Source organism: Pongo abelii, chromosome 9 (assembly GCF_028885655.2).
Source record: "Pongo abelii isolate AG06213 chromosome 9, NHGRI_mPonAbe1-v2.0_pri, whole genome shotgun sequence".
Lineage (NCBI taxonomy): Eukaryota > Metazoa > Chordata > Mammalia > Primates > Hominidae > Pongo > Pongo abelii.
In genome coordinates this window covers 43,767,155-43,911,333 of record NC_071994.2, presented here as the reverse complement: position 1 = coordinate 43,911,333, position 144,179 = coordinate 43,767,155, and the positions used below count along the sequence as shown (strand labels likewise).

The window sequence follows — 144,179 nt, the reverse complement described above, 5'->3', positions numbered from 1 at the left end:
GAATGCAAAACTGTATAGCCACTTTGGAAGACAGTTTGACAGCCTCTGACAAAACTGAAAATACTTTTACCATATGATCCAGCAATCATACTCCATGGCATTTACCCAAATGACCTGAAAACTTATGTTCATCCAAAAACCTCCACATAAATGTTTATACCAGCTTTATTCAGAATGGTCAAAACTTGGAAGCAACCAAGATATCCGTCAGTGGGTGAATGGATAAACAAACTGTGGTACAGGTATACAATGGAATATTCACCAATAAAAGGACATAAGCTATCTAGCCATGAAAAGACATGCAGGAACCTTATGTACAGATTTCTAGGTGAAAAGAAGCCAATCTGAAAAGGCTTCATGGAGTATAATTCCAAGTATCTGACATTGTGGAAAAGGCAAAACTATGGGGACAGTGGAAAAAAAAAAAACAGTATTTGCCATTGGTTGGTGGCATGAGGAGGGATGACTAGTTGCAGTGCAGGGGATATTTTAGAGCAGCAGAACTATTCTGTATGATACTGTAATGGTGGATATGTATCGCTATAAAATCGTTAAAACCCATAGAATGTACAATACCAACAGTGAGGCATACTATAAACTATGGATTTTAGTTAATAATGTATCATTACTGACTCATCAATTGTAACAAATGACCACACTAATGCAAGATATTTATAAAGAGGAGATTGGGGGTTGGGTGGGGCTTTCGTACACCTAAAACTGCTCAAAAACTGATGTCTATTTTAAATAATGTAATTATCACAGATTAATATTTAAATATAGAACACCTCTCTGGTAAGCTCTCTGTTTTAACAACTTGTTAAGAGCACTTGAATGGATGACTTGCTTTGTTATTCCTATTGACAAAGACCCTCCTTTGAGTAAAACTTTAGTTAGGCTCTTCTGAGTCCTTTCTGACTAGGCCTGATCCTGGGCTTCCCTCTCTGTCCTTCTAGAATCCATTTTGAGCAAGAATCTTGCTAAGTTAGTTTAATGAAAATCTCCCATCCTTGGACCTGGCCACCTTCTATATCTCATCACCCTGGCCTGACTTCAGCAAGAATTATCTTGAATTGTTCTAACAAGAATTCCCCTCATCTGAGGTGTTTTTGCCCAGTAATTTTCCATCTACCTCTCGCCCCTTGGCTATAAATTTCCACATGAACATACCGTGTCTGGAGTCAAGCCCAGTCACTGTTTTCCACTGCAATACCTCATTGTAGAGGTCTCTATACCAAATGATAATTTCCCCTCAAATCGGGGCTTCCCTAACATTTTTACATGATTAGATTTGTTTTCTTTAACACTATCAAATACATTGATTTATTCTCTTCCATCCCTTAGGTTAGCTAAATAACCAAAAGTCAAGACTTCCCGAAATTCTATTTAATTCGGGACTATAAGAGTCTGTATTTTTCAAAGTTCTCTCTAGAATGGTTTTATGATTGTTTACAAAACAAAATATTAACCTTCTCAGAAACCAGTATGCTTTGGGAAACTTTAATGACAAAAAGTAATTTTAACACTAATTGACCATATATAAACTAAAAAGTATTTCATTTTTTCTTCATAAAAGTAAAATTTTGGCTTTGAGACAAATAAAACTCTCACTTATTGGAATAGCATGTAGAAATTGAAATATGTCATTTTTTTTATTCATGAAATAGAGAATAATGTATCCCTGTTTGAGTAGGAAAACAAATTCCAGCCTGGAGGGTCCCCAGTTCTTCCCTCCTTTCTTTCTGTGTCCTGACCTAGAATTGTGGAATGCCATGACCACTCTGACCCAGCTAGCTGCAGGTTTTTCCCAGCAGGGCTGAACTCAAACTGAAGCCTTGACCATTCCTGGGGACTGATAAAGCTAGCTAGGTTGTTGCCTAAAACGTTGAAAGAAACTGGCCCTGACTCTGAGCCAAATTCCTCAAACCTCCATATAAGCTCCCCAGTGGTCATACCCTGACTCCCTTGCTACAGACGTAAGTCGGTAGAACATCCCTTTCTTTCTGTGCATCAAGAGGTTATGGTGTGGCACTCTGCACATAAGTTCACCTGATAAATACTCTGGACTGATCAACCTGGCATTGGTGTTTCCTTCTTTGGAATTTCAATTGGCCCCATGTATGAATGGTTTGGGGCACTCTCTTGTGGGAACTACCCTGTTACCACTTTTGGGGCAATTCCAGCTGTTCCTTCAGCAGGACAAGACACAACCCTAGCAGAGTACTAAAATTAAGATAGTTTAATATCTGTTAAGGCTTCTGTATTATATGGTGCAATACAGCTCATTTTTTTCCATATGACATAGTTAATAGTTCCTGTGGATATTTTTTCTTTTGGTCACAATCTAGGATGAATCAAGGCTGAATATTAAACTATGTTAAAGAAAATACAAATTAATTAATGTGATGTTTATCAAAGTTAACAAAAAATTGTCATCTTTTCTCTATGGACTTTAATAATCATCGTGATGTTATCTAATCTCCATTACTGTTAGACTCTAGAGTAGTTTCATCATGGTCTTTGTTTTTCTTAACAAACATCTATAGTGCAGTAAAGGTTAGGGATCACAAAAGTGGCCGTGTCATTTACAAAGCCTGTGTGATTCATTGATTGCTGGTTTCCAGACTCACTCTTACAACTAGCCAAAAGGTTATCTTCTCATTGATGAAAGTCTTTTAGGAGACAAGGCAATAGAATATATTGATGAAATGTCTAAAGGTGAAAAATGCAATTGGAATTTACTGTGAGATTCTAATTGGGTATTTGTTTTATACTTCACAGTTGAGAGTTAGTTCCATTTGTTTTCGCTTGCTTTTAAGCCAGTGTCTTAAAGCCAGCTGATAGCTGGAGGAAGCTGAAATGACAGGTCCTGAATTTCTTTCCAGGTGATCTGATGGCACAATTGAGAAAATATAGGTCATTTCCAGATACTCATTATCTTAATTGAAACCTGACTCTCCCCAGGACCATATGCATTTCCAGCTTTTCCCTGTGTCTGATAATGAAATTTGCTGCATATACATAGTCTTCTACTCAGCTTTTAATAGGTATTACCTCACTTAACAAGACAATAATCCTCTGAGGTCAGCATTACTATCCCTATTTTATAGTTGAAGAATCTGAGACTCAAGAATTTGTTTGTTTGTTTGTTTCCCGAGATGGAGTTTCACTCCTTTTGCCTAGGCTAGAGTGCAATGGCGCGATCTTGGCTCACTGCAACCTCCACCTCCCAGGTTCAAGTGATTCTCCTGCCTCGGCCTCCCAAAGTGCTGGGATTACAGGCCTGAGCCACCTCGCCCAGCCAAGACTCAATAATTTAAATAACCTGCACAATAATTTAAATAACCTGCACAAGATTTCAAAATTAAAATGTGGCAACCCACTTTTTACAACTAATGTTTCCACTCCCAACATACCCACAGACCAGCAGAGGGAGATCACTGAAATTCATTGTTGCTGCACCTTGCACATCACTTCTATCTTTGTGTGCAAATAAATTCTTTGAATCTCAAGCAATTTTGTTAATCTTTACAGTTCTTCATTGCTACCATTTGCTAATCTACTAGTTATGCCTCTATACACACTGTGGCATCAGTCATGTACTTGAAAGATTTCAATGTTCCTGTTGGCAACCTATTTTATAAACTCATCTCGACATTTCTTATGTTTTCTCCAAGGTTCTTCTCATTCTCTTCAGCAAAACAGGCTTAGAGAGGTGTATGGACTTTGCTATTGCTCCAAGTGCTTCACTCATGAAATGGTAAACTCTGACATCTCACTTTCACCATGATGAGACTCTATTACATCTCTCTTTAACTACTTTTGTTCATTATCTCTCTGATACATTGCTCAGTCTATTAGCTCTTTTAGATTCTCACTTGTTTTCCAATGTTGGTCTAGTAATAACAGTAGGAGTAATAACAGCAATGTTAATATTATTGATCATTGTTTAGAAATTATTTGCCATGCATTGCAGATAGAACTTTATATGTTTTGTAAACTAAGTCTCAGAGAAGTAAAGCAAACCATCCAATGCCATATAGTTAATAATTAAATCCTACAATGAGAAAACAGGTCTGCTGGTGTCACTCCAAAGCCTCTGTTCTTTTTATTACACCATGCTGCCTCATTAGCCCAGACCTTTCTGACATGCACCAGTGGTTATCACTGTCAGCTCTTGTCACCTGTTCTGCAAAGCTCTACCTCTGAGTCATCATCATGTAGTCATGGTGGGTCTCTAATTTTGTGTGACTGTCTTTCTCTATGACTCCAGTCAGCTTCCATTCCAAGTCATCTCATCTGTGACTGCAAATGTTCATTTATTTTAAATCCTCCACCAAACAAGTACCTGTAAGTCATACAAAAGGCACATGACTGCTTGCACAAATACACAGCAGATAACTCTGCATCCTGCTTTATGAAGAAAATTTAGGTTTTTGGACAAAGGATTTCTCAGCATGCTGTCTCTCCTTTACCTCCTATTCACTTATTTGAACTATGTGCATCCTCACAGCAGTCCTTTCTGTCTCCGTAGAAATTATGTCCTCCATCCCCCTGTCCAAAGCTATTCTCTCTACCTGAGCTTTAAGATTTCAAGCCCTAAGGACACTGGGCCATCAATATCTTCATACGTATAAATACATACACATATATGCATATATTTACATTTTTATAATCTCTACTAAATCTATGTACATATAATTTTAAAAAATGATTTTGCCTGCAAGTGACAGAAAGCACTTTTATTACTGGCTTAAACAAACGGGTTAATTTTTTCACATGGTGGTAAATCTGGGACTAAAAATTTGCTGTCATTGGTTTTAGAGTTCAGCAATGTCAGGGACATTGTGTTCTTAATTCTCTGTTTTATCCTTTCATGTAAATATGTTGCTGCAGTTCTGTGCATCACATTGTTTTAGAAGGCTCCCAGCAAACTTCTACTTTGTTCTTATTGGTGAATATTTATTAGACAGATTGATATTGCAAAGCTAACCAAAATGCTTAGATGGTAAGGTAACTATCTAGGTTTTCAAGGTTAAATAGTGAAGGTAGGGAAGGAAGAAGGAAGTTGGGAAATGGTACTGTTCAATGAATATCCAGTGCCTATCAAAACACACACAAATATGTAGTCTAGTGTCTACTATCTATATTTTTTAACATTTTTTATTTTCATTTTTCTTGAGGCAGAGTCTCACTCTGTCATCCAGACTGGAGTACAGTGGCATGACCTGGGCTCACTGCAACCTCTGCATCCCGGGTTCAAGCGATTCTCTTGTCTCAGCCTCCCAAGTAATTGGGATTACAGGTGCATGCCATCACATCTGGCTAATTTTTGTATTTTTAGTAGAGACAGGGTTTCACCATGTTGGCCAGGCTGGTCTCAAACTCCTGACCTCAAGTGATCCACCTGTCTTGGCCTCCCAAAGTGCTGGGATTACAGGCATGAGCCAACATGCCCGGCAAATGTCTACTATCTTTAAAAGAGGAAGATTATGCAAAAGAATACTGTGCCTGATATAGGCTTTCAATTATACCTCCTGTGTTCAACCTGTGTCTTGTTCTTCCCTCTGTGATACTGCCTGCCTCAGGTTTGACCACTTTGGGGGTTTGCTGGTCAACCCAGTTTCCTAATTTCTGGTTCCATCTTTGTGAGCACTTGGAGTTGTGACTGACTCTGCTGAGACACAGAAGTCACAATGGCCCATCTACTTTCTATCTGAAAACATGAATTGGAAAAATCTTGTATGTCAATAAATCTTCTCACATTTGCTTTGCAATTACTATTTTATATATATTTTATTTCCATACTATCGCATTAATACAGTATTTGGAGAGATATTTAAAAGTGTATTGAACCTACCTTCATTAACTAAGAGTTTTATCACACTGAGTTATTTTTTGTACTCCATTTGACACTAGATTCTGATTATGATAAGCAGAATCCATTAATCTATTTTATTTTAGTTCCCTAGTACTGTGTACAGTTCTTGAATACTCAACTTTCATTGAATGTAAATGGATGAATTAAAGACTAAAATCTCACAAGGATTTGAAATTCAAATACCAGAATTGCATCCTACTAGAAATGCAGGATTGCCCCTTTACCACCTGTGTGATGCAGTGACATTTATTTCCCATCACTGATCTTCAGTTTCCCTACCTGTAAACTAAAATTACTACTATCCATCCTGTGTACTTCACAGTTTATACTAAGATAAAGTCAAATAATGGATATAGAATGCTTTATGAATTACAAAATGTTGCAGTTATTATTTGAACATTTTTCTTTTGATAATCATTATGTAGGGTCACTGAAAAATTAACTAAATTGACCAAATACTTATTGAGTATTTATACATTATTATGTACCAAACATTACTCTTGGTAATGAAGATACAGCAGTCACCACGAGATCAATCCTTGCTCACGTAAAGCATACCTTTTGGTCTACCTACAGTCCCTGGGAGCAAGTTGCAGTCTTTTTTGGTTTTTATTTTTTTGCTCTTGTGCTCAGTTGCTCTATTCTTGGGGGTCTCTTTTTTTCTGCACCATAGTTCTCAGCTTATTTGGGGGGAAAATACTTTGAGCAGAACACAATAGTATAAGAGTCTCACCCCTTTCTGTGCCAAATTCATTTTTATCCCTTCCTGTCTCAACAAAAATTATACGGAATCAACACCACTGAGCTCTGTGGAAAAAATAGGAAAACCTGCTTTTTTTGTTTTGCTGGAAACTGGAGGTTGCTGGGCCCCTGTGTGGTAATGCGTAACATTTTAGGTTTTCTCCTCCTTTCTTTGTGTATTGGGTTCAGAGTACACTATATCTCTATGCAAATATAGACAGTTGCATTTGGCAACATGTATCTGTCTACTTTCTCTTGTTTAAAAAAAGAAAAAAGAACTTTAAAAATGGGATTATCGAAGGTCAGCAAAGGGTGGGTTTGAGACGTTTGGGTCAGTTAAGTAGTCATTTTGGTAACTTGGGTTCTCCTTTGGCAGGTTTAATTGTGATGTTGAATGAGCATCCTTGTAGTTTAAGATGATGACACTGTTAAATGAAATAAATTCTCTCCTAATGATGACTTGAGCCCTGCCACTCCATGGGAGAATCAGCAGAACCTGCAGGTTCTTATTTAGAATTAATATTTGCTATTATAATTTTGTTCCTGTTTATCTCAAAATTTTCCTTTTGTTTCACTAGAAAGGAAAGATGATACTCAGTTTAAACATTAAAAGTGAACAAGTTGCTTTGTTACAATAAAACTAAATGTGTACACACAGGTGAATGCACACACACACAGAGCGAGAAAGGGAGGAGAGAGAGAGAGAGAGAACAAGTTAGTTGTATTAGTCATTTGTGTTGTGGCAAATTACCACACTTAATGTAACCAAAGTTGATTATCTTACACATTCCGTAGATCAAAAGTTCAGTGTACCTCACTGGTTAAAATTAGGGTGTTGACAGCCTCCTTTTTGGAGACTCTAGAGGGGAATCTGTGTCCTTGCCTTTCCAGTTCCCATAAGCCACTTGCATTCCTTGGCTTGTGGCCTCTTCCTTCATCTTCCAAACAGTAAAGTTTGGTTGAATCCTTCTCACACTGATGTTCTCTGGTTTTGACACTGACTCTCTTGTCTCCCTCTTTCACTTTTAAAAACACTTGTGATTATATTGGACTCACCTAGCTAATCCAAGATGATTTACCTATTTTGGAGTCAGCTGATTGGTATCCAACCTTAATTCCATATACAAACTTAATTCCCCCTTTCTATGGAAGGCAACATGTTCACAGATTTCAGGGATCAGAGTATTGAAATCTTTGGAACATCATTATTCTGACCACAACAGAATTACCCTATTGTGCTCCTTTTCATTAAAAACTATCAAATATCTTCCTGTGTTTCTTTATGAATCTGTGCTATGCCATTCTACACCATGTGATAAAAACATAGACAATGAAATTGAACTAAATTTTATTTATTAAGAATAACAGTATTACCTTGTTCCTAAAGCCCTGATTTTATTGGCTACCTTGACTCAGTTACTCTAAGTAATCCTCTTGAATTACTGCAAACATTTTCTTCATTGAGTTTCTATAATTTTATTTTGTAGTGGGACCTAGGGGGAGCTTTGCTGCTTTCCTCTTTTTTTTAACATGTTAATAGTGAGGAGCCTGGGAATTCTTTACCACAATACACTGTGATAAAATGTAAAATAATAAAAATATGATTTACTAACAGTAGATATTTTTGTAACATATCTATTTTTTATTTCTAAGTTAAAATCTATTTATTCTAGAACACTTACATATGTTTGAGAAATATGAAAACAAGTTAAAATTCCTTTATTACTAGGTCAGGTAAGGTACATCTATGTCTATCACAAACCCAAAAAAGTGGTTATTATTATTTCTATTTCTTCTTAACATGTGAGTAAACTGATGCTCAAAAAATTTAAGTAACTTACCCAAGATATGCTACTAGTAATCAGTAGGCTGGGATCTGAAGAAAGCAGCCATTGGTTCTAGTTCCTGCTGCTCACACACAGGTCAGCTACACCCTCCACCTAAAGTGTGTGTGGCTTGTGTGGCTTTCCCTAGGCATTGACAAAAAAGCTTAGCTACTTAGAAAGAGCAGAAGAAACACCAATTTAAGGAAAAAAAAATTACAAGACACAACAAGCTCAAGTTACTTTAAAAAAAACTTCCTAGATGACAATTTGAGGAAGATTAAGACCAGGTAAGCAGAAGTGTTGTGAAAACAGATACCACACCACTCTATTATGTAATATACATGAGCAAGTAATAGGATTTGCAAAATGTTCTCAAAGAGTAAAACATTTAAAAAAATCATAGACCTAGAAAAGAGCTAAAGAAAGAGAATACTGGTACATAAGTATTCAAGAATAAGAATATTTTAAATGGGTCTTGAAATTCTAAACTTCAGTGGATTTTGAATGAAATGGCTGTGTACAGAACCAAATCTGTGTTACAAGGACTAATATGGGATAAACTTCTTTAGAAATGGTTAAAAAAATTCTCAAATCTCAGTAGAAAAATCAAGTCAGAGGGCTCTGTTCTGTTCCATTGGTCTATATCTCTGTTTTGGTACCAGTACCATGTACCATCTACAACCATCTGATCTTTGACAAACCTGACAAAAACAAGAAATGGGGAAAGGATTCCCTATTTAATAAATGGTGCTGGGAAAACTGGCTAGCCATATGCAGAAAGCTGAAGCTGGATCCCTTCCTTACATCTTATACAAAAATTAATTCAAGATGGATTAAAGGCTTAAATGTTAGACCTAAAACCACAAAACCCTAGAAGAAAACCTAGGCAATACCATTCAGGACATGAGCATGCACAAGGACTTCATGACTAAAATACCAAAAGCAATGGCAACAAAAGCCAAAATTGACAAATGGGATCTAATTAAACTAAAGAGCTTCTGCACAGCAAAAGAAACTACCATCAGAGTGAACAGGCAACCTACACAATGGGAGAAAATTTTTACAATCTACCCACCTGACAAAGGGCTAATATCCGGAATCTACAAAGAACTTAAACAAATTTACAAGAAAAAATCAAACAACCCTATCAAAAAGTGGGCAAAGAATATGAACAGACACTTCTCAAAAGAAGACATTTATATATCCAACAGACACATGAAAAAATGCTCATCATCACTGGCCATCAGAGAAATGCAAATCAAAACCACAATGAGATACCATCTCACACCAGTTAGAATGGCGATCATTAAAAAGTCAGGAAACAACAGGTGCTGGAGAGGATCTGGAGAAATAGGAACACTTTTACACTGTTGGTGGGACTGTAGACTAGTTCAGTCATTGTGGAAGACAGTGTGGCGATTCCTCAAGGATCTAGAACCAGAAATACCATTTGACGCAGCAATCCCATTACTGGGTATATACCCAAAGGATTATAAATCATGCTGCTGTAAGGACACATGCACACATATGTTTATCGTGGCACTATTCACAATAGCAAAGAGTTGGAACCAACCCAAATGTCCATCAGTGAAAGACTGGATTAAGAAAATGTGGCACATATACACCATGGAATACTATGCAGCCATAAAAAGGATGAGTTCATGTCCTTTGTAGGGACATGGATGAAGCTGGAAACCATCATTCTGAGCAAACTATTGCAAGGACAGAAAACCAAACACCACATGTTCCACTCATAGGTGGGAATTGAACAATAAGAACACCTGGACACAGGGTGGGGAACATCATACACTGGGGCCTGTCATGGGGTGGAGGGAGAGGGGAGGGAAAGCATTAGAAGAAATACCTAATGTAAATGAGGAATTAGTGGGTGCAGCACACCAACATGGCACATATATACATGTATAACAAACATGTATGTTGTGCACATGTACCCTAGAACTTAAAGTATATTTAAAAAAATACAAAATTAACAGGGCATAGTGGTGCATGCGTGTAATCCCAGCTACTTGGGAGGCTGAGGCAGAAGAATCGCTTGAACCTGGGAGGGGGAGGTTGTGGTGAGCCGAGATCACACCATTGCACTCCAGCCTGGGCAACAAGAGCGAAACTCTGTCTCAAAAAAAAAAAAAAAAAAAAAGAAAAAGAAAAATCAAGTCAGAGAATAATGGGTCTGCTCAGTGAACTGCAAATGCTCTTGAGCTACAGAGGCTCAATAGAAAGGGGCAGACTTATTCTTTACAACAAATGCAGTCTGAAGTCACTGCATGAATAAAGATTTTGGAGGTGGACAAACTCCAGTCAAATACAGAGAGCTGTTCTGTATGATCTTAAGCAGATCAGTGCCTCTCCCTGAATCTCAATGTTCTTATATTTAATGATGAAATTTAAAAAGGGTTCAGCACATGATCTATTATATACTAAGTCTCAACATATTATGCCAATTTATTCATTCATTTGTGATCCATATCCTGAGTACTGGGGAATACAGTCCCTGTCCTAAGGAATAATCAGTCTTGAATAACAAACAAGTAACGTGGCAGTGCATTACTTTGCACAGTGATAAATGCTTCAATGGAATAAAAATATGGTACTATGAGAACACATAGGAGAGTCACCCAGCACTGCCTGGGGTGCAAATAAAGGGATCTAGGAAAGGCAGTGTCTCATCATAGAGGCCAAAGATGAATAATAGTAATTTGTGTGAGAAGTCAGAAAAGTATTGCAGCCTAGTTCCCTAGAGTTAAGGCATGCTGCAACAGTCCAGTAGAACCTATCTCTAGAGACGAGAACTGGAGAATGAGAAATGTGGAGTCTAGGGAGAAAAGAAAAAAAGTTTGTATTGTTTCCATTTCTCCTTTGTAAAGATCAAGAAAAAAAGGGAGGGAGAGCAGTCCCCATCTCATTTACTGTTTCATCCTTTTTCTACATACAGAGTTAGGAAAAGTAATGACTGAAAAGTTTTGTGAAGACACCAAACAATCAGAGCAGTAGCTGAGTTGGTAATGGAGTGGAGTCCTAGGGTTAGTGAGTAGAGAGTAAGTTGGACTAGTGGCTATTTTCAATTCAAATGAAAACATAATATTTAATAACTGACATCCTCATGCCATGTGCGCCATCTGAACCTTGGCCCTGGATTAGGTTAAACAACTGGTAAATAAAATTGTCACCATTTAAGTTGATTTTTACCTTGAACTTATTTTGTAGTAGGTTAACATCTCCCTCCATCATGTGTGTATGTGTTTGTGTGTACGATGTGCAAAAGCCCATGTGCTCCAGAACACCTATGGCCCCACTAACCCACTGTCAGTGATTGGGTCAACTGTTGAAACAAACCACATTATCTAATTTCATGGAATTAACTGATTAAGAGTTTGATAATTCTGTCATCAATTTAATGGGATTCACAATTCAGAGATAATATCATTAGTAAAAAATGTTTCCAGTTTCAAAGCATTTTCCTATTATCAGTACTCAGAACAACACAGTGAGGTACAAGGAACAGAGAATCAGTCATTTACAAATGTTCTGAAAGTCAACTTCCACTACCTGCAATATCTCTAGGAGCCAAACAGCCAGGTAAAACCATGATCTATATTTAGAAAACAAGGAAACTGAAACTTAGTGACAAAATGTATTAATACCTTGATAACATGAATATAATATGTGTTATTTCTGAAATTAAAAAAATGCAAGAGAAAGAATTTTATTATTAGGCATTTCACAAATTGAATAAAATGGATTAAGAATACTAGACATTACTGCCTTCCAAATCTTTTAAACACTGAAATGACAGAGCTCGCTTCTTATCCTAAATACTTTATTTCAGTAGGCTATTTGAGATTATGAAAGGTTAAAATTTGGTTTTGGACTCACTAATTGAAATGTGTCTATTTAGTTAAACTAAAATTTACAAAGTATTTTGGCTAGAGAGGAGGCAATGACATGTTTGCCAAACAAAAAAATAATAATAATGAAATACTAAAGTTTACTTTTTAGCCTAAATTGCTTTATAATCTACTCACAGTTTTTGTTAGTTACAACTTATATAATAGACTCATTTGTTTTATGCCCAATTATAATATTTTTGTTATAGTATAGGGATTCCACATTTCACAAAATATGATGAATTGTGAGCAAGCACAAGTATCTCATTTATTTAGAAAAAAAATTATGTGCAAGGTGCTCAGCAAGGTGCCCTGAGAATATGCAAGTCGTGCTTTATGTTCTCAGGAGCTGGCAGTCTCAGAAAGGAAATGTGGCCATTACATATAAAAGAATTTTGTTTCAGATTACTAAGTGATTAAAATCAGGAAAAAGCCTAACTAAAGAAATCAAAAATAAGAAATTTCAGGGAAGTAAAGACATTTTTTTTTTCTGAGAGATCAGGATGTGTTTCATTAGAGGAGTTGGCACCTTGAAGAATGGAAAGGTGCATCCTTATTCAAAGTAATCTCAATAAATCATTGCTTACATTAATTGTGACTCAAAGATTATTTTAAATGATCTTTTCTTAATGAGGTGTTGTAATTTTGACTCTTAAAGCTGGAAGAGGGCAGGTGCTTTGATTATTTCATTCATTCATTTAATCATTGAGGATTATTATTCCCTGTGCATTGTTCTGTTTGCTCACGATGGAAGTGTACCCAGTTCAGAAAAGGTCTTGCTCTCTCAGAGCTTATATACTATTTGAGGAATAAAATACTGAAGAAAAAATATGACAAATGCAAATTCATTTTCTATCTGAAAAGAGAAAAATAATTAAACAGAGTGATGATATGACTATCAGTAATGAGAGAAGCATTATGAGAAGGAAGACTAGATTGGTGGTCAGGAAAAGCCTCTTTGAAATAAATGGAACTTGTGACATGAAACTCTAAGGAAAGAGTGTTTTTAGTTAAGAGATATGACAGTGCAGAGACTTAGGCTAGAAAAAAAAGCATAGTGTTTGCAACTCAGAAGGGCCATGTGGTTGGAGTGAAACAAGATGGGTAGAAAGTGATGGGCGATGAAGTCTGATTGATAGACAATAGTCATGTCAAGTAGTGTCTTGTTGGACTGAAAAGGTATTTAAATTTTATATTACAAGTCATGAAAAGCCCTTGGAGAATTTCAGAAAAGAAAGGAATGATATGATGCACATTATAAAATTATTGTTCTGATTAAATACTGACATATTTGGCTAAGACACAGAGCAGTTAATTTATAGACTTCTGTTACTATATGTTTACTTTTGGTAGTTACTAGAAGTGTATACAGCTCTATCTTAACTCAGTGCTAAGCTTTAAAATACTATAGTTTTAAAAAGTGGTATTTTAGATTTTTATTGAGTGGTGAAATTTGGCATAAATTTTTATTGAGTGGTGAAATTTGGCATAAATCAATAAAGACATATAAGATAATGAATCTATCCTCATATTCAATACTTATTTTCTAAGAAATATGTCTGCTTAGAACATGCCAAACATGGTACAAGACAAGGATGCCTGCTCTCACCACTCTTATTCAACATGGTATTGGAAGTCCTGGTCAGGGCAATCAGTCAAGAGAAATAAAGGGAAAATGACATGATTCTATATCTAGAAAGCCCCATAATCTCGACCCAAAACCTCATCCAGCTGATAAACAATTTGAGCAAAGTTTCATGACACAAAATCAATGTATAAAAATCACTATCATTTCCATACAGCAACAACAGCCAATCCAAGAGCCCAATCAGGAACACAATCCCAATCCACAATTGCCAAAAATAAAAATAAAATAAAATAAAATAAAATACCTAGGAATACAGCTAAACAGGGAGGTGAAAGATCTCTACAATAAGAATTACAAAACACTGCTCAAATAAATCAGAGATGACACAAACCAATGAAAAAACATTTCATGCTCAGGGATAGCAAGAATAGATATTGTTAAAATGGCCATACTGCCCAAAGCAATATACAGATTCAGTGCTATTCCTATCAAAAAATTAATGACATTCTTCATAGAACTAGAAAAAACGATTTTAAAATTCATATGGAACCAAAAAGGAGCCTGAATAGCCAAGGCAACCTTAAATAAAAAGAACAAAGCTGGAGGCATCATGTTACTGGACTTCAAACTATACTACAGGGATACATTAACCAAAACAGCATGGTACTGACACAAAAACCGACATATAGACTAATGGAACAGAATAGAGCCCAGAAATAAGGCCACATACCTACAGCCATCTGACTTCGACAACACTGACAATAACAAACAATGGGGAAAGGACTCCCTATTCAATAAATGGTGTTGGGATAACTAGCTATCCATATGCAGAAGATTGAAACTGGACCCCTTTCTTACACCATATACAAACATCAACTCCACATGGATTAAAGACTTAAATGTAAGGCTGGGTGTGGTGGCTTACACCTATAATCCTAGCTCTTTGGGTGGCTGAGACAGATGTATCGCTTGAGCTCAGGAGTTGAAGACCAATCTGGGCAACATGGTGAAACATCGTCTCTACAAAAAATACAAAAACTAGCCTAGCATGGTGGTATGTGCCTGTATTCCCAGCTACATGGGGAGCTGAGGTGGGAGGATCGTTTGAACCTGGGAGGTTGAGGCTATAGTGAGCTGAGACTGTACCACTGCTCTCCAGCCTGGGTGAAAAAGCAAAACCCTGTGTCAAAAAAAAAAAAAGAAAAAAAAAATTTAAATATAAAATGCCAAACTATAAACACCCCAAAAGATGGCTGCAGTGAGCCAAGATTGTACCACTGCACTCCAGCCTGGGTGAAAAAGCGAGACCCTGTGTCAAAAAAAAAAAAAATTTAAATGTGAAATGCCAAACTATAAAAACCCAGAAAGACAACCTAGGCAACACCATTCTGGACACAGGAACAAGCAAAGATTTCATGACAAAGATACCAAAGGCAATTGCAAAAAAAGCAAACATGGAAAAATGGGATATGATTAAACTTAAGAGCTTCTGTACAACAAAAGAAACTATCAACAGAATAAGCAGACAACCTACAGAATGGGAGAAAATATTTGCAAACTATGCATCTGAAAAAGGTCTAGTATCCAGCATGTATAAGAAACTTAAATAAATTTACAAGAAGAAACAACCCCATTATAAAGTAGGCAAAGGACATAAACAGATACTTTACAAAATATGACATACATGCAGTCAACAAGTATATGAAGAAAAGATCAACATCGCTATCATTAGAGAAAAGCAAACCAAAACCACAATGAGATACCGTCTTACACCAGACAGAATGGCTATTATTCAAAAGTCAAAAAAATACTAGATGCTGGTGAGGTTGCAGAGAAAAGGGAATACTTATACACTGTTGGTGGGAGTGTAAATTAATTTAACCATTGTAGAAAGCATTGTGTGACAATTCCTCAAAAAACTAAAATCAGAACTACAATTTAACCCAGCATTCCCATTACTGGGTATATTCTCAAAGGAATATAAATCATTCTACCGTAGAGACACATGCATGTGTATGTTCATTGCAACACTATTCACAATAGCAAAGACATGGAATTAACCTAAATGTCCATCAATGACAGATTAGATAAAGAAAATGTGGTACGTATGCACCACGAAATACTATGCAGCCATAAAAAAGAATGAGATCATGGCTTTTGCAGGAACATGGATAAAGCTGGAGGACATTATCTTAGCAAACTAATTCAGGAAAAGAAAACCAAATACCTCATTTTCTCACTTGTAAGTGGGAACTAAATGATGATAACTCATGGACACAAAGAGGGGAACAACAAATACTGGGGCATACTTGAGGGTAGAGGGAGAGGAGCAGAAAAAAATAACGATTGGATATTAGGATTAGTAAATGGGTGACAAAATAATCTGTACAACAAACCCCCATGACATGAGTTTACCTGTATAACAAACCTGCACATGTACCCCTGAACTTAAAGGTTAAAAACAAAACAAAACAAAAAACAGTTGGGCGCAGTGGCTCACGTCTGTAATCCCAGGATTTTGGGAGACCGAGGTGGGCAGATCACTAGATCAAGAGATTGAGACCATCCTGGCCAACATGGTGAAACCTCGTCTCTATCAAAAAATACAAAAATTAGCTGGGCACGGTGGCACGCGCCTGTAGTCCCAGCTACTTGGGAGACTGAGGCAGGAGAATCGCTTTAACCCAGGAGGCAGAGGTTGCAGTGAGCCAAGATCATGCCTCTGCACTCCAGCCTGACGACACAGCAAGACTTTGTCTCCAAAAAAAAAAAAAAAAAAAGCCAAACATGGATTTAATCTGGAAGGGATGCTAATAGTGTAGGAAGTAATCCATAAAAACAAATCATAGATTTCCTTTTATTGTTGTTTAAAATGGCTCTCTAATGTTGAATAATACATAATAGAGTTCATATTTCAGGGCCTTATTTCTCAAGTATAAAAAACTACTTTGTTGTTGAATTTGCCCTGTGAGAGTCTATTAATGTATATCTGTTTCTTTACTAACATTCTTAGAGAACTTCCTGTGGGTGAGGGAACTATTCTGTGTATTTAACATACATGATCTCATTTAATTCTTACAACTCCAAGAAGTGGGATACTATCTTCACTTAACAGAAGCCTGAAAATTTAGAAAAGGGTATACCAGCTGAAGATTGGACAGTTACAACCTTCAGAATTAATATACAAACGTAGGGCTTTCTGAGGACTGGGTGTTAGTGTTCTACTTTATTAATTTCCAAACTTTTGGAAAATGCTTTCCAGTTTGTGAACCCTAAAAGTGTCAAGAAAAAAGAAAGATTATATTAATATTTATTTTCTGTTTCAGCAAATGGAGGCCAATATTTTCAGAGTGGGAGAGAATTTGGAGTAATGGGAGATTCAACTACATGAGACCAATCCAAATAAAAGAAATTTTCATGTGCTTATTATAATAATGTCAAATAAAAGACCAAGGAAACTCTCCAGAACATCTTAAGCTATAATAAGACTTTCACATATTCTGTATTTTAGAAGCACATAGAAGAAGCACATTCAAACTGAAGAGGGAAAGCCCGTAAATAAAACGACATATGATCAACAGAAGAACTGGTTGCTACTTAGTCTGCACTGGAGATGACTAATGAGGTGTGCCAGCTGTTTTTGCAAATTGTCTGGGTAGGAGGGCAAAATAAGGACTAGGAAATGGGTGGGACTATCAAAGACAGGTTCAACAGATGACAGTTGCACAAATAATAACGAAGGGTTTCCTAACAATTAAGTTGGCCTAAAGATTAGATGAGGTTCCTTATATGAGGTGGATGAACTGTCAAGAGAGGTAAGATTACCACCTGGCAGCAGTAGTTTGGTGGGTATTCACTTATTAACTGAGAGTTGGAGTGATGATCCTTCATAGCTGAGAATTTATAACTGTGGTAAATCATCTTTCTGCTTAAACTTTAGAAAGATCGTTTTCCTTTGGAATCTATATTTAATGACTTTTTGTTCTTTGTCTGCCTCAAAACCTCGGGATTGACTGAGCAAACTCAGTGCTTTGGTGATGCAGAAAAATGTTCTGACTTGAAAAGAGTTCTACCAATTGACAGCTGAGAAAATCTAACTTAAAAAAAACCTAACTTAATGATGTTTATTGCCAACTCAAACAGCAACCATCCCCCTAACCAAAATTAACAGAGGCTGAGTTAGTGAGAGAAACTGTACTTCCGAACTTCAATAGTCCCCCTTCAGTTTCAGCAATCATCTCACCACAAAAAACCTCAACTTTCTGTATGACATTTTCTCCGTGGACTTCTCTTTCTAGGCCACAATACAACTTTTCCATTTGCTGCCAAACAAATTAAGAAATTTATGAACAAAATGAAATGTAAAATTTTTACCAATGAAAGATGAATTAATGAAATCAGAATAAAGACATTTCTTTTTCATTTATTCAGAAGTTATCTGGTACCCACTAAATGCAATGTACTCTGGAAAGTGTATATACATAGTGGATACAGACACGAATTAAATTCTAACTTTGGGGAAACATAATCTGTGGTACAAATTATCACACCTACTGGAGGATATGAATTATTTACATAGATTATTAGTATGTGAAGTAAAGCATGTAATTGAATGACATATAAAGAATCTAAAGACATCGCTATCAGAATTCTCAACAGAATATAATTAATTATAACTTAATGGGCAGATGTGGGAGAAGTAGGACAAAAGATAAAGTTTAGACACTTGGAGAAACACCTGGAGGTGGGGAAAAGAAGGCAAAAAGTACAGATACAATGTAAGGTAAAATAAATAGGATAGACTTTAGCAACTGCATGGAATAATTAGTCATTTAGGCTGGAAATTAGGCAAGCTACAGTGAGTGGTGAGATGAGGCTGTAAAATATTTTGGGGTTGGATCAGGGAAGGCCTTATATATACTTATTTGGAAAATAATTGGAAGTCAAACATGTTTCAGGAAGATAATCCTCACAGTTCTCAGAAGGATAAGTGGGAGGCATGAGAGAAGCCAAGAGTCTCACTGGGAAAGTATCCCCACTGTCCCCCAAACCTTATTGGGAATGAAATATCTGTTTTAACTCAGAACATGCCAAGCCTCATAAAAAGGATCCTAGCTTTTTTACTGTTACCCTATTGTCTCATTTGACTTTTCATTAACTTTTGCTTAAACAAAGAAGGCAGACTCTAAAGATGGATCATCATATTTGAAATCAACGTCAAGTCTTACAGGAGAAAAATAATAAAAGTCCATTGATGCTGTAAGACATTGAAAAATGGGCATTGTTTGACTTCAGTGGATGACTGATGTGTGTTTGTAAAAGCTCCTATTCTAAGAGGAACAAAGCATTCTCCTGAAAGACTAGCCTCTTCTTTTCTCTCTAATTTTAGTTTCTTTTTCCTACCTCTGTTATTATGTGGCTCCAACAACAACAACAAAAAACTGTTTTACTACCTCTCCTCACACTAGGTAATCCTTTCACAAGCAGTATAGTTAGAAGGTCATTTCTATTATGCCTTCTTTCAATCCAGGAAGTGACAGTCACGCAAAGATCTTCTCCCAGCATACTCCCATTGCTCCCGTTGGATTACACAGGCAATGCTACAAATGTGTTTCCTATAACAGATCTGCATTCAGAGAACCTGTCAGGGACAGTAAGGCAAGGAGAAAAGCTTCTTGATATATTTATACTCATTTATAATGTAGATAGCCACACTGAGCAAAGAGAGTGTGGATGCATTTTGGGAACTAAAGAAAAATCTTAAAACCTATGTCCTTGATCTCTATACTGTTTTGCATGCACTATTTTAAATAAACAATTTCATTTAAAAGCATTGCACTCCTGACAATATTGCTTTGGGAGTCTGGTGAAAAATCTAAATTTCAAATAAAGTATAAAATGATGCATAATTTCTAATTACCAAGTTTTATGTAGAGTAGATATGTTTATATGTAACAGAAAGGAACTTATGGGTTGGTACATTAGAAACATATGTTGTCAGAGAGAGTGACATCTAAAGATCCTGACATAGTCACCCAATTTTAAAGGTATTAATGTGTACTTTTGGTTAAGTCAATAAAACTCACAATAAAAAGTTGCTTTCAGCTGAGAGGTAACAGCATAGAATGGGCCTTGGTATTTTTGTTGTTGTTGTTGTTTTTGTTATTGTTTGTTTTGCTTCTTTCACTTCCTGGCCACCCTGTTACTGCACAATTAACTCTTCCAATGGCTCATTATTAATCTACAAACAATGCAACAGGTTTATTAAAATACAGTCAGGCCAGGCGCGGTGGCTCACGCCTGTAATCCCAGCACTTTGGGAGGCCGAGGCAGGTGGATCAGAAGGTCGGGAGATCGAGACCATCCTGGCTAACAAGGTGAAACCCTGTCTCTACTAAAAATACAAAAAAAAAAAAGCTGGGCATGGTGGCAGGTGCTTGTAGTCCCAGCTACTCGGGAGGCTGAGGCAGGAGAATGGCTTGAACCCGGGAGGCAGAGCTTGCAGTGAGCCGAAATCATGCCAGTGCACTCCAGCCTGGGTGATAGAGCGAGACTCCGTCTCAAAAACAAACAAACAAAAACAAAATAAACAAAAGTCATAATTTGCATACTTATACTTTAATGAATATTGGCAGGTGTTTTTCATTGAAGGATAATGTGTCCTGGACAACAGATATCCAAATCTCTTTAGTGAGCATATTGGAAGTAAATTTTGTAAGTGCTATTTTTTTTTTAACTGCATGTGGCTTCCATCTTCTCTTGAGTAGAGCCTGCTTTGTGGATGTTACTGCATTTGTCTTTACTGCATGGTAAACAGTTGTCAACTATTATTATCCTGGTTTTACAGATGACAAAACAGAAATGCTGGTAGTTTGTGACTTCCTCAGTATTACAAAACAGAACTGAAGCTGCAGTTCTGTTTTGGACCTATTAGGTTATTAATATATTTAAATAAGAAGAGGATTGTATGAGGCAGTTACAGAAGGAGAGGGGTATAGTTTTTAATTATATACCATAATCTCAATTTTTGTAGGCTAATTTGCCAGGTCTGTGTAATGGAAAAAACTAGGATGTTGAGCTTCCAAATCTTGCACATGATCTTGAAGCAAATTAAAAGGCACAGCCAGTATTTTAACCAAGCTTACTCCTAAAACTATTCCCACTGCATTTTAAAGGTAGGTTTTTACCCAGTAATGGGATTGCTGTCTCATTACTGAGTATATACTCAAAGGATTATAAATCATTCTATTATAAAGACACATGCACACATGTTTATTACAACACTATTCACAATAGCAAAAACTTGGAACCAACCCAAATGCCCATCAATGATAGTCTAGATAAAGAAAATGTGGCACATATACACCATGGAATCCTATGCAGCCATAAAAAAGGATGCGTCCGTGTCCTTTGCAGGGACGTGGATGAAGTTGGAAACTATCATTCTCAGCAAACTGACACAGGATCAGAAAACTAAACACCACATGTTCTCACTCACACATGGACACAGGAACAGGAACATCACACACCTTGGCCTCTTGGGAGTTGGCTAGGGGAGGGATAGCATTAGGAGATATACCTAATGTAGATGACAGGATGATGGGTGCAGCAAACCACCATGGCACGTGCATACCTGTGTAACAAAGCTGCGTGTTCTGCACATGTATTCCAGAACTTAAGGTATAATAAAATAAAAAATTAAATTAAAATTAAAAAGTTACAGGAAAAAAATAAATGGAATGAAATAATATGAAAAAAATAAAGATATTTTATTTTTTATTACACTCAAAATTTGTTTGTCTTTATCTGTCAGAGGGACTGCATAACAACAGTAACTGTTGCTTAGACATCTGGACTTTGTATCTTTAGAAAAATAGAGACACAGGTTGAATATCTCTTATCCAAAATTCTTGGGACTAGAAGTGTTTCAATTTTTGGAGTTTTTGTAATATTTGCATTTTACTTATTGGTTCAGCATGCCTAATTAGAAAAGCCCACATCTGAAATACTTTAATGAGCATTTTCTCTGAGTGCCATGTAAGTACTGAAAATGTTTTAAATTTTAGACCATTTTGAATTTCAAATTTTCAGATAAGGAATACTCAACCTCTATTTGAATCTAGTGTCCAAAATTATCAATTGATAATCCTTAACCAGCAGTGGCCAGAAATGAAATGAGCATGAGTTTTGAATTTGGACTGATCTGGCTGGACCTGAAGTGTGCCTCTACTCCAAAGTGTAAAATATTGATCAAACAATTTTATCCAACTTACTTTCTCCATCTGAGAATAGATAAAAGTCCACCTGTTTTGAATAATTGATGCAATAATTAAAGATAATGTTAGTTTTTAGTATACATGTATTCAATAAACATTAACTATTATTATTTATATATTTCAGACCTATTCACAGGTCAAAGAAGGACTGTCACAATTCTTAAATCTCCAGTTTATGTTGAAACAAAATAATGGAGAATCTAACATATTCTTGGGAAAATATATATCGTGTGATTGATTTCAGAACATATCTATATTGTTAATGTGTGTTCTATAACTAATTCCCTGTGTCTTTGCAATCTTATATTAATGAAATATAGGTTCTGAAGTAAATTATACCTATAAGATTTAAATATTCAATTGAATATCTTTTCAATGGCAGTTTATTATGAGAACCAAAACCAATGAGAATCTTTCTAAATTGAAAACAATCAGCAGTCACTAAATTGTATCTATCACAAGGTAAAAGAAATAAGAGAGTCAGCCATTAGAAATCAAAGTTCCATTAAAAATGTTAATAATAATTACCTTTTACTTAGTTGAAAAGAAGTAACTCAAAACTGACATTTGGTGAAGAGATGTATGTTTATATATACATACATTTGTAATAACTACATTTGTAAGGTCATTACTTTTCCCTTAGTTAAGAATGTGAGGCAGTGTATAAAGACCTTTGAAATCCAAGGATCATATATTCTATTAGCTTTACACACCTTAACTGATTTATTTGAAAGTGATAAGATGATTCAACTGAAAAAATTATTTATAAAAATTTGTATATTTCATAAGAGACATATATATTGAATTGGAAGGTAAGTTTTTATACTTGGAGAAGGGAGGCCACAGAACAATTTCATTTGCAAAAAAATAAAAATTTAATATCCTACAGTGTATTAGTCCATTTTCACGCTGCTGATAAAGACATACCTGTGACTGGGCAATTTACAAAAGAAAGAGGTTTATTTGGACTTACAGTTCCACGTGGCTGGGAAGCCTCACAATCATGGCAGAAGGCAATGAGGAGCAAGTATCATCTGATGTGGGAGGCGGCAGGCAAAGAGAGGAGAGAGTTTGTGCAGAGAAACTCTGTTTTTAAAACCATCAGCTCTCGTGAGACCCATTCACTATCACGAGAACAGCACAGGAAGCACCCACCCCCATGATTCAATCATGTCCTACCAGGTCGCTCCCACAACATGTGGGAATTATGGGAGCTACAAGATGAGATTTGGGTAGGAACATGGAGCCAAATCTTATCATACAGATTAAAAGCATGGCCTAGATACCAAAACGTTAGGAGACAATATTTAGCTTATTTAACACTAACTAGTTGAGCCATGAATATTATGAATATCATTTAATTCCCAAAATTTAGTCTTTGAGTTAAAATTTTCAGTTTGGAATCAGACGAACTGAAAAGACCTTTTGACAATATCCAATTTTAATCCAAACTGAATTTTTTAAAGCAATAGGTCCACCTCAGACTGAGCAAAAAAGAGAAAAAGTTTATATTATTTAATATTTTTCAGTGGTTCAATGTATTTTAAAGTAAGCTACATTTATCTACTTAGACCAATTTGAAGAAAATCAGAAGACCTTTAAACTAAACTAAGCAACAACTTGGGAAATTAAAGAGTTTTCTTAATTCCTTTGCGTTTATTCTAAGCACTTATTTGTTTATGTAATGCTTACCGAAGTCTGCCTCAGCATAAAGTAAGACATTTGGAGTCCAAACCAGAAATTTGAATAGCAAGCTCATAAATTATAGATAATAGAATTACTTAGCAATGAGAACCTTAGAGATTATCAAGTCCTCTTTACTTGAGAGATGAGGAAATTAAAGGTGTTAAAATTTCAAAGCATTTTCACCTATATCATCTCAATCATTTTCATAGCAGCTTTGTGAGGGAGGGGTGTAGATAGTAGCAATGCAATTTTACAAATGAAGGAGAAAATACTATCTCTCGCTGGTCACTAGTGGCAACAAGAGAGCTGGGGGACTGTTAAGGATACTGGGTCCTTGAAGGCAGGCACAGAAAAATTCAGGGACATCTGTAGTGATGAATAGGGAAGAGGAATAAGCAAAAACCTATAAGACAATCCCAGAAGGAGACTAAAGATAGGATGTGCAATTGCTGTGTCACTGTGGGCCCCTAAATTTCAGGAGCTGGTATTTAGCTACTCAGGAATGGAGAGTAGAATAGAATGGGTCGGCTACTGGTTAAGCTAATACTCTGTCCAAGTCAGTCTCAGGTATTGAGGAAGCAGAACAGAGCATATTTCCCACCAGTAAGAAGAAAACCCTAAAAGATGGAACTGTTTGTTACTTTAGCTCTAGGAGAAGCCTACTAAGCGGAAAGCAAGACAAACGTGTGTAGGAGGGCAGGCTCTACCTCTTTCTTTTGGCTTTGGACTTGGAGAAAGTTATATCTCTGTTATTCAGTATTCTCAGAGTTCTGCCTTGAGGGAGATTAAAACAATGCAATAATTCATGTTCTAATGCTTATTGCAGAGTATTTGAACAAAATAATAGCTCTGAGATAAATAATAAGTTCTTATTATCATCACTCTGATTATCATTTAAAATATACCCTTCTTGTCTGGAAGATTTCTGCAAGTGAGTCAGGCCTATAAACAACATGCCAGTATCTGAACATGGAGTTAATTGGTGGGAAATGAGCTGAAATATATTCTTCATAGCTTCAGTGTCTGATCTAAAGTTACTGTAGACAAAATGGAAAGACAGATTCCTTCCTTCAAAGTCATTTGTTTCCCTTTCATAAGCCATTATGGCTTTGCAAACTCTTTTCAAATTAAAAAAGAAAAAAACAGTTATTTTGTTAGTCTCAAAGGGGTATTTAAATGAGACCACAAGTATCCATCATAACGTTTATAACTTCAATTTTATAAAAAGTCTACCACTACTTGGGGTAAAGTTGCTAATTTAATTAACATATGGGGTGTTCTAGTGTAACTACTTTAATGCTCCACATTCTGGGATACCTAAACATCCATGGCAGGGGAGTCACTCAATGTACAACAAAGATACCACCCAGTAACACAATATCTGTGGTGTATATATCTATACACACACACATAGATACACATATGTATATATGTATATCTGTATATATGTATATTACATATACATATATACACATATGTATATTACATATACATATATACACATATGTATATTACATATACATATATACACATGTATATTACATATACATATATACACATATGTATATGTGTATTGTATATATGAATATTATATGTGCATATTTACATATATGTATATATTGTATAGATGCATATATACACATATGTATACATGTATATTATATGCATATATGTATATGTATGTACATATACATATATGTATAAATATATACATATATGTATTACATGTACACATGCATGTACATATATGTGTGTAATGCATACATATAGGTATGTACATATATACATATATTCATATACATGTGTATACATCTATACATATTTACTTGTACATATATATGTAGTGTGAATATATATGTATACATACCCACACACATACACACACACACATATAGAGAGAGAGCACTCCTGGTCTTGCCACATGTAGTATGTTTTTGGAGGCTCTTTATCTCCTCTTACCAGAAAACTCATGGTAAGCCTCCAATAAATTAGTGTTGGCTGTCTATAATTCCACATAAGTGAAATAATACAATATGTACTTGTTTGTTTTAGTTTCTTTCACTTACTATATATCGTGATCTATCCATGTGATTACGTGAATCAGTAGATTTTTCCCTTGTTATTCCTGAGTAATATCCCATTATATAAGTATGATCAATTTGTTTATCCATCAGCGTTTTGGTAGACATTTAGTATGTTTGAAGTTTTTGTTTGTTAGAAATACAGCTGCTGTGAACATACAGGTACATGATTTTTTTGATACGTATTTAAATTGTTATTGAGTAGAATATCTAGAAATGAAAATATTTGCTCATACAGCTGTTTGTTTTACAGGAAGCATTCAAACAAGGAATATATTAATGAATACCCCTTATTCCATATTTTCACCAGCATTTGATGTTTTCAGTCTTCTGTTTTGCTTCATTTTGTTTTAAGTTTAGTCATTCTTGTGTATATGATAGTATCTCATAGTTGCTTAAATTTGCACTTTCTTAAAAGTAATCATGCTCAGCACTTTCTCTTTTTACTCATAGGCCATTTGTATGTCTTTTGTTGTTGCTAAGTTTCTGTTACAATCCTCTCTCCATTTTTTATTGATAAATAATAATTGTTATATTTATGTGGGGTACGTGTGACATTTTTATACATGCATACAATGTGTAATGGTCCAGTCAGGTTAATTGAGATATCTATTACCACAAATATGTATCATTTCATCATACTGGGAACCCACCAAATCTTCTCTTCTACCTGATTTGAAATATGCAAAAGTTATTAACTAGAGTCACCTAACTTTGGTATTGAACAATGGAACTTATTCTATCTAACTGTATGTTTGTACCCATTTACCAACCTGTCTTCATCCTCCCTTTCTGCTACCCTTCCCAGCCTCTTGTAACCACTATTCCACTCTCCACTTCTATTAAATTCACATTTTTAGTTTCCATATGTGAGTAAGACATATTATTTGTCTTTCTGTGCCTGATGTTTTTCACTTAACACAATGTACTCCAGGCTTATTCACGTTGTTGCAAATGGCAGGTTTTCATTCTTTTCTATGGCTGAATAATATTCTATTTTATGTGCATGTGTTTGTGTGTGTATTATATGTATACACACATTTATAAATGTTTTTATAAATATAAATATATTTATATTCATATTTACATATGAATTCGTTTTTATATATGTAAATATACATACATATCTATACACAAACATATATTTTTCAAGTGTTAACAGAGAGGAAATCTGAATCATAAATTCTATATCCTGAGAAAATATCCTTTAAGAATGAAGAGGGGGAAAGAATTTTCACAAAAAGAAAGACAAAAGGAAATTTTTACTGGCAGGCTAAAGAAATTTCTTCAAATATAAAATAAACAATAAAAGAAGAAATCTTGAAACATTAGGAAGGAAGAACAACAAGAGAAGAAATATGGATAAATGCCATAGAATATTCTTCTCTTCCTGAGTTGCCTGAATAATATGGAGAAGTTGTGTTATTGGTATTTTAAGGACCTCCATTTTTGACACTAAAATAATTTCTGAATGATGGCTTTCCTTTGTACCTTACTCATAGGTAATTGAGTCAGAATGCCTCTGTTAGGCTCTTTCTAAACAAGGCTGAAGTTGTAAAATTATAACACCATCTGACACTTAAAACACTGATGACTAAAACCAGGGACCATAAAATGTCCTAACGAAAGTAGGTTTCAACACTCACTCAAAGTAATAAAATGTTGCTGATAGCAGATTCTGAAAAGTCAAATATGTATATGATAGTGCCCAGAACAGTCACTAAGGAAAATAAACGAAGTAGTACACCCTCAAACCCTGTAAATAAACCAAGAAGGAATCCTAAAATTGTTCACATAACCCACAAGAAGGCGAGAAAACAGAAGACAAATATAGAAGAAACAGACGAAAAGACAGAAAACAGACAAGAAAATGGCAGACATAGTCTCTAACATATCAATATTTACCTTAATTACAAATGCTGTAAGTAGATCAACTGAAAAGCGGAGATTGGCAGAGTGAATGAAGACCAAAAACCAGATACCCCTTCTAGAGAATAATATAGAAGAACATCTAGTTGACTGTGAGTTAGGCAATGGCTTTTTAGACATAACACCAAAGATATGATCCATGAAAAAAAGAATTGATAAACAGGACTACATTAAAACTAAAAATTAAAAATTTTTGCTCTGTGAAAAACAATGTCAAGAGAAAGAAGATGAGCCACAGCCTGGTAGAAAAAATAAAAATTACAGCTAGATAGGAAGAATAAGTTCTAGTGTTCTATTACTAGTTCTAGTGTTCAATTATTTACACACAATCCAATTATTTAAAATACAGTTTCCAATAATTACAAGGAGACTATTTAATGTTCCTAACACAAAGAAATTATAAATATTTGAGATTACAGATATGCAAATTACCCTGATCTGATTGCTATAATTATATGTATCAAAACAACACTATATACCCCATAACTTTATGTGGCATAAATCGACACATAATACAAAATTTAAAACTTTTAAATTTTTCATAAAATATTTAAATGGACACATAATAATTGTGCACATTTATGCTGTATATAGTGATGTTTTGATGCATATATGGGGCACAGTAGCTCATTCCTGTAGTCTAGCAGTTTGGGAGACAGAGGCAGGATTGGTTGAATCCAGGAGTTCGAGACCAGCCTAAGCAAAATAGCAAAACCCTTTCTCTACAAAAGAATTTTAAAAACATTAGCCAGGCATGATGGTGCTTGCCTTTAGTCCCAGGTACTCTGGAGGCTGAGATGGGAAGATCACTTGAGCCTGGGAGGTCGAGGCTGCAGTGGGCCATGATGGTGCTATTGCACTCCAGCCTGGGTGACAGAGTGAGAACTCACATTAAAATAAAAACTAGAAAAAAAAATTAAAAATCTGATAAATTAGTGTTATCCAATGTGTATGAAGAACTTGTAAAACTCAACAATAAGAAAAAAATAAAGTATTACTAAAGGTTGTAACAGGCACTTCACCAAAAAAGACATACACATGTCAAGCATATGAAAAAATGCTCAATATCATATATTATCCAGGTAGCAGAAATTAAAGCAACAATGGGTACAATTACATACCTATTAGAATGGCTAAAATTCAGGACACTGACAACACTAAATGTTAGCAAGGATGTGGAGCAACAAAAACTCTCATTTGCTGATGATTTAAATGCACATTGTACAGCTGCTTTGGAAAATAGTTTGGCAGTTTCTTACATAGCTGAACATGGTCTTACCAAAAGATCCAGCAATCATATTCCTAGCTATTTATACAAATGAGTTAAAAATTAAAACCTGCACACATATGTTTATGTAAGCTTCATTTATAATTGTCAAAGGTTGGAAACAACCAAAACAATCAAGATGCTCTTCAGTAGGTGAGTGGATAAATAAGTAGTGGTACATCCAGACAACGGAATATTTATTCATTGCTAAAAGGAAATTAGCTATCAAGCCATGAAAAGACATAGAAGGGTCTTACATGCATATTGTTAAGTGAAATGAGCCAATTTTAAAAGGCCATCTACTATTGTAACTGTGACATTCTGAAAGTGACAAAACTATGGAGACAATAAGATGGTCAGTGGTTTCAGGGGGTTAGGAGGAATGATGAATGGGCAGAGCATAGAAAATTTTAAGAATTTTACAAGAGTGAAACTACTCCACATGAGATTATAATGGATATATGTCATTGCAAATTTGTCCAAATGACAACAAGACTGAACTCTGATACAATTTATGGATTTTTTGGTGAAAATCATGTGTCAGCGTAGTTTCATAAATTTTAATAAATGTTTCACTCTGGTAATGGATAGGTAATGGGAAGGCTATAGTAAGGCTAGGGCATAATGGAAACCTTCCAATGAATTTTGCTGTGAATCTAAATTTGCTCTAAAAAATAAAGCCTATTAAATTAAAAAAAAACTTTGCCTCAAATTCACTTCAAGTTCAATAATATGGGTAGGTTAAATGCAAAAAGAGGGTAAAAGCAGCAGTAACTATATGAATAGCAAATACAGTAGGCAAGGCATGATGGCTTACATCTGTAATCCCAGCACTTTGGGGGGTCGAGGTGGGCAGATCACTTGAGGCCAGGAGATTGAGACCAGCCTGGCCAGCATGGCGAAACCCCAACTCTAGTAAAAAATACAAAAATTAGCCAGGTGTGGTGATTCAAGACTGTAATCTCAGCTACTTAGGGGGCTGAAGCACAAGAATCTTGGTTTGAACCTGGAGGCAGAGTTTGCAGTGAACCAAGATAGTGCCACTGTACTCCAGCCTGGGCAAGACTCACTCTCAAAAATAATAAGTAAATAAATAAATAATCCAATCAATCAATAAATAATAAAGTAGATTTCAGAGCAAAGAAAATTACTTACAAAACAGGATGCATGTAATGATAAAAAGATCAATCTACCAGGAAGATACAATTCCAAATGGGTAGCAACAAACAACTTTAAAATACAGAAAAGAAAAATTGATAAGCCTGAAAGGATTAATAAAAAAATAAATAATTATACATATTGAATTCAGCACTGCCCTATCAGCAACTGGTAAAACTACTAGACAGAAATTCAGCAATAACATGGAAAATCTGAGCAACGCAATCAACCAGCAGGATTTTTTTTTTTTACGTACATGCCATACCACCCAACATCTGCAAAATGCACATATTTTTCCGATGTCCACAAAGTATATGAATATGGGCCATATACAGGATTATAAAACAAATCTCAGCAAAGTTCCTGTGGCTATGGATTCTTGCCAACTGTTGGTATTGTTGGTTTTTCAGCTTAGCTATTCCAATTGGTATACATTGGTTTTTCAGTTTTAATTTGCAAGTCATTAAGACATGATCTTGAGTATCTTTTCATGTACTTATTTTTCATGTATACATCTTTGTGAAGAGTCTATAAAGTGTCTATACAGATCTTTTGCAGTTTAATTGAAATATCTGGTTTCTTACTGTTGAGTTTTAATAGTTATTTTTAATTTTGGATACAAGTCATTTATTAGATATGTGTTTTGCAATCATTTTCTCCTTGTTTCTGACTTGCCTTCTGCTTCTCTTAAAAATGTATCATACAAAACAAACTTTTATTTTAATAAAATTAAACACTGATTTTTTTGTGGATTTTGTTATTGGTATCTTAAGGGCCTCATTTTTAAGACTAAAATAATTTATGAATGACGGCTTTCCTTTGTACCTTATTCATAGGTAATTGAGTCAGAATGCCTCTGTTAGGCTCTTTCTAAATAAGGCTGAAGTTGAAAAATACAGAAGAATTCTTTTTTCTAAAATTTAGGATTCAGAAAAGCTTAATATGTGGTGCCGAATAGCTACTTTCTTGATTACTTGGAATATTAAAGGGTAAAATGAGATTTTAAGACAAAAATGTGATTGTCTCTTGCAATGCTGCTTTCTCATATAACCTCTCCACACCCTGCTGCTGTCCATTCAAATGGTTGATATTAATGGTGCTTAGAAACTGAAGAGGTTATTTTATATATATATATTTTTATATATATATTATATATTATATATATTTTATATATATGTTTATATATATTTTATATATATATATACACACACACATCTTTACATATATGTATATGTATTTAAATTTATCTTCATGCATCTCTCTGAATCAATTGTTAGCTGACTGTTATGGAGTAGAGCAAAACATATTGCCTAACATCCTGCCACCCAAAAACTCACTTTCTATTCTTATGATTGTTCAGATCCTTCTAGACTTGTCTAATTGAGATAAAAATGGATCCTAGTTTACTTAACAGGTTAAACAACATGATATGATACATCAGCAATAGGAATGTTTAAGGATGATCAGTAATCATCCTTTAACAAAGACCTTTAAACAAGAATATCAAAGAACTGACGTGAAATTCTATGCATAAAGTACTATTTTAAATGCAGTATGTTTTACATCATTTCCAATAAGAGGTACCTATTATCACCGTTCCTATTTGAGAGATGAGAAAACAATGCCATTAATAGGTTAAATAACTTTGCTAATGTAACATGGTAGAAATCAAAGCAAAGATTTGTGCCAAGAAATCTTGTTTAAGTGTCCTCTCTTGTAAATACCTTGATATTCTGCCTCTCTTAAAATAGGCACTCTGAACATTGTAGGAACGAAGTCTGTGAGCAGAGTGAAGAATGAAGAAACGGATTAAGATTGTTCTTGACAATTGGCTAATGGATCACTTTTTATTTGATTATTTGTTTCAATTTTAAAATATGTTAGTAATGGGACTGTCCTGGTATGGATAGTCTAGGCATAGTTTCCTCTTAATGAGTTCAGTTCATAGTTTGACCTTATTATGCCAGAAACAAAGGAAGCCCAGTTATCAAGGAAGGAGAATGGCTGGGAGTTAGCCGCAGAAGGTTTCACGAAAATAGTTAGTCTTCATGCCAATTATTATTTTCCCTTTCTCCACTAGGTCAAATCTGAAGAATGCACACATATAGTTAGCCTTCACAGATGTTCTTACCTCCCAACCCCATCCCAGTATAATTCTACCCAGCCTACTCTTATACGTTCTTTTCTCCACCCTTGGCATTGAGAAGTTACCCAATTGGACTACTTTATCAGAGGACTCATTCCTAAGTGATAAGGAAAATATTAGAACTGTTCTACATCTTCATTATATAAGTAGTTTTATAGTTGTATACATTTTTCAAAATGCAGCATTTTGCTAACAATCACTCTTCAATAATAGCATAAGATAAAATACAATTTGATATGAAAATCAAATTAGATGAACTTATTAAAAGCTATAGCTCTGCCAGCAATGCCAGGAGTTGAATAATTCGTCAGCTATTTATCACACTTACCCTACCACATTACTGTTGTTTTTTGTTTCTGTTTGACTTTTGCAAAAGGATTACACTTTCCCAACTGTGAGATTTCAGAAGCTTAATTGCAATTTTATTAATATGGAGCTTTTGTTACATAAATTAGCAGAAAGTGCTTTAGCTAAGATTATAGCCAGTGCTCAAATGAAGGGACTTCATTACCACATTTGAAAAAAGAACATTTGTCATAAACACTCGGATTATTTATTTGATAGAGCAGGGAATGAAGAATAAAATGAATCATTCCAGGATTGTAGACAACAGAGAGATAGCTGTTTTGATTTTAATTGCCTGATCTATAAATTTTGAAGCAAATGGGAGGGGTTTAAACAACGTTAATCAGAAGATAATAAAACCTAAAGTAAATTCATTCTCAGTAAGTGGATGGGCCTCACATAAATGAAAGAAAAGGGGAGAGGGGAAGGAATGAGCAAAATAAGTACATAAATATATATATATGTTTAAACATAATTAAATAGTAGCGAACTCAGTAAAGATTAAATTGTACTAAATAGAAATAATATTATATCAACTAGGCTATCCTTTGCTTCTGTTAAATATAATACAATCTGGCTATTTAAATAATTTGTTACCAATTTATTTTCAAATGTATACATTACTAAAGCATTCATTTATAAATTATTAATGTATTTATTCATCTATTTCTTCAGTTCATATTATATGCCAACAACTATATTAAATGCTGCAAATAGCTAGGAGGAATGAGGTATGTCTCTTATATTAAGTCACTTGCAATCTACTTTATAGGCAATATCTGATTATTTTATATGTGATTAGAGCAAGTAAGAACATGTAACAGATCTTAGAATCTGTATCTATTAGGACGTAACACTCTTCCATGGACAAGAATATAAGCTTTCTAAATACTTGCACACTAAATAGAAAACAGAATAAACTTAATTTTGAATTTACAAATCTATTAAAACATTTATTAATTTAACAAATTAATAAGATACTAATTTGACATTTTTAAAAAATATATAGGTTGTGAACTCATCATATTCATTAATATTCATTCATCTGATGATACTTTTTTTATCTGATAATAATGCCACCGTGGATTTTCTAAATTGCCATTTTCCTAAAAAAAAAACAAAAAAAAAACAATGATTTGACCGGGCATGGTGGCTCATGCCTGTAATCTCAGCACTTTGGGAGGCTGAGGCAGGTGGGTCACAAGGTCAAGAGGTCAAGACCAGCCTGGCCAAGATGGTGAAACCCCATCTCTACTAAAAATACAAAAATTAGCCAGATGCAGTGGCGGGCGCCTGTAATCCCAGCTACTCGGGAGGCTGAGGCAGGAGAATTGCTTGAACCCAGGGGGCAGATGTTGCAGTGAGCCAAGATTGCACCATTGCACTCCAGCCTGGGTGACAGAGTGAGACTCTGTCAAACAAACAAACAAAAAACGCAACGTTTTTTCTTCTTTCTGTATTTATCTGTTGTGTTTTGAGAAATAGCAAACTCACTTCCACATGATTTCTAACAGTTATCATGTAATGCTTTATAGTTTTCATTACAATTTTAACAAAAAATATACAAGGAACTCCATGTATCCTTTATAATCCACTATGTTTCTTTTGGTAAGACTTACACAATTGTACATTCAGTGTTTACTGTTATTTATATTATATTTAAGCTCTAATGTGTCTAAATCTCAGGAAATCCATGTGACATTCTTTAATTTACTAACAAATAGTCTTAGGTTTAGAATTAGAAAACCTTGGCTTCCAGATCTAGCTCAGTCCCTTCAGAATTTAGAGCTAACATTTCTGGTTTAAACACACACACACACACACACACACACACAAACACACACAAAATTAACAACAACAAAAACCTTTTCTCCTTCCTTTCTTCCTGACTCCCCTTTTTTCCTTACTCTCTGATGTTCCTTTAATATCTTCCTTACAGCATTCTTACTTTGTTGTTAGTAAAGTTCTCAATTTTACTGTATAAATTGCATTTCTCATCCCAGCCTCCTTTCCATATAAGGGTGAGCATATGACATATGCTCATAATAATGAGAGGTGAGAATTTTTGGATGTGGCTCCTGGGAATCTCTTCTTAAAATGGGAGAAAAGACTAGTTAGAATATTTTTACATTTGTTGTTTTCCTTCTTCACTGCAAAGAACACTGGATGCTAGAATTGGAACATGTGTCTTTCCATTATGAACCAGAGCACATGCTAAAGGTTACTGAACATATAAAATATAAAATTTCAGAATTCTGATGGCATCAAGGAATTAGTACCCTAGTTTACCTACTTCCCAAATTCTGTGTGAGAAAAATAAAATACTCATTTCACCTTAGCCACTGTTTCTAGATTTGTTATTTGCAGTTAAATTTAATTACTGATAAGCTAATTATGTCACCATTAGTAGATACTACCCCCATTGTGAACATTTATTTTTATTCATTCATAAAACAAGTGTAATAAAATTAATTGTCTTAATGAGAATAATGGAAGGATTAAATAAGAAAATATTTATAAAGTGTTCAACATGATGCTTGACAAAAATCTGTAATTATTGAAGTTATGTACCATTTGAGAGAAAAGACTTCCCGCTCTCTAATTTTTATGTTATATTTGAGGAAAATTTTTAATAATTAAGTATGTTACTTTAAGATAGAGATAAATAAGTGTCTCTTTGTAAGTGCAACTAATCTGCAATATAGAAATTATAAGACATGGCCAGGCACGGTGACTCATGCCTGTAATCCTGGCACTTTAGGAGGCCAAGGTGGGTGGATCACCTGAGGTCAGGAGTTTGAGACCAGCCTAACTAACATGGTGAAACCCCATCTTTACTAAAAATACAAAAATTATCTGGGTGTGGTGGTGGGCGCCTGTAATCCTAGCTATTCAGGAGGCTGAGGCAGGAGGATCGCTTGAACCCGGGAAGTGGAGGTTGCAGTGAGCCGAGATCATGCCATTGCACTCCAGCTTGGACAACAGAGTGAGACTCCATCTCAAAAAAAAAAAGAAACTATAAGACATAGTTTTGTTAAATTACTCTGAATATATGCCCTTGAAAAGTCTCTCATGGAACAATCCTATTTACCTCAAAATGCAGAAAGAAACATTTCTTATTTCTTTTAAATTTGGATATATGAAAGCTTTAATGAAGGCAAAATTTTAAGAAAGGGTACAATCAGATATTGCATACCTTATAAATGAATATAGTTAGATTGGTTAATTTTTACAAAGCTCTAAAAAGGCAGAAGTGATGCTAATTTACACAGCTGAATTGTTTCAGATAAACAATGACTTAAAAGCAATTACTCTGGCCAATCTGCTATAATTATAAAAGGCTCTTTTAAGCAAAATTCATCTGACTAAGGAAATATAGACACAAGGGATGAAATTTTAGTTCTTTTTTAAGATTATGTATTATTTATTCATTTATTGTTTTAGGAGATTTTTCCTCAACAGAGATATTAACTTCTTCTGATTTAAAATATAATTAAACTTATTTTACATAATTATATTCATTTCATTTACATTTCAAGGATATCATGGAACTTCAAAATGAAAAGTTCATTAGAATGCTAATACTGAAGACTTCAAAAAAAAATCCCTCTGTGCAAATAACTAAATTAACTGCTTGATTAGCTCAATTTATCACATTCTTTTTGTCTTTCACCAATGCCATTTTTTTTTAGATTCACTCAAGAAGTTTATTCTCTATGATTCGTTGGAAAAGGAAATACTTTTCTTGGTTTATTTAGTTGACTCGTTATCAGGTGTAAACTTTGCAGTTTTAATTTTTCTGCTGTCAATTATTTCCAAAAAGTAATTTTTAAAATTGTCCACCAGGCATAAATTGTTTAAATGCGTATTCTCCTCATCAAAGCCCTCTAAAAATTCTGCAATCTGCAATTCATTGCTTAAAATATAAAATATGTCATAATATTTATAATATATAATAAATATATTAAGAAACAATAAAGCAGTCCTAAATGAGAGATGTTGTTAGAGCTCTAAAATGCAAGTATTATATAAAAAAGATTCAAAGGTATGTTTATTGTAACTCGAAAAATGGGATGGGGAAATATATCCTCTCCTTAGGTTAAATATAGGTTTTCATCATTTATGTGTTGTTTTGGTTAAAATATTTAATGAATGTTAAACACATACATAGCACCATAATTAAATAAAGGATAAGCATGTGAATAACTTGAAATGAGGATCTCTACACAATTCATTGTTGTCTCCCTAGTCTCCAACATCATGTAAGAAAAAGAAAAAGGAAACAGACTGAGAAATGAGAAGAAAGAGAAGGAATCAAGAAGAGGAGTAAAGAAAGGGAGTGTTCAATCCCAGGTTGATTAGAAGCATGGCCTGTGGCAGAAAATAAGCCTACTGGCTGTCATACTTAAGCATGTTTCTGGGCCTCATTTTTCTCTTCTGAATAATGGGGATAATACTATTCACTTCTTAACATCCTCGTGAAAATTAAATGAGATAATCTCTATAAAGTATCTGGCATAAAAGAAACAAAAATGATAATTAGTATATCTGGCAAAATATATCATAGGAATAGTCAATCTTGAAGCAGATTTTTTCGTAAATCCTTGTTGATAACTTGAATGAAGGAATCAAGATCAAGCCAAACTTATCTGACAAAGGAGTGCATTGAGATCACAATTTAAAATCCCCATATTACAGAGGCAAATAACAGAGTTAGAAACAGTACAGATACAGAATAAGAAAGAACTGGCTAAAGAAATTTTTAAAAAGAAAAATAAATAATAAATGAATAAAGTAGGCCATAGTAGGCAAGCTAAGTATAATTACAATAAAATGTTAAATTTGAATACTTAGCAATTTGTAAGTCAGCCTTTCTTTTCATTGTGCATTGAACAATTCCTCTTAAGAACCCTGGGTCCTGCCTCAGTTACCTGAATTTTAAAGCATAAGCTAACACTGAGAAATGTTTGAGAATATGTGATATAGAATCAAACCCATATGAGGAAAAAACAAATATTTTAAGCTCTTTGACTTGGCAAATACACTGTGAAGTGATATGATTAGTAATGCTATGTTTTTTCCTCAACAGTCAAGTGAGTTGCCAAAGCAAATATTTCACCAAAGTTTGACAGGAAAGAAAGACTGCAAGACCACTGTAACAGAGATGAGAGGCCAGAACTCTGTGCTGAAACAAAGGGTGAGTTGGGGGTTGGGGGTGTGATGTGATATAATGAGAAATATGTATTTGGTCTCTGTTCCCAGTTTCTGAGAGTGTTCCTAAAACCCTTGGAGGTAAGGGTGTTGGGGGAATGTTTTGTTTTAACATTTGATCTTTTGGCCATAGTTACCAACACAGAGCTCCTGAGACATTTGTAATATCCTGAATGATAGGAGGGATTGACATAGAACTCCTAAATCTCTTGAAATTTCCTGGGTTATTTGAGTATCTTTTGTTCTAAAGACATGCTTCATAGTGGGCTCCTGGATGGAAACAGGTTGGGAGTAAAATCAACCATGTGATTAGAGGGTTGGCACTTTCACTCCCACAGCCTGACCTTTAGCAGAGGACAGGGGCTGAACATTGAGTTGGTCACCAACGTTCAACTGATGTTGTCATCATGCCTATGTAATGAAGCCTCTATAAAAACCCAAAGGACAGCCTTCAGAGAGCTTCCAGATTGCTGAACATGTGGTGATCCCTGGAGGGTGGCACACTCGGAGAGGGCATGGGAGCTTCATCCCACTTCCCACATACTTTGCCCCATGCATCCCTTCTACATGACTGTTCATCTGTATTCTTTGTAATATCCTTTATTGATATAATGAAACAATAAATTTAATCAAGTTGTTTCCGTGGGTTCTGTGAACCACCCTAGCAAATTAATAGAACCTGAAGAGTGGGTCATGAGAACCCCAATTTATAGTTGGTTGGGCAGAAGTACAGTTCACAGCCTGGGTCTTGTAATTGGCATCTGAAGTAGGGTGCACTCTTTTGGGACTGAGCCCTTAACCTGTGGAACCTGAGTCTAATTCCAGGTAGATGGCATCAGAAGTAATTCAAAGATAGGATAGCCAGTTGGTATCCACTGGAGAATTGCCTGTTGTGTGAGGAAGAACTCACACACATTTCGGTGACCAGAAGTGAAGTGTTTTGTGTTGTGGTGGTGTATTGAGTGTGAGTAGAGAAAATGCTTTGGTTTTTCTCTTCTCCTACAAGGGGATGGAGAGTTAAGCACTATGGTAAGCTAGTGGAAAAGTACTGGAAGACATTAGTGATCAATGGGATTTGTGAAGCATATTGAGTCAATTCCTGAGTGCAAATATTTCTCTCTGTGATTAAGCCATCTGTGTTTCATAACTGATGCCCATGGAAGATAACCTCCTAACCTCCTAGGAAGATAGGGTCATTATCTTTTGTAGTGATTACACATCAAAGAAATGGCCCTCAGGTCCTTAAGAGATTCCTGGGTTGCAAAACTGGCAAGAGGCTTTTAAAATGATTTGCCACTGTGCACCTGTAGTCCCAGCTACTTGGGAGGCTGAAGCAGGAGAATCACTTGAGCCTGGGAGGTGGAGGTTGCAGTGGGCCGAGATCACGCCACTGCACTCCAGCCTGGTGACAGATTGAGACTCTGTCTCAAAACAAACAACAAACAACAAACAAACAAACAAAAATTTGCATCTCAAGTGAGCAGAGAAAGAATTTACAATTGCAAGTTATATAAAGAAAATGCTCTAAGAAAAGGGAAGTCAGGACCTAGAATCAAGAATGAGCTCATCTATAATTTAGTCAGGTGAGAGAACTGTTAAAGTTATCTTGGTCAGAGAGTTTGTTTTCCAAGTCAAAAATAAGGCAGTAAAAGAAAGATGAAAAAAAGAAGAAAAAGAAAAGAAGTACAGCAGAAAAGAAAAATAAGATCTTAAGAATAGAGATTTTAGTTAGAATATCAAGATTCTTAAAATGAGTTGTGATTTTGAGTCTGTTACATGTGTAATAAAATATTGGAAGACATGACTTGGAGGAATTTTATAGTATCTATCCGTGATAAGTGAAACAGCTATTTTTCCTAGATGTATTACATTTATTACTCCTGAAAGGTGGCAAAGTAGACCAAGGAATCTTTCCTTTTGTGCTGTATAATTTAATGAAAATATTAATCACCTTTAATTTACTAACCCTAAGCGAACAAACTAGTTGCATGATCACTACATAGAGTCACGGAGTATAGTAACTCAGGGTAGAAATTGAATTCTTATTTAGTATGATGAAATGTACCTTCCAGTTAATAAGAATAGTTGACATTCATCGAGCATTCACACTTGCCAAACAATGCTGTAGACCCTTTATGTACATTTTATTAAAATTTACTCCTTGGAGAAACTTACATATTTTCATTATTTTTATTGCCATTTGGCATCTTTTATGATCAGAATTGGGAAAGAACATACACTAGTAAATTTGAAATCTGGGCTCTAAACCCAAGCAGATATGACTTCAAACCCCTAACTCTTATTCATCCTTTTTAGCATGAGTTAGGATTTGCAGTACTGTAAGAATCAAAAAATATGGGACTGTCATGGGCTTGAGGAATGTGGAAGAATGGTCATTTCCAATAAGTAACAGGGATTCCAAGGTTAACTGGTGTAATCTTTTTTATTCATTTAAAGTAGTCATGCTTATTTCTTAGACATTTCCTGCTGAAATGACACATTTGAAAATATTATGGATTTACTGTATATATTTATTATTCCATTTTTGCCCACCCTTTGTGACATGGTAATGTGTTCTAGTTACAAGCCAGTTGAAAGTCAACCAGATAATAAAGCAGTGTTTCTCTTTGGCTTAATAACTCATCAATATAGGAAATTGCATCTGCTCTCTGCGGTTGAACCTTGACAGGTTCAGTAGTCTCTGCATTGTTGAGATATTACTTTTCTACCAATAAAACAATATTTAAGTAACTACATGATATATTTTTGGAGTAGAAAAAAATTGCTAGAAGCAGAGAGAGAGAGATCATTATGAAATGATACTTCCGAATTATCATGTCTCATTTTACTTATAGGTGCCATCAGTCTTAATGATGGTTATCCTCTTTCATCTCATGGCAATTTTATGTTGCTGATGAACATAATGTCCACTATACAACAGTGTACATTCATATGTGTTGTTCCATTTACTACTTAACCTACTAATAAAAGGTCATGTTACAATAATTCACAAAAGAAAGTTTAGAAAGAGTATCACAACTCAATGTTTAGTTCTTTTCCCCAAAATAGGTGATTTGGCTTATGTATCAGGCATACTCAGTGGAAATAGTCCTTCTGAAAATGGCTTCTTAGAAATACTTCAGGCCAGGTGTGGTGGCTCATGCCTGTAATCCCAGCACTTTGGGAGGCCAAGGCAGGCGGATCACAAGGTCAAGAGATTGAGACCATCCGGGCCAACATGGTGAAACCCTGTCTCTACTAAAAATACAAAATTTAGCTGGGCATGGTGGCACGTGCCTGTAATTTCAGCTACTCAGGAGGCTGAGGCAGGAGAATCGCTTGAACCCAGGAGGTAGAGGTTGCAGTGAGCCAAGATTGTGCCACCGCACGCCGGCCTGGTGACAGAGCAAGACTCGATCTCAAAAAAAAAAAAAAAAAAGAAATACTTCAGAAGCAGAGGCACAAAAGCCATTATTCGGAGAAGAAAACTGGGGGTTAAGCAGTATCCTAACAATAACAACGTGGGGATTTCTGTGGCTCATGGATGGAAACGGTTCTCATAATTTGGTGAAATCATTCAAGTGGAATTTACATAGACATTCTGTAGTTGCTCTTAAGAAATTTGAAATAGTACTTTTGGACTTCAAAACCTTTAGCCAAAAAGTTAAAGGTGGGATAAAAACAATTTTACATTTTTTCTATGTCATCTGTATATGGTGCTTTATTTATAACACTGATATCAAATTGCCCATTCATTGCTTATTGTTTTATACCAGGAATAGCATACACCTAGATTAAATGCTACCACTTCCTCTCCAACCTAAACTCTACTTCAGCATCCTTTTCAAAATCAGCCAGCCCACTGACCCTGCGAAGCCATCCTGGCTGTCCTCCCAGGTCCTGATGGGCAGGGAAACTGCCCTGAGGAAGCTGGGAGGGGAGGACATGATGCTGAACTTCTGTGCAGCTCCCAACTGCAAGCAGAGGAGCATGTGGTTGGACCTGGCCTTCTTCAAGTTCCTGCAGTATCAGGCCAGAGCCCAGAAGTGAGTGAAGAATTGTTGGAGAGCAGACTTAGAAGATAAAATGCCTGACCAACTAAATAAATATTATTGATCATGTGCCAAATACTTTGAGACCTCTGTGATCTGTAGAAATGTAAATTTTGCAGAAACATCAGAAAAATTCAGAATGATTGGGTTATTTTATTTCTCAAAATTAATTGAAGCAGATATTTGTGAAGTAATTGGGAGAGTCCTTATAGGACTGTTCTTCAATACAATGCAATACCAACAATATTTGTTCTTACCAATCATTTAAACAATTCAAATAATAGACACACAAAATGAATAGAAGAATGAATGAAGATGAAATCAAGACAGTGAAACAGAGAAAAATTTATGAAACTTCTGAACAGGAACAAAAACATAAACTAACAACAGCAATGCTCAGAACCCCACTGCAGAAGAAGGGGATGAAGAGCAAGATGAGGACATCTTGACCTGTGACCCTTGAAGACAAGGAAAACAAAGAATGCCTAAAACCTCTATTTGAAGTCTTGATTGTTATGGGCTAGCAAAATGTATTGCTGAATGGACATGAGGCTAATGAAATCACAGGAGGTCTCTTTACTCAAGGTAACTTTCAAGCACTGCTAGAGTGCCTGATAAATTCTGGTGCAGAGGTCCTGAGAAAGCACTTTGAGACAACAGCAGTTAACACATTGTTATGTTTGAAAACACAGCAGAAACAGATGCTAGAGATCTGTGAGGGCTGTATTCAGGGAGAAACTCTCAGAGAAGTGAGAGATGCACACTTCTTTTCTATCATCACTGACAATGTAGTGGACATAGCAGGAGAGAGCATCTAATCTGTGTTGGTGAGGTTGATGAATCTCATAATCTGAGAGGAACTTGTAGACTTCCTGGCTTATGAAGCTGATGCAGAAATTTTGGCTGTGAGATTTTACACTGTGACAACTGAGAAGCAGGGACTAAATATGGAGTATTGTCGTAGCCAGGCTTACGTTGTTTCTAGTGGATTTTCTTCCAAAATGAAAGTTGTCACTTGTAGAGTTTTAGAGAATTCTAGAAGTGACACTCCGCAAGCTATCTACACACACTGACCTTATTGTGCCTTAAATATGTGTTGGGCTAAATCAGTGCCTGTTATTTGAGTGTCTGTTGCATTAGGAACAATTGAGGAAGTTTATTCTTTTTACCATAGATCACCACAACTGCTTGTAGAACTTTACAATGTAATTTCTATTCTTTTTCAGAACAATGAAGAAAGGGGTAAACAAACTGAGGGAATTTGCCATTCTCAGTGAACAGTCAGGGATGATGATTCTGAAATTTTAGTGGACCTCCTGTAAGCACTTGTTTTATGTTTAGATGGTATAAGTAGTGACACAAATATTAGATGGTATAACAGTATAGCTGGCCAAGCATTTGTACTCTGCAGTGTAGTAACAGATTTTGATTTCATGGTTACTATTGCTATTCTTTAACATGTCTTAACCTTTACAAGAGCCTTGGGAAAAAAATCTCCAGTGGCAAACCTCTGATGTCTTCTTTGCAGCCAGTAGTTTGACTGCTGTATTGCATTCACTCAATGAAGTGATGGAAAACATTAAAGTTTATGAGGAGTTTTGGTTTGAGGAAGCCATGAATTTGGCAGCCAAATTTGATATTCAGATGAATCTCCCTGGGAAATTCCACAGAGCTCAGCAAGGTAACTGGGAATCTCAACTAACCTCTGAGTTACTGTAAAGAAACCCTAAGTGTTCTAACAGTGGAGCACATTATTCAGGTACTTAACGATATATTCCCAGAACAGCATCTCAGAGCCCTTAAATGCTTAGCTCTGGGATCCTCAGTCACGAGATAATTCAAATTTCATACATCAGAGGAACACCATGCTGACATGTACAGAAGTAACTTACTTAGTCCTGGCAAGCTCTCAGCCGAGCTTCATTGTTGGAGAATCAAATGGAAACACATAAGGGAAGATATAAAGCTTCCATTCACCATTTATGAAGTCCTCTATCTGCCTGACATCAAGCTTTTTCCTAGTGTGGATGCATTGCTATATGACCTGTGTATTCTTCCTGTGATGAAGGTTGAGAATGAGTAGTATGAAAGCATACTTGAGGAACACTTTGACTGACCAAACTTAAGAGTAACATGCTTTGCATAACATAAATTTTGATATGAAACATGATCTGAATGTAATGGTGGACACATATGTTAAACTCCATACAACTATGTCAGAACTTCCTACAGATAATTCAAAAACCATTGAAAATACCTAGGGGACTTTTAAAAATAGGCTTTCTCACATTTGATACTTGGAAGAAAAGCCTTAAGGTGTATATAGGCCACTTAATAACTAAATATCTTTGCCTGTAGGCCTCCATTGACTATATTAGCCATTGACAATCTACCTATTTAAATGATCCCTATTTAAACTCTCATGCTTTGAAGACCTATCTGTTCTTCCAGAAAATAACATTGAGAGTGCCATGTTTGAGTTCTGTGTGATCTCTTCTAGTGGCATTCTGGAATTGTTTTAGTGAAGTGATTTTAGACATGACACTTATTATTACAGTGGATCTCTAGTTCTTGGGTGTTGACAATTCTTTGAAGAAATATATTCTGAGGAGGTGTGGGAGAAAGGAATACATTTTATAAAATGTTACAGTGAAGCCCACAATTGATCTTTGACTAATAGGAGATTTTAGTATGTTGTTAAACATCTGTACTGGACAGTTACCAGAGAGAAGCTTGTGAGATTGCCGAAAGAGAATTTCACTGTAGATTTTGTCTCTCTCAAATGAACTTAAAGGAATGAATTACAGTTAAAATTAGAATGGAAGAGCCTGCCATTGTTGTTCAACATCTGGTTGTTGCTGTTTACATTCTTTTGTGGAGCTTACATCTTCCTAAGCTTTGTAGCGGGTATATGTTGAAGACTTCTGTTTCATGGTTAAGGCAGAACCAGAGGCCGGGGTACTGACAACTGACTTGTCTGTTTTTTTCTCTATTTTTCCATGATTATATCTACTGTCTCATCTTTGTTTATAAGCAAAACCTGGGAAACTTACAAAAACAAGTGCTTTGTTGTTTATCTAGAAATAATATGGAAAATTTTATTATTATTTTCGGTGAAGAAAATCAATTTGCATAGGTTATTTCAATCTAAATTAAATGTGAATTTTATTTTTTAAAAAGTCAACTCTTTAGGCAGGCAACAATAAACATTTAGAGATGGCATTTGAGTTGACACTTGTGCAGTATATTAACATAATATTTGGACAAAAAGAAACGTAAGGAAACATTATCTATAATATGTGCTTATTATTTTACAGTGGTCTATGGGGGAAACAGGAATCCACCAAACACAAATTTAAAATGACTATATGACAGGAGAACAAAGATAGCAGTACTTACCAAGACATGCAAGTGTATTTTTATCAGATCTTCCATAGCCTCAGGGTTCACTTTGCTGTACATGATAAATCAAAGATTCTCAGATCCGAAGGCCACCTCCTCTGCCCTCAACCTGGTACATAAGTCTCCCCTCGCTCACCCTTAGAAGTGAATATTCAGGTTCTGCACTGGGATCTGCACCACCTTGGGAAGTTGCAGCTTCCTAAAGCACCCCACTTTCATTTCGGGGCGACTTAAATTATGATTTAAAACAAAAACAAAAACAGCTGGGCACAGTGGCTCACAGCTTTAATTTCAGTACTTTGAGAGGTTGAGGCAGGAGGATCCCTTGAGCTCAAGGGTTTGAAACCAGCCTGGGAAGCATAGCCAGACCTCATCTCTACTAAAAATAAAAAAAATTAGCTGGGCATGGTGGCATGCACCTGTAGGGTCAGCTACTTGGGAGGCTGAGGCAGGAGGATCACCTGAGCCCGGGAGGTACAGGCTGCAGTGCGATATGATGCCACGACTGTACTCCAGCCTAGGTGAGAGACTGAAACTCTGTATCAAAAAATAAAAATAAAAATGAATGTTTAAAAAATCCTTTGGCTTCCTAACTTAGGCATAGGCCATCCAGATATTTAAACACAGGTGGCTGGTTTCCTTACTTATTTTATGTTTCACTCAACCCAAATTCTTCTCTGTCTGCAACTTAACAATTTATTTACTCATCTGTAAATGGAAAGTTTTATTATAGATTGTATATTTAGTTATTTGCAGGGTATTTTTTTGCAGTGGAATTAGTTATATAAAACAAAATACCAGCACTATATCCTCATAAATAAACTACAGACCAAGGATATGCTGTGATTAGAGACAGAATGAAAATCTGAGAGCTCAACTACTTGGCTTCCCTTTCAGTCTTCATAGAAATCCTCCAGTACCTCAGGGGATGTCAAGGGCTTCATGATAGAAATAGCAAAAAATACCAAAACATTGAACTATGAAATTTCCATCTAGTTTAAAATATTTATATATTTTATTAAGGTGAATTAGCTTCTTTTCCTTAGGCGGTCTTTATAGGTGACTCTGACTCTATTTGGCATCTGGGGCACTTTTCTGGATAAACCCCAATGTGTCAAACTGAAGGATCTATCTTAAAATGCTCCATTTAAAAAATAGCCAACTTCAAAATTGAATTTATGATATGCAAAAATGGTAGCTTTGCTGCCTTTTAATAGAAAAATAAGCCAATGAGAAATGGTTTACTCAAACATAATTCAAAAAAACACTGAAGATTTGACTATATAAATCATCATGAATAAAAATATAACATCACTTTCCTATTTATAAAACTCTTTATTCTCAGATATCTGAAAAATTCTAAAAACAAGCAGCACAGAAGAAGAAGTTCACATGATTTTCTATCTTCCGTTTTCCTTAATTGATGCAAAACAGAGACTATCCAGATCTTCTGGCCTATATTTCAGTAAGCAAAGTATAGAGTGGGTGACCACCTTGATTTGTTTTCATAATATAATGTCTTATACATATAGAAATGATTTTAAAAATGACTTATTTGGATGTAAAGCACTCCTACTTCTGCTCGTTATGATTACAAAGGATATAGTTGTACCTATTGGACTGGCAATTTTAATTTTAATATTCTTTAGAAATTTTCACTATAAAAATTATGTGACACTTTCAAAACACTGAAAAAAATTTGTCTTAAGAAACTTTTAAAGGGATAGAGTGAAACTTATTTCATTATTTTTACTAATAAACTTCAATCTCAATCAATGGTAAAATATCCAAGTTAGGGCCAGGCACGGTGGCTCATGCTGCAATCCCAGCACTTTGGGAGGCCCAGGTGGAGAGATCACTTGAGGTCAGGAGTTCGAGACCAGCCTGATCAACATGATGAAACCTCATCTCTAATAAAAATACAAAAATTCCCTGGGTGTGATTGTGGGTGCCTGTAATCCCAGCTATTATGGAGGCTATGGTATGAGAATCACTTGAACCTGGCAGGCAGGAAGTTTCAGTGAGCTGAGATTATGCCACTGCACTCCAGCCTAGGAAACAGAGTGAGACTCTGCCAAAAAAAAAAAACTGGGCAAGATGGCCAAACAGGAACAGTTCCAGTCTGCAGCTCCCAGCAAGACTGACGCAGAAGGCAGGTGATTTCTGCATTTCCAATGGAGGTACTGGTTCATCTCATTGGGACCGGCTAGACAATGGGTGTAGCCCACGGAGGTCAAGCAGGAGAAGGGTGGGGTGTCGCCTCACCTGGAAAGCCCAAGGGGTTGGGAAACTCCCTCCCCTAGCCAAGGGAAGCCTTGAGGGACTCTGCCGTGAGGAACAGTGCACTCTGGCCCAGATACTACGTTTTCCCCACTGTGTTTGCAACCCACAGACCAGGCAATTCCCTAGGGTGCCTATACCACAAGGCCCCTGGGTTTCAAGCACAAAACTGGGCAGCCATTTAGGCAGACACCAAGCTAGCCGCTGGAGTTTTTTTTTTTTGTACCACAGTGGTGCCTGGAATTCCAGTGAGACAGAACCGTTCACTCCCCTGGAAAGGGGACTGAAACCAGGGAGCCAAGTGGTCTTGCTCAGCAGATCCCACCCCCATGGAGCCCAGCAAGCTGAGATCCACTGACTTGAAATTCTCACTGCCATCACAGCACTCTGAAGTTGACCTGGGACATTCGAGCTTGGTGGGGGGAGGGGCATCCGCCATTACTGAGACTTGAGTAGGCAGTTTTCCCCTCACAGTGTAAACAAAGCTGCCAGGAAGTTTGGACTGGTCAGAGCCAACTGCAGTGCCACAAAGCCACTGTAGCCAGACTGCCTCTCTAGATTTCTCCCCTCTGGGCAGGGCATCTCTGAAAGAAAGGCAGCAGCCCCAGTCAGGGGCTTATAGGTAAAACTCCAATCTCCCTGGGACAGAGCACCTGGGGGAAGAGGTGGCTGTGGACACAACTTCAGCAGACTTAAACGTTCTTGTCTGTTGGCACTGAAGAGAGCAGTGGATCTCCCAGCCAGCATTCGAGCTCTTTTAAGGGACAGACTTCCTCCTCAAGTGGGTCCCTGACACCCGTGCCTCCTGACAGGGAGACATCTCCTAGCAGGGTTCGACAGACACCTCATACATGAGAGCACCAGTTGGCATCTGGCAGGTGACCTTCTGGGACAAAGCTTCTAGAGGAAGGAGCAGGCAGCAACCTTTGCTGTTCTGCAGCCTCCACTGGTGATATCCAGGCAAATGGTCTGGAGTGGAGCCCCAGCAAACTCCAGCAGACCTGCAGAAGAGGGGCCTGACTGTTAGAAGGAAAACTAACAAACAGAAAGCAATAGCATCAACATCAACAAAAAGGATGACCACACAAAAACTCCACTCAAAGGTCACTAACAGCAAAGATCAAAGGTAGATAAATCCACGAAGTTAGGAAAAAACAGCACAAAAATGCTGAAAATTCAAAAAGAAACAGAATGCCTCTTCTCCAAAGGATCACAACTACTCGCCAGCAAGGGAACAAAACTGGACAGAGAATGAGTTTGACAAATTGACACTGGTAGTCTTCCGAAGGTGGGTAATAACAAACTCCACTGAGCCAAAGGAGAATGTTCTAACCAAATGCAAAGCAGCTGAGAACCTTGATAAAAGGTTAGAGGAATTGCTGACTAGAATAGCCAGTATAGAGAAGAACATAAATGACCTGATGGAGCTGAAAAACACAGCACGAGAACTTCGTGAAGCATACACAAGTGTTGATAGCCAAATCAATCAAGAAGAAGAAAGGGTATCAGAGATTGAAAACTTAATAAAGTGTGAAGATCAGATTAAAGAAAAAAGAATGAAAAGGAACAAACAAAGCCTCCAAGAAATATGGGACTATGTACAAAAACCAAAGCTACATTTGATTGGTTTACCTAAAACTGATGGGGAGAATGGAACCAAGTTGGAAAACACACTTCAGGATATTATCCAGAACTTCCCCAACCTAGCAAGACAGACCAACATTCAAATTCAGGAAATACAGAGAACACCACAAAGATACTCCTCAAGAAGCACAACCCCAAGAGACATAATTGTCAGATTCACCAAGGTTGAAATGAAGGAAAAAAATGTTAAGGGCAGCCAGAGTGAAAGTCTGGTTACCCACAAAGGGAAGCCCATCAGACTAATAGCAGATCTCTCTGCAGAAACCCTACAAACAAGAAGAGAGTGGGACCAATATTCAACATTCTTAAAGAAAAGAATTTTCAACCCAGAATTTCATATCCAGCCAACCTAAGTTTCATGAGTGAAGGAGAAACAAAATCCTTTCCAAACAAGCAAATGCTGAGGGATTTTTGTCACCACCAGGCCTGCCTTACAAGAGCTCCTGAAGGAAGCACAAAATATGGAAAGTAAAAACTGGTATCAGTCACTGCAAAAACATCCCCAAATTTAAAGACCATCAGCACTATGAAGAAACTGCATCAACTACTGGGCAAAATAACCAGCTATCATCATAATGACAGGATCAAATTCACACATAACAATATTAACCTTAAATGTAAATTGGCTATGTGCCCCAAATAAAAGGCACAGACAAGCAAATTGGATAAAGAGTCAAGACCCTTCAGTGTGCTGTATTCAGGAGACCCATTTCACGTGCAAAGACATACATAGACTCAAAATAAAGGAATGGAGGAAGATGTACCAAGCAAATGGAAAGCAAAAAAAAAAAAAAAAAAAAAAAAAAAAAAAAAAAAAAAAAAGCAGTGGTTGCAATCCTAGTATCAGATAAAACAGACTTTAAACCAACAAAGATCAAAAAAGACAAAGAAGGGAATGACATAATGATAAAGGGATCAATGCACCAAGAAGAGCTAACTATCCTAAATATATATGCACCCAATACAGGAGCACCCAGATTCATAAAGCAAGTTCTTAGAGACCTACAAAGAGACTTAGACTCCCACACAATAATAGTGGGAGACTTTAACAACCCACTGTGAATATTAGACAGATCAACGAGATAGAAAATTAACAAGGATATTCAGGACATGAACTCAGCTCTGGACCAAGTGGACCTAATAGACAACTACAGAATTCTCCACCCCAAATCAACAGAATATACATTCTTCTCAGCACCACATAGCACTTATTCTAAAATTGTCCACATAATTGGAAGTAAAACACTCCTTAGCAAATGCAAAAGAATGGAAATCGTAGCAAACAGTCTCTCAGACCACAGTGCAATCAAATTAGAACTACTCAGGATTAAGTAACTCATTCAAAGCTGCACTACTTGGAAACTGAACAACCAGCTCCTGAACGACTACTGGGTAAATAACGAAATGAAGGCAGAAATAAGTTATTTGAAACCAATGGGAACAAGGACACAATGTACCAGAATCTCTGGGACATAGCTAAAGCAGTATTTAGAGGGAAATTTATAGCACTAAATGCCCACAGGAGAAAGCAGGAAAGATCTAAAATCAACTCCCTAACATCACAATTAAAAGAACTACAGAAGCAAGAGCAAACACATTCAAAAGCTGGCAGAAGACAAAAAATAACTAAGATCAGAGCAGAGCTGAAGGAGATAGAGACATGCAAAACCCTTCACAAAATTAATGTAAGCTGGAGCTGGTTTTTAAAAGATTAACAAAATAGATGGACCACTAGCCAGACTAATAAATAAGAAAAGAGAGAAGAATCAAATAGACACAATAAAAAACGATAAAGGGGAGATCACCACTGATCCCACAGAAATACAAACTACCATCAGAGAATACTATAAACACCTCTATGCAAATAAACTAGAAAATCTAGAAGAAATGGATAAATTCCTGGACACACACACCCTCCCAAGACTAAACCAGGAAGAAGTCAAATCCCTGAATAGACCAATAACAAGTTCTGAAATTGAGGCAGTAATTAATAGCCTACCAACCAAAAAAAAGCCCAGGACCAGACAGGTTCACAGCTGAATTCTACCAGAGGTACAAAGAGGAGCTGGTACCATTCCTTCTGAAACTATTCCAAATAACAGAAAAAGAGGGAATCTTCCCTAACTCATTTTATGAGGCCAGCATCATCCTGATACCCAAATCTGGCAGAGACACAACAAAAAAAGAAAATTTCACTGTGATATCCCTGACGAACATCAATGTGAAAATCTTCAATAAAATACTAGCAAACTGAATCCAGCAGGACATTAAAAAGCTTATCTGCCACTATCAAGTCAGCTTCATCCTTGGGATGCAAGGCTGGTTCAACATATGCAAATCAATAAATGTAATCCATCACATAAACAGAACCAATGACAAAAACCACATGATTATCTCAATAGATGCAGAAAAGACCTTTGATAAAATTCAACACCCCTTTATGCTAAAAACACTCAATAAACTAAGTATTGATGGAACATATCTCAAAATCATAAGAGCTATTTATGACAAACCCACAGCCAATATCATACTGAATGGGCAAAAGCTGGAAGCATTCCGTTTGAAAACTGGCACAAGACAAGGATGCTGTCTCTTACCATTCCTATTCAACATAATATTGGAAGTTCTCGCTAGGGGAATCAGGCAAGAAAAAGAAATGAAGCGTATTCACATAGGAAAAGAGGAGGTCAAATTATCTATGTTTGCGGATGACATGATTTAATATTTAGAAAACCCCAGAGTGTCAGCCCAAAAACTCCTTAAGCTGATAAGAAACTTCAACAAAGTCTCAGGATACAAAATCAATGTGCAATAACCACAAGCATTAGTATGCGCCAATAATAGACAACCAGAGAGCCAAATCATGAGCTAACTTCCATTCAAAATTGCTAAAAAGAGAATAAAATAGCTAGGAATACAACTTACAAGGGATGTGAAAGACTTCTTCAGGGAGAACTACAAACCATTGCTCAAGGAAATAAGAGAGGACACAAACAAATGGAAAAACATTCCATGCTCATGGATATGAAGATTCAATATAATGAAAATGGCCATACTGGCCAAAGTAATTTATATATTCAATGCTATTTCCATCAAGATACCATTGACTTTCTTCATAGAATTAGAAAAAAACTACATTAAATTTCATATGGAACCAAAAAAGAGCCCATATAGCCAAGACAATCTTAAGCAAAAATAACAAAGCTGGAGGCATCATACTACCTGACTTCAAAGTATACTACAAGACTACATTAACCAAAACAGCATGGTACTGGGACCAAAACAGATATATAGACCAATGGAACAGAACAGAGTCCTCATAAATAACACCACACTTCTACGACCATTTGATTTTCAGCAAACCTGACACAAACAAGCAATGGGGAAAGGATTCCCTGTTTAATAAACGGTGTTGGGAAAACTGGCTAGCCATATGCAGAAAACTGAAACTGGACCCCTTCCTTACACCTTATACACTGATTAACTCAGGATGGATTAAAGATTTAAATGCAAGACATAAAACCATTAAAACCCTGGAAGAAAACCTAGGCAATACCTTTCAGGAAATAGGCATGGGCAAAGACTTCATGACTAAAACACCAAAAGAAATTGCAACAAAAGCCAAAGTTGACAAATGGGATCTAATTCAACTAAATATCTTCTCTACAACAAAAGAAACTATCATCTGAGTGAACAGGCAACCTACAAAATGGAAGAAAATTTTTGCAATCTATCCATCTGACAATGGGCTAATATCCAGAATCTACAAGAAACTTTACAAATTTACAAGAAAAAAACAACCCCATCAAAAGTGGGCGAAGGATATGAACAGACAATTTTCAAAAGAAGACATTTATGTGGCCAACAAACATGAAAAATGCTCACCATCAGTGGTCATTAGAGAAATGCAAATCAAAACCATAATGAGATACCATCTCACACCAATTGGAATGTCGATCATTAAATGTCAGGAAACAACAGATGCTGGAGAGGATGTGGAGAAATAGAAATGCTTTTGCACTGTTGGTGGAAGTGTAAATTAGTTCAACCATGGTGGAAGACAGTGTGATGGTTCCTCAAGGATTTAGAACCAGAAATACCATTTGACCCAGCAATCCCATTACTGGGTATATACCCAAAGGATTATAAATCATTCTACTATACAGACACATGCACGCGTATGTTTGTTGCAGCACTATTCGCAATAGCAAAGACTTGGAAGCAACCCAAATGCCCATCAGTATTGGACTGGATTAAGAAAATATAGCACATATACACCATGGTATAATATTTTGCTGTCATAAAACAGAATGAGTTCATGTCCTTTGCAGGGACATGGATGAAGCTGGAAACCATCGTTCTCAGCAAACTAACACAGGAACAGAAAACCAAACACTACACGTTCTCACTCATAAGTGGGAGTTGAACAATGAGAATATATGAGCACAGGGAGGGGAACGTCACACACCAGGGCCTGTTGGGGGGTGGGGTCAAGGGGAGGAATAGCATTAGGAGAAATACCTAATGTAGATGATGGGTTGATGGGTGCAGCAAACCACCATGGCACATGTATACCTATGTAACAAACATGCATGTTCTGAACATGTATCCCAGAACTTAAAGTATAATTTAAAAAAAAAAACAATTTTTCATTGATACAATGCTCTTGCTGCATTTTTAATAGTACTATATTTCATCAACATTTTTATTTGGTTCAACTTCTTTTTATTTTTGTTTAAGCATTTAATTATTATGCCAAAGAAAAAATGTAGAATTTGAATGAGTATAAACATGTCTATAACCTTCTTTATATATTTAAAGAATATACATTCTATTTTTTTCTGATTTGCTTATATTATCTTCAACATACTCTTTATGAATGTCATTTGTAGATCAACTATTATATTACTATTTAAAGCTATTTATTTTTATTGGAATATAGAAAAGTGAGTTATCTTAATTGAAGCAATAGTGTGTATAAAAATAGCAGCCCATGAGTAATAGAACAAGTCTTAACATCTATCATTAAAGCATTGTGCCACTTGCTGTAAACCAAAAATAAAATTGTAAGCCTCCCAAATAATTAAATGGATCCCTCCTCTTGGCGAAGGGCATTTCAAAGTAAACCTGAAAAACTAGTTCTGGCCATCTTGGGAAGGATATGCCACGTTATAATTTGTTCTCTTTGTAATTCAGGCACAACTGACCATCATTAACATCAAAATAGAGATCTTACAAGTGAAAAACTCTTTGTAGCAATAAGACACCAAACTACAGCCTAATTCTCATATACCATCACAAGACAGATAGCAGGTCTGGAAAGAAACTGAAGTATTTACCCCCAAATTGACACATTTTGAAATTGCCCTGCAAAGCTGCCTTGTGAAGAAAATGTACACTCTGTAGAGAATTCTCATCACTTTTCAAGTGTTTTCCTGATCCAGGAGAGATTAACTAATGGTCTGGCACCTTTTTAGATCTGATCAGAGAAATTTACCATATATTCTCTCTGAAGCCTTCTACCTGGAAGCTTCATCTGCATAATAAGAACCTTGGTCTCCACAATCCCTTATCTTAACCCAGATACTCCTTTCTATTGGTTCCAGGTCTTTGGATAATAACTTAACTCTTTCAAACAATTGCCAATCAGAAAGTTAAAACCACCTTTACAAAAAATATAACTGACAAAATTATTACAATGAAAGAGATATAACCTAACTGACTCCACCTTGCTTCAGCCTCCAAGCTGTCCTTCATTCTTGGGCATAGGCTGAGCTAACATTGGGAGAAACTTAGTTTATAGTTTAACCTTAAAACAAAGCTGATAACAGCCCTTTCTCAAAACAAACCCCCTTTTTGCCAGAGGATTAGACTGTCTTTGCAGGACTAACAAATTAGCCACAAGGTTAGAGATTATGGTTTAGGAGTCATGCAGCTGGAGACTACAAGATTCTAAACCTCCCCAATTGCTCCTAGGGATAACATCACTGTTGTTTTGACTCCCTATGATTTTATCTCCAACCTGACCAATCAACACTCCCCACTCCCCAGACTCCTACCTGCCAAATTATCCCTAAAAACCCCTGATATGGTTTGGATCTGTGTCCTACCACAAATCTCATGTTAAATTGTAATCCCCAATGCTGAAGGTGTGGCCTGGCAGGAGGTGATTGAATCACAGGGACAGATGTCCCCATAGGTGCTGTTCTGTTGATGATGAGTGAGTTCTTTTGAGATCTGGTCATTTCACAGTGTGTGGCACCTCCTCGCTCTCCCTCTTGCTGTTGCTCCCAACATGTGAGATGCCTCAATCCCCATTTGTCTTCTGCCTTGATTGTAAATTCCTTGAGACCTCCCCAAAAGCCGACGCTGCCACGCTTCCTGTTCAGCCTACAGAACAATGATCCAATTAAACCTTTTTTAAAAAAATAAATTGCCCATTCTCAGGTATTTCTTTATAGCAATGCAAAAACACATAAATACAACCCTGATCCCTGAATTTTCATGGTGACTGATTCGAGTAATAATAAAATTCTGGTCTCTTGTACAGCCGGCTCTGTGTGAATTAAACTCTTTCTTTATTGCAATTTGCTGTCTTGATAAATCAGCTCTATCAGGAGAGTGGGCAAAGAGAACTTGTTGTGCAGTTGCAAAATCTTTGAATCCACCAAAAAGTGGCCCTGCTCTTCGAGTTGTCCTGCCTTTCCAGACAGAACCAATATATACCTTGCATATATTGATTAATATCTGCCTGAAACTTCTGTCTCCCTAAAATGTATAAAATCAAGCTGTAATGCAATCACCTTAGGCACATGTTCTCAGGACCTCCTTGGGCTGTGTCACAGGTCGTGGTCCTCACATTTGCCTCAGAATAAATCTCTTCGAACGTTTTACAGACTTTGGCTCTTTTTCATTGACAAAGCTTTTTGGATATGGTAAAATTTTCTACTTGCCTTGTGTTGTTTTGCATAAAACCAATGTGCTGTTTTAAATAAAGAGAGGGTTTTTTTTTCTTTTGTTTCTAGATGCTATTTTTACTTCCTTGCCTATTGACACTGGCTAAGACCTCCAGTAGTGAGGGAGAGAAAAAGTCCCACATATTGAGCCTAGAAAGTAATTCTAGAATCTGCTCCGGGAGGTTGGGGGGAAGCAGATGAATAATAAATTTCTGCAACAGAAGTTTTTAGAAATGTCAGAGGTATTAATTAGAACCTTGACTCTAGTCTTTTCAAAGTCTGAGAAATGGCAATGAGGGACAGCCTAGTGAAGAAATTAAAACATTTTACCCCCCAAATATATTTCTTTGATATATTTTGAAATGGCTGCTTCTTGGCCAGTAGGTAGAAATGGCCTCACAAAGCTGTCTTAAGTGGGGAAAATTTGCATCTGTAGAGAATCTCCATTAATCCAGCCATGCCCCCTTCCCTTTCTGTTCCTTTTCCCAGATCCAGCAGAAATTGAGAGTCTGAAACCTTTAAAAGTCTGAAAAGAAATATTTATCATATGTTCTTTCTGAGGAAGGTTTCCTCTACATAACAAGGCCGCCTTTGCTAGCAATCCTCTTCTCTCCCTTCAAATAACTTGTTTTACCAGCATTGAAGCCCCCATTCTTTCTATAACCTAAAAATGGTATATACATTTCTGTAACTCATTGGGAAGTTGGGTCTTCGTTCTAAAACTCCTGTGTATGCACCTTAAATAAATTTGTATACCTCTTCTCCTATTACTCAATCTGCCTCATGTCAGTGATTCTTAGTGAACCTTTAGGGTTCCAAGAACAAATGGCCCCACATTAGCACATTTTACTTTCAAGTCCCAGTGATACTCTTATCAGCAGATAATTTTAATAGTTGTGATTGCTCAGCATGGACTTGAGTATTACAAATGAAAGCACTATTACTCTGTTTTCTCTAGAACACCTTTCTCAAGGTCATTTTCACACATTGCCCTTAGGTTCTACCTAAATAACTTGAGCCTGTCTCTTCTAATATTTGGATTTGGGACTTTGGCTTTCCTGGATGTATGCCATTCAAGCAATATTACTGTTGCAATTAGAGTAGTTTCATTTTCTCCAACACCTATAGAAGGTTATTATTTTCAAAAATGCCCTGGTAATTGTTTTTATGGAACATGAGTGAATTGAGAAAATATCCACTCCTAACCCTTTAAAAGTTCTAAAATATAAGACAAAATATGTAACACAAACATATATTAATAAGTTTATATGTAAAACAGCTTGCAATCAGTTTGTATACTACTATATCCACATGCTTTCCAATATCAAATTTTAAACATCACACTTGAAATATTAAAACATTTGAAAAGCAGCAGCAAACAAGTCAGAAAAATTGCAATATAATCATTGCCTAATGGTATAATGATGTCTCACAACATCAGTAAAAGCATTCACTGTGTACATGCTATTCACTTGGTTGACTTTCAGCTATTGTTTGACTAAAATTGTTTACTCTAAATTCCTTAATCTCTCATATATTCATTTCAAAATGTTCTTAAGTTTTTAAGTAAATATCTTCTCTTTCTTTGATGTAGATTTGAGACATTGCCATAGTTCTTCCTTTCTTTTAGCAGCACAATATAAACTATTCTCTGACCTACTCAGCACAACTTTATTATTTTCTAATCCCACATGTCTTTGTGATAGTGTATTGCAAAAATATTTTTTGTGTCACAAATTCGTGTCACACTTGTGATAAGTTAATGATACAAAAGTGATCACCAATTGATTCTGAATGTTTTATAAATAATGCATCCAAAAGTAGTTTACCACAAGTATTTCCCTTAGACCCATGAAAACTTGCCCAGTTTTGAAAAAGCCAGTGCTTTGGAGTGACTTCCTCAAAATTTCCTATATCGCCCTTTGATGCCTGGAACACAGGAATATCTTTCTTCACTATGCAGAGCACCTTAAACCTAAACGAGAACCTGCATGGGACTCGGTCCTTATTTCTGTTTTATGGTATATTTCGAAAGAAATTTAAGGTTTGGCTGATAAACCTACCTGAAGAAAAGATCCTACCCTACTTTCAAAGCTGTAACAATGCCCAGATCCAGCTCAACTACAAATCAGATTGATTTAGTGCCCAACTCCAGTGTTATTATAAAATAAGAGGCACATATTTTTTAGAAGGTATTTATTTTTAGTTCGAACTCTACTGTTTTCTTGTATCAAGGTCCTTCATAGAATCAAACATTACAAGACAAAGAATAAGCAAATAATGTGCAGTGTTTGAGAGACAAAATAATAGAAACAAACTCAAAATTATTCCAAATGTTGGAATAATCAGATATAATTATGACAAATTTTTAAAGAATCTTCAGGAACACATGCAGCATGCACACAAGATAGGAAGAATCATCAAAGAGGTGGAAGGAAAATAAATGAAACCAAGGAAGCTGAAATTTTAAAAAATTAAATGTGATATTTGAAATAAAATAGTGTATTTATATACAACAGAGAAAAGAATCTAGTAACTTAAAGCTGAGTCAGTAAAACATACACAAACTAAAATACAAAGGTAAGTAGAGTGAAAATAGCATTTGTGATTTCTAGGTAAATAACAAAGGTTTTAGCAACCACGTAATTGGAGACTCAGAAGGATAAGTGAGAGCATGGGGTAGGAAAATATTTGCTGAGATACTTGCCAAAATTGATAAAACACAACTCACAGATCCAACAAGCTCAGCAAAACCCAACTTGGATAAACAAATGAAAAAATAAGATACCTAGAAACACAGTCAACTACTGAGAATAAGAAGATGAAGGAGGAGAGTTGGAGGAGGAGAAGAGAGAAGAGAAGGATGAAGGTGGAGGGACGGAGAGGAGAAAGAAAAAAGCAGCCTAAGAATACGGCACATGGAATACAAGGGAGTAAAGACAGAAATGATGTTAAGAAATGTCATTTTAAAATGCTAAAAGTAAAATAAAGAAAGATGGAAGAAAATAAAGAAGGAAAGAAAGGAAATAAGAAAGAAAGGGAAGAAGAAAACATGGGAGAAAAAAAGGAGATAAGCCAATGAGAAATAAAACGCAATATATTATGACTATAGGTTTCTTCACGAGCATTCAGACGGAGGCTTCTAACTTTTAATTACGTGTATTATCCTAAATCTGCAGGTTACCCAAATGAAACTTCAAACATTCCTTTAGCAACGAACCTGTTAATGCATTTCCTCACCAACTAATCTGTTAATGCATTCCCTCACCAACTAACCTGTTAAAGCATTCCCTCATCAACTAACCTGTTAAAGCAGGTTATTTTGCAAAGGAGGGGCAAGAACTTTTACTAATTGCCTCCGTATTTCCAATGACCACCTGGAAGAGACTCTCTCTGGCTTCCTGCACCTACTATCAATAACTGATCAAGGGGTAAAGCCCACTAAGAATGAGACTGCCTCAGTGTAAGAACTTTACTTGGTGCTAATTTCTCCTTCTATATCTGGATTCACTTTCATTATTTTTAGTCTCTCTGTTATCTGGAGGGAAACATCTTTGGAAAGAAAAGTCATTGATCCCTGCACTGGGAGTTGTCAGGACACTTTCTCCTAGGGGCTAGGATAATCAGAAAAGTGCCATGTTTTCCAACAATTATTTCAACTTCTGAATCATAGAGGGACCCTCTAACTTAAGTGAGAGCTGCAAGCAGCTGAAGTGTATTAGCCCCCATTGGTGGCCTGCAGTCCAGCCAAATTCGCAGGGCAGCAGTCCTTGGCTCAGGTCACTGGACCTCCAGGACTCACCTGGTGCTGGGCACCAGTGCCTGCAGGAGAGGCAACAGGTAGCACACTGAGCTGAATCTCATGCTGTTGCCTGCTGGGGGCAACATCTTGAATGATGCTATGTCTCATCCTCTTATCAGATATCTTTTTTTTTTTTTTTTTTGAGACAGTCTCACTCTGTCGCCCAGGTTGGAGTGCAGTGGCAGGATCTCTGCTCAATGCAATCTCTGTCTCCCAGGTTCAAGCGATTCTTGTCCCTCACCCTCCCAAGTAGCTGGGATAGTAGGTGCCCACAACCACGCCCAGCTAATTTTTGTATTTTTAATAGAGATGGGGTTTTGCCATGTTGGCCAGGCTGGCCTTGAACTCCTGACCTCAGGTGATCCACCCGCTTTGGCTTCACAAAGTGCTGGGATTACAGGCATGAGCCGCTGCGCCAGGCCCAGACATCTTTTCTTCTTGGGGAATTATTGGCCTTAATTCCCCAAAACATCCTCTCTTCTTTGTCATGGTGAAATTCAAATCCAGAAGTTGATTTCTTGGGTTTTGGAGGGTCAATATATAATTTTTAAAGATCCAGCAGTGCAAATAGTAGGCACACTTAGCACAGGGCAATTCACACGGAGTCCGAACCATGGTAGTCTTGGATAAGGACAAACAATTTCATTACACTCTCTCTCACAGTTCAAGTTTGTTTTCTTCCTGGATTTCCTTTCTTCTCTTTTAAACTTGTGTTCCCTGCAGTTCAGTCTTTTTTTTTTTTTTTTTTTTTTTAACCAAAGTGAGCTTATTATCATTTTTATGGCTTGACCTCTACCATTATAAGATAACTCCCATACATGTGTCCCTTTCCAAGCATTCTTTTGAGTATCTACAAGGCAAACTGGATCACACTGAAGCTCAAGAATATTATGTAAGTTGCCTGAGGACATACAGCAAGTAGCAGGTAGCTGAGATAGGGCTTGAACTCAAATCAAAGATTTCCTATTTCTTTCTGATCATCTTTCTGTATTTCCTGGAATCCCCAACTCCTAAGACATCTGATTTTTAAACCTGAGAGTCATTCGTCCCTTATTACTGTTTCTTCCTCTTTTCTCATGTCACCAAGACCTGTTGATTTTCTCTTATATATATTTGTTTAATCCAACCTCCCAGTCCCACCTCCATCCTTATCAGAACCCTAGAATAATAATTCATTACCATTGTCTATAAACTGAACTCCTCTCCCTATGGTAGATTTTTATTAAATACATGCCCCACAGTAATTTATGTGAACAAAAATTCTCCTTATTAGTTTAAAAGTCCTGGGCCAAGGGCCCTACTTATCTTTACAATGCATGTCTCTTCTCTTTCTATTATTTTCTTCCATGTTATACTTACACATATAGATATTTATGCTTTTAAAACATATTCAGCATAAAACTAGACATAAAGTGACTGTAAAGGTGAAGAAATAGAACTTGAGTTACTATAATAGAAATCTGTCATTATATGTAACACATGGGGCTTTTACTATTCAGGCATGTTATGCCCTGTGTTATTGTTCTTTGGGATCTAGTCTAATGGATTCCAAATGTGTACTTCCTATCTCCCTCAGCAGGAGTAAGCAGAGGGTAATGTGGGAATACACAGAGTTCAAAAAGCCTCAAAGTCAGAGAAGACCTCTCCAAAGATGAAACATTTGATTATATTATCTAACAAGAAAAACAGATTTCCATATTTTATTTTATTGGTTACCTAATGCTTTTCACATATGAAGTCTAATTTAGTCTTCACCACTACTTTTTGTGGAGTAGGAATATTTATCTCAATTTTACAGGTAAAAACAAATAAGGCTCTTGAATGTTACACAAGTTGCCCAAGGCAATGTGCTAGTGAGTAGCTGAGACAACTTGAACTCAAATTAACATTTAAGAAAAATGAGAAAATTGAGATCCAGTAACTGGCTCAAGGTCAACAGTGGTAGGAGAATATTCCATTTCATGTCTTGATTTCCTGTCTAGTCCCTTGTAATTCTTCTTCCTTTTGTTTTTCTGTATATCACACTGTCCCCAGCAATAAATTAACATCTTAAACTTACTTTGTACACATCATTTAAGATACAGCCCTATCTAATCCAAGTAAACATTTGAGATCAAAACTAATCTCTTGACAATTTTTAATTAGACTAATATTTATCAAATGTGATGTGTGCCGAGTATTGGAGCTGTAACTGCTATGAGTAACCAGACCATACAATCAAGGCACTCTCCAACTTGTCTAAGGTTCAAATCTAAATTTTTGCATTGCAAAATTTTGAAGGACTATTTTACCAATTTCCTGGTAGTTATATTGCCTATTTTTCACTTTTATTTTTAGTGTACTATCTTGGTTTTATTTAAATGTAGTTTCTTATAGAAAAACCTACATTGTTGCACTTCCACTGAAGAGAATATTGACAAAGGCTATTTTATTTCTTCATTGGTTGGGGGCAGTCATGCACTTGCCTCAGGGTTTTCTGTTATTCTTCCATGAAACCCAGAAATAAAAGCATACATGCAATTGTTGATTGTGCATTTACTCCAAAGGCTCAGACCAAAAAAACTAAGACGTTATAATGCGATAGACAAAGCCATATGTTTCCTCAAATCAGATCTTCCACACTTGCATCTACACGTGATACTGAAATAAAGTAAAACTAAGCCAATAATCACCCATCAAATACTGAATGAGTATTTTTTTGGTAAGAAAAATGAGTTAATGTTATAGACACACACACTTTTACATAACATGTGTATATATAACATAAAACATATAACGACCAAATACCTACATGTTAATAAAAATATATATATTTATATATAATTCAGATATTATACATAGATATGTAAGATATGTGATCCATGTATACTATGTAACAAACCTGCATGTTCTGCACATTTATCCCAGAACCTAAAGTAAAATTTTAAAAAAAGTTATATATATATATATATCTCTCTAAAATAAAAGAAATAGCCAAAAAAAAGTGTGATCAAGATATATAAATACATATATACATATATATATGTGTCAATTTTTTAAATCATAGATTCTTGATCATATGTAGTGGAGACTTAATGTTTTTCATCTGTCTACTCTGTCTTCATTATACTCCTTTTGAAAATAAACATGATTGTTCTTGGGAAAGAAAAAAAATTCTTCTTTTCCAGTTCTTGGGGTTTAAGTAGGGTAGGACCCACTGGCAAGCTTCATGGGTAGAAGGTATGTGCTTCAACTCTGACCAGTCAGTGATTTTATTTCCTAACCCAAAGCCAGGTCCAGGAATGGGCTACTGTGAGAACTGAAAGAAATCATACATGCTAACCCATAAGAAAGCAGACTACATCAAATATGCCATTTGAAGTTTTTTCAGATCACATTTGAAATTCTACTTCACTCTATTTCTGTTGCTTTCATGAAATTTGAAAGTAATGGAAGGTGTCATCATTTCATTTTCCCTCCACTAGTAGCAACTAGGTGTGAGTTTGTTCCATGACAGACTTTAGTTTCATTCACTTGAAATAGGTCCCAAAGTTTCATTTCCATAGTTTGTGTTGCCTTGAAGTTTAGCTGCTGTGCTTTTGAGCTGCATTCCAGACTACAAATATTGAGATTTCTATTCTTTCCATTTATTGCCTTGTGGGATTTATCACAGGGATACTTCAGCACTTCAACTCCCAAATAAGAAAGTATTTATTGTCACTTTTTTTTCCATTTGATATTCTATTTTTAATTGTAATTCATTATACTCTCTTTCTACGCTGTCTAAGGAAATAATCTTACTCACTAAACAACAACTAGGGTTTATGTTAGACCTCAGCTATTCAGTGAAAAAGCAATCAGATGAAAATAGGTTATGCACCTTTGAAAGAAATTGATTACACAGATTTTTTTTGTTCTAATAACATAGCTTGGCTTGATTAGCACTCTGATACTTTTGAAGTATGGAGAGGAAGTAAAGCTGTTATCATGGATGGAAAAGAAACACACTGAGGCTAAGCGACATCCCTAAAGCCACCACGAAATATGATCCAGAAGCTGAAATTCTGACACAGACAAGGAATTCCAATTTACTGCACATTGTAATTCCAGAATTTCTCAGTATCAATTTTTAAGTTAAATATAAGAACCAGGTTTATAATAGGAAATGTATTAGTTAATGGGGAGAAAATAAGGATTAATAAGATGTAGCATTTATGCCCTTGTAGGACCCAGAATTTCTTCATATTTTTATTTGAGCATGGACTGAGCAGAATATAAAAACCTAAAAATAAAACTACATAATTTAGGCTTCTTGCTACTCCTTGTTTCCAAATTCTATTTTAAAAAGTTCACAGGGCTTTTTGCAACTTATTTTCAGAAGCTTAAGTTTGATATACTTTTTTTTCCAACAGATTATGAAAGTTTTACTATACACAGAAGAGGAAGTAGCTAAAAAATTTGGTTCCCATAGTCAATGCCCTTCAATGAAAGACCACCAGAAATATACCTGTAATTGAACAAATTTGAGTTTATTAATTCTGGCATCTAGGAGAAATGCACATCATGGGATATCAAGAGACATCTCAATAAGATTGTTTTATTATGAGGAAATTTTATTATAGGACTGAACTTCTATTAGGTAGTTTTGGTGAGAGTTCAAGAAAGTGGTGCTTTGCTCTGGCTTAGAGCAATTCAATGAATGAGAATCTCGATGCATTTTACCTAGCAGGAAGAAAGAATAGAGTTAGGCTAAAGCTACGATTGGTAATTTTGTATTCATCACCCACAATGGTTGGGGGAGGATATGTTTGCAGGGACCTTCTTTTCTGTCAGTGTTCAGACAATATCATGAAGTGGGCTTGTATTTTGCTTTGTTTTATTTTGTCTTTGTCTTACTTCATCACCATCTCAGAGTGACCTTGTCAGATGGTGGTATTTTGCGAGACTGTGTTCAAATGTACAATACTACAGCCTGTCTTGTTCTGAATGCTAGCACAGCTTTTAGATATCATTGACTGCTGTTTCTTTTCAAAATGTACTGTTCAGACAGAATCAGATAATTTAAATACTTTTAATATTTAAATTAAATATTTAAATTTAATTTAATTTAAATATTTTAAATATTTTAATTTTTAAAAATTGAAAGGAATTAAAATTAAAAGAGAAATTAGTTGCTTTTCAGTTTTGGGATTTGAGTATAGTCAACAAAAGTGATTTGGGGCAGGAGATATCACTTAGTAGTCATGTTGCCTTGATTTAGCTAGCTTTATTATTAATAAAATAAAACTCATAAGAGCACTTACCTCACAGGGTTGTAGTAAAGATTAAATGAGCTGGTGTGTGCAAAGTTCTTATCAAAGTGCCAAGCACATAACACATTCTCAATAAGTACTACTGATAATGGTGCTATTGCCAACAGTGGGGCAGTGGTAGCATTGGAGATCATATCTAGACCCAAATTTGCTATATTCACACTCTCTCACTCAATGCCTGTATTTATGTTTGGTTTTACCACTCACTAGATATGTGACCTGATTCTGTGTGGTTCTATGCACAGTTTTGGCATTAGACAGCACAGTTAAACATCCCAGCTATGCCACTTATTGGAAGTCTGGTCTTAGATAGGCTCCTTAACTTCTTTGAGTGACAATTACTTAACTATAAAATGCAAATAATACTAGTATAGATGGCATGGAGTCTGCTTGTTATACAAATAGATAAAATATACAAAATATTGAGCCTATAGTTAATGTTCTCTAAATTGCAGTTCTCATTATTATTAGCCACAGTCCCCCAGCTTGTAAGGTGAGAGTCAAAATAGTGATGTGAAATCACATATAAGCAATGTATGAGACAAAATTATAAAGCATCACACAAATGAAAGGGCTGTTTGTATTATTGCAATAGGAAGGAAATACATGCTGTCCTAGGATCCAACTCTCCATTCAGAAACTTAATGACAAGAACAGTATCTTAGAAATAATTTTGGCTGATATTTAGTAACAGTGGCAAGGATGTAGACATGTATTGAACTTTATTTTTTTCTCCATTGTCTTCCAAATTTGGGTCTTGACCTTGGAGAAGTCATTTAATTCATCTGGTTTTAATTATCTACCTACTTAAGTGACAGATTTTGTGATAAAGAGATGATAAGAAAGCTAATAAAATAATATTTATAGAACTATTTGAAGTCTTAGGTGAAAAGTAGCACACGGGCAATATCTATTATCTCACCATTATTTTGTTACAGAAAGTGAGCAAAAATTGTTTCTCACAATAATCAACAACGGCAAAATATCAATGTATTTATTTCAAAACCTGAAGAAAATTCCTGCAAAACCACGGAGTTAGTAAGCATAATGTTGACTTTAATCCTGCAACTCTGGAGCCTGACTGCCTGAGTACAAATCTTGGCTATAGGTATGACTTTTTAACTGCAGTACTGGGCTACTGCTCAACCTCCTTTCCACAGCTGAGTTTCCTCCTCTGAATCATGGACATAATAATAGGACTGTTGTGAAAAATAAAATGAGTAACATAATTTGCTTGGAATACAAACTGCCTGTCCCATAATGTAGGTTGTAATTATTGCCATGAAATGTAACCTTACCGCATCTTAAGTCTGATAGAGATTAAATAGGGCTTTGCTACAAATAACACCCTATGTGAAGGAAATACATGCACAGTGCTGTGGGAGAGTCACAGGCACAATGTCTGGACAGAAAACCTGGCCTCTCTACAGGACATCAGGAAGCTGGTCAAGTGAATTCTGAAAGCTGTAGTCAAAGAAGGGACATGAGGTTGAAATTTAAATAATACAATTAGATGAACAGGCAGAAGCGTATCTTGGATTGACAGACACTTTTATTTCACCTTGGGATCTATTCACTAACCCTTCTGCATACATGGGAATCCTTTTTATACAGCTCTTTTTAGGGTAACTGCTTCTACCCTTGCTTTTTGAGACCTGGGATGAGATCAACTGCTTATCACTATGACTAGCCAGTATCATTGCCTTATTTTCTCTAACTCCCATTCAAACTTACAAAAATAAATCTTTCACTGAACTTGCTTAAATAAACCAGCTTAAATTAGTCATTTCTTGTATTTGGGGACAATGTCTACAACTTGTTTGGGATTTGTGAATGGTTCTTACTAAGTGTTCAAGTTTCAGGTTTGAAACTTTTACATCTTCTCAACTCTGTTCTTGGTTTTGGTTATCCAAATTCTAGATTAAATTCTTGACTGTTACACCCATTGCATTTATTTTTTTTTCTTTAATTATATATGCTTTAGACTGTTATACACATTCCATTTATTTTTTTTCTTTAATTATATGTGTTTTAAATTTTAGGTCTGTTTTTACGTTCTGTCTCCACCCAAATTTCCTTTTCAGGGTGAAGTTTGTTTTGTGGAAGACTTTTTACTAGAAATTAAACAGAATGGTCTATTTTTTTTTTTTGAGTGAGACTTGTTAATTTGTCTCTTTCAAATATTTTGTCTTTGTCAAAATTATTGGCTCAATGATATTCATAATGTTCTCTTTTTATTGTCCTAATTTTCATGGGGATTTAAAGTGATATTCTCAATCTTAGTATATATAGTTTGCATTTTTTTCAACCAGTTAATCTATCCGGTGTTTATCGGTTTTATTGATCATCTCAAACCTTGAGCCACTGGTTTCATTGATTTTTTTTCTCTTTTGATTTCTATTTAAAAAAATTTATCATTGTTACATTTTTTTTCAGATTTTAAGTACTTTCAAATTTATTTTATCTGTTCGTCATTCCCTTTTCTTTCTATTTCTACCTTCATCTGAATTAATTGAATATATATTATGACTTCATTTTATCTTATATATGCCTTATCCCTTCCCCCAGATTTTGGTAGTCACTTTAGGGTTTACAGCAGGACTCAGCAACTTTTTTTTCTTGTAAAGGGTAATTATAGAAAATATTTTAGATTTTATGAGGCAATAGAAGGTTTTTATTTAAAGTATTTTATAATGTATTTTCAGGCAATATTAACTACTTTTCATGTAGTTTAAGAACCTCACAACAATATACTTCTCTTTTCCCAAGTTTTATGATATTGTTTCATACATTGTACTTTGACTTATGTTAAAAACCCTAAAATCCAGTTTATTTTCTTAAATAATTATTATTTTTTTATTTTCCTAAATTTGCTGTTAGTATTATTCTTCTTTGGTCCAACTCCTGGTTTCCGTTTATTACTCTTCTCCCAAGGACCATTGTTTTACACTGCCTGTTAATGAATGTATGAAAATTATTGTTCCATATACTTACTTTTTTTTTTTCCTGTTTAGTTGTGTCATTTGAAGGTGTAATATCAGTCTCTGATATTCTATCAGGAGAAGAAGTCTGGCATTAGTTTTTGAATAATCTTTGTTGCTTTTGTCACTAACTCCCACTTTTTTTCATTCTGTCCTCCATTCTCCTCAGGAAAGAATGATCTTTATAAACTACAGATTTGATTATGCTACCATCATACATGTCTGTTAGCATGAATAATAAAATCCAAATTTAGCCTGGTATACAAGACTCTCCATGATCTAGTCTGTCCTACACAATAGGACATGGCCTACACAATAAGGAGTATAAAGTAGAGTATACCTGTATTCTAAAGACCAACTAGACCTCTTGGTGTTCACCAAACACTCCGTGATCCCTCTTGAAGCTTGCTTCACAAACATAGAACTAGAACTCCATTTCTACACTTTAGTTTTAAATGTGTTTTATATGCCTTTTAAGAACAAGCTGAGGCATCACCGAAGCAACTGTATCATTTCTGAATACCAACTCCCTTTCTCTCTGTTTCTCTGTCTCTTATTTTCCTCTTTACTTCCATTAGCCTAGGTAGTCATTGCTGGTTTACATGTCTGACTCCTCTGGACTCTGAGCTCTTTGCATAAAGGAATGTTGTCTTTGATTTCTGTGTCTCAAACATCTGTTCGTATCAAATATCTACCTGACGTCTGAATCAAATAGGTTTGTAGGTACCCATGAATGTATGCTAGTGGGCAAAGAACTATATTCACCAAGTAATGTGAACTTTAGAAAGACAATAGGGCACTCTTTCTGTGATTAGCCTCTATTTAATATGTGCAAATGCTCAACACATACCTAAATGGTTTTAGGTTACATTTATCTCAGAAGCCACAGGTATAACACAAACATATTATTGCTTTTTCTCTGGTTTAATTTTTCCCCATATCATTGCCTCCAAAATTGTCCTGTAACTTATAATGCCAGTAAATGTGGAACACAAATGAAATGATAACTGTTTTTTTCTTATTGTTCTTTTTTTTTTATTTATTATTATTATACTTTAGGTATATCTCCCAATGCTATCCCTCCCCCGTCCCCCCACCCCACAACAGTCCCCGGTGTGTGATGTTCCCCTTCCTGTGTCCATGTGTTCTCATTGTTCACTTCCCACCTATGAGTGAGAATATGCAGTGTTTGGTTTTTTGTTCTTGTGATAGTTTACTGAGAATGATGATTTCCAATTTCATCCATGTCCCTACAGAGGACATGAACTCATCATTTTTTATGGCTGCATAGTATTCCATGGTGTATATGTGCCACATTTTCTTAATCCAGTCTATCATTGTTGGACATTTAGGTTGGTTCCAAGTCTTTGCTATTGTGAGTAGTGCCGCTATGAACATACATGTGCATGTGTCTTTATAGCAGCATGAGTTAAAGTCCTTTGGGTATATACCCAGTAATGGGATGGCTGGGTCAAATGGTATTTCTAGTTCTAGATCCCTAAGGAATCGCCACACTGACTTCCACAATGGTTGAACTAGTTGACAGTCCCACCAACAGTGTAAAAGTGTTCCTATTTCTCCACATCTTCTCCAGCACCTGTTGTTTCCTGATTTCTTAATGATTGCCATTCTAACTGGTGTGAGATGGTATCTCATTGTGGTTTTGATTTGCATTTCTCTGATGGCCAGTGATGGTGAGCATTTTTTCATGTGTTTTTTGGCTGCATAAATGTCTTCTTCTGAGAAGTGTCTGTTCATGTCCTTTGCCCACTTTTTGATGCGGTTGTTTGTTTTTTTCTTGTAAATTTGTTTGAGTTCATTGTAGATTCTGGATATTAGCCCTTTGTCAGATGAGTAGGTTGCGAAAATTTTCTCCCATTTTGTGGGTTGCCTGTTCACTCTGATGGTAGTTTCTTTTGCTGTGCAGAAGCTCTTTAGTTTAATTAGATCCCATTTGTCAATTCTGGCTTTTGTTGCCATTACTTTTGGTGTTTTAGACATGAAGTCCTTGACCATGCCTATGTCCTGAATGGTAATGCCTAGGTTTTCTTCTAGGGTTTTTATGGTTTTAGGTCTAAAGTTTAAGTCCTTAATCCATCTTGAATTGATTTTTGTATAAGGTGTAAGGAAGGGATCCAGTTTCAGCTTTCTACATATGGCTAGCCAGTTTTCCCAGCACCATTTATTAAATAGGAAATCCTTTCCCCATTGCTTGTTTTTCTCAGGTTTGTCAAAGATCAGATAGTTGTAGATATGCGGCGTTATTTCTGACGGCTCTGTTCTGTTCCATTGATCTATATCTCTGTTTTGGTACCAGTAACATGCTCTTTTTGTTACTGTAGCCTTGTAGTATAGTTTGAAGTCAGGTAGTGTGATGCCTCCAGCTTTGTTCTTTTGGCTTAGGATTGACTTGGTGATGTGGGCTCTTTTTTGGTTCCATATGAACTTTAAAGTAGTTTTTTCCAATTCTGTGAAGAAAGTCATTGGTAGCTTGATGGGGATGGCATTGAATCTGTAAATTACCTTGGGAAGGATGGCCATTTTCATGATATTGATTCTTCCTACCCATGAGCATGGAATGTTCTTCCATTTGTTTGTATCCTCTTTTATTTCCTTGAGCATTGGTTTGTAGTTCTCCTTGAAGAGGTCCTTCACGTCCGTTGTAAGTTGGATTCTTAGGTATTTTATTCTCTTTGAAGCAATTGTGAATGGGAGTTCACTCATGATTTGGCTCTCTGTTTGTCTGTTGTTGGTATATAAGAATGCTTGTGATTTTTGTACATTGATTTTGTATCCTGAGACTTTGCTGAAGTTGCTTATCAGCTTAAGGAGATTTTGGGCTGAGATGATGGGGTTTTTCTAGATATACAATCATGTCATCTGCAAACAGGGACAATTTAACTTCCTCTTTTCCTAATTGAATACCCATTATTTCCTTCTCCTGCCTAATTGCCCTGGCCAGAACTTCCAACACTATGTTGAATAGAAGTGGTGAGAGAGGGCATCCCTGTCTTGTGCCAGTTTTCAAAGGGAATGCTTCCAGTTTTTGCCCATTCAATATGATATTGGCTGTGGGTTTGTCATAGATAGCTCTTATTATTTTGAGATACGTCCCATCAATACCTAATTTATTGAGAGTTTTTAGCATGAAGGATTGTTGAATTTTGTCAAAGGACTTTTCTGCATCTATTGAGATAATCATGTGGTTTTTGTCTTTGGTTCTGTTTATATGCTGGATTACATTTATGGATTTGCGTATATTGAACCAGCCTTGCATCCCAGGGATGAAGCCCACTTGATCATGGTGGATAAGCTTTTTGATGTGCTGCTGGATTTGGTTTGCCAGTATTTTATTGAGGATTTTTGCATCAATGTTCATCAAGGATATCGGTCTAAAATTCTCTTTTTTGGTTGTGTCTCTGCCCAGCTTTGGTATCAGGATGATGCTGGCCTCATAAAATGAGTTAGGGAGGATTCCCTCTTTTTCTATTGATTGCAATAGTTTCAGAAGGAATGGTACCAGTTCCTCCTTGTACCTCTGGTAGAATTCGGGTGTGAATCCATCTGGTCCTGGACTCTTTTTGGTTGGTAAGCTATTGATTATTGCCACAATTTCAGCTCCTGTTATTGGTCTATTCAGAGATTCAACTTCTTCCTGGTTTAGTCTTGGGAGAGTGTATGCGTCAAGGAATTTATCCATTTCTTCTAGATTTTCTAGTTTATTTGCATAGAGGTATTTGTAATATTCTCTGATGGTAGTTTGTATTTCTGTGGGATCGGTAGTGATATCCCCTTTATCATTTTTTATTGCATCTATTTGATTCTTCTCTCTTTTTTTCTTTATTAATCTTGCTAGCGGTCTATCAATTTTGTTGATCCTTTCAAAAAACCAGCTCCTGGATTCAATAATTTTTTGAAGGGTTTTTTTTGTCTCTATTTCCTTCAGTTCTGCTCTGATTTTAGTTATTTCTTGCCTTCTGCTAGCTTTTGAATGTGTTTGCTCTTGCTTTTCTAGTTCTTTTAATTGTGATGTTAAGGTGTCAATTTTGGATCTTTCCTGCTTTCTCTTGTGGGCATTTAGTGCTATAAATTTCCCTCTACACACTGCTTTGAATGCATCCCAGAGGTTCTGGTATATTGTGTCTTGGTTCTCGTTGGTTTCAAAGAACATCTTTATTTCTGCCTTCATTTTGTTATGTACCCAGTAGTCATTCAGGAGCAGGTTGTTCAGTTTCCATGTAGTTGAGTGGTTTTGAGTGAGATTCTTAATCCTGAGTTCTAGCTTGATTGCACTGTGATCTGAGAGATAGTTTGTTATAATTTCTGTTCTTTTACATTTGCTGAGGAGAGCTTTACTTCCAAGTATGTGGTCAATTTTGGAATAGGTGTGGTGTGGTGCTAAAAAAATGTATATTCTGTTGATTTGGGGTAGAGAGTTCTGTAGATGTCTATTAGGTCCGCTTGGTACAGAGCTGAGTTTAATTCCTGGGTATCCTTGTTGACTTTCTGTCTCGTTGATCTGTCTAATGTTGACAGTGGGGTGTTAAAGTCTCCCATTAGTAATGTGTGGGAGTCTAAGTCTCTTTATAGGTCACTCAGGACTTCCTTCATGAATCTGAAACCCAATCCATGCTCCTGTATTTGGTGCATATATATTTAGGATAGTTAGCTCTTCTTGTTGAATTCATCCCTTTACCATTATGTAATGGCCTTCTTTGTCTCTTTTGATCTTTGTTGGTTTAAAGTCTATTTTATCAGAGACTAGGATTGCAACCCCTGCCTTTTTGCTTTCCATTTGCTTGGTAGATCTTCCTCCATCCTTTTATTTTGAGCCTATGTGTGTCTCTGCACGTGAGATGGGTTTCCTGAATATAGCGCACTGATGGGTCTTGACTCTTTATCCAATTTGCCAGTCTGTGTCTTTTAATTGGAGCATTTAGTCCATTTACATTTAAAGTTAATATTGTTATGTGTGAATTTGATCCTGTCATTATGATGTTAGCTTGTTATTTTGCTCGTTAGTTGATGCGGTCTCTTCCTAGTCTCGACGGTCTTTACATTTTGGCATGATTTTGCAGTGGCTGGTACCGGTTGTGCCTTTCCATGTTTAGTGCTTCCTTCAGGAGATCTTTTAGGGCAGGCCTGGTGGTGACAAAATCTCTCAGCATTTGCTTGTCTGTAAAGTATTTTATTTCTCCTCACTTATGAAGCTTAGTTTGGCTGGATATGAAATTCTGGGTTGAAAATTATTTTCTTTAAAAATGTTGAATATTGGCCCCCACTCTCTTCTGGCTTGTAGAGTTTCTGCCGAGAGATGCGCTGTTAGTCTGATGGGCTTCCCTTTGAGGGTAACCCAACCTTTCTCTCTGGCTGCCCTTAACATTTTTTCCTTCATTTCAACTTTGGTGAATCTGACAATTATGTGTCTTGGAGTTGCTCTTCTTGAGGAGTATCTTTGTGGCATTCTCTGTATTTCCTGAATCTGAATGTTGGCCTGCCTTGCTAGATTGGGGAAGTTCTCCTGGATAATATCCTGCAGAGTGTTTTCCAACTTGGTTCCATTCTCCCCGTCACTTTCAGGTACACCAATCAGACGTAGATTTGGTCTTTTCACATAGTCCCATATTTCTCAGAGGCTTTGTTCGTTTCTTTTTATTCTTTTTTCTCTAAACTTCCCTTCTCGCTTCATTTCATTCATTTCATCTTGCATCGCTGATACCCTTTCTTCCATTTGATCGCATCAGCTCCTGAGGCTTCTGCATTCTTCACGTAGTTCTCGAGCCTTGGTTTTCAGCTCCATCAGCTCCTTTAAGCACTTCTCTGTATTGGTTATTCTAGTTATACATTCTCCTAAATTTTTTTCAAAGTTTTCAACTTCTTTGTCTTTGGTTTGAATATCCTCCCATAGCTCGGAGTAATTTGATCGTCTGAAGCCTTCTTCTCTCAACTCATCAAAGTCATTCTCCGTCCAGCTTTGTTCCGTTGCTGGTGAGGAACTGCATTCCTTTGGAGGAGGAGAGGCGCTCTGCTTTTTAGAGTTTCCAGTTTTTGTGCTCTGTTTTTTCCCCATCTTTGTGGTTTTATCTACTTTTGGTCTTTGATGATGGTGATGTACAGATGGGTTTTCAGTGTGGATGTCCTTTCTGTTTGTTAGTTTTCCTTCTAACAGACAGGACCCTCAGCTGCAGGTCTGTTGGAGTACCTGGCCATGTGAGGTGTCAGTCTGCCCCTGCTGGGGGGTGCCTCCCAGTTAGGCTGCTCGGGGGTCAGGGGTCAGGGACCCACTTGAGGAGGCAGTCAGCCCGTTCTCAGATCTCCAGCTGCATGCTGGGAGAACCACTGCTCTCTTCAAAGCTGTCAGACAGGGACATTTAAGTCTGCAGAGGTTACTGCTGTCTTTTTGTTTGTCTGTGCCCTGCCCCCAGAGGTGGAGCCTACAGAGGCAGGCAGGCCTCCTTGAGCTGTGGTGGGCTCCACCCAGTTCCAGCTTCCTGGCTTCTTTGTTTACCTAAGCAAGCCTGGGCAATGGTGAGCGACCCTCCCCCAGCCTCGCTGCCGCCTTGCAGTTTGATCTCAGACTGCTGTGCTAGCAATCAGCGAGACTCCGTGGGCGTAGGACCCTCTGAGCCAGGTGTGGGATATAATCTCCTGGTGTGCCGTTTTTTAAGCCCATCGGAAAAGCACAGTATTCGGGTGGGAGTGACCCGATTTTCCAGGTGCCGTCTGTCACCCCTTTCTTTGACCAGGAAAGGAAACTCCCTGACCCCTTGCACTTCCTGAGTGAGGCAATGCCTCGCCCTTCTTCAGCTCATGCACAGTGCACGCACCCACTGACCTGCGCCCACTGTCTGGCACTCCCTAGTGAGATGAACCCGGTACCTCAGATGGAAATGCAGAAATCACCCATCTTCTGCGTCGCTCACGCTGGGAGCTGTAGACTGGAGCTGTTCCTATTCGGCCATCTTGGCTCCTCGATCTCTTATTGTTCTTATTAATTAATTTATTAATCAACTTTATTTTACATTAGCATTATTACTCATCTTTTATTAATGTTATTAGTACAAATTCCGGTAGTCTAGACTTTTTCATGAATAATTATGAAAACAAACACTTGTGAATCAGTAATTACATTTAAAAGAATCATTTAAATATTTATTTAAATATTAATTAATTCTATTATTTTATTTAATGAATTTTTATTTAGGATGTAAAATGTTCCAGAATATTTCAGGTTTCAGGAATACAACATGAATGTTAATTTTTAGATCCAAATAACTTAGTGGGAAGATCAGACAATATACAAGAACAAAATTAAACAAGGTAAAGATTAAAAAATGAAAGTTAACACATTATATTCAAAATCTAAAGCAAGTATATTTAATAGAGAAATTTTTAATGCAACATTAAAGACTAGAAACAAGACAGTGGTGATTCTTATTGCCATTTATTAATTCGTGGGGGGCTTCAGCACTTTATATGAGTGTCCCTGATACAGAGAGGAGGCAAGTAAACACTGGCAGAAGAGGGCGGTTTCCTGGCACAGGCCTCTCCTTCAAGCCTAGATACCTGTGGCTCTAAGTGAGAACAGGCATTCTTGTTTTTGCACCCAAAAAGTCACTTTTTGGCCCGCCACACCCCCTATCCTGTACACATATAAACCCTGATCCCCAGGCTCCAGAAGCAGGAGACAAGATGAGCAGATGAACAGTATGGCAAAGAAAGAGAGAAGAGAAGGAGCATCTGAATGTTGACAGGAGTTTGGCTGGGGATAGTTGGAGAATTGGTCCCTGGATGGCCAAACTCCAGGAGATAATCACCTTCCCACATCATCTCCTGTCCAGCTCCTCATCCATCCCACTGAGAGCCAACTCCACCATCCAGTAAAACCTCGCATTCACCATTCCTCAAGCCTGTGTATGACCCAATTCTTCCAGGACGCTGAGCAAGAGCTTGGGACAGAAAGCTGTCACACTGGCCCTCTGCCCTTGCAGAAAGGCAAAGGCTCCACTGAGCTGGTTAGCACTTAAGCTGTCGATGGACAGCAAGGCTAAAAGAGTACACTGTAGCACACACCCACTTGAGCTCCTGCACCTGTCTGTCTGCATGCTCCCCATCCTGTAAGGGGTTTGAACAGTGGCAGTGACCAAACAGATGAGCCACATCACTGTCACATGTCCTGTGAGGGGAATCAGGGAACTCTCCTCTTTCTTTCTTTTTTTTTTTGAGACAGAGTCTTGCTCTGTCACCCAGGCTGGAGCACAGTGGCACGATCTCTGCTCACTGCAACCGCCACCTCCCAGGTTTAAGTGATTCTCCTGACTCAGCCTCCTGAGTAGCTAACTTTTATATTTTAGTAGAGATGAGGTTTCACCATGTTGGCCAGGCAGGTCTTGAACTCCTTACCTCAAGTGATCCATCCACCTCGGCCTCCCAAAGTGCTGGGATTACAGGCATGAGCCACTGCACCCGGTCTGGAACTCTCCCCTTTCACTCCTAATTAAGTTTGTAAAACTTTTTTTTTATATACAACAGTTTGTTAACACAAACAATTTTCATTATAAATTTAAATAGTTGTAAATAATATATTTTTCTGTTTTATTCCAAATGCTTATGTTCTAAAATGAAGCTGACAATATTCTTTAAAATTTATTCATTGAAATATAAATGCCATAGAAATTTGATATGTGCTGTCATCCATTTAAAAACCTATATAATAGTTCAAAATTTCCCATTTTTTAACTTTGAATTATATTTCTATTCTATTTCTGCTACCAAATCTTATGTTAATGTAATATACATGAATTTTTTATGCTTGAAAATATATTTTTAATCACCTTATCTAATTCCTCCATAACAACAATATGTATATATACTTAAGTATCATTTTTATTGTGACTTTAGATCTGAATTTAGTTATCATTTCACTAAACATGGGAATAATGTGTTATTGGAAACACATCCCCTAAGATGTTGACACAGGTATTTTTATTGGTTAATTGTGTAATTAATTAGCCTGTGGATCATTTTTGATTATTTTTCAAAGAAGACAGATTTCAATAATAATATAAAATATTTTACATCTTTGTAGATGCATGTAATAAAATAATATTCATATGTTGACCTAGATGGTGTTAAAAGGTGTATTTTTATAGCAATAACATTTATTGCTCCAAACCCTTTTAAAATTACATGCTGAAAATCACAAAGTGATCTATGATCAGAATTCTTTAGGTTATCTATAGGTTGATGACTTAAGAATGTTTCTCTTATATTTGCTAAAAGAATGCCAGGTCTTCTTGGCCAAAGTCCTGAAATGACTGCTCCTGTTCTTACAGCTTCTGAAACAGTCATGTAAGACTCATGTCTCCTTGACCTCAAATCTTACCAATCTCCACTCACTCACTAAGGTTTAGTCACAGTAAACTTCTTGTGGTTTGCTCCTTAAACACATTACATGATTCTGCCACCTTAATCACTTTCACACTCACTTCTCTATGAGTACCCTCTCCATGACTAATGACTATCCTTCTTATTGTTGTAAGCAGCCTCTCAACCTTGAAATTCTCACCCTTTATTCTGATCTTCCTTTTTAAAATCTTTATTATTTACTTACTTGTTACTTATTATTATTTTTTCTATTTCTGGTTAGAATATAAGCTCCACAAAAGCAGGTAGCTGGCCCAAGTTTACGCAAACACCAGGAGAGACCAAGATTGTAAGTTAGACAGTTGAAATCTGGGATCTGAGCTCTTAACTGGATCCTATGGCACACCACCCTGTCACCTCCAAACACACTCATTCACTGATGACACTACCAGTTATTTGTATTGTTCCCATTCAGATCATTTGAATATTGTACTTTATAACTAATCACCATTGATTTTTTTCTTCCTCTTCCTCTGCTGGATGAGAAGGTCCTTAAGAACATCTCTATAATCTTAGCTCCTAGTATGATTGCAATGTACTGTCACTTGTTAGAATTGTTTTAGAGGAAATAATTCAATTCCTCAATAGTGAAAATGTATCCTCTAAGGAAGGAGATCATTTGTGCTGGTCAGAACATGTGAATAGAGTCCTACAAAGTAACATTTTATTTCTCTTAGAGAAGAGCTATTAATTTTATTTTTGACAATTTGCATGACTCTGGGTAAGTCAGCTTTTTTCTCTTCCATCCACATCCATTTAGAAAAACATGTTAATGCAGCAGAGCTGATGAATATTTATGTGTTAAGAGGATTAAACTTTTATCACAGAAAATAAAGAAGAAAAAAAAATCTCATTGTATTTCCTTTTCTCTCCCTTTACTTAGCTAAAGTCAGAGACAAAGAAGGCCTGAGCAAGCTGCTACAGGACTTCACAAATCTGGTAGAAATTTATCTAATAGGTTACAATAAGAGTCCTGGTTTTGTATTTGAGTTCAGTGCTGACTTACTTTTTTAATTGTTCTAGCTTCATTTCTGAAAAAGTATACATTTGGTAAATGCTGTTTCCTGGAGCTAAATTGTACCTGGGGAGTTAAGTATTTCAACTTTGATCATTTTCAAATGGGTACACACACATGCACACATGCACACGCCTCAAAACCTGGAGACTCAGCTGAAAACTAGCACAGCTTTATTACAGTTGCTGCTCTGCTAGGAGCCACCATCAAGGATCACTGACATTTTTGGCAAGTGATGAGTGATGTTCACGGTTTTTAAAAGTACAGGAATAGGCCTGGCATGGTGGCTCACACCTGTAATCCCAGCACTTTGGGAGGCCGAGGCAGGCAGATCACGTGAGTTCGGGAGTTCAAGACCACTCTGACCAACATGGAGAAACCCCATCTCTACTAAAAATACAAAATTAACTGGGCATGGTGGCACGTGCCTGTAATCCCAGCTACTCGGGTGGCTGAGGCAGGAGGACCGCTTGAACCTGGGAGGCGGAGGTTGTGGTGAGCTGAGATTGCGCCACCCCACTCCAGCCTGGGTGACAAGAGCGAAACTCCATCTCACCAAAAAAAAAAAAAAAAGTACAGGAATAAAAGTGGCATTTTACTAGGCACTTACTATTCATAAAGCAGAAATATGTGAATAATACATCTGTGAGCTTTGTCAGATTGTTTACACTCTGACATGAAGTGGGTGTCATTGAGAAAGTGAGCTTGTATGTATTTTTTCTATCATGATCACAGAGTGGCATTTTTGTATGGTATTGATCTCTGAGTTTGTTTTTGTTCTATAGGAGAACACCATGATCTAGCTTGAGTGTCAAGCCAGCTCCCAGAGAAAGCTATCGGAAAATGCCTTTTTTTTTCTTGCTCAGTTTTTGATTGCCTTCCACTTTTAACCATTCTTGCTTAGGTCTAAAAGTAACCTACTTTTGTGTACGTTGTCTCTCTTTCTTTCACACACACACATGCGCGTTGTGTGTGTGTGTGTATATATACATATGCATCTATATATGTCTATGTAATATGTGTGTGTCTATGTATATGCATGTACCTACATATGTGTGTATATACAGATAGATAGACACACACATACATTCTAATTTCAGGCAGTAACATACAGATATATAGATACGGAAATAGATATAGCCCACTTGCTTTTAATAGTGTGAAAGTCAGCTTTTCTTATTTTTCTTAAAAAATCTTTAAACATTTATTTCAAAATTGATTATGAAAGAATAATTTATTTAGCTATCTGGCTTTAAATAAAACATTAAGAAATAATGTCTCAATTTTATTGGGTCAAGACATCTTGCTGGGTTCTCAGAAAACTGATCAGGAACAAAGTTTATATGCTAATACATTACTGGAGAGTATAATTTCAAGAATGCAGAAATGAGGGAAAAGAAAATTGAGGCAAGAAGTGAGGGAGAGAAAACTCTAGGGAGCCCAGATACTACTTGGCTCAAATACCAGTAATGGCTAAACTACGTAGGACTGGCTTTAGAGAATCCCAACGAACTACGCACTTACCCTGTACAAAAACTGTTCAGTTAATATTCAACTAATGTTCTCCATGACAGCTCTTGACAAGTATACTACTATTTGTATGTGTTTTATTTTTCAAATTTCATAATCTTTAACATAAAATCCCCAAAGCAAATTAAGATTTTGACATTATGGTTTCAGGCAGTAATGCACTCACAAATGTACTTGATATTGCAGTTTCTAGTCTGAGAATGCCATTATAAGACAAATGTAAATTTTGTTTTGTGTTTAAGTAAGCTTGAAATATTTTTCTTCATATACATATGCCAATCAAATCAAATAAAGAGATAGCCTCTTCTAGATCTGTTCATTATGTCATATACTTTCACTGTTTACACATATAATCATCTTTATTTTGCCCTAAAAGTAGTGGTTCTGTAATAGGTTTATTTATTAGGTGCAGTTTGAATGCAGACTGGGAGCTTCAATATGTTTAGAATTTGGTAAAGTGAACAATGCAGAGAAAATAGTGGTAACTTGTGTTGAGCTGAAATACATCAGTAGTTTTTCAGTTACAATTAATAAAACAAGTTTCTGTTTGAAAGATTTGTACTTATTGCATTTGTTTTCAGGATCAAATTATGTTTTTTAAGCAGGAGATATGTGGACTGCATCTCAAGACAGTCTATCCAAGTAAATAAAATAATGCACCACTTGATTTTGTTTCCCATTGGTGAAATGTTTATTTCTGCTTTTTCAAGTTGTTTATCCACAGAGCTGGACCACAGATTTTTGTGTTTATCAGCAGCATGGGGGCAAAGGAGCAAGACATGAGGTGAGAGGTAGGAGAAACGGTGGGCTGCTAAACAGGCTTGCCAAAGCAAAGGAGAAAAAAGAAAGGAGTGAAGAAAGGAAGGAATGAGGGAAAGGAGGGAGAAAGAGAAAAAAGAATAAGAAGAGAGAAAGAGAAGGAAAGAAAAGGAATAAGAGGAAAGAAAGGAAAAAAAGCACACTGAATTATGGCTTTGGTTGCAATTACCTTGATTACGTGCTGGAACTTCTACAAAAGCCATATTCAAGCTACTAGTGATTTAACAACCAGCTTTCAATGTTACATAATATTCAGCATCAGTTCCCAGGGGTCCATAGGAATACTAAAGGCTAACAGCCTTAAAGAAAAATGTATCCTACAGGATCTAAATTGGTATCTTAGAAGTATGAGATGCAAGCCTTTATCATTTCATATTCATGTTTAAAGTATTTTTTTCCTGTTTTAGGCCATGGTTTTCATTTTCCATTTCTAACTAATATAGCTTATAAAAATGTTACATGGATGTTTATAAAATGATATTTTTATCTTAATACTACCCTTTTGAAATTTTATTTGGTAGTATCCTGTTTCAAATGCCAGTGTGTACTGAAATTCAACTTGTACATTGACCATCCAGACTTAGCACAGACTTCACAAGGACTCTTTCCTCTGCAGGACTAAATTTTCCTCTGTTGTGGCTAAAATAACCCTCACTTCAAATCCCAGCTGCAAGTTGGGTCCACAGGCCACCTGCACTAGTGACAGACTGGCTACAAATTCAGAGGTTCCCATAATACCCTCCAGGTTTGATAATTTTCTATAATGATCCAAAGAACTTCAGAAAGTGTTATAATTAATGATTATATTTTCTTATTAAGGATACAAATCAGGACAACCATAAAATCAAAGAAAAATGAAGAGATGCATTGGGTGAGGATGGGGAGCAAACACAGAGTTCTTTTCCTGTCACATTACTATGATCTGAATCTTTGTGATTATATTGGATCCACCTGTACAATCCAGACTAATCTTCTGTATTAGTCCATTTTCACACTGCTGATAAAATACCCGAGACTGGGCAATTTACAAAAGAAGGTTTAATAGACTTATACTTCCACATGGCTAGAGAGGCCTTATAATTATGGTGGAAGGCAAGAAGGAGTAGGTCACATCTTACGAGGATGGCAGCAGGCAAAAAGAGAGCTTATGCAGCAAAACTCCCCTTTTTAAAAACATCATATCTCGTGACACTTATTCACTAGCATAAGAACAGCACTGGAAAGACCTGCCTCCACGATTCAGTTACCTCCAACTAGGTCCCTCCCACAACATGTGGTAATTCAAGATGAGATTTGAGTGGGGACACAGCCAAACCATATCATTTTCCTATTTTAAAATCGGTTGATTAGCAACTTTAATTCTATCTGCACCTTTAATTCTCCTTTGTTATGGAACGTATCGTATTACCAGGGAATTACAAGATGGACATCTTTGTGAGGCCATTATTCTGCCTGCCACACTACTCAAATGTCTGCTGTAGCTTGGGTTGTAATAATTGTATTTGTCCTGAAGAACCAGATTTTTATGCTGAATCATCTGTGCAAATTTAATAAGGGCAAAAGGTATATCATCAGTTTTTTGTCACTCCCTATCTCACTTCCAATTTCTTTTTCCAACATCTCTGTTTTGGGCAGGCCAGTCATAGTGGCAGCTCTACCCATAACCTGCTTCTGAGATAAACTGCCTAATCACATCCTCTGCAGAGGGAGCAGTCCATGTGCTTCTCTTGCTGGCCATGATCTCTTCACTGCAGCTGCTTGGTATAGAGTGAACATGTGACAGCAAGACGATCAATTTAAATGATGACTGGTTCAAGCAGTTGTAATAGTCTTCAAATATCTATTATCTACATTCCGATTTAACCAAAAAGCCATCATTTTTAGGGGTGAACATTGCTACAAGTTGCAGGCCTCTTTATATCTTCCTGTGTCTATCACCTGGTTTTTGGACAATGTGATAGAAGGATCAGTGTTGTGTGGAGTTGTTGTTGGGTTTGATTAAAAGAGATATCCTTCAACTTATGTTTTTCCTTTTTATTGCTTTGTGGAACAAAAATATAGTGATGCAACCTTATGAACCATCTGGCACCATGATGTGACCTTGGGAGAGCAACAAGAAAATAACAATACTGGCTCTTTTATGTGCAACTGACATAGTAGATCTGGAACCCTACCCACAACAGTGTGCTGGTAAATGCTTAACCACCAGTTCCTTAGGTATAATGACCTTATTTGTAGTGCTTTTTGATTTCTTAGGAGTAAATATTCCTATCATATGGCATATATCACTGAATGTAGAGCTGGGAAGAGATATATACAATTAGATCGTGGAAACCAGTTCTAGTAAACTCTAATGTGGGAAAAGTAAACTTCTATTTTGTTTAAATGAGTATTTTGTGTTGTTTCTTGCTCATGGCCAGAAATGATCCCAGTTTATTTCTGAGTAGTGGCCTATGAGATGATGAAGGCCAAATGGGGTCATCCAGATTTCTTTTTCTACGTATTTCAAACTATCAATATGGAGAGGATCATTAGTTAACAGTTGGATCATGAATAAAATTATGCACTAAGGCATGTAGTGACAGAGTGGCTGTATCATATTACTATAGAGATGTATAATACACCAGCAAACTCCTGCGAGTGCAGGCAGGCACCATAAGACAACCTGGCTTCAAGCACAGCCTTGGATCATGAATGGTGTTGATTTCTGTCAGATTCTAGTATTCTAGTCTTTCTTACTATTTTTGTTTTCGTTGCGTTCTATTGTTTTTCTCTTTTCTGTTTCCTTAGTTTCCAATCTTATCTTTATTATTTCCTTCCTTCTTCTTTCTTTACATTTAATTTGCAATTCCTTTACAAGTTTCTTAAAGTAGAAGTTACAAGTTTCTTAAAGTAGACTTTTTTATTTAAGACTTTTTTTTCTATGTTGGGGTTTAAAGCTATAAATTTTTTTCTAAGCATTATTTTAGCTGCATTTCATAAATGTTGATATGTTGTCATGCAATTTCCATTCAGTTCAGAATAGTTTTTAATTTATATCTTTATTTCTCCTTTGACATGTTATTTAGCATTATGTTCTTTAATAGCCACATACTTAGATAATTCCCCAAATTATTTTAAATTTCTAATTCATTTCCATTGGGATTGAAGAATATGCTTTGGACAATTTCAATACTTTTAAATTTATGGAGGTTTGCTTTATTGCCAAGCGTATGGTATCTCCTGGAAAGTATTCCTGTTGTGGCTAAAATAATACATATTTTACTCTTGTTGGGTAGTGTGTTCTATAGATAGCAGTTAGGTCAACTTAGTTGAGGGTGTCACTCAAGTGTTCTATATTCTTGCTGAATTTCTTTCTTTTTTTTTTTTTTGAGATGGAGTTTTGCTCTTGTTGCCCAGGCTAGAGTGCAATGGTGCAATCTCGGCTCACTGCAATCTGTGCCTCTTGGGTTCAAGTGATTCTCCTGCCTCACATCCTTAGTAGCTGGGATTACAGGTGCCTGCCACCATGCCTGGCTAATTTTTGTATTTTTGGTAGAGACAGGGTTTCACTATGTTGGTCAGGCTAGTCTGGAACTTCTAACCTCAGATGATTCACCTGCCTTAGCCTCCCAAAGTGCTGGGATTATAGGCGTGAGCCACCACGCCAGGTCTATTCTTGCTAAATTTCTCTGTAGTAATCCTGTCAAATATTTACAGTGAGATACCAAAGTCCTCAAAAATTGGTATTAAATTGTCTATTTCTTCTTTTGAATAGTGTCAGTTTTTGCATTATGTTTTTGGAGCAGCGTTGGTAGTTGCACATACTTTTATAATTATTATATTTTTCTGATTGACACTTTCATGATTATAAAGTTTCTTCTTTGTCTCTAGAATTATTTCTTATTGTAGAGTCTATTTTATTTGACATTAATTTAGTTATTCCAGTTCTTATTATGACAACTTCTTCTATCCTGTTACTTTCAATCTATTTGTGTTTATGAATCTAAATTATGTTTTTTATAGAAAGCATACATTTGGAAATTTTTAAAATCCAGTTTGTTTATTTCTCTCTTTTGATAGGAGTGTCTGAGCCATTCATATGGAATTTAATGATATTAATTTAATACAATTAATATCTACTTTTAGATGTTGTGATTAGACTTAGATTTGTCATTTGTAATTTGTTTTCTATATATCTCACATTTTTTGTTACTGTGTCTTCCATCCTGCTTCTTGTGTGAAACAAATATACTTTAGTGTATCCTTTCAGTTCCTCTGATGAATTTTTAAAGTGTATTTTTAGTTATTTTTCAAATGGTTGCTTTAGTGATCAAAATATGCATCTTAACTTACCATAATTTACTTCAGATTAATGTTGACAATTCATATGAAATACAAGAACTATGCTCCAATATAGTTCCATATACTCAGATCTCTAAGGCTTTGTTATTTCTCTTCAACCATTTTCTCTTTGTTTCTCATACTTCTATTTATCTATCTTCAAGTTTATTGATTCTTTCTTCTGCCCTCTTAAATCTACTGTTGTTTCTATTGAGTGAATTTTGTTACTTCAGCTCTTTTACTTTTCAATTCTAGAATCTCCTTTGTTTCTTTTTAATAGCTTTTAAATTGATGTTCTCTATTTGTTGAGTCTTTTTCATAATTACTCTGTTACATTGTTTGAGCATATTTGTGAGTGACTGTAAATTTTTGTCAGTTAATGCAACATGTGGACACAGTGACTATTTTGACTGCTATCCACCCTTCCCTTCATTATGGATCACACTTTCCTCTTTTTTTGCATGTTACATAGGTTTTGTTGAAAAGTTATCATTTTACATATTGTAACAAATGTAGATTTTTCGTTTGCTTTTTGTTCATTACGTTGCCATTGTTTTGTTTCTTTTCTTTTTCCTTTTTGTTCTTTATTAGTAACCCATCTGGCCTGGACTTAATATATGGAATCTGGCTCCCTGCATCATGCTGTCACTGGGTTTTCTGCTTTTTTGTTCTTTTTTTTAAGGGGTTAATCCATTGTCTCTATTGTGTCATTGTAAGCCAATGACTGATTAGAGATTGCACTGAAACACCATAACCCAGCAAGAATTCTATTCTCTACCAGAGCAGCCATATGTATGTTGGGGTGCACTTCAAAATTCAGGCAGGTTTTGGAACTATCCCAGTTTTTACTTTCTATCAGGTCCCCTCTGGTCTCTCCTGCATGAGCCTGCAACCTCCCAGTTAGTCCGGGTGAAGTGATAAACTTATCAAACGCCCCTTCACTCCTCCCCTAATTGTCTTTCATATCCAGAATCCCACTTTTAAATTTCTAGCTAGTCCATCTATCAGTTGCTTTCCCCTACTGGAATAGCTATCTCAAGCTGGAAGAGCTGCAGATTTTCCTGGTGTGTTTCCTACAGAATTTGCTATTTTACCAATAATGTATGTGACCTTGAGTTTTCTGCCCTCTTCTCCAAATTAGGTGAGCTACCTGGGCTACCTAGTGGTTTACAGAGCCAGGAACACCCTGGTAGAACTACCTCAACAGAGGTGGAGTAAGGTAGGATCAGCCACAGGTCCCAGGGACTCTCATAAATTAATATTTTTCAATTTATTGCTTTTCTCTGTACATTTCCCAAAGTCCTAGTATCATTGTTTTGATAACTTTGCCCAGTTTACCATTTTTTTATGAAAAGCATTTGCCAACGTTTTCATTCTTTTATAACCTAAAGGCTCTGGTCAAAAATTTATTTTATGGTGATTAGATGTTAATTTGTACCTGCTTTTATGTAATGGATTCTCTTAATTTGTACATACTAAAAATACTTCAGATTAGAAAGATGGGGAAAATAATCCAAAAGTACCTCCTTATTTTGTTCCAAACAACTCAGATACTCTATTTCCCCCCAAAACAACATGCAGAGACAGATGCAGGAAAAACAGAAATGAAAGAAAATCAAGATGAAAAAAAGAGAAGATGTGGAATGAGGTAACATACAGTTCTAATAAGTGCTTAGTTAAATATACAAACCATTATATTAGTTAGGAATCTTTAATTACAAATAAGAGACACCAAATTTAACTATGATGTATGGAAAATGGAGTAAACCTCATGAGACCAAAGGGCATGTAAATCTCTGGATTCAGGAAGAACCTGGAATAGGTGTCTAGAATGTAGAAGGTTGACCAAGCAGCACCTTTTCTTGATTTATTTTGCCCCATTTGTCTTTGGAAATTGGGTCATGTATCTCTCCTTCTAAATCTACAAGGAGGAAAATATATCCTACAGCTCAGAAGCATACATTGGCTAAATTCTACTCATGGATCTAAGTCCACGGTCTCACGCTGGAGATTGACAGAAGGTGAAATACAAGGAAGAAAGACCTGCTGAGAGAGAAGGAGAAAGGAAGAAACTATCTAGGTAGATAGCTAGGGCTGAGTCCTCAGCAAAATTCCTTTTCTAACAAAAGAGCAGCCTGAGAGGATCAAGCTGCAAACATGGAAAAGGAAGCCAGGTCCAACACAAAACACATCACAAGTAATCAATAAAGTTTCACATATGGACGGCAGGGTTGGGGAGGAGCTCAGTGAGCATATTCCTTCCCATTTTTTAGATATACTCAGATAAGAAAGCTTGCACAGGGGGCTGCCTGCAGCAGCACTGATAAGAAGAGATACCCTGGGCCAGGCATGTCCACTTTGAAGGGATTCACCCCTAACTCATGCACAGTAGGAAGAGATAAGCAACGTGGAGTAACTTAGGCTAAGGGCCTGCATGCTCACTAAATGGATATGGTAGGGACTGCAAGGGATTTGCACCTTATGCAAATGACACACCTAGTTCTGACCCGTTTTTCCCACCCTATGTAAATGGATCATCACTCCCTACTAATTCCTTTATAAAAACCCTTGCCCTTCACTGTAAAATGGCAACCCTTTTTTGGGATGCCTCTCTGTAGCAGAGAGCTTTCTCTCTTCCTTTCGCTTATTAAATTTCTGCTCTCATCTTACCCTTGGTTTGTCTGTGTCCTTGATTTCTTCGGCAGTGAGACAAAGAACTTTGGGTGGCACCCCAGACAACAAGGCCATTTCATTACCAGTAGTATCTCCACTATAGTCATTAAGATAGATGCTGTAATGTAACCACAAGTTATAAAATGCCATCTCAGCTCTCAAAAAAGCCAGAGATCATATACATATAGATTATATGTAGATATATAGAGATATATACCTATTAGAGTATATACATTGTATATATGATCTTAGATCATATAAATACTGTAATTGTAGGCTGGGCGCAGTGGCTCACGCCTGTAATCCCAGCACTTTGGGAGGCCGAGGTGGGCGGATCACGAGGTCAGGAGATTGAGACCATCCTGGCTAACACGGTGAAACCCCGTCTCTACTAAAAATACAAAAAATTAGCCAGGCATGGTGGTGGCTGCCTGTAGTCCCAGCTACTCAGGAGGCTGAGGCAGGAGAATGGTGTGAACCCGGGAGGTGGAGCTTGCAGTGAGCCGAGATCATGCCACTGCACTCCAGCCTGGGCGACAGAGCAAGACTCTGTCTCAAAAAAAAAAAAACAAAAAAAAAACTGTAATAACTTTTAAAATACCAGATATGGCATAAAGGCTAAAGACTCTCAAACAAATGTTAAGTAGAGGTCAATTTCAAAAAAGAAAAGCTGAAGTATAATATATGACATTTAAAATAACCAAATTGCTTCTCTGAGAAAACACCAAATGCCGGGATGACACTGGTGCAATGGGAGAGCCTGGAGGCCCCGGGGGCCCTGGGATGGGGAAGTGTGGTGGCTTCTCCTGAGGCTTTGTCAGTGGCATCTGGGGCTGGGGTCGCCTCGGTGGTCGGGGCTGAGGCAGGGGCTAAAACTCCGGAGTTCAAGGAGGCCTGGTTGAGGATAAGGTGTTGATGCTGGTCGTCAAGCTGGGCCACCTGGTCAAAGACATGCAGATCAGATCCCTGGAGGAGATCTGCCTCTTCTCTCTGCCCATCAAGGAGTCTGAGATCATTGACCTTTTCCTGGGGGCCTCTCTCAAAGATGAAGTTTTGAAGATTATGCTGGTGCAGAAGCAGACCTGCGCCGGCCAGTGCACCAGGTTGAAGGTGTTTACTGCCATCAGGGACTACAATGGCCATGTCCGTCTGGATGTTAAATGCTCCAAGGAGGTTGCCACTGCCATCCGATAGGCCAACATCCTGGCCAAGCTCTCCACTGTCCCCATGCACAGAGGCTACTGGAGGAACAGGATTGGCAAAACCCACACTGTCACTTGCAAGGTGACAGGCCACGGCAGCTCTGTGCTGGTGTGCCTCATCCCTGCACCCAGCAGCACTGACATTGTCTGAGCCACTTTGCGCAAGAAGCTGCTGCTGATGGCCAGTATTGATGACTGATACAGCTCAGCCAGGGGTTGCACTGCCACCCTTGGCAACTTCACCAATGCCACCTTTTATTCCGTCTCCAAGACTTACAGCTACCTGTCCCTGGCCTCTGGAAGGAGAGTGTATTCACCAAGTCTCCCTATCAGGAATTCATTGATCATCTTGTCAAGACCCACGCCAGGGTCTCTCTGTGGAGAGGACTCAGGCTCTAGCTGTGGCTATGACATAGGATTTTTATACAAGAAAAATAAAGTGAATTAAGCATGTTAAAAAAATAATGAAATCTCTGCATAGTATTCCATGGTATATATGTGCCACATTTTCTTTCTTTCCTTTTTTTTTTTTTTTTTTTTTTCTTTTTGAGACTGGGTCTCACTCTGTCTCCCAGGCTGGAGTGCAGTGGCGCAATCTTGGCTCACAGCAAGCTCAGCCTCCCAGGTTCACGCAATTCTCCTGCCTCAGCCTCCTGAGTAGCTGGGACTACAGGCTCACGCCGCCATGCCTGGGTAATTTTTTGTATTTTTAGTAGAGAAGGGGTTTCACCATGTTAGCCAGGATGGTCTCGATCTCCTGACCTCGTGATCTACCCACCTAGGCCTCCCAAAGTGCTGGGATTACAGGTGTGAGCCACCATGCCCAGCCTGTATGTGCCACATTTTCTTTATCCAGTCTATCATTGATGGGAATTTGGGTTGGTTCCAAGTCTTTGCTATTATGAATAGTGCTGCAATAAACACACGTGTGCATGTGTCTTTATAGTAGAATGATTTATAATCCTTTGGGTATATACCCAGTAATGGGATTGCTGGGTCAAATGGTATTTCTAGCTGTAGATCCTTGAGGAATCACCACACTACGTTCCACAGTGGTTGAACTAACTTACACTCCCACCAACAGTGTAAAAGTGTTCCTATTTCTCCACATCCTCTCCAGCATTTGTTGTTTCCTGACTTTTTAATGAGTTCATGTCTTTTGCGGGTACATGGATGAAGCTGGAAACCATCATTCTCAGCAAACTAACACAAGAATAGAAAACCAAACACCGCATGTTCTCACTCATAAGTGGGAGTTGAACAATGAGAACATATGGGCACAGGGAGGGGAACATCACACACTGGGGCCTATTGGGGGTTGGGGAGCAAGGGGAGGAACAGCATTAGGAGAAACACCTAATATAGATGACGGGTTGATAGGTGCAGCAAACCACCATGGCACATGTATACCTGTGTAACAAACCTGCACTTTCTGCACATGTTTCCCAGAACTTAAAGTATAAATAATAATAAAATAAAATAAAATAGCCAAATTAACAAATATATAAAAGAAGGGCAGTCCATGATATGTGAAATCTGGGTAGCAAATCAGTGACAGAGATACAAACCTGAAAAAAAAAATGTTTTACAAAATTTTAATCACTCCAAAAAAGAGAAGCTATCTTGTTTTTCTGCCATGATTTACTAGCCTGTCCATAAAATTCCACTGCCAAGTATCACTTTTCCTCTATAATATCTCCATTTATGTAATAAATTATTTACTGTTTTCAATCACTGTGCTTCCTTTTTTCCTCTTATAGAGAATTCTTTGAATAAAAGATAGATTTGCTCAAAAACAGTTTATTCCAATGCATGGCTTTGACTATTTTACCTTAATTGCAGTCTTGTTTCTTTCTTGAAGGCCTTAAAGACGTAAGTCCCTGTGGTTATAATTAAATCCCACTGCTAATAAAATTCTTATGTGCTCCCATGGTCCTGGTTAAATAATTCATTTCTAAAATCTTCCTTGTAGTAGCTAGGCCCTTTAAAAAAATCGGGGAGGAGAGGGCTTTATTAGTATTATTTGTGAAGAATAGTTCCTCCTGGTTTTACATATCTATAAAATGAAAAAAGATATTAAGAATTTATCATGTGAATAGAACTATGAAATCGGTAAAGAGCTCAGCTGCACTTGAAAACCTTTTAGCACACTTCATTTTTGGAGAAAGCTTTCTCAGACTCCAGCAGAAGTAGCATCTGCAGGCTTTTGCTATGATCATACTTATTTCTAGTCATTTTTATTCCATAACAAATAGGCTCAATCACATTAACCACCTACGTATACAACACTCATAATTTATATAATGACATTGAAATCTGCTATTAATCTCAGAAAACACTTGAATAGTGTCAAGTTATATGATACTGGAATGCATTTTTTTAGTTTCTGGTTCTCAATTGCTGATTAACTTATTGTTAGCTTTTTAAAAGGTCTCCAGTGACAAAGTAAAATTGGAATCATATCTACTATAATAAGCCTTTGCAACTGAAAAAGGCCTTTAACTACTTGAAGTTCCATTACATGTACAATTTCATTTTATCTAAAACACAGTCCAGTCAGGAAGGGATATCAATGGTAAAGAAAGTGAGACAGAGAGTTTTGATGTTTTCCTAAGGTAAGGATTGTGTTAATATCCCAAAACTCATAAATGGAAAAGGGGATTGAACAGGCATTTACTGACTAGTATGGACAGGCCTCATACTATGCACAAAAGGCAATTTTTGTCTCATTCAAAAGACAAACAAATGAAAAACAAAACAGGGAGTTAGGAGTTCTCTATCAAGGTGATTTTACCACCAAAATTTGAGGCTCTGAATTGCAAAGCAATTTACCCAAGTTCGTATCTCCAAAATAATTGGAATTAAAACCTAAGATGTCAGATTGCCAGGTCTACATATGGTTATACTCCTCCTGTCCTTAACTGAGAATCAGTAATTACATTTTCTGACATGCGTTAAGCAGTTACTGACTTAATATATAGCATGCATTGTATGAAGAACTTTTAAGTTGGCTATTGTTTTTCTCTGAGAGCAGTTCTACTCAAAGAAATAGCAAAACCTCTTCCAACCCATTCCAATCAGGATTCTTCCCTAGGATTATTTTTTGTTGAGTTGAAAAAAAAAAAAGAAAACCCTCTTTATTTTCTGATCATGAGACTATAAGGACGAGAGCCTAGAACTGAGGGAAGGCAAATCTCTTATCTCATGGAGAAAGACAACAACAACAAAAGACATTCTGTCATTTAATAGCAGAGTAGTCTCAACTAGCTTCATGGCTTGGTGGATCTGAATAGTCCAAGCACTTCTCTATAATTATGGTATTGCATATTTTATTGTTTGAAGTGGTATTCTTTGGTGTTGGAGTTGGAGCACAATGTGTAATTTCTTGTTTGAAACTGCAGAATAAAATATTCGATCTGCAAAAAATTGAGATAAAATTATTATCCTAGTTTTCACTTACTGATATAATAATTATGTCATTTCTGTGGAGAAATACAGAAGGCCATATTTGCATTAGGAGTCTTCTGTTGTGTATGCCACCATAATTTTATTGCAACTTGATAAAGATGGGTTGGATTAACCAATTTGCATATTAATTCCCATAGGTACCTGTTCCTTAAATTGAAGCTGCAAACAACACTTGTAATTGGTCATGGCAAAACAAGGCAGATAGAACATCTTCACAAAGGCAACTTTTGACTGCCCAATATTTTAACCATCAGAATAGAAAATTAATTCAGCTATGTGAGTTTCATTGGCATTAATGTTACTTTCTTATACTTGCTTACTGGAAAGGCATTTGTTAATGTTGTCTGGCATTGCCGCATTAGTAATTCAACATCTAACTGCAAATCAAGTCTATTCAAATTCAAAAGGAATGGCAGTGTTTGCTTTTTATCTCTTACTGAATACATATTATTTTAAAAAATAATTTCAGCACTGAAATGAAATAAAAATCATGACACCTTAAATATTGATTAAATTATTAAATTTCTGCAAATATAATGTCACACTAGAATTATTCTTATGAAGTGTAGTTATTCATATTGCAAGTTAGAACACATTTGGTGCATTCTTACTTTGTTGGGGTGGTCTTGAAGTAAGGAGTAATCTTGATGGAGCTTAAAGAAAGGGAAAGATGTTTTTTTCTCTGTTATTGTTGCATAAATGACTCTAAGCTTTATGAATTATTAATCTTGCAAAAAACTTCAAAATTAACTTTTTAGAACTTCTATGTAGAGATAGAAAGAGTATACATTTTGTTGCAAAATGGCATCTCTATTGATTAGATTTTTGATGTTTGTAACTAAAGTTAAAAAAAAGAGGCCAGGCGCGGTGGCTCACACCTGTAATCCCAGCACTTTGGGGGGCCGAGGCGAGCGGATCACGAGATCAGGAGATCAAGAGATCAAGACCATCCTGGCTAACACGGTGAAACCCCGTCCCTACTAAAAATGCAAAAAATTAGCCGGGCGTGGTGATGGGCGCCTGTAGTCCCAGTTACTTGGGAGGCTGAGGCAGGAGAATGGCGTGAACCCAGGAGGCAGTGAGCCGAGATCACGCCACTGCACTCCAGCCTGGGCGACAGAGCGAGACTCCATCTCAAAAAAAAAAAAAAAAAAAAAAAAAGACTAATGTTGCAGAAAATGTAAAATGATCAACTTTGGTTTCCAAAGAGAAGCTTGCTTAGAATTTCTGAGGGAAAATGAAGTGTTTTAACTTCTCTGAATATAAAGCATTAGTTTTTCATTCCTGTTAGGCTGAGAGCTTCAACTTTAGCCTGAAATATCTTCAAAACACAATTTAGCTAATAATTTGTTATAATATTAATGAAACAAAAATTGAGGATCCTCTGAAACACGTCTGTCCTTTGTGTTTTGAAAAAAAGCCTTTTAAATAAGTTGTCTAGATGAGTCCTTAAAAATACGTTTTTAATTTCCTTTTATCTTCCTATTGGTTGCTTTCAACATGGGGACTTGGCTTTAAAAATTTGTATTTGGAAATAATTACATATTCAAAAATGCACAAATAAAAATAGCTCAATTTAAAAACTGTTTAAAATATCTTCCTTTTTGTTTTTTGAAAAGCAATGCAATCAAACAGACCATAAAAAATCCTCCTGAAAGAATAAGTTACATTGAAGCTTTTACAGCTATCAAAAAGGTACACTCCACCCTAGGAACAAGATTAAAAAAACAAACAAACACACAAAAACAAGGTACACACTGACATTTCTATATTAATACTCTTGTAAATTAAAAACAGAAACGAAACCAAAACATCTTTAATGCATACATGTTTCAAGGACAGAAATATATTAATTGCTTATTTGTGTTGTTAAAAATCTTTAATAAAAAATCATTCAGCCAGAATTTATCTTTCTTGTGGTGATTAATTTTATGTGTCAATGTTACTGGACCACAGGATAATCAGATATTTATTAGACACTTCTGGGTGTGTCTGCAGTGTGTGTTTTTTTTTTTTGAATGAGATTAGTATTTGAATTAGGTCCTCTCTAATATAGGCAGGCCACATTCAATAGTTTGAAAGTCCCAAGAGAATAAAACTGAATAACAAAGAATTGTATCTTTCTCTGCATGATGATCTTCAAGCTGCAACGTTAGTCTTCTCCTGTCTTCAGATTCAGACTTGGATCCAAATTCCACTATTGGCTCTCCTGCTTCTTAGGTCTTTGAACTTGGACTGGAAATAATTTTTGACCCTCCTGAGTCTGGATTTCTCAGCCTCCATAATATGTGAGTCAATTCCTTAATATATATATTCCCTATTGTTTCTTTTTCTCTGGAGAAACTAACTAATATAGATTTCAGTACCAAGATTGATTCTAAAGGAACAAAATTTTAAGAATGTGTTTTCTAAATTGGTTCTGGGATTGTCTTTCTAATCTGATTAGACTTAAAGACCTTAATGACTCTATTTCCAGTAGTAAAAGGAACAATAATAGTCTATGGCATGATTCAAAAATAGATAAACACAAATAGCTCTATTGGATTCTCCTAATAAACCACTTACAGGAAGCAAAGAGCTGAGTAACCATATATATGATATTTAAGAACAATTTTGGAAATCTAATGAATATAATGAAGTTGGTTGGTTGGTTTGTCCTAATGTTGCTGGACAAAGTGGTGACAGAAAAGAACGAGTTCAGCAATTCTAATAACCAGCTCAATCACTGTATAAATGATCTGATAGCTTCTGTGTATACCCTAAAAAAGACCCTTATATCCTGTAGCTGTAGGGCTGAGATTGCTGAATTTTTCCAGCTCTTTGCATTTATTATAGCATGGTATTTGAGTATTTATGTAGACATATAGCTTCTAGAACATAATCTTGGCTCCTTGAGAGAAAGAAGATTTTCTTAACATTTTCAAATATCTCATAGCTTCACCTATGCCCATTGAATAATTAGAGCTCAATCATATAAAACTGAGTTGATTTTTCAGGTGCCATGGAAATTAGTTAACTGGAATGTAGGTACTCCTCATGGTATGGTCACGTTGTCTTATTTCCTGTGTCTTAGAGAATGCTTTTCTAATGCTTATATTTTTTGTCACACAAAGCAAAATAAACAATAACTATCTTTTATTTCATTTGAGACACCCTTAAAATATAACAGGGAAGACATATTTAGATAGAGAGATTAAATGTGCTTAAACCTAATCACAACTTTATGAGGTAAATCATGCCATCTTTATTTGGTATGCTGAGTAAATTACCAGTTTCTCATGGCTAGTAAAAGATAACTAGGATTCTGTCTGCTAGGATTCAAATATTTTCCTTATGATTTGGATACTCTATACCTAATCAGCATGCCAAAAAGAATCTGAGATCTATGAAATATTATTATCCTTTCTTATCTAAGTTAGCTCTTTTGCAGCACTTTTAGTTCTAATGAGGCATATTATTAGCTCCCCAAATTGTGAGCTGGAGTGCATTTGCCATTTCACTGCGGGCGTTTGAGAACATAATAGAATTCCTCCATATGAATGTGAAACACTTCAGACAAAAGGTAAGAACTCTTCCAAGTTCTCCAAAATTTCGGAAAGTATTTTTCTCTTTAGAATGGCCTGTTCTCACTAAGTTCATTTCCAAAGACATACATAATCATAGCTACTATAAAATTGAAGTTAGAAATCTAATAATAAAAAATAAAAGTGAGCATGCTTTTAACCATATTTACTCAATACAGGTTATAATTCATTGCTCCAGGAAAATTGATCTGTTTGTTATGAGATAAAATGATTCACATACAATAAAAATTGAAATTCTAAAAATGCAGATAATGACAGCACATTTGTAAAAGGGTTAGGAAAAGAACTAATTATTTCCTAAAATTAAACTGCATATTTACTTCAAAGTAGTGCACATTTAATATTTGTTAACAAAAGATAAATGTATATGTAGAATTCAGTCTTCCTGCTCCCCTCCTCTAGCACTTTTGGTACTAACTTTGAGCTTAAAATGTATTTAAAATAGTTTTTCATAAAAATTGCCAAAGATAATTATAATTGGGTTATCCTCCTATCCTCTGAGACAACTTTTTTATTCCAGAATTTTGTTTTTAATTTTTCTTATTTTTTTTATTTTAAAGAATCTGGAAATCAATAAGTTAAAGAAAAGTCAATCTAGTCAATCTACAAAGCTAAGAGAGCTAATGGAAACTTGAAAAAATACAGGAATCAAAATAATTGGACCAACATACAAAGACTATTATATATTTTTTCTAAAGCAACTACCCATATAATTTTATTTTTTTCTCCAGAATTACCCAGATTTAACCAAGTTGAAAAGTGTGACTTTTACCGGTAAGATATATTTTCTTGAAATTGTGATATACACAATATGTGGGAAGAAGGTGTCCTTCTGAAACTGATTTAGACATTATGCTTTATTTTACTGATGTTAAATTTTATTTTACTAAATTTTCACTAATACTTTGGGGTCTTTTAAATGGATTTAAAATAAGTATGTCCTTTCAATTCACTCCAATGGATAAATAAAAAATAGGAAATGGGCAAACAATAATAGACAATAAAGAGTAGGAAAAAACATGCAGTTGAAGTTTGTAAAGTGGAAAACAGAAGCTTGCTCTCTATATTAGGACAGCAAAACTGAGAGAATCCATGCGGAACCAAATGAAGAGCAAGCCCCAAAATAAGATTCCACTAATAAAGTAGAACAGAGGAAAATAAAAAAATTGGCATGACATAATTGGATCAAAATGACAATTAAGCTTACCTTAACTCTGTAATTTCCAGCTACATGAACAAGCAAATTTACTTTATTGTTTAAGCGAATTTGAACTTGGTCTTCAGGTTACTTGCAACTGAAAACATTCTAACTAATATGCTGTACGTATTATATAATTACCTCATCGGCTTAAAATGTTATTCTAGTTTACAAAAGCAACTTAAAATACCATCTGATTTGCCACCCCAGAGTTTGCATGGAATAAAGATAAGTGTGTTTACTGTTGATCAGTTGACTTTATTTAACTCTGTATCTTGTTTTTGATTTTTCTTTGACTCTGTGCTCTTCAAGCCTGGGTAATCAACTCCTCTTTTCAAATATGCTTATGACAAAGTTCTCAAATTCTCCTTCTGTTGTGATTAGAAATTAAAGATAAGCAGGAGCTCACCTTCCTGACAATCACTCTGACCCACATCAGCTGAAGTCATTTTTGCCTTAAGACTGTTGCCAGCCTGCAAACTACTGCCCAAAGTTCAGAGTGGTTGTTTGGAATTACAATAAAATGATGGATGGAGGCTAGTCAAACACATACTTGCTGTTATTTAGAAGCAAAGCCGTAAATGAGCCTTATAGAGCTGGACAAAGTTCTGTCAAGGTTCAGATTCTGGTTAGGGCTCTCTTCCTGGCTTACAAACAGCTGCCTTCTGTGTCCTCAGTTGGTAAAGAGTATTCTGGTCTCTCTTCCTCTTCTTACAGGAACACTAATCCAATTGGATTAAGGCCTTGCCTTTATGACCTCACTTAATGTCATTACTTCTTTATAGGTCCTATCTCCAAATACAGTCACATGGGGGCTTAGAACATAAACATGTGAATGGGGCCTGGAACTATGGCTTATGCCTGTAATCCAGCACTTTGGGAGGCTGAGGCAGGTGGATCACGAGGTCAGGAGTTCAAGACTAGTCTGGCCACCATGGTGAAACTCTGTCTCTACTAAAAATACAAAAATTAGCCAGGCATGGTGGCCGGTGCCTGTAATCCCAGCTACTCAGGAGGCTGAGACAGGAGAATCACGTGAACCTGTTAGGTGGAGGTCACGGTGAGCTGAGATGGCGCCATTGCACTCCAGCCTGGGCAACAAGAACAAAACTCCATCTCAAAAACAAAACTAAAAACATATGAATGGGAAGGGAGCAGAATTTAGTTCATAGCAGTTACCCATCAACATCCAGTTTATGCTTCCTATATTCAATCACTGGTTCAACTGGAGTACAAATTTTAAAAAAATCTGATTAAATGAGTGAGCTATAAACATGCTCTTCCATTCTAGATCTATACCATTATTGGGGACATTATATATGTTCCATTTTAAAAGAAAAATATTTTTATATATATATTACAAATTCATAAATTTTTATATATGTATACACATACACACATATATATGCACACACACAAATATATTATTTCTTTATCAAATAACCTGAACCTCAAACTATATTTGGTGATTTTGGGGCAAGAATAGCAAAATGTTAGCAGAATACTGACTTATTTTAGAATTCCAGATACCAATTTCCTTATGAGAAGATTAAAGTTTAGGAATATAAATCTACATCATTATAAACTACTTCTCCAGGTAGTTAAAAAAAGTGGGTATTAAATGTAATTTCTTTCCCCATATCCTTGTAATGCATCCTGATTTTTTTTTATTGTAAGAACATTTAAGACATGTTTCTTCAAATGTAAACCACCATATTCTTTTCCTTTTTTCATTGTTGTGAAACACTTAACATGGGTTCTATCTTTTTAACAGATTTTTTAAGTACACAATAGAATATTGTTATCTATAGGCACGATGTTGTATAACAGATCTCTGGAACTTATCCTTGTAAAATAGAAATTTCATACCAGTTGACTAAAAACCCCCATTTTCCCCTCTCCCCTGTCCCTGGCAATGACAATTTTATTTTTTATTTCCATTATTTGACTATTTTAGCTACCTCATGCAAGTGGAATAATGCAGTTTGTCTTCTGAATTGCTCATTTCACTTAGCATAATGTCCTCCAATGTCACCCATATTGTCAAATACTGCAGAATTCTCCTGTTTTTTTAAGGATGAATAATATTGTCTTGTATGTATATACCACTGTTTCTTTATTAATTTGCCCATGGACATTTAAGGTTGTTTCCATATCTTGATTATTATGAACAATGCCACAATCAACATAAAAGTATAGACATCTTTTTGAAATTCTATTTTCAATTCTTTTGCATATATACCCAGAAGTGTGATTGCTAGATCATATGGTAGTTCTATTTTTAATTTTTTAAAGAACCTCCATGTTTTCCATAGCAGCTTATATGAGGTAAGCATGTAGGTTTTCTTTCTTGCCTAATTACTCTGGCTAGGACTTCCAGCTCTGTGTTGAATAGAATTGGCAAGAATGGTCATCCCTGTTTTGTACCCGATCTTAAGGTGATATCTTGTATTTATATTTGTTATATTTATAATTATTATATTTTCTGGTAGATTGTCCATTTATTTTTATAAATGCACTCTTATAACAGTTTTTGACTTAAAGTCTATTTTGTCTGATATAAGTATAATGACTTCTCTTCTCCTCTGTTTATCATTTGGATGAAATACCTTTTCCCATCCCTTCACTTTTAACTTACTTGAATCCTTAAACCTAATGTGAATGGTTTGTAGACAGTGTATTTTATGTCTTGTTTTTTATTTATTCATTTATCTCTATAGTTTGATTAGGGAGTTTAATCTACTTTCTCTTAAAGTAATTATTGATACTGAATAACGTACTACTGCCATTTTGTTAATTGTTTCCTATTTGTTTTGTGGTTATTTTTGTCCATTTTTCCTCTCTGTCTTCCTTTATGTATGATTAATTTTTTTTCATATTGCTATGTTTTAATTACTTTCTTTTTCTTTTGTATGTTTCCTATATGTATTTTCTTTGTGGTTACCATGGAGCTTACATAAAACATCTTACAATTATAATATTCTATTTTAAGCTGATAACTTCAATTGCATTCAAAGATGTTACAGTTTTACTTGTCTGACTACATACTTTGTAATTATTGTCACAGTTTATATTTTCTATCTTGTGTAACCATTGACATATTTTAAATTTACAGCTTTTTAAATATTTTTTTCTTTTCACTTTTGTCCTAGAAATAAAAGTGATTTATCCATCACTGTTACCGTGTTACATTGTTCTGTATTTGGCTATATATTTACTTTTATCAGTGAGTTTTGTTTTTCATTTTCTTTCAAATTGCTTTCTAGCATTCATTCATAGATTTTTATTTTTTTTTAATCTGCTAACTCTGTGCTGAGCCAGAGGATGGGGCTATGGTGATTGCTAACCCAATCCACAGTCCCTCAGCCCACTGGTCTCCAGGTACCTAGATTATACCAGGTACCATCAGCACTCTATGACATCCTGTTATTATTTTTGATGCCACATTTGTAAGTTCTTAGGTAGACTACTTTGTTTCTTTTGTCCTCATACTATTATGTTCCCAGAATTTTTCCTCATTTTCTCAGCCATTCTTTATTGTCCTTTTCTATATTATACTATGTTTTTCCCTGTCGACAGTGATAAATCGCCAGCCAAAGTCAAGTAATTTCTTAAAAAAATTAGAAGTCCTTTGGTATATTCTCTTATGTTTCATATATATATTTTTATAAATATATAGAAAATATATATAGTTTTAGAAATTAGAAACAAATACAAGTTTTTAAAAAAAATCATTTTGAAAAATTATAAAATGGGATTATTGCTACTCCACTTTATAGCATTGACTTTTCCTAGATCAACTCCCTACTCCACTTTATAGCATTGACTTTTCCTAGATCAACTCCCTATTACTCCCTATTAGCATGTTGTATTATGCAATTTATTTGTTTCACTAGCTCAATGGAAAGTTCGTTAGTTTTCATCAAGCCAGAAAATATCAGACTTTTTCTTAAAAAAAACTAGTAAATGTATATTCCATAATTACATATAAATGCTATTAAAAGGATGTAATATATCTATAAGAAATTAACACTGTTTTCAATATTTATTTGCAATTCTTATTTCTACAAAGTATATTAATCCTTTCAGAGTCATTGCAATAAAAAGCAAGGTCTCCAGTTGTACAGTGCCCATCTGACTTCCTATATGAGAGACTGCATTTCTTTAGGTCTCAGTCCCAGGATCAAGGCTGGGACTAGTCTGTGTCTCAAATTCAAGTTAGTAGCCATAAATGTGGAAATATGGATGTGCTATCAGTGCAATTCCATTTTCACATCTGAGTTTATAGGCTATTATAATAAGAAAACAAATAAAGTGAACAATGTTTTTCTGTTGTTGTTGTTAGAAGCAGCAAAGTAATTAAAAAGACAGTGTGAAATATTGCAGTGTTACTTTCCAGGGAATTTTGTGGTTTGCCAACTGAATCAATTCTTTGTTTACAAGAGTAGTGGGACATATATTTACTCTATTAGGAAAACACAAAATATGAGCATGTGAGGTTTCTGGAGAGTTTGAGGACTTTTCAGGGATTTGAGCCATATCTCATCCCACCCAGAATGGTACAACTTGGTGTTTCTAATTAGAAAATAAGCTTTAAGAGATATTTCAAACTTAAGTTTTTGTTACCTGGACATTACAGACTCACATTACTAAAAATACCATGCAAGTTATTTAACATGTTTAAGCTGGTATTTTAAATGAACACCTCTGAAACATTAAATAATTTTGTCTGTGATAATAAGTTACCGTCACAATCATTAACCGGGTATACTTACTTCAGGAGCTATCTGACAAGAATTTTCTGTTCATTTTTAAATTGTATTGATAAAATAAATTTATTGTTACATAACTATTTTAATAAATTTTTGATAGCTCCTCATTATATAGTATGACATCTAAACGTAAAGATTTTTGCCATCTTTTCAATACAGCTCTTAACTATCTCCTATATTCAAATGCAAGATCCTCAATTGAGTTATTTTTATTTATTCTACAAAATAGACCATTGAGTGCTCTTAGTGTGCCTTGCTGTAGCCCTTCAAAATCTGATTCTGACTGATCTTGTCGATTTTTGTTTTCAACCTCTTTTTCTCTCCATTCCCACAATATACCTCACGAGCCTGTAGAATTGTCTGTGTGCTCATCCTTCGTTCTTTTGAAAATTTATATTTTAAACTATTTTATTCCATCAAATGAAATTTTTTTCCATTTTTTTATTAAATTCAATCACTAACTTAGATGTAGATGTAACCCATTTATTAATATTTTTCTCCATTTATTTCAGCCATCTGAATTATCTCAATTATGTGGTCTTCCTTAGCAATTTGTTTACATAGTATTATAGAAAAAATGAAAATAATAAAAGATGACATTTTCAGATTATTTAGCATATTTCAGGTCAATTTTAAGCAACTTTGAGCACCAATAATTTCTTAAAGTGATATTAGCCAGTCACCAAGATGGAAACCAACTGCCATGTTGTAAGGAATCTTAGAGAGGAGCCCATGTGGCAAGATACAATCACATGAGTGAATCATTTGGGAAATGGATCTTCAAGACCCCGTCAAGCCTTTAGATGCCAAAGCCTTGTTCAACATCTTGACTGCAACCTAATGAGAGACACTGAACTGAAATCATCTAGCTAAACCATTTTAGGATTATTAATTTAAACATTTCCAGTGTTCTTCAAACTAAAGTCTCTACCACTAGTTTCTCTTCTTATGTCATTTTCTTTTATTTCTTCTTCTTCTTTGTTTTTTAGACAAGGTATCACTCTGTCACCCAGGCCGGAGTGCAGTGGCACAATCTAGGCGATCCTCCCACCTCAGCTCCCTGTGTAGCTGGGATTACAATCAGGCACCAGGCTACATTTTTGGATTTTTTGTAGAGACAAGGGTTTTACCATGTTGCCCAGGCTGGTCTCAAACTCCTAGGCTCTAGTGATCCTCCCACCTCGGCCTTCCAAAATGCTGGGATTACAAGTATGAGCCACCATGACTGGCCTTTATGTCATTTTCATCTGTAGTTACTATGCTTTATTTTCTAAGAGGAAGGTTTCACCTCTTTGCTGTCTCGTTTCAAACTGTTCAGTGGTTCCTCATCAAGTTTTTGTTTCTTTTTCTTATTTTTATATTAGAGAGTACAAGTGCATATTTCTGATATACGTATATTGCAAGCAGTGAAGTCTGGGCTTTTAGTGTACCCATTATTTAAATAGTGAACACTGTACCCAATGGGTAATTTTCCAGCCCTCAAGCCCCTCCTGCCTTCCCACCTTTTGGAATCTCCAGTGTTTATTATTCCACTCTGTATGTCTATGTGTACCTGTTGTTTAGTTCCCACTTATAAATGAGAACATGTGTTTCTGAGTTATTTCACTTAGGATAATGGCCTCAATGGCCTTCAGTTCCATCCATGTTGCTGTAAAAGATATGATTCCATTATTTTTATGGCTGGGTAGTATTCTATAGTTTACAGATATACCACATGTTCTTTATGTAATCATCTGTTGATGGACACTTATGTTGATGCTATGGCTTTATTACTGTGAATAGCACTGTGATAAACAAGAGTAGATATATTTTTGGTATAATGGTTTCTTTCCATTTTGGTATATACCTAGTAGTGGGATTGCTGGGTCAAATAGTAGTTCTATTTTCAGTTCTTTGAGAAATCTTCATACTGTTTTTCATAAAGGTTATACAAATTTTCCTTCTTATCAACAGTGTATAAGCATTTCCTTTTCTCCACATCCTAGCCAATATCTGTCATTTTTTGACTTTTTAATAATAGCCATTCTGACTGGTGTATCATGGTGGTTTTAATTTGCATTTCTCTGGTGATTGGTAATGATGGGCATTTTTTATGTTTGCTGGCTGCTTGTATATCTCCTTTTGAAAAATGTCTGTTCATGTCTTTCATCTATTTTTTAATGGGGATATTTGCTTTTTTTTTCTTGAGTTGTTGAATTCCTTGTAGATTCTGGATATTAGCCCTTTGTCAAATGCATAGTTTACACATATTTTTTCCCATTCTGTAGGTTGTCTGTTTACTCTGATGATTGTTTCTTTTGCTGTGCAGAAGCTTTTTAACTTAATTAAGTCTAATTTGTCCATTTTTGTTTTTGTTGCATTTGATTTTGAGGACTTGGTCATAAATTCTCTGCCTAGGCCAATATCCAGAATAATTTCTCCTAGGTTTTTCTTTAGGATTTGTATAGTTTCAGGTCTTACATTTAAGTTTTTAATTTATTTTGATTTAATTTTTATGTATGGTGAGAGATGTGGGTCCAGTTTTATTCTTTTGCATATGGCTATACATTTTTTTTCCAGCACCATTTATTGAACAGAGTGTTCTGTCCGCAGTGTATCTTTTCGGTGACTTTGTCAAATATCAGTTGGTTGTGGGTATGTGGCTTTATTTCTGGGTTATCTATTCTACTTCTTTGATTTATGTATCTATTCTTATAACAATATCATGCAGTTTTGGCTACTGTAGTTCTATAGTATAATTTGAAGTCAGGTAACATGATGTCTCTAGCTTTGTACTTTTTGCTTGTAATTGCATTGGCTATTCAGGCTCTTTTTTGATTCCATATGAATTTCAGAACTGGATTTTCTAATTCTTTGAAAAATGACATTGGTAATTTGTTAGACATTTCATTGAATCTGTAGATTGCTTTGGGCAGTATGGTCATTTTAATTATATCAATTCTTCCAATCCATGAGCATCAGATGTTTTTCCATTTGTGTCACTTACAATTCCTTTCATTAGTGTCTTCTATTTCTCCTGGCAGAGGTAATTTACTTCCTTGGTTAAATGTACTCTTAGGTATTTCATTTTTTATAGACATTATAAATGATACTGAATTCTGGGTTTGGTTCTCAGCTAGATTGTTATTGGTATACAGAGATGTTACTGATTTCTTGTACCTTGATTTTGTACGCTGAAACTTTACATCAAGTCTAGGCATCTTTTTGTAGGAGTATTTAGTGTTTTCTGGGTATTGCATCATATTATCAGCAAACAGATAATTTGACTTCCTCTTTTCCAATGTGGAAGCTTTTTATTTATTTTTCTTGCCTGATTGCTCTACTTAGGACTTCCAGTTCTAAATTGAGTAGGGGTAATAAAAATGGTCATCCTTGTTTTGTTCCAGGACTCAGGGGAATCCTTTAATCCTTTGGGACTTAGGGGTCCCAAACACTTGGCTGCCAAACAGTAGTGGTCCATGGCCGATTAGGAACCCAGCCACACAGCAGGAGGTGAGCAGTGGGCAAGCAAGCATTACCTCCTGAGCTCTGCCTCTTGTCAGATCAGTATTGGCATTAGATTCTCATAGGAGCGTGAACCCTGTTGTAAATTGCACATGAGAGGGATCTAGTTTGTGCACTCCTTATGAGAATCTAACTACTGCCTGATGATCTGAGCTGCAACAGTTTTATCCCAAAACCATTCCCCAGTCCCTGCCCAGTCAGTGGAAAAGTTGTCTTTCATGAAACCTGTCCCCAGTTCCAAAAAGGTTGGGAGTTGCTGCTTTAAACTATTCCTCACTCAAAATGATGTTGGCTAAGGGTTTGTCATATATGGCTTTTCTTATTTTGAGTTATGGTCTTTGGATGGTTGTTTATTGAGGGTTTTTATTAGGAAGAAATGTTGTATTTTATCAGATGCTTTTTCCGCATCTATTGAGATGATCATAATGTTTTTACTTTTAATTCTGTTTACCTGGTGAATCACATTTATTGATTCTCATGTGTTGAAACATCCCTGCACCCCAGGAATAAAACCCACTTAATCATAGTGAATTATCTTTTTGATGTGATGCTGCATTCAGTTTGCTAGTATTTTGTTGAGGATTTTTGTATCTCTGTTCATCGAAAATACTGTCCTGTAGTTTTCTTCTTTTTGTTGTTTGTATCCTTACCTGGCTTTGGAATCAGAGTAATACTCTTTCTTAGAATGAGCTAGAGAGGATTCCTTCCTCCTTGATCTTTTTTGGAAAAGTTTCAGTGATAATGATATAGTTCTTTGCATGTCTGGAAGCATTCAGCTATAAGTCCATTTGGTCCTGGGATTTTTAGTGTCAGGAAATGTTCTATTACTGATTCAGTTTCATTATTTGCTATTGGTCTGTTCAAGATTTCTACTTCTTCCTTGTTAAATTTTGGGAGGTTGTATGTTTTCAAGAATTTATCCATTCTTCTAGGTTTCCTAGTTTGTGTAGGTAAATATGCTCGTAGTGGTATATAATAATCTTTTGTATTTCTGTGGTATTAGTCATAATGTCACTCATTATTTCTGATTGTGCTTATTTGAATCTCTTTTTTTTTTCTTGGTCAATCTAGCTAGTAGTCTGTCATTTTTATCTTTTCAAAAAACCTTCTTTTTATTTTATTGATTCTTAGTATTGTTTTTTGGTCTCAATTTCATTTAGTTCAGCTTTGATCTTTGTTATAATTTTTCTTCTGCTAGCTTTGAGTTTTGTTTATTTTTCTTTTTCAAGTTCCTTAAAGTGCAAAGTAAGGTTAATTTGAGATTTTTCTATGTTTTTAAAATATATCTTCCTCTTAGCACTGCCTTTGCTGTTTCCCAGAGATTTTGGTATGCCATGTGTTTATTTTCATTTATTTTAAATAATTTTTAATTTCTACTTTGATTTCACTGTTTAAAGATTATTCAGAATAAGTTGTTTAATTTCTGTGTATTTATATAGTTTTGAGAGTTAATCTTAGTATTGATTTTTTTTATTCTGTTGTGTCCTGAGAACATGCCTGATATAATTTTGACTTTTTAAAAATTTATTGAGACTTGCCTTGTGGCCTAATACATGGGAAAATTTTAAGAATGTTTCATGTACAGATGAGAAAAATGTGTATTCTGTAGTTGCAGGGCAGGATGTTCTGTAAATATCTGTTAGGTCTATTTATTCTGGAATACAACTTAAATCTGGGGTTCTTTTGTTAATTTTCTGCCTCAGTGATCTATCTAGTACTGTCAGTGCAGTATTGAAATATCCCACAGTTACTGTATTGTCTTATACATCTTTTCTTAGGTCTATTAGTGTTTGTTTTATGAATCTGAGTGCTCTGGTGTTGAGTGCATTCATGTCTAGAATTGTCACAACTTCTTGAATTGATTTTTTCATCATTATGTAATAATCTTTGTCATTTTTTACTGTAATTTTTAATTGACTTACAATCTGTTTTATCTGATATAAGTACACCTGCTTTCTTTTGGGTTTTCTTTGCATGGCTTGTATTTTCAATTTTGTGTTTTCAATTTTCTCTTGGATCTCACTGAGCTTTCTTACAATCTATATTTTGAATTATTTATCTGTCATTTCAGAATTTTCATTCTGGTTAGGGTACATTGCTAGAGAGCTAGTGTGCTTTTTTAGGGGTGTGGAAATACTGTTTTGGTTTTTTTTGTATTGATTCCTTCTCATCTGAAGAAGCTGTTACTTCTTATTTTTCAATTTACTCCCATTTGTTTTTCTTTTATTTTATGTTTGAGACAGGGTCTTGCTCTGTCACCCAGGCTGGAGTGCAGTGGCACGATCGTGGCATGACCGTGGCTCACCACAGCCTCGACCTCTTGGGCTCAAGTGACCCTCCCACCTCACCCTCCCAAGTAGCTGGGACCACAGGCACGTGCCACCGCCATCATCTAATTTTTGTATTTTTTGTAGAGACAGGGTTTTGTCCTTTTGCCCAGTCTGGTCTTCAACTCCTGGGCTAAAGCAATTTGTCCTCCTGAGCCTCCCAGAGTGCTAGGATTACACATGTGAGCCACCACACCCAGCCAATTTACTCTCATTTGGATGGTATTTTTTTATTTTCTTCCTTGAAGGTGACTGTAACCCATGTTGTATATGATCATTTAGCTTTGGTGCTGGGTGCTTTCAGCAGGCAAAAGCACTGTATATACTTCCTTGGTTATAGATAGCTTTTCTGTTGAGTGGTGGCTTTCTCAAATGCCGATTATAGTGGTAATGTAGTGGACATATGCTCAGGCTCGCTATCTTTTGTGGCGCTGGGAGTACTGAGGTCTCAGGAAGATTATCTTGTTTCCGAGTTCCATTCCCTTCTGTTGGCAGGTTTTTAAATTTGGTTCTGCAGTTCAATGTTCCTTCCAGTAGATGGCACTTGTGAGTAAGAGCTGGCACACCCCTGGATACCCCAATGAAGAGTGGAAGCACCTATCCTGACAGGGGTGATAGGGAAAGCTCGGGTGAGATGCGCTGAAATCTCTCCGGGGGCGGGGGGGGCGGGGGCGGTGGAGGGGCGAAGCGAGGGGGAGGGGGGTGCACTTTGCCCTGGGCAGACAGGAAGGTGGCTTGATCCACCATTGCTAAGAAGGGCTGGAGACTGTGAGTCAAATGAAAAGCGTGAGAAAGAATGTGTGCATCCTCTAGAGGCAAAGACTGTCTCCCTGGCTGACAACCAGGTAGGAAACAGGAAGCTTCCAACAACAGGGAACTGAATTTGACTAATAGCCTATATGAGCTTAGAAGCAGATTTATCCCCAGAGCTTCCAGAAAGGATTGCAGAGTACTGATTCCTTGGTTTTGGCATTGTAAAATTCTGAACAGTGCACCCTTTTAATCTATGCTACATCCAGATTTTGATCTACAGAACTGTGTGATAGTGAGTTTTAAGTGTTGTGATAGTGTTGTTTTAAGACACTAAATGTGTGGTAATCTGTTATAATAGCAACCGGCAACTAACACTCTAGCATCAGAAACCTTACTGACGTTTTCAGAGCACATCTTCCTTTTTCTAGCTTTCTTTGCTTTTCTTAGTTCTCTTTTCTCTGTTTGCAATTATTTCTCTGTTTTCTTTAGATGAGAAACTCATTTTTATGTTTTCCAGAAAATATGTTCTATAACCTCTTTAACGGCAAGACTGGGTGAGTTTTTACATCTGATGCTTTCCTAGCATGCTAGCAGCATCACTATTACTGCAAATTAGTGCGGAGGTTGATACAAGGGCTCTAAAGTTAAATGAATTAGAAGTTATTTCCCAGCTCTACCCTTCACTAGTTGTGCAACAAAATGTTAATTCTTAAAATAGACCTTCCCATATTAAATTGAAATTACCTTTTACTGAATTCTATTCTAGACTAAGAATTCTGAGTGCAGGGATCATGATTTTTTTTTTTTTTTTTTTTTTTGAGACAGGGTCTCGCTCTGTCACCCAGGCTGGAGTGCAGTGGTGTGATCTCTGCTCACTGCAACCTCTGCCTCCTAGGCTCAAGCCATCCTCTCGCCTCAGCCCACAAGTAGTTAGGAGTACAGGCATGAGCCACCATGCCCCAGCTACTTTTTGTATTTTCTGTAGAGACAGGGTTTTACCATGCTGCCCAAGCTGGTCTCTAACTCCTGAGTTCAAGTGATTCACCTACCTCAGCCTCCCAAAGTGCTACATTACATGCCTGAGCCATGATGCCTGGCCAAGGGATCATGATTTACTCTTGTGTCTTCAGGTTTAGACATACTGCCTGGTACCTAGTAACTACTTAATATCTGTTTACTGTCAGGCCTCTGAGCCCAAGCTAAGCCATCATATCCCCTGTGACATGCACGTATACATCCAGATGGCTTGAAGCAACTGAATATCCACAAAAGAAGTGAAAATAGCATTAACTGATGACATTCCACCATTGTGATTTGTTTCTGCCCCACCCTAACTGATCAATATACTGTGTAATCTCCCTCACCCTTAAGAATGTTCTTTGTAATCTCCCCCACCCTTAAGAAGGTTCTTTGTAATTCTCCCCACCCTTGAGAATGTACTTTGTGAAACCCACCCCCTGCCTGCAAAACATTGCTCCTAACTCCACTGCCTATCCCAAAACTTCTAAGAACTAATGATAATCCCACCACCCTTTGCTGACTCTCTTTTCGGACTCCGCCCGCCTACACTCAGGTGAAATAAACAGCCTTGTTGCTCACACAAAGCCTGTTTGGTGGTCTCTTCACTTGGACATGCGTGACATTTACCAAATGAAGCTTATATGTCAATGTGCTTTACCACTTATAAAGAATATTTATGAATATTATCTTAATTGGGGGTTCCAATAAACTCATTCAGCTTTATATCAAATATCTGTATACATGTATTTTATAGATGAGGAAAGCAAGGCAAGGGGTTAAATGTCCAAGTTAATATACAAGAGAGCAGTTTTCACTCTGAAAGGTTCTAGTCCAAAGTCTATGTTACATGTACTCTGTCACAACATATTCTTAGCATGGAAATTCTCCCTTGTATAGTAGACTTCCTCATTAGCTTTAAACATCAGATCTGGGATATAAGGCTTGTTGTCATTTGCATCATGGGATTTAAATTACGCACCATATAATTCTATTGGAGACATAAGAGGCATGGTGAATAACCCTACATCAGTGTTTGAGCACACCTTACACCTCCCAAATTAAAGAGGACAACTTGATTGGAATTAAGCACTGTACTCATATGGGTCTTCCTTTATAAAATGACTGTCCAGAGAATAAAAAGATTATTTGTGAAGAACAAGAATTCATTGACTTTATACTGTCCTATCAAGTATCCTGAGAGCTGCTCACAAGTGAACCAGAATGAATAAAAGTAATTAAAGCAGTTACTGATAAGTATCAGGTCATTTCGTTTTATAAAGTTTGAATATATTCGATGAGCAATGAGGGTGTATTTTTGCCTCTTTCTTGGGAAATACCAAGCAAACTGCAATTGGCTTATTTTATTTCAAATGTTTCTGCTGTGAACAAAGAATATTTTTGACCTGTATATCTTTTCAACTGTTGTGTATCTTGATCTTATCCATCCTTCCAAACCAGTACAGCTTCTTTCTCTATAACCTTCCCTAATTATAATGTGATCAACTAGGTTGAACTGTGCAAAAATGCTGACAACTATTTTTGACTTAAAAATAATAATTTGTTTTAATTTAATATACTTGCTGTAAACACACCACCTATTATCTTCTGTACTCTTCTGAGATTCAAGGGATTTGAAAGTGCTTTAGAAAGCTATTAAGTAATGATACAAAAAGCTCTAAATTAAACTACATACAGAAAGTTACCTACATGTATGTTTGTGTGGATGTTTGTATACATATATATTTATTTATGCATAGTCTACACAATCTAGTAAAAAACTATTTTTTTAAAAAGAAGGGAAATAATACTAGTGTTAATTTAAAGCTTCTTAAGTAAGTGTTTAACCCTTACTTGTTAGGGGCTTTAGCCACGTTCTTTAATTTTAGCTATAATCTTTGAAAGTTAGGTATCATTGCATCAACTTTAGAACCAAAATAGATTCAGAAAACTTAAATAGCTAGGTAAAATCCATACAGGTTATAATGAGTAGAGCTAATTTTTAGGTCCAATTCATCTCATCTGTACCCAGAACTCTCCCAAGTGTGATCTTCCACACTCTTTTTCTTCTCTCTTGTTGCCAATAAACAACATATCTTTGGAAGATGAAAGAACCACTTTAGGGAAGAAACCTGGATTTTTAAAACATGCTGGATAAAGAGTTCCCACTGCTTAGGAATGCATAATCCTGACTTTACATGAATAAAAAGATAAACTTCTATTATATTAAGCTATTGAGATTTAGAGTTCTATCTCTTCCAGCCTCTAGTGTTATCTTAAGTAAAACAACTGCTTTGCATTGTGCTCTAATTGTGTTCAATTTGTTACCTGAGCTAGAGTGTAGGAAAGAATCCTTCTTTTAATATAGGTTTCCTTGTATTGTCTTGGGGAGAGATGGAGAACCAGTTCAATCTCCTGAGCCAGTGCAAATGGTTTGATAGTGACTCCTCAGAGTACTGGGTTGAAAAGGATTCTGAGGCTGCATCTTTCTGGCCTAGTATATCCGTTACGTAAATTGAGGAAGTAGGACACAGTTACACAAAGATTAATTCCCTTGGTTTCCTGGAGATCCTGACAGGGTGGGGCTTAGGTATTATTAGCTCTGGTAGATTCCATAGATCTTTGCTACTACTCAGTATGGTGGGCATTGAGAATGGCCCCCAGCGTGAGCCCTTTTGTGTAAATCATACCTAAGGAGTGGGCTTCAGATCTGTGAATAGTGGCAGAGAACTCTAACAGGTTAAGACAAATGAGAGATTTCCAGTTTCCTCTGCAAAATATAAGGAGCTTGGATGTCATCACTCTCATTCTCACAAAAATAAAAAATCTGAACAAATTGAAAGACAACAGTTCTTCTTAGATCAATTACAGGATTGAGGTCACAAGGTAAACTGCCCCTAAATTTAGAGAGACAGGCAAAAACAGAAAATCATACTGTATTTGTTCAATTATTCCGTAAATCCAAAACTGCCCTAAAAATAGTCTATTAAATAAATAAATAAATAAGAAAATAAAGATGAGGCTAAATAAGTTTCCCAGCCTTATCCGTTATAAATGCAAGATCTGTAATTCAAAACCTGTACATTTTCATTCAGGATTGTTTATTATAAAGCAATGTTGCTCATATAGGATAAGACAAAACATGAGGTGCAATATTATCTTAATATTATTGGCACAGTTGAGATGTATACAAAGGAGAAAAGAAAGCAGATAATGATAACAGTTAACGTTTTTGATATTTTCAATGTTCAAGGCACTGTCCTAATCATTCTTCCTGGATTGCCTCAGTTAATTACCTCAGTTAATCTTCACAACAACCTTAGAAGGTATGTGCTATTACCATGCCTATTTTATACATGAGAAAACCACAGTTAAGAAAGCTCAATTAACTTCACTGACGTTACAGAGTAGACAAATTGTAAGAATAGAATTTAAAGTCCTTCAGTTTAACATCTGATTGTATGGTCTTAATACCATGAAATACTCTACTGCTATCTCAACTACAAAGAACAAAATGAAATGAACATTTAGCTTTGCTGATAATTGCAGAAAATTACTTAAGTATACTCAATCGTAATCCATTGTTGAAAATCAGGTTCTTCAAAATGACACATTTCAAGCATGTATTATATTACTGCCTTTCTTATCCATTTAGTTGCCTACATTAAAATAATCAATAATAATTCACTATGCTAAATGTGTATAAATGATTTAAAAACCCATGTTTTTAAAAATCTTACGTTTTCTTTCTCTTACAAGAAAATCTTGATCACATCTTGCTGCACATATTTCAGTCACTGCTGTGTAATTTTGCGGTATGTAAAATGATAAATTATAACTTCTTATTATTGCAAGGAATTAAGAGTAGGAAGATGCAAAAAATTTTGACAGCTCTTAATCAAATAATTTATTTCTGTATTCATTTAATTGATTAAGAAAGCTCATTTTTAAAACGTTTTCAACTTTTTCAACTTGGGATTCTTTACTTTTGGACATTTCTTAAACTATTCATTTTCTGGTGTGTGTTATCAGAATAATGACTATCATCCTTGTGTTTCCCAGATATCTAGTTTTTGTTATTTGAACATTGGATATCAGTATTGTATTTCTCAGATGTAAAATGATATTCTAACTTTAAATATCTTCACTCAGACTAATACTATCCTCCTTTCTCTCACCTATCTCCTAGAGAATACTAGATCTTATGCACTGATAAACTTTTTTACCAGGCCTTAGCTCCAGTTGTCATAGGGCAGATTCTCTGCCTCCCCTCAGTTCCATACCAGAGGAACTGAGTTTTTTTTTTAACTCCATCAGTATTTTACCATTTTGCTGCAATATGAAAAAGATCACGTGACATAACAACTTTATCGTGTCTTTTTATAGGTTGCCTTTGAAATTGTTATTTAATTCATTAGAAAGTAAATTTTTTTTAAAAAAGTACAAACAGAACAAAAGAGCACAAACATTCAAATCCCATTCTCTTTAGTATTTTTTCTTTAAGGAAATTAGCAACATTCTTGATTAGGCCAGATCATTCTAAAAACAAAGAAGTGAATTTGAAAACATCGTATTTTCAAGAGGCTGCGTACAAAAAACAAAAACAAAGGAAGTGTAATTTTCTCTTTCTAAAATATTACCATTCCAATCATTTTTGGATATGTAGTTTGAAAATATTTTCTTCCAGTCTATAGCTTATCTTTTTATTTTCTTAACAAAGTCTTTCATAGAGTAAAATTTTAAAATTTGACAAAGGCCATTTTATGAAGTATAGGAGTTGTGTTGAGACTTCTGTTTTGTTTTGCCTATGAATGATCAAAAGCTCTAGGGCCATTTTTTAAATGGCTTTCTTTCTTCTATTGAATTCCTTTTACATCTGTCAAAAATCAGTCGGGCATATTTGTTTGCAACTACTTCTTGGTTCCCTATTTTGTGATTTTTCCTATTTCATTGATCTGTCTTCAGACAATACCATGCAGTCTTAATTATGGTAGCTATGTAATAAGACTTGAAATTAAATAGATTCATGTATACGACTTTATATGTTATTTTCAAAATTATTTTATCTATTCTCAGGCCTCAGCTTTTTGATATAAATTTTAGAATAAGCTCGACTATATATATATAAAAAAAAAACCTTGGAATTTGGTGAAACATTATTAAACTTGTGTATCAACTGAGGGGTAACTGACATCTTTACTATGTTGAGTCTTCCAATCCATGTACATGGTATGTCTATTTATTTAGATATTATTTGACTTCTTTCATCAGTGTTCCAGAGTTTTCAGCTTTCAAGTCTTATACAGGTTATGTAAGATTTCTATATATTTTGTTTTTTAAGTGATTGTAAATGGCATTATATTTTTATTGTCTATATTTACACATCCATTGCTGTTATATAGTAATACAATTGAGTTTTACTTGTTTATCTTGTATAACACAATAATAAGAAACCTTGTCACTTAAAAATAGGAGCAGCTTTATTTCCTTCTTTCCAATTTGTACGCCCTTTATTTGCTTTTCTTGCCTTATAAATTGGGTAGAATATCCACCACTGTTTTGAATAAGAATAGTGAAAACTAGCATTATAGTCATGTTTCTAATCTTAGGGAAAAAGCACTCAGTTTAATTACTAGGTACAATGTTAGCTGTAGGGTTTTTATAGGTGCTGTTTACCAAGTTGAAGAAATCTCACTCTATTTTTTATGTTTCTGAGAATTTTATTTGTAAAGGGGTGTTAAATCTTGCCAATATTTTTCTGCATTAAATTATATAATTCTGTGAATTTTCTTTATTAGTTTTTTGATATGGTAACATTGTAGTAATTTTTACATATTGGCATTCATTAGTTTTTAAATATTAAAACTTCTTTGAATATCTGAAATAAACCCCACCTGATCATTATGTATATTTCTTTTTATATATCACTAACTTCTTAGCAGTTAGTATTTGTTCGGGGGTTTTATATCAGTATACGTGGAATATTGATCTGTAGTTTCCTTTCTTTGTAGTGTCTTCATCTGGTTTCATTATCAGGGTAATCCTAGCTTCATGAAATAAACTAGGCATTGCTCCATTCTTTTCTATTTTCTGGAAAAGATTGTTGATTTTTTTGCTAATTCTTTTTTAAATATTTGGTAGAATTCTCCAGTAAATTCATCTGTGTTTAAAAATTTCTTTTTGGGAGAGTTTTGAATTGCAAGAAAATTCCTTGGTAATCAGAGAGGTACCCATTACCTGTTTCATATTGAGTGAGTTGTAGTTCTTTGTGTTTTCCAATGAATGATTCATTACATCTAAGTTGTTAAATATAGGTGTGTAGAAATGTTGGCTGTATTCACTTAACTATCATTTTGGTGCCTTTAGACTCTCTGATAGTATTCTCTCTCATTCTTGTTGGTAATTTTTGTAATCTCTATTTTTTTCTGAGTCTTGTTAGAAGTTTGTCAATTTTATTAATCTTTTTAACACCTCTCCGTTTTATTTTCTCTTCTTAATTTGTTGAATTTCTGCTCTTACCTTTATTATCCCTTTTTTATTTTTGCTTTGGGTTTAGCTTGCTCGACTTTTTCTAGTTTCTTGAGGTGTGATCACAGAGTATTGATTAGACATTTCTTCTTTTATGACGTACACATCAGTACTAGAAATTTTTCTCTGAGCAAAACTTTGCTGTGTCCAAAAATTTTGATAACTTGCATTTGTATTTCCTTCAGTTCAATGTATTTGTTGATTTCCCTTGAGAATATCTTTTTGACCAATGAATTATTTAAAAATATATTGTTTAATTTTGAAATATTTGTTATCTTTCTGTAACTGATATTCAGTTTCAGTCCATTGTGGATAGAGAAAGCAATGTGCATGTTATTAATTTTCCAAAAAATTGCTAATTTTCTTATGACTCTATAATAGTCTATCTTGATGTATATTTTGTGTGTAGTAGAGAACAATGTGCATTCTGCTATGGTGGGGTGTAGTATTCTACAGATGTCAATTAGATTCTGTTTGTTGATGATGTTTTAAATCCTTTACATTTCACTAATTTTTTTTCTAATTGTTGTATTTATTGTTGAGAGAAGGGTAAAGAAGTCTCCAACTATAAGCATGTATTTGCCTATTTTTTCTTTTACTTTTATCCATTTTTGCCTTATGTTATTTTTCAACTCTGCTGTTTGTTGCTTACACATTTAGGATTTTTATATCTTTCTGGTGAATTAAAACTGTTATCATACATAAAGTATCCCTTTATCTCTGGTACACATATTTTCTCTGACCTCTAGTTTATTGGATATTAGTATAGCTGCTGTTGTCTTATTTTGCACAACATATATTTTTTCATCCTTTTGCTTTCAACCTGTATATATCATATTTGAAGTTAGTTTTTTGTAGACACAAATAGGCAGTTTGTGTTTTATTGAACTCTGCCTATCTCTCTTCATTTATTGGTGTATTTAGGCCATTTATAAATTATGTATTTATTGAATAAAGCTTAAGCTTTCATTATATTTAATTCTTTGTATTATGTTTATTTTGTTTTATCTATTTTCTCCTGTCTCCCTGTGAGTTATTTGAAAATTTTTTCTAGAATTTAGTTTTTTAGGAACTTTTGTATAGCTTTTTTATTGGTTTCTCAGTTATTATATTATATATACATAATTTAACATAATATAATGATGTAAGAGTTGAATGTAGAAACATTACCTCCTTTTATATTTCTTACCATATTTCATTTATCATATAATTTTCATAAATATTTTCTTTATCTACCTTAAAATCCACATCAGACCATGTTAGCATTTTTGTTTCAACTCTCAACTATTGTTTAGAAATCTCAATTGGTGAAGACCTGTTTTATTTATTGACTCACTATGTTCTTTGGTCATTCCTAATATTCGTTCTCCATTCCTGATATTCCAAAGTTTCTTCTTCCATTGTTTCTTTTTGTTTACAGAAGTGTGCTTAATCAGTCTTTAAGATAGGTCTGCTTTAGAAAATTTTATTTAGTTTTTTTTTTAATTTTGAATCTCTTAATTTTTCTTTCATACTTAAAAATATTTTGGTTGGATGTACAATTTTAGATTGACAATTCTTTTGTTTCAGCACTTGAAAAAATGTCTTATCACTTTGTTTTTGTTTCCCTGTTTTTTGTTTTGTTTTGTTTTCTTTTCTTTTGAGATGGAGTCTCTGTTTACCAGGCTGGGGTACAGTGGTGCAATCTTGGCTCACTGCAACCTCCGCCATCTGGGTTCAAGTGATTCTCCAGCCTCAGCCTCCCGAGAAGCAGGGATTACAGACACCTGCCATCATGCCTGGCTAATTTTTTTTTTTTTTTCAGTAGAGACGGGGTTTCACCATTTTGGCCAGGCTGGGCTGGAACTCCTGGCCTCAAGTAATCTGCCCGCCTCTGCCTCCCAAAGTGCTGGGATTATTTTTTTTATTTTATTATTATTTTTTTTTATGTGTAACCTGCTATCACTAGAATTGCTTTTGTCTTAAAATTTCATGTCTCTGTCACTGCTTTCAATATTGCTTTACTGTGGTTTTCAGAAGTTTGACTATGATGTGTTGTGATGTAGATTTTTGGGGGTTTATCTTGTTTGCAATTCAGTCAGTTTTTTGAACCTGCAGATCTATAATTTTTTCCAAATTTGTGAAGGTTTCAGTGGTAATTTCCTTCAGCATTTCTTCAGCTTTGTCTTCTTTCTTCCCTTTTCCTGGGACTCTGATGACATGAATTTTAGATTATTTACTATGTTCCCACAGTTATTTGAGTCTGCTTATTTATTTTTTGTGATGTTCTCTCTGTTATTCACTTCCAGTTTATTGATTCTTTCCCCCTTTGATCTCCATTATGGGGTTAAGAGATAAGATTCATTACGGTTTATATTTTTCTTTTAAAAATACTGTTATTGCATTTTTTTCAGTTTTAACATTTCTACCTATTTTTAAATTACAATCTTTTATTTATTTGCTGGAGTTCTTTTTTTTTTTTCCTGAGACTATTTTTTCATTTGTTCCACACATTCACAATTGTTAGTTGAATCATTTTTATGATGGCTTCTCTAAAATCTTTGCTGACTAACTCATCTCTGTCATCTGAGTATTGTCATCGATTGTCTTTTTTCATTCATTGGTAATTTTCCAGGTTCTTGATTTGACAAGTGAATTTCATTTGAAACCTGGACATTTTAGATATTATGTAATGAGACTCTGAATCTTATTTAAACCTATTTTAGCCAGTTTCCCCCTAGCAAAGGAAGGGGAGGGCACTGTATCTTTACTACCAGGCAGGGGTAGAAGATCAGCTTCTCCTCTTGGCCTTGGCTGATAGCTGAGGTAAGGACTCCTTGTTACCTCTGGGTGAGATTAGAAATTCTGGCCCCTCATGTAGGAATGCCCATTCCTTATGCAATACAAGTTACTGCTATGTGACCTCTACTAATATCATAGGGAGCAAGGGATGATCTTGTTAACCCTGGGCGGTAATGAAAGTCCTGATTCTCCATTAGGCATGAACAGTTGGGATTGGGAGGAATGCCTTGTTATTGCCAGGTGAATGTGAAAGTCCAGGCACCCCATACAGTTTCCGCTGTTGTCATGGTATGTCCAGCCACAGATTTTCCATGGTGTTTTACTACAGTAGGGTGTTTAATGACGAAAAATATTCCATCTTGCTATTCTGACCCTAACTGTTCCATTGACTGGAGAGGGCAGCATGATATCAAGCATTTTTTTGTCTGAAGTCGTTGATATTTCTGTGTTGCTGGTTTTTGTGATATATGAGACAAAAAATAAAATTTAAGTACTTTACAATAGTGTCCTCATGTTTGTTTCTATATACTGTTCTGGATTTTTAGTTTTAATTATAGAGGAGATAGAGAGGAGTGTATTACCTCAATTTTCCCAATACCAGAAGTTTCTTACTTGTTGATTTTTAAAAGCATCTGTATAATTTACTTGTTTTTCTTATTATTTATTTTCTGTCTATTTGCTATGGTTTATATGTTTCTAGGTAAAAATTAATAGGTTAAAATTTAATTCACAATGCAACAGCATCAGGAGGTGGGGCCTAATGAAGGTGTCTAAGTCCTGAGAGCGCTCATGAATGAATTAATGCCAATATAAATATAAAAAGGGCTTGTGGGAGGGGACCCAGTCTCTTCTACTCTTCTGCCAAGGGAGAAACAGGCTCTCCTCCAAAGGATGCAACAATCAGGCACCATCTTAGAAGTGAAAATTGGGCCCTTACCAGCCACCAAACCTGTTGGTGCCTTAATCTTGGACTTCCAGCCTCTACAACTGTAAGAAATAAATATCTATTATTTATAGATGATGCAATTTTGTGTTTTTCTGTTGCAGCAGCGCAAATGACAAAGACACTACTGCAATTAGAAGATAAGATCCTCTAAGCCAGTGACCATTGTCTGTTCACTAAAGCAGAAGAGGTTTTCTTCTCATTATTTTGAGGATTGTATTAATTTATTATTGCTGTTATAATAAATTACAAAAAAATAGTAACTTAAAACAACACATACTTATTTTGTCACAGTTGTATTAATACATCTCAGAAATCCGGGAGTCTTAAGTGTTTATTTTGCACCGTTTCTCACAAGGAGAGAATCTAGATGTCCGCTGGCCTGGGCACCTAACCGGAGGCTCTAAGAAAGAATTTACATCCGGACTCATTCAGATTGTTAGCAACATTCATCATCTTGCATTGTAGGACTTAGGTTCCTATTCCCTGACTGTCTGGCTGCCTGGAGCCTTCCTCAGCTCTGTAAGCCACTTCCATTCTTTATCATGTTGTCCCTAAGCAGGAGATGTTTGTTGAGTTATTCTCATGTTTCTAATCTCTCTGACTTGTGCTTTGTGCTGCATCATTTCTACCTAGTAGGAGAAAGTTTTAAAGGCTCATTAGCCTTACCAGGCTAATCCAAGACAATTTGTCTAATTTGAGGTTCGTAACTTTAATTACATCAAGAAAGTCCCTTTGCCATGTATTGTAACATATTCACAGGTTCCAGGAATTAAGGTATGGACATTTTTGGGGAGCCATTCTGCTTGATGTGGGAATGTTACAAATTTTCCTATAAAAATCCTTGACATTTAAAGTGCCATTTGGTATGGGAGTATAATGGACCGAACAATAGTTTGAAAAGAGGCTGGGTGATTGGCTGATGTTCAGGCATTGAAAAATCACTATGATATTATGTGACATCAACCTTTGCCCATTAGTGATGTGGAGTAAAAAGCTGAAAACCAGAATTATTTTCCCTAGCATCTAATTAGATGCAGAATTAGAAACTTGAGGCCAGCGTAACTTTTCTTCACTAACTGCAAACTGTTTGTGAATGTGCAACCTGATCACAAATAAGCATGAAGATAAATCTAAAGGCCCTCTTCTTATTCAAAATTTAGGTTTTTTTACTCTCTCTGTGTTGGGGGGTGGGTGTGCGAACACACACGTGTGTTATGGTTTCTATTGCATAGTATGTTCCTTTTCCTTTCTATAAATTTTCCTTTGTCATACTGTATGAGTCTGTATTCATGCTACTGATGAAGACATACCCGAGACTGGGAAGAAAAAGAGTTTTAATTGGACTTACAGTTCCACATGGCTGAGGAGGCCTCAGAATCATAGAGGAGGGCAAAAGGCACTTCTTACATGGCAGTGGCAAGGGAGAATGTGGAAGAAGCAAAAGTAGAAACCTATGATAAATCCATCAGATCTCATGAGACTTATTCACTATCATAAGAATAGCATGGGAAAGACTGGCCCCCATGATTCCATTACCTCCCCCTGGGCCCCTCCCAGAATATGTGGGAATTCTGGGAGATACAATTCAAGTTGAGAATTTGGGTGGGAACACAGCCAAACCATATCACATACGTAAGGCTTCACTGTGTTTATTATTACTGTTGAGAGAGGGAATCAAAGCAGCAGTCTTACCTGGAGCTTTCTTTGGCTAACACTAGAGTATATCAAAGACCCACCATATAATAGATATCTATTTTTTATACTGTTTCTTATGGCTTTAGCTCATGAAATCTCTTTTGATCTCCATCTCTGCTGAGCAATAGGTATTTTATAAACTGTATCTTCTTTTTTCTTTCATCCTTCTCCCAATACTGCTAGAGTTGATTAAATATACTTTCAGTGAATAAGGATAAAAGAACATTAAATTTATAGGTGAGTGTTCTTGATTTTCACTCTTTCAACCAAGCCATAAATTTTTATTTTGTGCTGTATTGATTGTCACTATTATTTGACTGAAATTAGACAAGTAACTTTTCTCACATGTTTCACTCTGCTTATGGCAGTTAGTCACACACTTAAAACAGCTAAGCCTCACACAGGAATTGCAAACCCCTTCTGTTTTTAATGGAGTTTTTAAATTCTAATTTTCTTTCATTTATTTACTAAATAATAATTTAATAAGTGTATACTATGTTTCAGAAAGGGTTCCAAGGTTTGAGGATATAGTATATATATAGCCCTACATTTCTATTTTCATGGAGCTTACAATGTTTTAACAGGGCGGAGCACTGTCCCAGAAACCTGACAGCCATGCCCTGCACAACTCCAGGGAATGCTCTTCATATAAACTACAGCATAGATGGTGCCCTCTGGAGGTAGATAATATGGCAAATTTAGTAACTTCAGACCAACAATAAAATAACTAAATGATATCCAGTTGATTAATTTATTCTATAAATATTATTGTTTACTGTGTACTGATATTCATTCTAGTTACTTGGAATAGCTCAATGAATAAAATAGGAATTTTTCAGTTTCATCAATTTTATAATTCATTAAGGTCTTTTTCTTTCTGATTGAACTATACCCTTTAGCATTTTTTATAGGGCAGTTCTGGTATTGATGAAATCTCTTAGCTTCTTTTTGTCTGGGAAAGCCTCTAGTTCTTCAAGTTTGAAGAATATTTTTGCTGGATATATTATTATAGGATAAAAGTTATTTTATTTCAGTACTTTAAGTATGTCATGGCACTCGCTTCTGGCCTGTAAGGTTTCCACTGAAGTTTGTTACCAGACATATTGGAGCTCCATTGAATGTTATTTGTTTCTTTTCTCTTGCTGGTTTTAGGATCCTTTCTTTATCCTTGACCTTTGGGAGTTTGATTGTTAAATGCCTTGAGGTAGTGTCCTCTGGGTTAAATGTTTGGTATTTTATGGCCTTATACTTGGATATTGATATCTTTCTCTAGGTTTGGGAAATTCTCTGTTATTATCCCTTTGAGTAAACTTTCTACCCCTATCACATTCTCCACCTCCTCTTTAAGGCCAATAACTCTTATATTTGCCCTTTTGAGGCTATTTTCTAGATGCCATAAGCATGTTTCACTGCTTTTTACTCTTCTTACTTTTGTCTCCTCTGACTGTGCATTTTCAAAGAGCCTGCCTTCAAGTCCACTAATTCTTTCTTCTGCTTGATTAATTCCATTATCGAAAGACTCTGATGCATTCTTCAGTATGCTTGTTGCATTTTTAGGTCCAGAATTTCTGCTTGATTCTTTTTAATTGTTTTGTTCTCTTTGTTAAATTTATCTGATAGAATTCTGAATTTCCTCTCTGTATTATCTTGAATTTCTTTGCATTTCCCCAAGACAGCTATTTTGAATTCTCTGTCTGAAAGGTCACATATTTCTGTTCCTTCAGGCTTTGTCCCTGGTGACTCATTTAGTTCATTTAATGAGATCATGTTTTCCTGGATTGTCTTGATAGTTGTAGATGTTCATCTGTGTCTTGGCATTAAAGACTTAGGTATTTATAGTGGTCTTTGCAGTCTAGGCTTGTTTGTGTTCATCTTTCTTGGGGAGGCTTTCCAGATATTCTACTTATTAAAAATTTGGGTCTTCTGATCTAAGCTGTAACTGCTTTAGGGAGCACCCCATTCCAAGTAACTCTGTGGTTCTTGCAGATTCGTAGAGGTACCACCTTGACAGTCTTGGACAAGATCCAGGAGAATTCTCTGGATTACCAGGCAGAGACTTTTGTTCTTTTCCCTTACTTTCTGCCAAAGAAATTGAGTCTTTCTCTTTTCTCTGAGCCCACTGAACCTGGTGGTAGGGAGACATAAGCACCCTGGCAGCCACCACCAGTATTACTTTACTGGATCAGACCTGAAGCCAGCACAACACTGAGTCTCACACAAGGCTTGCTCTAACTACTCCCTGGCTACTGTTTATGTTTTCTCAAGGCCTTGGGATTCTACAGTTAGCAGATGGCAAAGCCAGGTAGGCCTGTGTCCTTCCTTTCAGTGTAGTGACTTCTTCCAGGCCCAGGCAGGTCCAGAGGTGCTTTCCAGGAGCCAGAGACTAGATTTAAAACCTTAGAAGTCTACCTTGGTGTCCTAGTATATTGTAGCTGAGCTGGCACTCAAAGCACTAGACAAAGTTCTTTTCATTCTTCCCTTTCTTCACCAAAGGCAAGGGAACTTCACTCTGTGGCCACTGCCACCACAGGTCCATGAGAAGTACTGTTAAACTACTGCCAATGTTCCCTTAAAGCACAAGGGCTCTTTAGTCAGTTTGTGGTGAATGCTGCCTGGCCTGGGACTCACCCTTTAGGGCACTGGGCTCCCCTCTGGCCCAGGAAAGGTCTAGAAATGCTTTCTAAGAGCCATGTCCTAGATTCTGAAAACCAAGAGCCTGCTTAGTGCTCTACTTCCTTCTGACTGAGCCGGGACTTGAAGCCAGCAAGTCTTAAACTCTTACCAAAAGCCGATAACATAGTACCTGGGTATTGCTTCTGGTTATTCATGGCCTGAGGGCTCTTCAGTTAGCAAGTGAGGAATGCTGCTAGGACTGGGTTCTTTCCTTCAATGTTGCAGCTTCCTTCTGGCCCCAAATGTGTCTGGTATTGTTGTTCAGGAGCTAGGGCCTGGAAATGGGGCCTCAGGACTCTAAATGGAGCCCTGTCTGGCTGTGGCTGAGCTGGTATCAAAGACACGAGGTAAAGTCCTCCTCACCCTTCTGTCTCTGCTGCTTAGGTCAAAGGAAGTGGTCTCTTCTGGAGCTGCAAATTGTGCAGCCTGGGGCTAGGGGAGCTGCAAATTGTGCAGCCTGGGGCTAGGGGAGGGATGATGCAAGCACTCCCTTAGCTGCCCCAGCTGGTGTCTCAGTGGGTCACATACTCCCTATTTCACTGTCTCTGGGTCCAGTTCCACACTAGAACTCATCTAGAAGTTGCAGTCCTTGTGGCCTAGACTGCCTTTTGAGTTTATTTAGAGCCCTGGAGCACTTTAGCCCATCATGGCAAGCCTTGCAGGAGCTATGAAGGTGTGCTTTTGTTTTGGTAGATAGTTATTAAATTGGTGTCCTTGTTTGTGGGGACGGGTGGAGATGATCAGTGGAGGCTTCTCTTCCACTATCTTGCTCTACCTCCTAAATGTCATTTTAAAAACAGGTATTTGGTGAGTATCTTCAATTGCCATGCATATTTCTAGAAACCCTGGAACATGTCAAGAGAAATAAAGCATAGCTCTTTAACTTACGGAACTATGGTTGCATAGGAAATAAAACTGTTGAATATGCAACAAATAGGCTTATGAGGAATGCAGTAAAATATATCATTATATAATATTATATAACTTCAAATAAAAATATTAGTTGAGACTAAAACTTTGGGTAAAATTCGATAAATGGGATTGCCTTGGGGTATAGCTAAAAGTGTCAGGAAAATTTTAGTGAGTGTATATGGAGTTCTGCTATCTTGAATCACTATCTTGAATCACTAAGCACATGGAAAAGAAAAATAACATAAATATTAACATAAATTAAAAGCCAAAAGTTAACAATTATCTCAAATACACAATTTGTATTTTTTGTTTTCCATTATCCCACCCAAACTTTATTAGTTTCTGATAGTCATTTTCTAGCATGAACAATGCCACTACTATCTACCCGCTACTACCAATGTATAGAAATATGTGTGGCAATTGAAGGCACTTATCAAATATTTGTTTTAAAAATAACATCTGGAGACTTGAAATTATGAGAATCTTACTAATAAGCATCCTCTTGAAAAAGAATTTCTTTTGAAATTATGAGAATCTTACTAATAAGCATCCTCTTGAAAAAGAATTTCTTTATACCTATATATTACTTTTTTATTTTTAATAGTAAACTTTAGCTTTAAACTATATCCGAAACCACTATATTTGTTACTGTAAAATATGCTGGCCTAGCATCCGTGTTTTTCCCTGAATAGCCTGTTGTCTATTCTTTTTTAAAGCACCTTCCTTATCCTCTCACTTAAATAATGACATTACCATCTACCCAGTTGTCCTCACTAGAAATATAAGCCTCGTACTTAATTCCTCATTTTCTTGCACCATTACTCATAACTCTTGTGAGTGTCTCCATCATGATTTCATACACTGGCCATTCATTCAGTAAATTTTGGGTACTATATATGGCTAGGACCTTATCTGGGGGCCTAGAATTCCAAAGGAAATAACACAACAGACAAGGCCTTCATCCTCTAATCTTAAGAACACTGCCTCAATTTTGGTCCTCATCATCTTTCCTACTAATTTGTTTATTTGATGTCCTTTTCTCTGCTCTATCATAGAAATCTATCCTACTAATATCAAAGCAATGGTGATCTATACAAAATATATATGTAAAAAAGCATATATATGCATATGATTTTTTTAAAGATTTATTTTTTGGTTCCACGTGAAAGAAACTCAATTTATACTAAAAATATCAAGTGTATTCTGGATTTTGGAGTGATGAATTGAGTCGCTACTAAGTCTTTCTCTAGCTTTTGGTTATGTTCACTGATCCATATACTAAATTCTCAGTGGAAAACCCTAAGTTATTTTTATTTGCCTCTCAACCAATCACCATTGTCACCTGAGTGTAATATTCGGGCTTACGGGTATAGTTCACTTGCCTACTCTTGGATCAAAAATCCACAGATATCTTCTCCTGAACCATATCTCTAAAGGATAATTGTAGTGCAATTATTATGAGAAAAAAGCAGAGTAGGGGACAGATGTTGGGTAAGCAAAATCAAAATATGTCTACTAAATCTTCTTAAAAATTAGTCTGGGGCTAAGTTCTAAGCAGGGTCAGCATTGCTCAAATCCTTAGGTTTATATGCAAGCCTTTTTAATAAGATTGTTCCAGTACACTTATAAGCTTTTTGCTTGTTACCTCCCTGTTGAGCAACCTTTTATTCTAACAGTACCAAGTTGCCATCGTTCTCTAAATTTCCTATCAACTCTCCCTCCTCCACGTCTCTGCAACGGTTATTTGCTCTGATTGGAATGCCCTCTTTACCCTTCCCTCCTAGAGCACTTTGGCTATCCAGGAAAAAAATTTACCTTCATTCAAGACTTCTTCCTTTTCAAAGATACTTCTTTGTCTCTCCCAAGAAGAGTTAATTTTTCCCTTCTTTCTGTTCTTAAGAGTCATCTTGTTCTGTATTCTGGCCCTAATTATTTCTGGAAAAATTCTGTTTATATACCTTCCTGCCTCTTTAACTACCAGTTGCCAGCTATCCATTTAAATTAAAATAGTCTGCCTTATTCATCCCTATTTTTGGTGGCTAGCATAATGTCTGAGCATATTAAATTTCCAATAAATTTGTATTGGATTTTAGAAGCATTAGGGTATAAGAAGAGATGTAAACTTAACCTTCATTTTAAAAAGCCAAAATAATGGGACTCACCTTCAGATATTTTCTAAACAGCGATTGGTTGAGTATTTTGTAAAAATAAATAATAAAGTCCAGAATATGGCCCTTTACAAATTCTTGCTAACAATAAATTTTATTTATGGTTCCCTAGGCGTGTATCTACTATTTCTTAATGATTAAATGCAACATATTTTACTATTATTTGACAGGATTGTCAAGGGGGATGATAAGGACCTTTATTTAAATAGCTTTGTAATAAATAGAAACAGATTCCCCTGAAGGCCTTTAAGACTGGCATGGAAATATAGGTTGTTATTTGGCCAGTAGGCAGTTATGATCCATCTACTCACTGACCCCCCATAAAAGCTATTAAAAGGAACAAAGGCAAACAAATATCATAAGTTTCCTGCATGAACTATATTTATGTAGTAGAAGAAAGTCTGCTTCATTTGTTTCTACTTGGAGATAGGGAGTAGGAGATACCTGCAGTCATAGAATTTGAGGTACCTAGTGAGGGCATTGGGCATTGAGAAAAGGAACTTTCCAAATTGCAATAAACTTATAGAAAGTTGTCAAGTATCTTTTTAAATACATTATCATTTACAACGTGTCTACCTTGCATGTTCAGTGTTCTATGTCCTATTTCAGTCACTGATTTTACGAACTGAGAGACATGAAGCAGTAACCAAATGTTACACAGCAAGTGGGTACAAAGCTGTGATATGGAGTCTCTGACTTTGTATTAAACCATACAGGCCTTTGTATTAAATCATAATTTATATTCCACCTATTTCCTAAAATAATTTGTAGCAGTTTTTAATAAAATGCATATAAACAGCATCATAAATATCATGAGGTCGCACAGGATAGTGCCCATCCGGTCATTGCTTATTGACCTAGTTTATTCTAATTTACTCTACTTTGGGGCTATCAGGCTGCTAGTAAAAGGTTGCAGAACTCATTCTTCAATAAGCTGCATAGCTTGGAGGAAATAGACAAAATGCAATTTAGTTAGAGTTTATTTTATACTTGGGATACCTACTCTGCCCTCACTCTCATTTAGTTTTGCCTGTAAAGTCAAAATAAATAATTAGTAAGATCAGTTTCATCCAATGAAATGTCCTCTTTCTTTATTCTTAAAAACGATGTGTGTGTGTGTGTGTGTGTGTGTGTGTGTGTGTGTGTATGTTTTAATTACACCAAGCATAAGGTAAATTTAAACATATTCAAAAACCCTTACAGTTCAATGGGAAGAAAAGACACTGGACCTCAGTTTCTCCAGCAGCACTATAGATTACCAGTCAATGATGGCTCTGGTCCTTTACTTCCTTGAGTGAAAGTCCTGTGAGTGAGAATTCAGCAGACAGGCACACATAAACTCGGTTACAGTTCTGCTCTATCCTTCGAATTCCCTGGCTTCACCTGCCTTTTTGATTAGTGATGCTAGTGTGATCTTTATTTTATTCAAATAATTCACTTTCTCTTAAGAAACACATGCTTCATTTTATCTCTTCTACTTTCTAGGTGCTATTCTCAGTAGTTCTAAAGAAAACATTTTGAGCACTGTCTATAACTTTATGTAGACATGTTACGTTTGTTATTGGTTTTAGGAAAATCTCTAAATATCTGTGACTGTTACCAAACTTCTCTGGACTGCCTTTCATCAGTGCCCTTTATGTCCTTGCCAATACTCTGAGTACAATATCTTCCCTCTTTATCAGCTTTCAGCCCTTCTCACTCCTCTCTGCTCAACTTTTAATCTTCTGTTTTCACCTTGCACTTATTCTTTCCAAGTAAAATACGTATCTCAATCTGCGATTTAAAAGTCCATAAGATTTGAAGTAAAATAGAGATATATTCCTTGCTGAGTGCATTTTCTCCAAAATTAATATTTGGAGCCTTAAAGTAAGAAGCCCTTTTAAAAAATAAAGTGCACAGTCAAAAGGTGCAAATTCAATTATAAGTCATTGTATTAGTAGCCTAAATAAGAAAGGGTATATTTAACATAGGTTTGAAGACATAATGGATTTTCTTGGTGCTAGGTACTAAATTATACCCGCTCCCCACCACTAAATTTGTATATTGAGGCCCTTAATCCCAATGTGAATTTACTTGAAAATGGGGTCTTTGAGAGATAATTAGGTTTTGATGAGGTCATGATTGCAGAGCCATCATGATGGGAAAAGTCCACATATAAGAAAAGAATGAGACACCAGAGTTATCTCTCTGTGCAAGCACAAAGGAAAGGCCATGCTAGGATGGAGCGAGAAAGCATCCATCTGCAACTTTATGGAGAGAGCTCTCACCGGACTCTGGCCTTACTGGCACCTTGATCTTGGACTTGTTGTCTCAAGAACCATAAGAAAATAAATTTAGGTTATTTAAGGCACTCAGGCTATGTTATTTTGTTATGGCTGCCCAAGTTGAATAAGCCACTTGGTATACCATCCGTAAGTTTCATTTAGGAAAGGAAGGATGATCGTGAGTTTAGGAACCAGAGTTCTCTGTAAAATTCACAGCTTCATTACTTATTCACTGAGAACTGAAGCAAAGTATTTATTTTTTCTTAGTTTTATTTTTCTTTATTATTAAGAGTAGGTAAGAATACATCTTCAATATGGAAAGACATAATTTTGGGGCTGCAGTAAGGTCTATGTGCAGATGAGTTTTTAAAAATCATCTAGGTGTAGATTTGGAGATTCTTTCCAGTCTTCACCTGGCCTCACTTGGAAAACTGACATGAACGTGTGGGGCAAAGGGCTATGCTGTAGTATGAACACGTTCCACAGTGATTAGCACTGGAAGTGAGCGAGTAGGGATGAGGTTTGAAATACAGACAACCAGAACTTACTCTTTGGAAAGTTTATTCAAATTCATAGCTCATACATGAAAGAAATTTGACAGAAATATTCCCAAATTTGAAAACGATCTCCAAAGTTACTTCACGTTACCAAATTCAAGGTTAAAAAATATCCATACAATTTATAATAAAATCATGTTTTAATAAACCATGTAAAAGAAAAATTTAGTTACTTTTATATAAGACCTATAGAAAACAATTTTTTCAAATTTTTATCATTGAGGAGCTAATCAAACTATACAGTTAAATAATATATGTAAATGTGTTATAGAAACATGTGAGGCTTGGCCTAATAATATGTGTTTTTTTTTAATTGCATGGTATTTGTAGTGTTTTTACTTTTTACTAATTTTTAATTTGTTTGATTTCCTTTATAATTTTTCTTTTTATTTTTAGTGAACATGTAATAATTATACATATTTATGGGATACAGAGTGGTATTTCCATACATGTATATAATGTGTAATGATCAAATCAGAATAATTAGCATATTTGTCACCCCAAAGATTTATCATTTCTGTTTGTTGTGAATATTCAAAATCCTCTATTTTAACTTTTTGAAAATATGTAATAAATTGTTATTATCCACTTTTACCCTACGGTGCTATAGAATATTAGAATTTATTTCTCCTACTAGCCAACCTCTCCCTATCCTTCCCTCCCATAACCCTTCCCAGCCTCCAATAACCACAATTCCACTCTTTACTTCTTCGAACTCATTTTTTTTAGCTCCCTCATATGAGTAAGAATACGTGCTATTTGTCTTTCCTATGCCTGACTTATTTCACTTAACATAATGTTACCCAGCAGGGCTCACCCATATTATCATGAATAACAGGATTTCATCTTCTATGGTTGAATAGTATTCCACTGTGTGTGTGTGTGTGTGTGTGCGCGCACCACTTTTCCTTTATCTATTTATCTGTTAATAAACATGTAGATTGATTCCATGACTTTGCTACTGTGAATAAAGCTGAAGTAAATATGGGGGTACAGATATTTCATCTATCTCATTGATATACTGATTTCCCTTCCTTTGAATAAATACCCATTTGTTAGGTTGCTGGATTTTATAGTAGTTCCATTTTTAGTTTTTTAAGAAACCTCCATACCATTTTCCATAATGGCTGTACTAATTTACCTTCCCACCAACAGTATATAAGAGTTCCCCTTTCTTTGAATTCTTTGAAGCATTTGTTATTTTTTGTCTTTTTGATAATAGCCATTTTAGTAGGGTGAGATAATACCTCATTGTGGTTTTGATTTGCATTTTCCTAATGATTAGTGTTAGTATTCCATTTAGTTCTGGTCTAATCTTTATTATTTCTTTCCTTCTACTAATTTTGGATTTGATTTGTTCCTGCTTTTCTAGTTCTTAAAGGTACATTTTTGGGTTGTTTATTTGACATTTTTCTACTTACTTACTAATTTTAAGCAGACATTCAGTTGGATTCTCAACTCAAGTGTTTTGCAAAATTTAACTCATTAAATCTGGATCCACTCCTTTTTATGAAACCCTATTATTAGGAGTCATTAAATCTAGAAATTCACAAAATTAACAAGGGAATAACAGAAAGAGTTAGATATACATAATCACTCCAACATTTTTCATCCTTCTAGCAATTTCATTTATTTAAGAATACATACAATTCTTCCAATTTCCCTCCCAAACCGCACCTCAAGGATATGTAAACATGTGCATTGCCTAATCTTTAGAATGGAAATGCAGAAAAAAGATTTAATAAATCTGCCAAGAAAACATGGAATTCGTCAAACCGTGGTCTGGAAATATTTTCCCTCTACCACATTGCTGTGGTTAGTTGAAACAGATTTTGTTTTGTTTTGTTGATTAGTAAGATTAGTTGGTAAAGTTTTTGGCCCATTAGTTTCTGAAGCTTCCTCTGCTTCACACCTGCCAGTAGTAGATTCCTCAAAGCAGAGCTTGTGTTTTAAATCTTCAGTGAAACTTTCCATATCCTTTCTTTTTTTAAAAAAATTTTCATTATACCACAAGTTCTGGGAAAAATGTGCAGAACATGGAGGTTTGTTAATAGGTATACACATGCCATGGTGGTTTGCCGAACCCATCAACCCATCATCTACATTAGATATTTCTCCTAATGCTATCCCTCCCCTCCATATCCTTTCTTATAGTGCTCATCTTTTTCTCCTCTAGAACCTTAGTGTTTTATATCACTGTGGCCATTCTCAAATGGCTGTAAATGTTCATATAATTCTGTCTTTCGGTTTTCACTAGGAGTCTTTCAAGGGCAATAATTGTTGCCCTGCAAACTTAGGTAGTCACAGCCCTTAAGACACAAGGGGTACTCAAGCATTTGTTTGCTCAACTGGATTGTTGAAAAGTCATCCAAATTTGGTAAGACCAGCAGTGTCATTCAAGATGAATACTTGTCAAGAGAGATCAGGTTGGAAACAGATAGGAAGGATTTAAAAAGTGAAAGGGTGTGAGCAGGTAAAGCCACAAAAGCAAATTATGCTCACACGTTTTGCAGTGGAAAGTGCTGTAATTTTGAAGTGAAAGGTTTCCATGACCACCAGTGTGGTAACTGGCATTAGCACTGCATATTGCTGGCAATTTAAGTGAAAATTACTACCTTGGTTCATACTCCTACGGTGATTATTTAAAGACTGAGCTCTCTCTCATGACTTAGATCTATCAGTCCCCCAAAATAGTTTAAGCTATTTTAGTAGAACATTTTTTCTTTTTTTACTTTTAATCTTTTTTATCTTAATAGTCCACCACTCCTGCCTTTTAAATGAGTTTTTCAGAATCTGAGAGAAAACCCAACATCTCATACAATGTTTATTCTCAAAAAGGCTTATGGTGTTCTACTGCATATAAAGTCACCTTGTCATGTTATGCCTGTCCCTTGAAACTACTGCATGGTAGGAGAAATTGTGTTACCTGTATTATTTGAGTCTGTGACATCGGACTCAAATAATTTTTTCTATAAGTAAAATCATGTTTTAATCTTTATGTGTAAATTGCTGCATTAACCAGCAAAACTGGGTGTTTAGATACCTAACTAAATTGTGAGAATGCGTTTGGGATGGTGTTACCCACGCAGCAGGTAGATTTGATCCCTTGGTGGGTGTCACTCCAATGACCACAGCCAAGAAGGATTTAACAAGGGTATTTGATTACTTGCAACAAGTTAGGAGGATACCAGGGGTAGTCCTCAAAGCAGTGCCTTCCCACACCAAGAAGAAAGCAGGGATACTATTGGGCTGATTAGCTGACTCATTGTATGTAGAGGTGGAGTAAAGGCAGTGCAGGTGCTGTCATTGATCATGCTTCAACATACATCCCATGTATAGAAAATGGCAAATCAGCTCCTCCCTGGGTGAGGTTTTTAACATGGTAACGAGGAGAGTTCACTAAAGTTCATTTCCAACTCAGGCATCTCTGGATCCAACCAATTTTTGTTTTTCCGTGGGTGAGCTTGGAAAAGGCTGAACTTGGAAATAAGAATTCAAGGTGTAATAATTACAAGTGGGTGCTTTTTCACAGTGTGTAACCAAAAACTTAGGGACTATGGGTTACAACAATATGACTTAAAATATAAATATAAGCCATATGGGTATATATATATATCCACAAGGAGGGATCCTTGGGAATACCTTAAAATTACAGAGTAAAAGTATTTATTAATTTTAAGCTGATTGCTTTCTTTTCTTCCTGTGGCTATGAATAAGAATACACACCTACACACATATATGTATATTCATATGTATCTGACAAAAAAGTATTATAAACTAAACATAGATGTCTATAAGCAAAAATATTATTAATAAGATACATTGAGAGAAACTGGAATTAGAGTAAGATGTACACTATGAAGAACAAAAGAAATGGAGTAAGTTTTGACGACCCAAAGACAGAGGCTGTCATTGTCCTTCTAAGCTAAACCTGAGGTCAAACAAGCGAACTGTGGGACTGTGGATTGAGAGTGCTATTTTATAGATTGTGTAGATAAAGTTCACAAGAAAGAACAATGTCTGGCTAATGATTGGAAGAGACTGCTCAATATCAGTTTGCCATAGACACAAGAAAGATGGTTTCAAATATGATTTAATCTCTATTATATGAAGAAATTCATATAATAGAGATTCACTATATAAAATTTGCCACTCAATTACAATTTTGATCTGGATAGGGGAACTAAAGGATTACAGACCGATAGTGGAGTCTTATTTGAATAGATTATTGTATTCCCCATTGAAGTTTTTGTTGTCTTTTAAAAATGGCATTCAATCTATTTCAGTGTATATTAACAGAGCGTGAAAGGAAGGAAGTTAATATATATCTACCTCTGAAGTATCAATAACTTTCTTTTTTTTTTTTTTGAGACGGAGTCTCACTCTGTTGCCCAGGATGGTTGGCGCGATCTCGGCTCAATGCAAGCTCCACCTCCCGAATCCACGCCATACTCCTGCCTCAGCCTCCCGAGTGGCTGGGACTACAGGCCCCCGCCACCACGCCCGGCTGATTTTTTGTAGTTTTAGTAGAGACGGGGTTTCGCCGTGTTAGCCAGATTGGTCTCGATTTCCTGACCTCGTGATTCGCCCGCCTTGGCCTCCAAAGTGCTGGGATTACAGGTGTGAGCCACCGCGCCCAGCCAATAACTTTCTTAAATACAAATTACCTTATTATTGAATTCCCTTACCAACTTTTTTTTTTGACACAGAATATTTACTACATAAAGATGAAGAACAACTGCCTTCTCTCCCACCATCTAGTGGGAGACCTGAACCATTTCTCTTTATCACTGCCCTAACTCTACTACAAATTCTCTGACATGGGGGAAATTGTCTTGGAAAACTTAATTTCCACACCAGGGAAATGGCAGGTTCCCTTTATAGTCATGGCATCTCATTCAATAGAAAATGACGGTTTTAGTTATGTGACGAAGACTGTGGTATATGTCTTTTCGCTCTACTAGAAAGTGAAAAAATGAATTTGTCTTTCAAATGTTTTACTTATTAATTAATATGTTTTTCTGTAATCAAAACATTCAGAAAAACATGTCCTGGTTTTACCCTGAAAATTCTAGCAATTTAAATGCAAATAGTACATGTGATTCCCTGTGTCTCAAAGGTTTCCATTGGTGCTCTGTTGTCTATTAGATTACATACAAACCACTAATCAAATAAGCCAGTTGTAAAAAAATAATGCACAGACTTAGAAACCCAATAATTCAGAATGAGTGGAGTAAGGACAAAGGGAAGCTAATTAAGGAGAAGATTCTATCCTGAATCTTCATTAGAAGTCAGTTACCCCAGCCAGACACAGTGGCTCACGCCTGTAATCCCAGTACTTTGGAAGGCCAAGGCCGGGGGATCACTTGAGGTCAGGAGTTCAAGATCAGCTTGGCTAGCATGGTGAAACTCAATTTTTACCAAAAGATACAAAAATTAGCCAGGTGTGGCAGTACACATGTGTAATCCCAGCTACTCAGGAGGCTGAGGCACAAGAATCACTTGAACCCGGGAGTCGGATGTTGCAGTGAGCCAAGATCGCACCATTGCACTCCAGCCTGGGCGAGAGAGTGATACCCTGTCTCCAAAAAAAGAAGGAAAAAAGAAGTCATTTACCATTTACCTAGATATCTCCATTTCCTTCAGACTGTTTGGCTCACCCACTTTATAATTTTTAGTGCAATTATTCTTAAGACATTTTCACTTACATAATAGAAAACGGGACAATGTTTCTAGTATACCTTGACATTTTGAAGGAGTCTGTATTTTCTATAATTTTTCATTTCTGATATAGTCTTGATACCTGCCTGGTATCTGACTTCTTAAGCAACTGTCTCTTCCATTCCAAGTTTGTGAGCTAGACAGAAGCCTATATCAACAGTTTGAGTCAACAGAAGCAATATATTGTTACATATTACAGCTATAAAATGATAAAATTTAGTTTTAGCAATCTTTATTCCTAAAAGCCTCTCAACATTTCTTCCTATAGAGACACCACCTACAGTCCTCTAATTTGATTGCATTCTCGGCTTTCCTTGACTTCTGCCCTTTTTCTAACTCAAATTTATATCAATTTCCACAAAAGCATGTTAATTATCTCCATGTGGTGCTTTGACTTACCTCAAGGTAGCTGCTTTGAAATATCATCTAAGAAAATTTTCATTAGCTATCTGATTTTAATTGAATCCTTTAAAGTTGTGATAGTACCACCATATTAAAACTCAGCCAAGGACCTTGTCCACATATTTTAAAAATACATTTCAGTCAATTAGAAATACATATAACATTCTCATAAATACTACTTAACTATAAAAATTGATATATGTCATTCTACCTAGATCTTAAAAATATTTCCTAGCATTCCTCTACCAATCTGATTACAGAAGAGAGCAGACTTAATATTGAAATCTTGGAACTTCCCTTTAAATAGGATCCATAATTATCATAAAGAGATAAAAAGGTGTGACAAACTTGCCTTATTGACAGAATAAGGCAGTAGAAAGTTAGATAAATATCTATTTCTATGTAGCCTTATTAAGGGCAGATTAATTATAGTCACAATTAAATGGATTGTGATGATGACAGGTGCTATGTAATTAAACCCTAAGCTCAAATTATTAGAAGTATGACAGGTGCTAAGCAGAGAAACATTAAGCAAAGCCTCAAAATTATCTCCTTTAGTTTAATCCTGAGTTCGTAAGTTTTTTTTTTTTCTTTTTTTTTTTTAAGGTCAATGGATCAAGGGCATGCCCATAGATTGCTTTTCTCTACCACTCATTTTCTGGCCGACAATAAAACGGTAGTCTCTTCTTCAAGGTCACACCACTGAATCTTTTCTCCATTTATGTGTATATTTAACATATTTCTAAATATAAAGTATTTGGTTTCATTTCTTAACAACACGATTTGCGTGAGTAAAACCACCAAGTACAAAGCAATATTAAGCTTGGGAGATGCCAAGAGAGAAGCAACAAAGACAAACAAATGAATTTACTTCCTTATTATGTACTTCAAGCCAGTCAAGTTTTAAATTTGCTTTACCATCAACAAAATATGGATTATCTCATTCTCATGAATTTAATATATTTCCTGCCTCAACATTCATTTTTAGTCCTAACATGAGTTGTCTGAAACTCAGTCATACCCTATCATCTTTGGCCTAGTTAAATCTTCCTCTCCCCATGTGGTGTGATTGATTGACATACAACCCACTTGTTTCCTTAACCCACAGACCCAAAGCCCAACAGATCTCACAGGTGTTGACCACGGTAAAACCTAATAGTTTATGCCAGAGTCATGTAAATAAATATCCACCCCTGCACTTTTTTTTAAACGAACCTATCTTCAACCCACCTGGGAAAGCTTAAGGGATAATGCCATGTACCTTAATAAAGACATAGTTGTACAGGTCTTTCCTCTCTCATGCTTTCCACCCACTGGTTGAGCTCTCAGCCTCCTGCAGATTTCCTGTCAGCCCTCTACTGGCACCCCTATCCTCTCTGGGATCCATAAGTAACAAACATATGCTATTTTATACATTTTTGTTTTAACTCCTCATTGTGTCTCTCCTGAACCTAAATTTCCCCCAATCAGGGCTGTCCTAGAGAGTGGCTACCTTGGCTTATGGCCATTCTTCACAGAGAGACATCAAGCACCAATTGGAAAGAAACCATAAGAAACATAATAGTCATTTTACTCATAATATTTTTATATAACAAATATTTATTGAGCATTGAATCTTTGTCCGATACAATCCTAGATATTTGGGACATAATGATGAAAAAGACAGAGAAAAATACCCACTGTCATGGAGAATATATTTTAGTAGAAAAACAATTAAATAAATGAATGAATTCAAACAAGAAGTACTATGAAGAAAAATAAAGCATGATAAATTGGTGAACAGTGCTATTTCACATAAGGTGATCAGGAAATGGCCCTCTGAGGAAGTGGCATGTGAACAGAGCCTTTAATGAAGTGAAGTTGAACTGTAATTACAGGCTAAAGGAGCTTTGGAAATTGTAATACAGATAGACACATACATGTCTATATGTATACAGATTTATTGTGTATATGTATATTTACACAGAATCACACAAATACCACCTTCCTACTATTAGCTAAAATATCCCAAAAAGTGATAAGTGTCAGCTTTGTCCATGCTATGATGGCCCAAAATATAGTCCAAAAAGTCAGCTCAGGAAACTTTTTGGATTGGTATTGTTTTCTGGCTTCTGGAACATTTTGGAGACCCTATCACAAAACAAAAAACAAACAAACAAAAAACCCACAACCAAAAAAATAAAAATCAGAAACCACGATCTCTGACATTCTTTCCAGCCATGACACAAAAATAAGTTGCAGTAAGAGCATGGAAATAGTCTTTTCCTTCCACTAACTTGGTTAGATGGTTGGCTGGTGACAGCCCATGGCAGTACATAAATAAGGTAGAAATTGTCTATAGATATTAAAGATTTCTGCTCTGGATGTAAGGGCAAGGAGGGGAGGCTTGCCAGAAATCTATTCACCATTGCTGCTCTATAAAATAAACTTGATGCCAATGCTGCTTCTCAAGAAATTATTTTAAATGACTCATTTTATATATATTCCAAAATAAATGCTTGATAAATATTTGATGAATGAGCAATTAAAGATCAGTTTTCATGATAGTCTTCCTGCTGAATATATAAGAAACTACTAGTAAATTATATTCAAAAAGCTCACTACAACTGCTGATAGAGGATCCAATCTGAGCCTTTAATTTGTCAGAAAAGTCCAGGCAAGAAAAACAGTCAACTGTAGTTGAGACAAAAACACACACTCAGGATGTGCCACAACATTGGTATCACAGTTCTATGCATCCAAGCAGTTTCAAATAAGCATACAGTGGTCAATGCGCTCTCGCCCCTCTTCTGGAACAAATGTGGAACATTTTAACTAGATCCCTGAGCCTACAAACCCATGACAGCAGTGAAATAAATAAATTGGCTCAGATGAGAATTATAATAAAATCATCCCTTATTCATTGAAAATCCTTTCCCATTTTATAGTATTTAATAGATGCATTTTTGCCATTTCTCTGCTCACAAAATATAAAATTAATGTAGAAGGATATAGTCAATTCTGTTTTTTTTAAAACTGTCATTTAAGATTCAGGGGTGCACGTGCAGATTTGTTGTATATGTAAACGCATGTCATGAGGATTTGGTGAACAGATTATTTTGTCATCCACATACCAAACATAGTATGTAATAGTTATTTTTTTCTGATCCTCTTTCTTCTCCCACCCTCCACCCTCAAGTAGGCCCCAGTGTCTGTAGTTTCCCATTTTGTGTCCATGTGTTTTCATTATTTAGCTAACACTTATAAGTGAAAACATGCAGTATTTGATTTTTCTTTTACTGTGTTACTTTGCTAAGGATAATGGCCTTCAGCTCCATCCATGTTCCTGCAAAGGACATGATCTCATTCTTTTTTATGCCTTCGTTTATTCCTTGGTGTACATTTACCACATTTTCTTTATTCAGTCTACTGTTGATGTTTTTGTTATTGTGAATACTGCTACAATGAACATACATGTACATACATGTGCTTGTGTCTTTATGGTAGAACAATTTCTATTCCTTTGGGTATGAGGCTAGTAATGGGATTGCTGGGTTAAATGGTAGTTCCATTTTTAGTTCTTTGAGGAATTGCCACACTGCTTTCTACAATGGTTTAACTAATATACAGTCCTACCAGTAGTGTATAAATGTTCTCTTTTCTTGGCAGCCTTACCACCATCCAGTATTTTTTACTTTTAATAATAGCCACTCTGACTGGTGGTACCTCATTGTGGTTTTAATTTGCATTTCTCTAATGATAGTGATATTGAGCATTTTTTCATATGCTTGTTGGCTGCCTGTATGTCTTCTTTTAAAAAGTGTCTGTTCGTGTCCTTTGCCCACTTTTTAATGGGGTTGTTTGTATTTTTCTTGTAAATATGTTTAAGTTCCTTATAGATGCTAGATATTAGGCCTTTGGCAGACAAAGAGTTTGCAAACATTTTCTCCCATTCTGTAAATTTTCTCTCTACTTTCTTTATAATTTCTTTTACTTTGCAGACGCCCTTTAGTTTAATGAGATCCCGTTTGTCAATCTTTGCTTTTGTTGCAATTGCTTTCGGCATCTTTGTCATGAAATCTTTGCCAGTTTCTATATCAAGTATGGTAGTTCTTAGGTCATTTTCCAGGGTTTTTAACATTTAAGTCTTTAATCTATCTTGGGTTGATATTTGTATGAGATATAAGAAAGGGGTCCAGTTTCAATCTTCTGCATATGGCTAGCTAGTCATCCCAGCATCATTTATTGAATAGGGAGTCTTTTCCCCATTGCTTGTTTTTGCCAGCTTTGTTGAAGTCAGATGGCTGTAGGTGTGTGGCCTTGTTTCTGGGCTCTATTCTGTTCTGTTGGTCTATATGTCTGATTTTGTACCAGTATGATGCTATTTTGGTTACTGTAGCCTTGTAGCATAGGTTGAAGTTGGGTAATGTGATGCCTCCAGATTTGTTCTTTTTGCTTAGGATTGCCTTGGATATTTGGGATATTTTTAGGTTCCATGCAAATTTTAAAATAGTTTTTCCTAGTTTGGTGAAGAATGTCTTTCCTAGTTTGGTGAAGAATGTCCTTCCTAGTTTGATCATAATAGCATTAAATCTGTAATTTTGGGGAGGCAGTATGGCCATTTTAACAATATTGATTCTTCCTGTTTATGAGCATGGAATGTTTTTCCACTTTTTTGGTGTCATCTCTGATTGTTTTTAAGAGTGTTTTATAATTCTCTTTGTAGAGACCTTACACTTCCTGGTTAGCTGTATTCTCAGGCATTTTATTCTTTTTGTAGCAGTTGTGAATGGGATTGCTTTCCTGATTTGGTTCTCGGCTTGGATGTCGTTGATGGGTAAGAATGCTGCTGACTTTTGTATGTTGATTTTTTTAGCCTGAGATTTTGCTGAAGTTGTGATCAGCTCTAGGAGCTTTTGAACAGGGACTATCGGGTTTTCCTGACACAGAATCATGTAGTTTGCAAACAGAGATCATTGGACTTCCTCTCTTTTTATTTGATTGACTTTTTATTTCCTTCTCTTGCCTGATTCCTCTGGCCAGGGCTTCCAATGCTATGTTGAATAGGAGTGGTGAATTTGCTGAGGATTGTTTTACATCTGATTGTGTGGTCAATTTGAGAGTATGTGCTCTGTGGTGATGAGAAGAATGTATATTCTGTTGTTCTGACATGGAGAGTTCTGTAGATGTCTATTAGGTTCATTTGAGGAAATGTTCAGTTCCGATCCTGAATATCTTTGTTAATTTTCTGCCTCGATGATCTAATACTGTCAGTGGGGTGTTGAAGTGTCCACTATTATTGTATGAGAATCTAAGTCTTTTCATTGTTTTCTAAGAATTTGCTTTGTGAATCTGGGTGTTCCTGTGTTGGGTGCATATATATTTAGCATAGTTAGATCTTCTTGTTGTATTGAATAACTTTTCTTTTATAATGTTTGTTGGTTTAATGTCTGTCAATTCTTCTGTTTGTGCTTTAGTTGCTATCTTTTTTTTTTGCAACTGAATCATAATCTTTAAATGAATCATTTTAAGATGAATAATTCCTTTAATAATGTGAACCTAAATGTCTCAAGCTCCATAAAAAAGGCAATACTTATTTTAACATATCAAATAAAATCCTTCAATTATTTTATCCTCCTTTACTGTGGGGGGTCTTGGTTTACTGTTTGCTTATTTGTTTCCATAGTCACCTGCTAAGTATATCTTGGACTAAAACGAAGATATTCCCATCTGTCACAGACTTGTCCTGGATATGGGGTCCTCTGCTCCAAATGGCTGCTGCCCACTCTCTCCACAGGCCTTGGCTCTTTTCAGTGCAGTTGTCTTCAAAGTTCCTAGACAGGCATCTTCCCCTCAGGCTGCCACTGTTCTCCTCTTTATGGCTTTTCCCAACTGTGGTCACAGGACCTTGCTTTAATTACCCATAATGATAGCTGAGAGCAGATGGTAAATTGTGATGAGGATGAACCAAAGGTTTAGAAATAATCAAAGAGAAGTACAACCCAAGAGTATCAGGAGTGATTTATGATTTCATATAAGCCCACAGATTCCTCCCATTCCCATGGGTTCCTATAGAACGTAGAACTTTTTTTTATGAAAGGTGTTAGCTTATGCCTACTTCTTCCTGGCTCTTTCTACTAGGCATTATCAATGTCTTAATTGTGAAAATATGAAAGATAAGAAATAGTATATTACTACATTTTAACTTACATTTTAAAATCTTTGGATTAATTTAAAAATTGCAACACGCTATCGATATATTTATTTTTATGTGATATGTATCCTCTTCATCTTTGTTGAATTTGTACCGTCTTTTTAGCCCTTTTGTACATTATGATTCTAATTTATTTTATTGTCTATTTATATTCTACCAAATTCCCATAAACTCATAGCTTAACCCCAAAACTAGAAAATTACCAATAACTTGAATTTCCTAGGTATTCCTCCATCATATCAGCATCTAGACTCCCTCCGACAGATAATCATTATTGTTGCACAAACTATTATCTGTCCTTCTACAGTCGTTTTCTCTCTTCTTACAGTAATAGAGTTTAAAATAGGCATTCAGATATCCAGCTAAAATACATCACTCTCAATCTGGCTAGAATAGCCACATGACTAATTAATTTTTTAGGTATAAAATATAAAGTGAAGAGATTAGGTTTTAAGCATAAAACGTAGTTTTGACAAATGCTAAGGCTTGTATAATCTGTACCACTTACAAGACAAAGAATATTTTCATCATCCCAGTGAGTTACCTTGTGCCCCTTGCAAGGTAATCTATACCCACATCAAAACAACCAGTGATGTAAATTTTATTGCCGTATCTTAATTCGCTTTCTTCTAAAATTTATATAAATGTGCATACTTTTTTGTGTAGGCCTTCTTCCATATAAGTTTTTGAGATTGCCTTGTATCTTAGTAGTTTGTTATTTTCTTTGTTGAGCAGTATTTCGTTGTATGAATATACCACAATTCTTTATTCAATCTCCTATTGATGGATAGACACCTGGCCTGTTTATAGTTTTTGCCTATTATGAATAAGGTGCCAATGAACATTGTTATACAAGGCTTACTATATATATGTAGTTTCATCTTTCTTGAATAAATAGCCAGAGAAAGGGGATTCCTGATTCTTAGGGTAGCTATAGCTCCTTAAATAAATTGCAAAATATTTTTTCCAAAGTTTTTTTTAATATATTTTGCCTGCCCATCAACAGTATGAGAGTTCTGATAATATTGCATTCGGGATCAATAACCTCTTCCTGTAAGGGGGTAGCTAATAATTATTTTTGTCTTTGTGAGCTATACAGCCTCTATAGCAACTGAAAGCATCTACAGAGAATACATAAATAAATGGGCATTGCTGTGTTCTAATAAAATTTTCTTTATATTAAGAAAATGGTCCACGAAGAGATTTTTATTCTGTGTCACATTTGACGCCCCTTGCTCTGCATCATCTCCAACATTTGGTGTCATCAATATTTTTTATTT

The 144,179-nt window shown here is 35.9% G+C and overlaps 1 long non-coding RNA gene and 1 pseudogene across 1 annotated transcript; one reads left to right on the top strand and one right to left on the bottom strand.

Annotated features, from left to right (window-relative positions):
• Positions 1-41,988: 41,988 nt before the first annotated feature.
• LOC100457247 (52 kDa repressor of the inhibitor of the protein kinase-like) lies at positions 41,989-43,549 on the top strand (annotated as a pseudogene).
• Positions 43,550-64,747: 21,198 nt separating this feature from the next.
• On the bottom strand, positions 64,748-98,419 carry LOC129048662 (uncharacterized). Its single transcript, XR_008511187.2, has 4 exons — positions 98,240-98,419; positions 91,268-91,418; positions 68,462-68,519; positions 64,748-64,877 (listed from the first exon to the last, which is right to left on the bottom strand). It is a non-coding gene; the product is annotated as an uncharacterized LOC129048662 (long non-coding RNA).
• Between the last annotated feature and the right edge of the window lie 45,760 nt (positions 98,420-144,179).